Source organism: Oncorhynchus gorbuscha, linkage group LG08, assembly GCF_021184085.1.
Source record: "Oncorhynchus gorbuscha isolate QuinsamMale2020 ecotype Even-year linkage group LG08, OgorEven_v1.0, whole genome shotgun sequence".
Lineage (NCBI taxonomy): Eukaryota > Metazoa > Chordata > Actinopteri > Salmoniformes > Salmonidae > Oncorhynchus > Oncorhynchus gorbuscha.
This window is the reverse complement of record NC_060180.1, coordinates 27,632,370-27,776,548: the sequence shown is the minus strand read 5'-3', so window position 1 is coordinate 27,776,548 and position 144,179 is coordinate 27,632,370. Positions and strand designations below refer to the sequence as shown.

Genomic DNA, 144,179 nt, shown 5'->3' with positions numbered 1-144,179 from the left:
CTTTCAATTACAGGTAACTGCCCAAATAATGGAAACACTTGAGTAAATGAGGGATAGATAGTATATTGAAAGCAGGTGCTAGCACACAGGTGTGGTTCCTGACTTAACTAAGCAATTAACATCCTGTCATGGAGAACCTGGCCGCTCAGGTTTCCGACCTCTCTGGACAGTTCCAGAGTCTACGTCTCGTGCCACCTGTTACTTCCTGGCCTGCCGATCCAGAACCTCTCCGGGCAGCCCACTGAGTGCCGCTCCTTTCTCACGCAGTGTGAGATTGGATAGATACGTCATTTCACTCCTTACTGGCCGGGCTGAAAGCTATCTGGGAGCACAGTTTTTGGTAGGAGGTGCCCTGGTTCCTGAACGGTCCATAACGGATTATTCTATTGAGTTTCGGTCATTCTTAGGTTCCTTTTCAGATCGTCACGCGTGTATAAAAATGCCGGGCAGGCAATTATTTTGGCTACCATGGCTATGCCCGCGGTCACTCGGCTGACAACTCAAACAGAATTATTCTGCTGCTCGATCATGTCAAAATGCGGGGTGTTGCGCAAAACAAAGCAATCAGCTATTGCATCATATCTAACCAATCAGAGTATCAAAGCCGATGAAGAATTGTCAAACCGCTGCTTTACCCACATGTGTTCTGGCTTTGGCCCAACCCATTGGTTTCTGGGACCGAGTGGCTAGAATATTTTTCATTCTAGAAATCGTCCGGATGTATTACTAACCTAACGTAGCAGGCTTAAAAGAAACACCTGAAACTACATCCCAATACATACTGGTCATCAAGAGCACAACAACAAAACATTTGGGGGAGGTTCTCTCCTGCGCTGTTCGATCAATCCAATAACTGTGAAGGAGGAGTTGAGATGGAATGTCGCCTTGTTCATGTCCAAAAGCGGAAGTCACACGTCTTTCCATTTCCCCTAAAAACTGGAACATCCAGTTGTTGGGGACTCGGCAGAGGCTAGGGAGGTACTCAGATCCAGACTCATAGAGAACAATAGTAATTACGTATATTTGTAGGCACTAACTCCACTATGGGGAAATGCATGGATAGTTTTTGTAGTTTTTTGGGATAAATGCAGACAATAAGGTCTGTGGTAAACACAGGCTTAGGAGATCTTATACATTTTGTTCTGTGAGAATCTTAATCAGCTAACGTCACCTTTTGTGAATTTTAAAGCATTTAGTATTTTTTTTAAATCACAGAAAGCACATAAGGGCTTCATAATTCATAAAGGCAGTGGAGATTTTAGCATGTATATCTTGGGGGGGCATTTCTTTTTTTCTTTTTTAGATGCATGCCAGGAAAGCCACTACACTACACAACACAACACTAAACAACACATGAAATCAATCAAATCAAATTGTATTTGTCACATGCGCCGAATACAACAGGTGTAACCAACAATGCAGTGTTAATAAAATACCTACAAAAAAAGAGTAAGAGATAAGAATAACACAAAATAAAAAGCAGCAGTCAAATAACAATAGTGGGGCTATATACAGGGGGTACCGGTACAGAGTCAATGTGGAGGCTATATACAGGGGGTACCGGTACAGAGTCAATGTGGAGGCTATATACAGGGGGTACCGGTACAGAGTCAATGTGGAGGCTATATACAGGGGGTACCGGTACAGAGTCAATGTGGAGGCTTTATACAGGGGGTACCGGTACAGAGTCAATGTGGAGGCTATATACAGGGGGTACCGGTACAGAGTCAATGTGAAGGCTTTATACAGGGGGTACAGAGTCAATGTGGAGGCTATATACAGGGGGTACCGGTACAGAGTCAATGTGGAGGCTATATACAGGGGGTACCAGTACAGAGTCAATGTGGAGGCTATATACAGGGGGTACCGGTACAGAGTCAATGTGCGGGGGCACTGGTGTCGAGGTAACTGAGGTCATATGTACATGATCTCGCCATCACGGTTGACAACTCCATTGTGTCCTCCTCCCAGAGCGCTAAGAACCTTGGCGTGATCCTGGACAACACCCTGTCGTTCTCAATTAACATCAAGGTGGTGGCCCGTTCCTGTAGGTTCATGCTCTACAACATCCGCAGAGTACGACCCTGCCTCACACAGGAAGCGGCGCAGGTCCTAATCCAGGCACTTGTCATCTCCCGTCTGGATTACTGCAACTCGCTGTTGGCTGGGCTCCCTGCCTGTGCCATTAAACCCCTACAACTCATCCAGAACGCCGCAGCCCGTCTAGTGTTCAACCTTCCCAAGTTCTCTCACGTCACCCCGCTCCTCCGCTCTCTCCACTGGCTTCCAGTTGAAGCTTGCATCCGCTACAAGACCATGGTGCTTGCCTACGGAGCTGTGAGGGGAACGGCACCTCAGTACCTCCAGGCTCTGATCAGGCCCTACACCCAAATAAGGGCACTGCGTTCATCCACCTCTGGCCTGCTCGCCTCCCTACCACTGAGGAAGTACAGTTCCCGCTCAGCCCAGTCAAAACTGTTCGCTGCTCTGGCTCCCCAATGGTGGAACAAACTCCCTCACGACGCCAGGACAGCGGAGTCAATCACCACCTTCCGGAGACACCTGAAACCCCACCTCTTTAAGGAATACCTAGGATAGGATAAAGTAATCCTTCTCACCCCCCTTAAAATATTTAGATGCACTATTGTAAAGTGGCTGTTCCACTGGATGTCATAAGGTGAATGCACCAATTTGTAAGTCGCTCTGGATAAGAGCGTCTGCTAAATGACTTAAATGTATGTAATGTAATGCATGTAGTTGCACTATAACGGTGGCAAACGGTGCCTAGAAACTGTTAAGGCCTACATAAAGCGGCCCTTACCACTACACCTGGCCCTTACCACTACACCTGGCCCTTACCACTACACCTGGCCCTTACAAATACACCTGGCCCTTACCCTTACCAGCCTTTAAAAAAAACATAGCTGATATAGCTGACCTGCTTAACTCAATTATTATTATTTGACATTGTTTGCAAACTGATATGTGACATGTATTAATGCCAAAAGAAACATGCAAAACAGGCACAGAAAAATAAAACATACACTGTATATATATATATATATATATATATATTGCCAAACTGCCTTGAATGGCAGGTCACCACTGCATAAAGGTCATGTTAACTGGCATGTTATCTCATAGAACAAAACATATAAGATCTCCTAAACCTGTGTTAACCTCAGAATTTAATTTGGGCATTTATTCCAAAATCATATTATATCCCCCTTCATTTTCCACATAGGAATGGCTGAATGAACCAGAGGTAACTCATTTCTGGTTTTTATGACTACAAACTGGCGGGGTCTATTGCAGAGAAGAAACTAACGTTCGTGGGCGAGGCGTAGCGTTTGCAGAGAATTTGGGTAGCCAGGCAACCCATCCACAGGGCACGAGTGGTCACTGAATGGTTAGATTAGCATGTGCCATGGGCGTCTCAGTCACCTGATCTCAAACCAATTGAACACTCATGCGAGATCGAGTGCGGTGCCTGAAACAGCGTTTCCATGATTAACAATAATGCCACCTACTGGCCTTACCAACACCATTACAACAATTTGACAGTAAATAGTCTCCCATGACTGTAAACCAAGCCCAGCCTTAATGTTAGAGATGAAGAGAAGTACAGACTATTGATTCCAACCCAAATCCTTAGCAAAAAAAACAATACATTTAATTACATCACATATATTTTCATTTTCTTTCTGGTTATTTAATTTAGCCAGATTTGGTTACAGAAGCAACACATAGTTGGTATTTGACGGTCATCGTTATTAAATCCTATTCACAGCGACCCTTATATATGGTTGGATTATGGATTATTTTTAAGGACTGGTAGACCTACATAAAGCTCAGTCTTTTCATGCATGTCAAGCATCATCCATAAATCAAATAGAGACTATTATTACAGCTCATTATTACAAAGAGTATGATTAATTCCACTGTACCTAGTATAGGAATCCAATACTGACAGGTAAGAATAATGTTTATCAGATAAAATATCCAAAACACTGTAATGAAACACTTGTGTTGTACAGAGAGACTAACAAAATCGTTGTTTTATTCTAATTGTATGTTTTTGTCCATCGTCGATGGACAAAAACACTTGATGAAATCACAAAGTTCATTATAATAATGATGGACGAACCTGTGCGGTTTTCTTGAGTACTGAGCGAGATCGAGCAGCAATCGCCATACTGTTCCATTTGTATTTCAACCCGCAGGGCCTCAAACCTGTACAAGAGGACAAAATAACTGTATTCATTGGACCCTGAGACCACAAGGAGCATTGTTCAAGCACGAGTCTGTTTGCTATTCCTTTATAATTGGTGTATATTCTCATCAAAAGCTAAGGTATTGGAACACAATACATAGCATGTGAAAAGAAAACTCTAAAGCACATCAAAACCGAATTACTTCTTGCGATAAGTGTGCTCAGGGGTCATTCTGGTCAAGATACGCACACCTCTCCAAAAGCGCACGCGTCTCCAAAGGCGCACCTACCAACTTTCTAAAGGAGAGACATTATTAGAATATACACAAAAGCTGTACATATGGCCTCCCGGCTGTAATTAAATGTTTTTTTAAGATGTTTTTCTTTCTTAGAGATGTTTCCCTTTTTTCTTTGTATGCAGCCCTTTTTCGTGTCTGAACAAGAGGGAACAAATTCAATAGGTTCGCCGCTAGTTTGTAACAAATGGATGGCAACAATCTGGTCAGCGAGTTTTTAGACTTTGATTGCCCTCTCAAAAAGTCCTTCAAACAACAGCTTAAGACGAAAATAAAGCCCCACCTGGTACTTCTGTTTGCTAAAATAATAATACATAGATTTCGTTTAATAAATAATTACAACAGATTGTAAAGCGAAGTAGTAGAGGAAGTGTTAATCACGAGACTGGGGCAGGTATCACCTGCTCTCGAGCTAGCGGAGTTCATTGTTAAATATTGTTCAATCACTTTCGTACCAACTCTTTCCCGATATCTCCCATTTCCACAGCAACTGGGCTGGCTATGTTTGCCTATACTTTGCATAAAAAGCAAGACACTACACGACACTGATAAAAATCAAGGGACAAGCTTTAAACTCATCTGTCCATGGTATCCGAATATGGAATATGGATATGGATTTTGCATTATTTGTAAAGCGGTAATATTTAGTTTACTTTGGACTTTTCGTGCCTTTTATAGCAGCAAGGCAACATCTCCTATCTGCTTTGCATATTTGTCCTTTTTATTGAAAGCATATGCTTATCAGAGGGCTCCCAAAATACATATTTAGATAGAAGGTTAAGGGGTGCTTTTCTGTTCACTTATAGGAAGAAAGAAAAATGCCTATAGGCCTACTGTTTGTTTTACAGGCGTACCACAAGCTCTCTCGACATTATTCACAAAATGTGGAACAATATATGTTGATAAAGAAGATACAATTGAAGTATGTTTTAATTAAATATTTTATTTAAAAAAATTTTAATGCGCTCTTGACTTCCTGGTGTTACTGGTTATTTTGGAGATGTCATAGCGCACAGAATCACTCCCACGTCAGAGCACACGCAGAGCTTTTATGGACTAGACAAAGAGCTAGACCCTTTGTCTTTTCACCACAGACCAAACGTTTCACTTCTTCATTAATTGTTTGTGAGGTGGGCCCCTGCGTAATGTCGCGCACCACAACACCCATTTCAAGCGCAATCTCCTTCAAAAAGTAAATATTATAAAGCAAATGTGTGCATTAATCATTTGTATACCGTGTCATATGGAATTTTGTGGATGTGGATTTTTGCAATAATGGTAAGCGACAAATTGTTTTAAAAAAAAAATCCTAACTGCTAGAGGAAAGTTGTTATTTGTCACGGTTCAACTAAAGAGCCAAATAGTTTGGCGCAAGGCCCCTACAGAGTCTCCAAGCACTCCAATGTTCAAATAATGAAGTTTGAATTATGTTTGAGATTTGGGGGGAATTATGTTCAATGTAATTTCGTGTATTAGAGAAAGGCTACATATTAACTTTGAAACAAATCATTATTAATAATTCCCCATATAGGCCTATGTAGGTTCCCCATCTGTGTCTAATGTATCCAAACTGAATGAAATTATAAGGGATGGTGGTTACATTTTAATAACAATTCTGATCTGAACTCACATACGAAAACACCAAAAACGATGGCATTCCAGAGTTAATTATCTTATTTTGCTTTGGTTTTGTGTGTATTTGGAGGAAAAATGCCTATCACCAGGTTTTATCCATACAAGAGCTTCTGTGTTGTTGTTATTTGCTACCACTTATGTAAAGGTCAAGAATCATGGCCAAAGGACTTGTGAGTTTCACCATTTGCCAATTTTCACTGGGTGTAGATGGGTTGAAACGTACATCATTCACTGGTTTTAGATGAGCTAAGAACCACCCGAAAACGTTGCTATATAACTGTATGAACTCTTTTTAGACGTATTAGTACGGGATTGCTCATAAATCTCCAAGCAAAACAAATTAGGCCTTCGATTAGTAGGTATACTCTAGTTACTTTAACCAACCAATAGAACTCGCATCGCGACAGAAAAATACTTTAATATTTTGACAACTCACTTCCTCACTTATATTTTGAATTTTGCTTTTTATCATTCCACAATAAATATAATCATAAATAATTTCAGGACAGAGAAAAACATTATTTTTTTTTTACTGTATGGGGAACTCGTGAACATCGATCAATAGAACGGAATTATGTGCAGGTATAGGTTGATAATAAGACACAAGTGGAATAAGTGACCGAAGAGAGCACAGAGAGGGCAAAAAGAGCTGCCCACACACTGATTGGCCACTTGGCAGGTGCTGTTGATCCATGCGCACTCCATACAGACAGACAAGATAAAGGGGACATAAAATGGCAGAGGTGCGCATCAACTCTCCATTGTTCGCAGCACTTATATAGGCTACAGAGCCCGGAGAGACGTGAGACTAGCCGCCTGTCACCAATTAATGCAGCCAGGCAGTGCATCAACAAAGTGGAGCAAAAAGACTTGTGACTCCTTCCCACTCAACCCAAGCTGCATCGGTCATAGGTAAGTGATGTCATTTTTCCTTCATGTATGTTGGTAAAGGGTATTTTAGATATTGTTCATGAAGACATCCATTTATTTTGGTAAAAAAATGTAATGTCATCTCACTGTTTTCATGATTTCGTCTCAATGCCATTTCCTAATTTTTATTTTGCAGAATGTCACCCACGTTGCTGTGCACCTCTGTTGAGCGGAGCGTAACCAAAGACGCAGCGATGGCTGACATAAGTACTTCAGAGGTCAGCGTCAAGCCAGGAGAAGAATTCACTATGATCAACATCAGCAATTACAGAAAAAAAACGACACATCATAGGGACAAATACACAAATCGAATGAAACCAAAAACGGGGTTAAGACTGCCCAGACAGAGAGAAAATCGTAGGACGAAGGCAAACGACAGGGAAAGGCATCGCATGCACAACCTCAACTCCGCATTGGATGTTCTGAGAAGCGTCCTTCCGGCTCTCCCGGACGATGCCCAACTGACCAAGATTGAAACGCTGCGCTTTGCGCACAATTACATTTGGTTACTGACTGAGACTTTGCACATGGCTGACACCTTCGGTCAACTTCCTGACCACCTTCAACAACACTACTTACCCGCATCACAGGGTTGCATTGGGAGTCCAACAAGTGTGATCTCCCCTGAGTGGGACTCGACATCCACCTCATCCTCTTGGCACGGGAACTCAGCAGACACGTGGGTAGATTTCAACCACGGAGAAGACGAGAAGCAATATTGGGATGAGTCAAACGGTTTTTACAAAGGAGGAATGAAACGCTTTTCCTTTTGCATTTTATCTCACAATCAACAATGATCGATGAAAGAGACAATGGCATCGAATCAAACCAAAGCTTGATTTCATATTTCGTTGTAATATTTAAATGTTGATTTCATTTGTTGATCAGCACGTACAATTTTCTTGTACTTGCTCATGTTAGTCACACGCACTTTGAAAAGGTAAAATAGTTTGATCGATACGAGTAGGCTAGTCTAGAAATGAATCGTGGCATAGTGCTTTTTGTAGTGCATGTAAGCGCCTAACTTTAGTAAGATCCTTAAGAATGAGGTCAGAAGTAGCACTGTTTATTTATATTTAAAACACGTTGTATTGGTAGTATTAAAGCATTGATAGCTGTTGATGTATTGTTCACGTTCAGCCTAACTTGATATGACATCAAATCATAGTTAGACGTCATAAAAGCATAGTGAGTGGATCATAACGGTGAACGACTTGGGCATGCAAGCTTGCGTTGACTTCATAATGGTGATGATATATGTCATCATTGCCATGGGGATAGAATACCCATCACAATAATATTTGCTTCCATTGCGGTGTCATGTACATGCATCATAATGCCACAGACAGTTATAAAACATATTTAATAATTTTGGTACAAACCTCTATTGCTCTACAAAACAGTTGTTGGAGATAAATGGTGTGCATCCCATAATAACAACTGCATATCTCATGGCAAGCTGCCCTGTTTCTCCCAACTCCTAAACTAACCCTTAAATCCTTTAAAACAAAGCATGGTGTCTAATTAATATAACAATCACAATGCTCTGAAGTTGAGAATTGTAGCACCATTTCCAGAGACCAAAAAGAGAAAACACCACATGTTTTATTTGCAGTAGGGGATATTAAGTTGTAGTTTCTCTGGTGATTGACTGTCAGTCCTCAGTCCTCAAAAATGCATTGAATGAAATGAATGTCGAACTGGGCATTCGACACACCTGTGGCCCTGCATGGGGCAGCTAAATACTGTGCCCTTTGTGTACCTTCCTCACAGGGCGGCTATATACAGCACCCTTGACTCTGCATGCTTTTGTCACACGCAGTGGTGTAAAGTACTTACGTAAAAATACAAGTATTACTAAAGTAGTTTGAGGTATCTGTACTTTAGCATTTCTATTTTTGACAACTTTTACTCCAATAAAGAAAATATTTTACTTTTTACTTCATACATTTTCCCCTGACACCCAAAAGTACTCATTACATTTTGAACGCTTAGCAGGACAGGAAAATAGTTAAATTCATGCACTTGTCAAGAGAACATCCCTCTTCACCCCTACTACTTCTGATCTGGTGGACTAACTAAATACAAATGCTTCATTTGTAAATTACGTCTGAGTATTGGAATGTGCCCCTGGCTATCTGTAAATATATTAATATTTTTTTAAACAAGAAAATCGTGTTGTCTGGTTTGATTATTATAAGGAATGTGAAATATAGACTTTTAGTTTCGCACACCTCAAGTTAGAGCGTGTTCACCCGCAGTCTCAAGTAGATGCAAGTTGTGTAATGACGGACTCCCACATGCTGTTTTCTATCTTGAAGTGTTGTGCGTCCCTCAAACATAACGTGCATCTTCTTGAAACGGCAGGTGAACATGCTCTAACTAATGAGTGCGGGTTGGACCCCTGGAGTGCGTCTGAGCGCCCTGATTGGTTGAAACCGAGAGAGGTGATTGACAGGTCTGAAAACCATTCGGGACAAGAGGCCTGGCATTTTTTTACAACGATCATTTTAATAGTAGTTGATGGAAGGCTTTGCAATTGAGCTGAATGCGAATAACTAGCTAACAACAACATATTGGAAGGCATGTGAACAGATTACAGTAATACCATTTGAACAAGGTCTCTCATACAAACATAGATTTTTTTTAATGTGCTAATGCCAAAAGTACTATATACCTCAACTAAATACCTATAAGCCACAGAAAATGGCGAAACTGATTATGGCTTGTGTCTTCCACGCATATAGCAGAGTCCATCTGCAGAGGTGCACACATCCAAGTGTGACATCCATGAAGATATAGACCTGAAAGACAAATGAGTTCTTTGTGGCATGACACGTAGAATGAGGCAAATTAAATGTTGTGTAGAGTATCATTTATATTACCCAATAAAAACAAACCAAAACAGATACACATTTTTGATTTGCAGGAAGTGGGAATGGCATTTAATCAAATGACTAATTTCCAATGATTTTCCGCCTGTAAAGTGCTGTTTACCGTAAACCACTAAACTGTGGGGGAATCTCCTACAATGTTCAGATTTTCTTAATTTAAACTCAAAATAAGCATGTCGTGCCTTTGGCCACTTTATATTCCGCTGTATTTTTGTATTGGGAATGTTTCAGTATTCCCTGAGATACCGTTCTGTCAAAATGCACATGATGTAGGCCTATGCATTTCTAGGACAATTTGGAAACTGTAGAACCTCTACATTACCCATAATGCTAACTGACTAAACATTCAAAATTACCATGGCAATTAGGCTATGCATCACAATAGTAACTACACTTCTATGGTGAAAGTGGGTCTTCTATAAATGTAAGGGAGGAAGTAACTGCAACCAAATGATTTTACTGTGCCCACTCACACATACTTATGGTCACACAAGGTGGACCCTCGAGTAGCCTTACAATTATTTACATGACCCTAATTTTATTTGCAAACAAATGATTTGTCTGTGCACATTCACTCATATGGTGACATTTTAGGAAAATTGACAGCGAGTACAATAACCAAAATCATTGATGTTTAGCTGATTAGTAGCATGAATGTGTTCTTTGCAGGGGGGTGGAGGGGGTTATTGAGTTGAAGACTGAGGAATACATACAACCAAACAAAATTGTATTGGATCTAATTAATCAGATCCAATGTTTTATCGCCTGTAGGGCAGGGTGTCACTAGTCATTTGTAATACATCAAACATAATAGCTGGTCTCATGAAAGGTGGTAATGCTTGAAACTAGAAAGACTACTCAGCGAGAGCATAGATTAAAGACGTAGAGCAGCAGGGTCACCACTAGCATCCAGCACTCCACTCTGCTGGTCACCATGCAAAACAGCAGGTGGTGCCCCAAACCATAATAACATGAAGTAGACACGGCACTTGACCATCAGTGACAGGGACGCACTGGTCAATTACTGTACAGCACTTAACGGGCGTTAAAACAAAACTGACGTTTGAAGCTTATATGGGCCTACTTTCCAGGGCAGTGCCATCCCCTGCTGGGTCCAAAAGTCAGGAAGCCCCAGGGGTGGGATGCCTTCCAGCCATCCATCCAGGAGAAGCGCAATCTCATTCTAAACGCCTCTAATGAGCTCCCTGGCCTAGAGGTCCTGGAGGGGCTCTGAGTGTCTCCTCTCCACCCTGCTCAGTGCCAACCCCTGGTGCTCCAAGACAAGAAGACTCTCTTGGTCTCCACAGGCCCTCAACTTCTCCTCGATCAGACTCTTACGCCACCCCTTTGGCCATCCAATTCATCGTCTTGTCTCCGTCCTCAATGGTCTTTTTGCTCTTTGGGTGCCTGAAGAGGCTACAGCAAGACATGTTGCTCCGTTGCTTGTTGAAACAATGCTGAGCTCACTTTTACCAATACTGAAAAAGACAGCCGAGAATAACTTTAATCGTCCTTAAAACCCAACCTCTATGCAGACAGTTTATCAAGTTAAACAAAGAAACACGGTTTGAGAAAACATTTATTAAGTCATAATAATTATATTGACAAGAGTAATTTGGAACACCAATACAGCATTTTCACGACGAAAAGATGGAGCTCAGCAATAATTTTGGAGGATAGTTTTTGTTTATGAACATCCACCCAGAAGCAGGGCCACCAGAAGCCTGGATCTAACCACCGTGATAAAGTCATACCCAAGTAAAGTAGCTACTGCCTGTCCCTTGACTGTCCGTGGTCACAGCATGTTTGTCAAAGATATATGGTAAAAACAGAAACCCAAAATATTAGTCTACTGATTAAAAATACAAATGTTTTGGATTCCTCTTAGAGATTGGGTTCAAACAGACTACACCATGTAAGCAAACAATTCATAGCCTTCTTCGGTTCCTAAACGTATACGCATAATGTGCAAATTATTATCATCTGACGAATAGCAAACCTTGACTGAAGAGTAACATGTCGTGCCCGGTAGTAACATTATTCAGGCATAAAACAATATACCATTTTACAGTCTAGAATGTGACATCTTTAAAAACGCTGGAACGTCTTTGGGATGGTTCTCACGGAGTCTTGGAGACACTAATGTGGTCATGTGCAGTGTTCCAACGAGACGGCTCTACTTGGGGAAGACCGTGACCACGTCATAGCCTTCGGGTGGAGTCACTCGCTCGCGTGCGTGTTTCTCGCAGTAGATCTGGTCCTCCACGAAGAAATGTCCCTTCTGTTTCAGGTTGACGTCACAATTGGAGCAGGTGTAGCACTCGGGGTGACGAAACTTGTCCCGCAACTTGACAACCATCCCTCTGAGTTTGGGAAAGAAGAAATCAAACTAAAAATGGTTAGGTCAAATAAATGAAAAATCTGTAAAAACTTCCTATGAAAACCCTCTTCAGAATGCATTATTTTGCCCAGTTATAATGCATTACGTAGATATTTATGAGCACCTCTCAGAACCTAACATTCATAAAGCATTTTGAGCAGGCAGCATAATACCCCATGTAGCAAAGTCTTAGAATGCCCAATATAAAAAAAACAGTGATTTTCAGACACAGATTTGCGGTGACAGAAAACTCACTCTCTTGCTAGAAACTCGTTGCAGATTTTCTTGCTTTTAATCCTACCCTGTGATTTCACATAGAAGCCTTTTTCAGGACCTTATCTTTTCAACCACAGATAATAGGGGGGGGGGGCACTGTTTTCACATACACAGACACTGGTTTGGTGCTGTAGATAATGAATAGGAGGTTGAAACGTGGCGGAATTGCCCTTTAAAGTCTAAACACTTTATTACCACGTGCTAAGGACCCCTGAAGTACACAGCTGTCGGCGGCATGCTTACATCATGGCTGTAGATCAGCCAATTTAATTGACACGTGAAAACACTTTTCCTGTGATATTCCATTTTTTAAAAAATTATGACAAATAAGGAAATTAGTAAAATACAGTATTTGATCTTAGTGTAGCAACTGAGGCTGCATTTACACAGCCATCCTAGGAACCCAATGCAGAATGTTTATGTACAATCTTCCTTCCTGACTGTCCACACTTGCTCATGCGACTAGGGTTGCAAAGGTACCACTAATTTACTAAAGTTAAATTGATTAACAGGTAAAACATGAATCTATAGTAACATTGGTAATTTATACTTAAATAACGTCCAAAAAAATGTATTCATATATAGTATTCCTCGTTTATATCCGTGTCAATGTAGCCAATTAGTTCCCAGTGGATAGACCATTTGGTTCAAGAGAAAATAGCCTAAATAATGAAAAAAGCAAATTCAAGACAGACATGGTCAAATAAATTAAATGTAAAAAAAACAAATTATATTTCATGCTGAAACCCTCATATTAAACAAATGGTATTCACTAAGTTTGTTTATATTTAGGCTAATGTTTTACAGCTTTGACATTCAATTTTACATGTGATAAGGCCACACGGAGGGCCAGAGATAATTACTATGGAGCACCGTTTGATTTCCTCTCCAGGCCAACCGGGAAGGCGGAGTTTGTACCTTCAGACACATGAAATGGCAACAGTTTGCCTACCCGGCGCGCAGGGCAGCTGAATTGGCTGCACCTACCAACAACAGTCTGAGACTATTGAAAAAAAAAATAATAATAACAGGAACACAAGGCTTTATCGTTGGGTTTTTTAAACAATACAACGTGGATGTTTTGGAGCCTGATAACTCTTAAGAGTTTTTTTTTTTTGGGGGGGGGGCACTTGGGTACTGAGTATGCTGATGCATTTACATACATTTACATTTAAGTCATTTAGCAGACGCTCTTATCCAGAGCGCCTAACTGTAAGGCTGTACAGTGCAATATGAACGTCAATACGCACAATAGGCTGACTGGAGAGGTGATTTCCCACAGTCACAGTCCCACAATAAGAGCTACAACGCTAATATTTCCGTAAACTCTTCACAGTCGTGTTCTCTGGGGGTCACCGAGTAGACCGATACCCCATTTCATTGCTCCACATTCCAACCATGTTTAACATCAAGTATAAATATGACATGATTTCACCAATTAAAACCTTCCGCATCCCTTTCAAAGAGAGACTTATTTTAAAAGGCGAACCGCAAATTCCACTATGGTGGCTAATCCTTATTTTGGCTAGCATCACAACATATAACCCGGTCAAGCCATACTAGTCAGATGAAGCTAGCTGGCTGCTTATAACGTTAGCTTTGGACAACAGGGTTAAGTAGCAGGCTAGCTAGTTATTTCAATAGGAGAACAAGTGGCTACCTAGCTAATACATAATCACATTGACTCCTAAATCATTGCTAAGAATATTGAAAATATTGCATTTTCTACTGTTCATCGTTTTCAGGCTGGTCGCGTTGGCGCTAGCTAGGTCCCAAGCTAAACCTAGCTAGTTACCTCAGAAGTTGCTGAGAACATCTGTATCAAAATTAATTTGCACACTTTTTTTTTATCCTGATCCAATTTCAAAGGCTCACAGACCTTTTCACATTCGGTCGAACAAATAAGGACTTATTACCAACGCGGTATTGTACAGCTTTGACAGCGATCGTAATGGTGGCACTTGGCTTACACGTGCAAATTCAGCGCACACAACATTCTACAATGGAATTGTGTTATTTGACTTGTCAAATTAAAGGCTTATTTCACACGTCAAAGTCTTATTTGACTGCGTGTCAAACAAAGATGCACAGCACAATACCAAAACAGCGTTCCATAAATTACAGACAACTGACAATCTTTAGCACCCACAAAAGGCCACTAGACACCCCCCAAAATACATGAAAGTTACCAAGAATTCGGTGGTTTACTGGTAAACTTCAAAAAAGGTTTCCAGTAATATAACCTCCCTTTGCAATCCTACACGTGAACCATATCAGATTGCAGCATTCACACTGATGTAGCCTCTGAAATAGCACACAGATGCAATGCTAATTTCCAGTCACTGATCCTTTAAATGTTGTCAGAGGCTGTGCGACTGCTGCCCCCCAATGGACAACGTTTGTCAAACAACACGTCGATCATGCTGTTCGCACAACACATCGAAGTTAGCAGACAAAGACATCTGATCATTGGGGAAGGTGAAGCGGCAGTGCAGGGAGCAGCAGCGAGGTAAATACATGTGTGCGTGATGTAGAGAATCCCATACATGCGCAGAAGGTAAGATTGTTTGGCTATTGAAGAGGCATCCAGATTTCAGCCACCTTTTAAATTTTTGGATGGTTGTCATATTATTATTATTATAATAATAATAATACCCTACATTACTCATCTCATATGTATATACTGTACTCGATACCATCTACTGCATCTTGCCTATGCCGTTCTGTACCATCCCTCATTCATATATCTTTATCCCTTTACACTTGTGTGTATAAGGTAGTAGTTTTGGAATTGTTAGGTTAGATTACTCTTTGGTTATTACTGCATTGTCGGAACTAGAAGCACAAGCATTTCGCTACACTCGCGTCAACATCTGCTAATCGTGTGTATGTGACAAATAAATTTGATTTGATGTTAATGGCAGGTCATGTGCAAAACAACACTTCAGAGCAAAAGAAAATCTGATCTGCTCATCCAGATTGAGGTCGCATATCGTAACTGTATCAGGATTGAGAACCACATAAATGTGGAATACATCAGAACTCAAAAGATCAGATTCCATGTGTTTTTGGCTGTTTACACATTCTGGAAACAAAATACTATAGGTATCAAATATGCCATCGGAATTGGTCTGCCTGTGTTAACGTAGCCTATGAGACTGGGCCTGTATTCATAAATCGTCTCAGAGTAGGCGTGGATCTCCTCGTCAAATCACTGTGAGCAAAAACGCAAAGCTCACAATATTATCATGACATCTCAGCTGTTTGAATAATCATACGCTGTACTTACACAATCCCTGATCCACATTTGTCACAGATTGGTAACTTGTTTGCATTTCCCACTGTTGAGACCATTTTTGCGGCGGGGGCCTTCACACTCCTAAACCCAGAGGGTTTATCAGGATCTGCAATCAAGAGGAGACATGCCATCGTGGTTTGTTAAGCCACTTACCAATTGCCATTAAATATTTGGAAAACCTTGTAAAATATAGCAAAGGCTCTTCGTGTCACACAGAGATACAATACATTGTGTTCACCAGTCTGTTACCAACTATAGAATCAAAATGACCGTTTAAAACACTACTTAGCTGAACCAAATCTATTCAAAAACAATTGCCAATTACATCACGTTAAAACTCCAAAACATGACAAAGTTATAACCCAGTTCGACAATGCGAAACATAAGCGCTAGTGTCGAAACAGGCACTCATTTGTCAGCCTCTAAATTCTGCAACATCATTGCAATGGTGGCAATTTACGCAGCGTTATAATCCAACCCAACTGGATACGCAATCCGTGTGATGCAACCCAAAAATGGTTTCATTGCAAACCCATGTTGAAGTAAATGCCACATTGCTTATTTTATTTATCCGTTATTTTACCAGGTAAGTTGACTGAGAACACGTTCTCATTTGCAGCAACGACCTGGGGAATACTTACAGGGGAGAGGAGGGGGATTAAAGAGCCAATTGTAAACTGGGGATTATTAGGTGACAATTTATGGTTTGAGGGCCAGATTGGGAATTTAGCCAGGACACCGGGGTTATCACCCCTTACTCCTACGATAAGTGCAATGGGATCTTTAATGACCTCAGAAAGTCAGGACACCCGTTTAACGTCCCATCCAATCACTGCCCTGGGGCATTGGGATATTTTCTTTTAGACCAGAGGAAAGAGTGCCTCCTACTGGCCCTCCAACACCACTTCCAGCAGCATCTGGTCTCCCATCCAGGAACTGCTTAGCTTCAGGGCTTTAAACACTACATGAATATCAACTGCATACATGTGTGAATAAATACCTGACTCCAGAATCTCCTGCAGCACCTTGAATGAAGCGGACTGTCGAGGAGGCTCATCAGCCTCTTGGTTTTCCTGCAGCATTTTGTAGACCTCAGAGTCTGTCACTGTTGGGCTGCAAAACAAATGAACACTATCAAATCAATACCAGTTGACATACAATGAGTTGCATAGTACAAAGGCGTGGTCAAATCTAGCACAAACAAACGATAAGGCCTCAAAACATTGCTATGTTTCCTTGGGCCAGAGCTGAGTTCGAGTTTGACTTGTAACAAACATACTGTAAACATCTAACAAGTGAAAATGCAGTGCATTCTGCTCTAGTAAGACATCGTAAATTGAAGAATGATACCCAGCGAGTGAAACTCGACGCAATGACATATTGCAACCAGCTGGGATAGATCCTTACATGTTGCTGGGCTCGTTAGCGGCAGTGGCAATTGTTTTCACGTCATCCACGGCCGTGTTAAAGTCCTTGATGTTCTCGGAGGAGTAGAGACCGGCAGGGTTGTTGTACTGATTGGTTACCACCTTGGGGCCAAACCCGGCAAATGGCAGGGCGCTCCTGTTGTGGGCGGAACCTATGGGTTTCACCTCCTGCAAGTTGGGTGTAGCCAGGGATAAAGAAAGTAATGAGTACTAGACAAAAATCAGTTATACTACAAATATAAATACTGGTCAATGCCATCTCACGCATGCCTTGATAGAAACAGTATGACAGTTACTTGACTAATATGTGGATATTAAAGGTAAAGAATAGCATAGTCAAAAGTATATTTCAGTACTTCATGATAACAGGTAAACACAGGGCCGACTAAGACAAAATACAGTGACATGCAAAGCATTAAAAGCTCAAGTGAATTTAAACAAATGCGCAAAACATATTTTCTATGTATTCTGCGACCAAAATGCACTGTGTTTGTGACACATCCCTGAAAGCTGTGGAGGACTGACAAATCACACGTTTCCTACAATAATTCACACTTTGGCCTCAATTTCCCATCCACTAGGCAGGAACAGAGTCTTACGTCAGAGCTTGGCTGATAAAACCATGGTCTCCTAGGAGATCGCCTGTTGGGAAGTAAACAATGACCTCATCGTTTGCAGTATAAAAACCCAAGCCTTTGTTTGTGCAGTGGGGATGTGAAAGATTGCAGATACTGGACCATTTCCTATCTGTGAGTAAGGGATTTTCCACTGCCATGACAGAGCAGGGACATACCTCCAAGTCACCTCTAAGTCACCTTATGAATGCCTAATTTCCTAAGATCTTTGGTCTGAGTGAAGTAGGATATAAAAGACAGACACACCTGCGGCTCAGATGCGAGATTCATCTTGTACGGGTTGGTCTTTCCATCCTCAGAAGAGAGCGGTGACCAGATTTTAGTTTCTGATCTAAAAAAAATAAAATAATTTAAAAAGTCAGACTATACACAAACTTGCAATACATTTTTTTTATTCAGACATACAATACAATAAAACATGGAAGATATCCAAATGTGTACAGAGCAGGCCTCGATCCTGTTGATGGGACAACAACCATTTCTAAAAGAACATATTTTACAGGGGTAATCTGCAGTTCAAAACAAAGCGACACCCCACCACCATTTTGGTAAAAATCTAAAAGGATGGGTTGGAGAAATGTAGCTAGTCTTTAAAACAAGCTTCTATTGTGTGTTCTGGGGTGGTTAGATCTATATTCTTCAAGAATCAATAGCTATATATCATTAACTTTAAAAGTATGTAGAAAACACAGATTTCCCCTTTAAGGAAAGCACCACTCACAAAGTGTCCTGCCCAAGTTGGTACATCAACATTTAAACCCCCCCCAGAGGAAGTTGCTAACCCTATATTGATGTAATTTCCTGTCCTAGAGATGCACGTTTAGGTTCCACCTCCAACGAATGTCTTGGCCTCTCTTTTGACTTTGCAACCATTGGTAAGCAGGCTGCTGGCAGGCTTTGGCCATTGGTAAGAAAGTCAAGTCAGCCCGTGCTCATGGTTCTCACAGGGAAGTGAATTGACAGGCTAGAAATGACTTTGCTCATGATCGTGCACGCCGCAATTGACAAGTAACTAACTATACAGCGCATTCGGAAAGTATTCAGACCCCTTGACTTTTCCCACATTACAACCTTATTCCAAAATTAATCAAATTATGTTATACTCAATCTACACGCTATACCTCATAATGACAAAGCAAAAACAGGTTTTTAGAAATGATTGCAACTATTAAAAATAACTGAAATATCACATTTACATAAGTATTCAGACCCTTTACTCTGTACTTTGTTGAAGCACGTTTGGCAGTGATTACAGCCTCAAGTCTTCGTGGGTATGACACTACAAGCTTGGCACTCCTGTATTTGGGGAGTTTCTCCCATTCTCCTCTGCAGATCCTCTCATGCTCGGTCAGGTTGGATGGGGTGTGTTGCTGCACAGCTATTTTCAGGTCTAGAGTTTGATCGAGTCCGGGTTCTGGCTGGGACACTCAAGGACATTCAGAGACTTGTCTTGAAGCTACTCCTGCATTGTCTTGGCGATAGCAAAAGCACTTAGGGTCATAATCCTGTTGGAAGGTGAACCTTCACTCTGGAGCAGGTTTTCATCAAGGATCTCGCTGTACTTTACTACGTTCATCTCACCTCGATCCTGACTAGACTCCCAGTCCCCGCCGCTGAAAAACATCCCCACAGCATGATGCTTCCACCATCATGCTTCACCGTAGGGATGGTGCCAGGTTTCTTCCAGACGTGATGCTTGGCATTCAGGCCAAAGAGTAAAAAAATGTTTTTTTTTTTAAATGATCCTTTATTTAACCAAGTAGGCCAGTTGAGAACAAGTTCTCATTTACAATTGTGACCTGGCCAAGATAAGGCAAAGCAGTGCTACAAAAACAACAGTTACACATAAACATACAGTCAATAACACAATAGAAAATTACAATTTTTCCAGTTATGTACAGTGATCTTGGTTTCGTCAGACTCGAGAATCTTGTTTCTCATGGTCAGAGTCCTTCAGGTGCCCTTTGGCAAACTGCAAGCGTGATGTCATGTGCTTTTTTTTACTGAGGAGCGGCTTCCGTCAGGCCACTCTACCATAAAGTCCTGATTGGTGATTGCTGCAGAGATGGGAGAACCTTCCAGAAGGACAACCATCTCCACAGAGGAACACTGGAGCTCTGTCAGAGTGACTAGCGGGTTCTTGGTTACCTCTCTGACCAAGGCCCTTATTGGGTAACGTAACAACATTTTGAAAAAGTCAATGGGTGTGAATACTTTCCAAATGCACTGTACACACAAAAGTTTGGGGTCACTTGGAAAACAAGGACATTTATATGAAAACATACATGAAATGAGTTGCAAAATGAATAGGAAATATAGTCAAGACATTGACAAGGTTATAAATAATGATTTTAATTGAAATAATAAGTTTCCTTCAAACTTTGCTTTTGTCAAAGAATCCTCCATTTGCAGCAATTACCGCGTTCCAGACCTTTGGCATTCTAGTTGTCAATTAGTTGAGGTAATTTGAAGAGATTTAACCCCATGCTTCCTGAAACACCTCCCACAAGTTGGATTGGCTTGATGGGCACTTCTTACGTACCATACGGTCATGCTGCTCCCACAATAGCCCAATAGGGTTGAGATCCGGTGACTGTGCAGGCCACTCCATTATAGACAGAACACCAGCTGACTGATTCTTCCCTAAATAGTTATTGCATAGTTTTTAGCTGTGCTTTGGGTCATTGTCCTGTTGTAGGAGGGAATTGGCTGCAATTCAGCGCCATCCACAGGGTATGACATGGCGTTGCAAAAAGGAGTGATAGCCTTCCATCTTCAAGGTCCCCTTTACCCTGTACAAACCTCCCACTTTACCATTGCCAAAGCACCCCCAGACCATAACATTGCCTCCACAATGCTTGACAGATAGCGTCAAGCACTCCTCCAGCATCTTTTCATTTTTTCTGTGTCTCACGAATGTTCTTTGTGATCCGAACACCTCAAACTTAGTCTGTCCAACACCTTTTCCGATATTCCATTGTCCAGTGTCTGTTCTTTGGCCCATCTTAATCTTACATTTTTATTGGCCAGACTGATGGCTTTTTCTTTGCAACTCTGCCTAGAAGGCCAGCATCCCAGAGTCACCTCTTCACTGTTGACATTGAGACTAGTGTTTTGCGGATACTATTTAATGAAGCTGCCAGTTGAGGACTTGGTGTCTTTCTCAAACTAAACACTAATGTACTTGTCCTCTTGCTCAGTTGTGCACCGGGGCCTCCCACTCTTTCTATTCTGGTTAGAGTCTGTCTGCACTGTTCTGTGAAGACAGTAGTACACAGCGTTGTACGAGATCTTCAGTTTCTTGGCAATTTCTCGCATGGAATATCCTTCATTTCTCAGAACAAGAATAGACTGACGAGCACCAGAAGAAAAGTATTTGTTTCTAGCCATTTTGAGCCTGTAAACGAACCCACAAAATGCTGATGCTCCAGATTTCAGCTGTGCTAACAATTGCAAAAGATTTTCTAAAGATCAATTAGCCTTTTAAGATGATAAACTTGGATTAGCTAACACAATGTGCCATTGGAATACAGGAGTGATGGTTGCTGATAATGGGCCTCTGTACACCCATGTAGATATTCCATTAAAAATCTGCAGTTCCAGCTACAATAGTCATTAACAACATTAACAACATCTGCACTGTTTTTATGATCAATTTGATATTATTTTAATTTATTTTTTTGTTCCTTTTCTTTCAAAAACAAGGACGTGTCTAAGTGACCCTAAACTTTTGAACGGTAGTGTATATACACACAGACACTTAAAAAAAATGTTTAAAAAATTTTTTATAAAAAAAAAAATTAAACACTGACTAGTTATAATAAGTGAATATTGACAAATTAACCCATGGATTGTGGTGATTTTCAGGAGGGAAAAAAAAGCTGAGGTGCAAAAATTAAGTTTGCACCCCCTATTTTAATTTGCTCCATGGCTCAGGCGGCCAAGTGGACACAAGGCAGTTTGGCTCATCTCTGTCACAAAGAGGAATAACTTTTCAGCTGTTTCTGATTAATAAACAATGCCACACTGTGGTAACATTCAAATAAAACCCAGCCCTGAAACAAAACGTAGGCTGAAAAGAATGTGTATGTCATATCACAGGAAGAGACAACACATCCACATGGATTTACACGAAGTGGGCCGTTCGGGTGTACCACTTCAAGCCCAAATATGTCCTACTTTGACTAAAACAATGACTTAAATTGTTGCGCAACATCATGGGTAAGCTCTGGCCATAGTCTTTCAGCTCAAAAAAGTGAATTTCTACTGGCTAGGGCGTTTAACCTCAGACATAAACAAATCTAAGGTCCCTGCCTGCCCCCCCCCCTCACCATTTGAACCATACAATTTAGTATCTCTTACATATAACCACATCAGGTGTCAGAGATACTGTACTTCTGTGCACATGTGCTGAATTGTTCCATGATTACGTGCTTTTTGAACCCATCCGGGTCTATGGAAAACTGCAACTCCCTACCTGTCGACAGAGAGGATCATTTCCTCTAAGCAGCCCTTGATCTTGTTCTGTGCCTGCAGGTGAGTCATGCTCTCAGTGGGCTCTCCATCGATGGCCAGGATCTGATCCCCGACACTCAGACTGGCCTGGGCAGCCTTACTGCCAGGAGTGATCTGAAATATTCAGTACGTCAACATACTCAACTTCCTTATCACATTTGGGAGCGAGGAATCTGGGATTCTTCTATGACATTTCAGGAGGATAAGGATGTTGGATGTTATGTGGTGAATATGGGTGCAGTCTCAGTTGACAGACAGAAAAACTAGAAAAGTATGATGGTGAGAAATTTAGAGAAATTTAACAAATAACAAGAATCGGTTTCAAAACACACTTAACAATATAGTTTTGTCGTCAGAGAGTGTGCATAGCAGTCATTCATTCAGTTACATCTACAACACTTCAAAAGGTTCATCATACGTTGCACTGAAATCCTCAATACACCTGGCCAGTTTTTCTTCAATATGTACTTCTAAGAAAACGTTGGAGGGCTAAACATTGTGGGCAAATGTTAGGTTGTCGAAGACAAGAGTGAAGTTCCGTGCCCCACCTAAGAGGATATAGGTGAAACACTGTCTCACGGGATGTGATCTTGCTTACCCACAAAATGTGCTGTACTGTAGGAAATGTCTGAGAAAACAACACTATATAATTGGTTGCTAATGCCCTCTAGATAACTAAACAACAATGCATAGACCTACACAGACTTGGATGGATGTATTGGCCAAACAATGGAAGATTGTCATCTAGAACTAGACTAGGCCAATTCATGGACGAATTTAACAGTAGCACATGGTAGCACACTTTGGCACAACACAACACGGTGAAGCTGGTTTCTCCGAAAAGGCCGTTTAGAGTCAATTAAGTTTTATTGAATGGCCATCTGGCATTATGACCCGAAAAGTCACTTTCTCCTGACCCTCAAATGGCAATAGATTATTGGTGAGGTAATGAAAATAATCTTTACAGCAGCGAGAAAGAGCGCTTCCCCTCGTGCCTCGCGGAAAAGCTGTGTTCCGAGTCAGCAAGTGAAAGTTCCGCCACCGGACAGGGCCAGATGCGGTTACATTGTAAAGAAAATAGATTATAAAGTGACAGACTCTCTGAAACGACACTTACCCGCGAGATAGTCAAGGGTTGTTCAAAATCCTTCCCACCAACTAGACGGAATCCCCAAGGTCCAGGACCTTGCACGACAACCCGTAGAGGCATAGCCTACTTCCAAATTTACCGAATCCGAGTAAAAAAAAAAAGTATAATTCTTAGACAGCCTGTGTTTGCCCTGACAAATCTGACATGTGTGAACAAACTTCGATGAGGCTATTGTGTAGCTAAAAGTAAAGGGGGCGGTTCCCGTGGCAAAGCTGCGCGAATAGCTTGAGATGTTTTCACCCTGATAAGATCGATTTCCTATGTTAGTTCAAGGATGTACCGTTACGTCACCCTATTATATGCAAGCTTACCATTTATGGAAGACCCATTTCCCAGGATGTGGAATGTGCCGCTCCCTAAACTTGAATTCCTGCCATTTGCTCCACTAAGTAGGCTACAGCCGACAAAAACTGAAACGACCCATTGTGTGTGTAGGCCTACATTCTCTACTTTTTCATATGCATTGCAAAACGAATGGTAAATAATAACAATGTGACAACAATTCTATTGTAGGAGTTAGATAGGAGACACGCAAAGTAATTTAGGGCCTTCACAGCCAACCCGGTGTCAGATAATTTCGTATTATTCTGTATGAAAATCCGATACATTGCTTATAATATGTTACTTTTTGTATGGTATTATTAATTTGTGATTACAATTCGTTTGATTTTACATATGTTACAAATCTGAAAAACATACAATATGTTACGAATTTGCTAAATGGATGAAATGTTACAATTTCCAATTTGTTGTTGCTTATGTTAGCTAGGTGGCTAATGCTAAATTAGCTAGCTGGCTAACATTAGCTAGGCAACGGGTTAGGAGTTAGATCATACTTAAATTCAAACAGAACACCGGGTAAGACAGGAGAAGTATTTCAGATATAACAGACTGACCCCAGCCCCCAACACATAAACTATTTCAGCATAAATACTGGAGGTTGAGACAGGAGGGGTCAAGAGACACTGTGGCCCCGTCTGACGTTACCCCCGGACAGGGCCAAACAGGCAGGATATAACCCCACCCACTTTGTCAAAACACAGCACCCACACCACTAGAGGGATATTTTGGTTTTAGACTTTGCACTCCGGTACCGCTTGCCGTGCGGTAGCAGAGAAAACAGTCTATAACTTGGGTGACTGGAGTATCTGACAAGTTTTTGGGCTTTCCTCTGACACAACCTATTATATAGGTCCCGAATGGCAGGAAGCTTGGCCATAGTGATGTACTGGGCCATACACACTACCCTCTGTAGTGCCTTTACAGTCAGATGCCGAGCAGTTGCCATACCAGGCGGTGATGCAACCTGTCAGGATGCTTTCGATGGTGCAGCTGAAGAACCTTTTGAGCATCTGGAGACCCATGCTAAATCTTTTCAGTCTCTTGAGGGGGAAAAGGTGTTGTCGTGCCCTTTTACGACTGTCTTGGTGTGTTTGGACCATGATAGTTCGTTGGTGATGTGGACACCAAGGAACTTGAAACTCTCGATCCGCTTCACTACAGCCCTGTCGATGTTAATGGGGGCCTGTTCGGCCTGCCTTTTCCTGTAGTCCACGATCAGCTCCTTTGTCTTGCTCACATTGAGGGAGAGGTTGTTGTCCTGGCAGCACACTGTCAGGTCTCTGACCTCCCTATATATTGTCTCATTGTTTTCCGTGATCAGGCCTACCACTGTTGTGTTGTAAGCAAACTTAATGATGGTGTTAGAGTCGTGCTTGGCCAAGCAGTCGTGGGTGAACAGGGAGTACAGAAGGGGACTAAGTACACACCTCTGAGGGGTCCCAGTGTTGAGTATCAGCGTGGCAGACATGTTGTTGTCTACCCTTACCACCTGGGGTCGGCCCATCAGGAAGTCCAGGATCCAGTTGCAGAGGGAGGTGTTTAGTCCCAGGGTCCTTAGCTTAGTGATGAGCTTTGTGGTCACTATAGTGTTGAACACTGAACTGTAGTCAATGAACAGCATTCTCACATAGATGTTGCTTTCATCTAGGTGGGAAAGGGCAGTGTGGAGTGCGATTGAGATTGCGTCATCTGTGGATCTGTTGGGGCGGTATGCGAATTGGAGTAGGTAATATATGCCATTTAGCAGACGCTTTTATCCAAAGCGACTTACAGTCATGTGTGCATACATTCTACGATAACAACATTAGACCATTAGACCATAACAACATTAGACCATAACAACATTAGACCATTAGACCATAACAGCATTAGACCATTAGATCATAACAACATTAGATCATAACAACATTAGATCATAACAACATTAGACCATTAGACCATAACAACATTAGACCATAACAACATTAGACCATAACAACATTAGACCATAACAACATTAGACCATTAGATCATAACAACATTAGACCATTAGACCATAACAACATTAGACCATTAGACCATAACAACATTAGACAATTAGATCATAACAACATTGTAACAGCATTAGACCATTAGATCATAACAGACCATTAGACCATAACAACATTAGACCATTAGACCATAACAACATTAGACCATAACAACATTAGACCATAACAACATTAGACCATTAGACCATAACAACATTAGACCATAACAACATTAGACCATAACAACATTTATAACAACATTAGACCATAACACCATTAGACCATTAGACCATAACAACATTAGACCATTAGACCATAACAACATTAGACCATTAGATCATCATCATAACAACATTAGACCATAACAACATTAGACCATTAGACCATAACAACATTAGACCATTGCATTAGTAACATTAGACCATTAGACCATAACAACATTAGACCATTAAACCATAACAACATTAGACCATTAGATCATAACAACATTAGACCATAACAACATTAGACCATTAGACCATAACAACATTAGACCATTAGACCATAACAACATTAGAACATGCATTAGAACATAACAACATTAGAACATAACAACATTAGACCATAACAACATTAGACCATTAGACCATTAGATCATAACAACATTAGACCATAACAACATTAGACCATTAGACCATAACAACATTAGAACATAACAACATTAGAACATAACAACATTAGAACATAACAACATTAGAACATAACAACATTAGACCATAACAACATTAGACCATAACAACATTAGACCATTAGAACATTAGACCATTAGAACATTAACCATTAGACCATAACAACATTAGACCATAACAACATTAGAACATTAGACCATAACATTAGAGACCATAACAACATTAGAACATAACAACATTAGACCATAACAACATTAGACCATAACAACAACATTAGACCATAACAACATTAGACCATAACAACATTAGACCATTAGATCATAACAACATTAGACCATAACACCATTAGACCATAACAACATTAGACCATTAGACCATAACAACATTAGACCATTAGACCATAACAACATTAGACCATTAGACCATTAGATCATAACAACATTAGACCATAACAACATTAGACCATAACAATATTAGACCATTAGACCATAACAACATTAGACCATTAGACCATAACAACATTAGACCATAACAACAATGGGTCTAGGGTATATGGGAGGATGCTGTTGATGTGAGCCATGACCAGCCTTTTAAAGCATTTCATGGCTACCGACGTGAGTGCTACGGGGTGGTAATCATTTAGGTAGGTTACCTTTGCTTCCTTGGGCACAGGGACAATGGTGGTCTGCTTGAAACATGTAGGTGTTACAGACTCAGTCAGGGAGAGGTTGAAAATGTCAGTGAAGAGACTTGACAGTTGATCCGTGCAGCATGCTTTGAATACACGTCCTGGTAATCCATCTGGCCCGTGGCTTTGTGAATGTTGATCTGTTTAAAGGTCTTGCTCACATCGGCTACAGAGAGCATTATCACACAGTCATCCAGAACAGCTGTGCTCTCGTGCATGCTTCAGTGTTGCTTGCCTCGAAATAAACATAAAAGGCATTTAGCTTGTCTGGTAGTCTCGCTTCACTGGGCAGCTCGCGTCTGGGTTTCCCTTTGTTGTCTGTAATAGTTTTCAAGCCCTGCCAAATTGATGAGCATCAGAGCCGGTGTAGTAGGAAGCTTTGCTTGTTTGATGGTTTGTCTGAGTGCATAGCGGGATTTCTTAGAAACGTCCAGATTAGTCTCCCACTCCTTGAAAGCGGCAGCTCTAGCCTTTAGCTCAATGCGGATGTTGCCTGTAATCCATAGCTTCTGGTTTGGATATGTACGTACAGTCACTGTGGAGACGACATCGTCAATACACTTATTGATGAAGCCAATGACTGAGGTGGTATACTCATCAATGCCATTGGATGAATCCCGGAACATATTCCACTATGTGCTAGCAAACAGTCATGTAGCTTAACATACGCGCCATCTGACCACTTCTGTATTAAGCGAGTCACTGGTACTTCCTGCTTTAGTTTTTGCTTGTGAACAGGAATCAGGAGGATAGAATTATGGTCAGATTTGCCAGATGGAGGGCAGGGAGAGCTTTGTATGCATCTCTGTGTGTGGAGTAAAGGTGGTCTAGAGTTTTTCCTCTGGTTGCACATGTGACATTCTGGTAGAAATGAGGTAAAACAGATTTAAATTTGCCTGCGTTAAAGTCCCCGGCAACTAGGTGTGCCACTTCTGGATGAGCAATTTTTTGTTTGCTTATGTCCTTATAGAGTTGATTGAGTGCAGTCTTAGTGTCAGCATCGGTTTGTGGTGGTAAATAGACGGCTACGAATAATATTGATGAGAACTGTCTTGGTAGATAGTGTGGTCTACAGCTTATTATAAGGTACTCTACCTCAGGTGAGAAATACCTTGAGACTTCTTTAATATTAGACATCGCGCACCAGCTGTTATTGACAAATAGACACTCACCCCAACCCCTCGTCTTACCAGATGTATCTTCTCTGTTCTGCCGGTGCATGGAAAATCACGGCAGTTTTATATTATCCGTGTCGTCGTTCAGCCACGACTCGGTGGAACATAAGATATTACAGTTTTTAATGTCCCGTTGGTAGGATAATCTTGATTGTAGGCCGTCAATTTTATTTTCCAATGATTGCACATTGGCCAATAGAATGGGTGGCAGTGGGAGTTTACTCGCTCGCTTATGAATTCTCAGAAGGCAGCTGTCCTCCGCCCCCTTTATCTCCGTCTTTTCTTCACGCAAATGACGGGGATTTGGGCCTGTTCCCGGGAAAGCAGTATATCATTCTCGTCGGACACGTTAAAGGAAAAAGATTCTTCCAGTTCGAAGTGAGTAGTCACTGTTCTGTTGCCCAGAAGTTATTTTCGGTCATAAGAGTCAGTAGCAGCAACATTATGTACAAAATAAGTTTTAAAAATAAGTTACAAATGCAAAAAAACGGACAAAATAGCATTAAAGGGGCAATCTGCAGTTGTTACATTCATTTTTGGATATGTAATTTTATGATATAAAATTTATGATATGTACCATTGATTCTAATTCATTTATAGTTTAGCTGGCGTACCCCATCAGAACCCCAAAATATAAGATTATTTTATGCCAATGTTTGTAAACAAATACTAGATAGCCTCAAAACACAGTTGAAACTATAATTGTGATATCATGGATTGTCAATCCTTGCATCGTTAGCTCTGTCTCTGAATTTGAGAATGGTTACGTTTCTCCAGCCTCATCCTTCAGCTTTTATAAGAGGGCTGTGGAGTACGCTTTATTGTTGTTTCAACTGCTGATTTCCGCTTGAACAATTTGCTAGCTACCTTCTTCATAGCAATACAAAACCTTTTTTTACTGTATTGATCACTTTCACTCAGGGGTTAAATTGGGATGTCGTTGGTGGTGTCGGCCACCCTGTAGCCAAAACTGTTTACTTTTCCATGATCATTTAAACAAACATCTGTTCATTACTGACTGTGCTGTCGCCTCCATAATTCATTACATGATCCGTGTTACCCAGGACATCTTAGGTCACAGCATGTCTTTTTTGGAGTTGACCTGTTCTGTGAGTCTGTGGTGTGCATGTGTTTGTGAAAAAATAATCAGAATAAGCTAAGTCAAAACAATGTGTACAAATGGCTGTAAAACAGTTGAACATTTCAGTTGTTTCAAAGTTAGACCTTCTACAGGACATTAAGACACATGGTACTTCAGGATGCTTTATATAGTTTATTAAATATTGCATAATACCGAAATATCAATAATAATATACCAGCAGCAAATAGTGTTGTCTTCATTTTAATATTGACATGGTAACAGCACCGCAAAAAAAATAAGCAAACAAACAAAACCTGTTGCAGGTTGAGCGTCTCGGGAAAACTAATGAACACATAGTTATGATGATTTATCATTTATTTGAAGCGTTGTGTCACACTTAATCCAGTAGCTATCATGTTCTTTAGTACATGTCTTCTCCCATCACAAATACTAAAATAAACAACAGGGAAAACAATAGTAATATCTTAAATATGACATATGGATACATTTCTGTGATAATCAATAAAAGCTAATGAAAATGAGGCACAATTTGCATCTGACATAAGGGCCTTACGATCCTCATAAAATGGCAGCGCAAAGTTGCATCATATGCATCAAAACGGTCTGTGCTCAATAACTCTTCACTCTGTGCTTTGCCCCCCCCCCCCCCCCCAGAAATCCCTCGGGAACAACAGAGAGCTTCATGTGACTTTTCCCATCGCTTGCATTCCATACTTCTTTATTATACATATTTACAATTCTTATTGTGCCAGGCTGTTTAATGTTTTACATGTTCATTCAAGCTGACAGCATTGATCCTGGTTAGTGTTATACAGTACTCCACAATCATACATTCATACATCCTGCGATGTTTCGCGGAGCACATTGTCCCATCAACATTTTACACGGACTTGTGAGGCTATGATATGATACCACAAGAAGAGTGATTGCTTGTTGCCAAAGTCTATCGTACAGTCAGTGTGAGATGGAACAGACCTCTCTGTACTCAATTGTCCCTGGACCTTATTCTGTAATGTAACAATGTAACTGGTTTCGTTAAAACAACTGTCACACAAGACTATATTCTCATCAATGTTTGGCAATTGGCAGTTAACAAGCTAGGGGAAAAACAATGATGTTGAATGTTCGGGTGTTGTAATTGTCTCATGTCAATGACAAACACTGTAACAGCTTGACAGAATGAAGTTTCTATTCCTTTTCAAGTACAACTGACAGATGAGTAAACAGGCAGAACTGTACTTAAATGTCTCACAAGGTAAACATGATAGGTGGCAGCCACTAAAGCCTCAATGCTCAAATCAGTTCGGATCGGATCGGATGTGTGTGTGTTCAGATGGCAGTCATTTGCTGACATGGCTACGCTAGTTGTCATAGTAATGATGGTGTGTGCTCAGTGGTGTAGGCTGATTGGTGGTGGTGCTCGTGCTTCCTATCACTCAGAAGCTATGTAGCAAGCTAAGTTGATATAAGTTCATGACATGGACGTTTCCCAGTTACTTTGAATGCTTAAAAGTTACAGTGTAAGAACACGTTTAAAGCCTCAAAGGATAAGATGATGCAACTTTCAAAACAAATGATTTTTTTGGGGCTCGCCACAGCAGCCAACTACCTAGCTAGGTAGCTGTTTAAGCTTTCTAGAACATTCACTCATTTGTTTGTAAACAATTAACAAGTTAACTAGTTAGTTACCACATGTTCTTGTCAAACGGTCAACAAAGTAGCTAGCAAGCAACAAGATATGCCACATAACAGTCTAAAAACCACTTGGGGGCAAATAAATCAGATTCGACCATTAAGACACAAGTTACATGGCCAGGAATCAGATATGTATCTGACTTCAAACCACCTTCGAAAGGTGGTTAGAAATATCAAGATTCCATGTGGTTTTTGGCTGTTCAGACTGCAGGACAAAGAAAAGATTTGAATCGGATATGCAAATAAATAGGATTTTAGTCACTTCAAACTGACAATGTGAACATGTCACTAATAGCTTTAAACGATATTTAACATAAGTCATCATTAAGTAGATGAAGTATTACTATAAAGGTAATAATACTAGTTAGATGTTGATAGTCTTATGACAGATATACTTCTTTTTGTCTTAGAAACACATTTCAATTCTATTGGCCTCGTGAACCCAGACTACTGTCACTCATGACATTGAGGATTCCTTCGAAGAACGCATAGCAGTGAGGCATAAGGAGGAATAATTAGATACGCACAAAGTAAGAGAGAAGAAAGTAGAGCTGCCACAACACAATACATTCTTATTTCAATCTGCTACGTTTTCAGGATATATTCTGACGTATGGTGGCTGTTACCGGCATAGTGATCTGATGTAGCTCTCAGATTGAGGACCTCTGTCCTCACAGGAAGACTGTTTCAATGCGTTGATATCCGAATTTAAAGCAATCTTCACTGAGGGAGCAATCCAGCTCAAAGATAATGAGTAATGTTTTTCTGGTTGTACCTGCTGGCCTCAAAATAATAATGGCATTGATGTAGTTTAATGCTCATAAATAGCTTAGCTCTCTCAGATGCTACACTGAGGCTACACATAGTCTACTGTGTATAAAAGGCCCCTGTATCCAACAATATTGGGATATATAATTTGTCAAATGTAAAAAGTAAAATGCTCACAAATGAAAATCAATCGTTACTCAAACAAAGAGTTACATTTACATTTTAATCATTTCGCAGACACTCTTATTCAGAGCGACTTACAGTTAGTGCATTCATCTTAAGATAGCTAGGTGGGTCAACCACACATCACAGTCATAGTAAGTACATTTTTCCTCAATAAAGTAGCTATCAGCAAAGTCAGCGCTAGTAAGGGGGAAAAAAAAGTAAAGTGCGAGTGTTAGTTCACGCAAGGCCTTTTTAAACTTCAAATTAATTAGTATACAACTAGTGTGAGGAGAAAGCTCAAAAATGACCTCGGGGCGGAAGTTAAGTGCTTTAAAAAGAGTGGCACACCACGCCTGTCCTGTGGTTTCACTGGAGCCAGTATAGCTGCCACCAAGCTACCTCACAGGAATCACAATAGATCAGACAGCTAATGTTACTTCTAATTTTACGGGACAGATATGCTGTACAAGATGACAGAAAATCATTTTTGATAAGAGATGTGTGACACATAGGCATAAAAGCTTGCTTGCACGTACACGCCTTCATACACATGCACGATCTGTCTTAATCAGGTATGTACATAGCACAACCAGTCTTCCTGATTGTGTTAATCACTTCAGCTGACAGAAAGCTGAGCTAATATTAGCAAACGTGTTTGAGCATTTCCAGATTTCTATCATGCACACGAACATACTCGAATTATAGGACACACCTTGGTTAGAAAACAAAGGCAATAATAAAACGGCATTGGAAGCTTTTGGACTACACTGAGGTAAGAACGCCCGGCTATTTTATGAAGACTACAAGCCTACATTGACTACATTGTCACAAACATGGCTTTATAGTTTTCAGTGCATTCTGAGCTAATGAAACCAAGCCATTCCACGATTCTATAATTAAAAAAGTTCACTGTCAGGTCAATGGGTTTTCAAAATTTGAATCAAGGAATATGGTTTGTTGGACCCTGTCCAAGTATGTGCCATCACATACAGCCTGATACCTCCATGGTATGTCTAACAATACTAGTTACTGGCTTTTCCTAGGAAAAACATGACTCTTCTAGACGACCTTCAGATGTATGTATCCGCATTCAAAGTCAATGAAAAATGCTTTCGCCAAAAAAGGTCCTGAAAGATAGCTGATGAATAACAGCTCCTATTTCTCTAGCTCATGAACAACACATTTGAGCCCTCGTATACCATCATGGTAGTTATAAGATCCACTCTCTTGATCCATGAACTGCTCTGCTGCTGACCCCCCATATACTGTAGATAGACAGTCATGCGCTTCAAAAAATACTTTGTATAGTAGTTAACAATCACTAAATATACTGTACAAGAATACTGACTGAGTGTACAAAACAGTAAGAACACCTTCCTAATATTGAGTTGGGACATGTTGAAAGCGTTCCACAGGGATGCTGGCCCATATTGACTCCAATGCCTCCCACAGTTGTGTTAAGTTGGCTGGATGTCCTTTGGGTGGTAGACCATTCGTGAAACACACGGGAAACAGATTGAGCATTAAGAATCCCAGCAGCGTTGCAGTTCTTGACACAAACCGGTCCGCCTGGTACCCACTACCATACCCTGTTCAAAGGCACTTAAAGCTTTTGTCTTGCCCATTCACCCTCTGAATGGCACACATACACAATCCATGTCTCAATTGTCTCAAGGATTAAAAATGCTTCTTTAACCTGTCTCCTCCCCTTCATCTATACTGATGTGAAGTGGATTTAACAACATCAATAAGGGATCATAGCTTTCACCTGGATTCACCTGGTCAGTCTATGTCATGGAAAAAATCTGGTGTTCATAATGTTTTGCAAACTCATTTTATAACGTAGTCTGTATGTGCTGACATTTTGGGAGGATTTTTTAAAACTAAAAGATCTATTGTCAGAATAGGATATTATAAATTCAGCCCATGTACTGTGTGGGATATGGTTGGAGTACGTATACACCACACTGACGTTTGGGCAGTGAGTCAACAGCAAAGCTTCCTCCTGTCTTCGCCTCATGTACATCAACATACCTCACACCAAACTGATCACTTACACCAGACAAACATATTCACCTGACTGAATGACTATCCTAATTGAAACAATCAAGCGCAATAGTAATGCCTTCCCAAATACTTGAATGGTAACCACGGGTTAGAGCTGGGTTCTCCTCACACTATAAATGTCTGTTGACAGGTTACAAGTTGACCTCTTTCACGTAGTTTCCTGGAAACGTGCCAAACTGTTTGGTCCTCTTTGAGGTACCTGAGAATGAAAAAACAACAACCACATTGTTAGTCATTGCACTCAAATGTGCCTACTCAGGCAGAACAAATGTAAGTTGGGCACTATTGAACTCTATGAGCTTGAACATCCATGTGAGAATTTCTGAGAAATGACCAACGTGGAAGATTAACCCTCTGCTCTGACTCTGCTGTAACCTTATATGGATGTATGTGACACGCTGTGACACAGTGATTATGACTATATCTTCGGGCAATCTATCCTGAGGCCCCAGGCACATACCAACAAACCAGCCATCGTCACACTTCTCCATTACGCTGACAAGATCTCCCTCCTGCAGCTCCAGCTCATCCTCATTCTGTGGCACGTAACAGTACAAAGCCTGGAAACTGTAGGGTAACACTACATAAAGTCAGAAATACAACCATAAAAAGGGCTTGAGAGACATAATTTCAAAAACGATATAAGAAATGCATTTACCAGACCAGGTCCTGGTCTGGTAAATGGCAATTTCATTAGGCACCAAACGGATTGAAACCAACTGAAACAGAGGGATTACTCTCAAAATGCTCATTTTTGTTTTTCAGTTGCAAAGCTTTCAAAACCTTTTTCCGTTGTGTGCCCTAATGAACATGACTCTTGAACTGGGGCTTTGAATCCTTTAGTCAGAGTATAACAGTATAACAGTAACCAGTGTACCCAGAGCTAAGACTAGACGTAGGGACAGACTTCAGACGGCCATACTCACATTCCACAGCTGAGACGACTCGGCTCCGGGCTGTGGGACTGGGGTTGCTGGGAAATGATGAGAGATTGTTTACTGGGGTGAAGGGGGGGCAGGAGTCTGTGAAGGACAGAGTCATGAAGGTGGGGGGAGAGGGTGCTGCAGTACCTCACTGAGGTCTCAGCTATATTCATGATCTCATTACAAACCGCTTCCTAGTGACAGTGGTCAGGTCAGAGGGAGAATTTCCACAGAATTCCCAGTCAACCCAGAAGAGGAGGAGAGATTATGGAGAGGGGCAGGGCAGGGAGTTTAGAGGACGTACAGGAAGAAGAAAGGTAGGAGGTCCGGTGAGTAGCAAGTCAGAAAGAGAAGGGTCCATTAGAAACCAGGAAAAACCAGGAAAGCCGTGAAAAACCAGGAGAGATCGTGTTGGAGTCCGGCAAAGGGGTACGCATGGAAGAGCAAGACACTAGAGTGAGTGGCAGGTAGAATGTACAGTCACAATGAAATATTAGTGAACGTCTGCTAACATTCAAAAGAAGACATGCACAACCAATGGGGAGGAAATGGTGGCAGCAAGGTCATGCAAGAATGCTGTCATATTAATCTTATTGACTCGTTTTTGCAGAAAATCGAAATGAAAGTCGGAAGCTGAGTGACGCGGTTTAGTATAAATGATTTGTTAAGTGATGACGTGAAGTTACATGAATATCTCGACATTGATGAGTTAAAGGAAACGACCACCGTAGATCATCGAGAAAACGAACCCCCACCGCATATTTCTAATCCAGAAATATCAAACTTATACGCTTTCTAATTGTATCGTCAGCCCACGACATGCAAACCAGCACCTTACCGCAAATGAGTTAGCATTCATGTTGTTGTCGTGGATGTCAAACAACATGACAGGGCTCCTGGAGGTTCTACCCTGGTAGTCACTCTCATTCTTCACCAGCTGTAAGAGGAACAATACAAACATTAGACTCATGCATGGAACGCAAATAGGAGTTCATGTCTACAGGACGCAATTCATTTTCAACCGTGTGTGCCGTAAACAGAATTGCAGTGGAAGTCATTTCACACTCTTGGTGAGACGTACACTATACATACAAAAGTATGTGGACACCTCTTCAAATTAGTGGATTCGGCTATTCCAGCCACACCCGCTGTTGACAGGTGTATAATATCGAGCACACAGCCATGCAATCTCCATAGACAAATATTCACAGTAGAATTACCCTACTGAATAGCTCAGTGACTTTCAACGTGGCACCGTCATAGGATGCCACCTTTCCAACAAGTCAGTTCATCAAATTTCTAGGAGCAACAATGGCTCAGGCGCAAAGTGGTAGGCCACACAAACTCACAGATCGGGGCTGCCGAGTTCTGAAGCGCATAAAAATGTACTGTGCTCTGCTGCAACACTCACTACCGAGTTCCAAACTGCCTCTGGAAGCAATGTAGGGCACAATAACTTCATCAGGAGCTTCATAAAATGGGTTTCCATGGCTGAGCAGCCGCATATAAGCCTAAGGTCACCATGCGCAATGCCAACTATCAGCTGGAGTGGTGTAAAGCTCGCCGTCCATTGGACTCTGGAGCAGTGGAAACTCGTTCTCTGGATTAATGAACCACGCTTCACCATCTGGCAGTGCAACGGACAAATATGGGTTTGGCGGATGCCTGGAGTTTGGGGAATGCCCTTTCCTGTGTCAATATGACAATGCCCCATGCACAAAGCGAGATCCATACAGAAATGGTTTGTCGAGATCGGTGTGGAAGAACTTGACTGGCCTGTACAGAGCCCTGACCTCAACTCCATCGAACAACTTTGGGATGAATTGGAACACCGACTGCGAGCCAGGCCTAAACGCCCATCGTTAGTGCCCGACCTCACTAATGCACTTGTGGCTGAATGGAAGCAAGTCCCCACAGCAATGTTCCAACATCTAGTGGAAAGCCTTCCCAGAAGAGTGGAGGCTGTTATAGCAGCAAAGGGGGGACCAACTCCATATTCATTTCCCCAAAATTTTGGAATGAGATGTTCAACGAGCAGGTGTCCACATACCTTTGGTCATGTAGTGTGTCTCTCGAACAAAAGTAATTTTCTATAATTAAAAAAATAATATAATAATAATAATATATGCCATTTAGCAGACGCTTTTATCCAAAGCGACTTACAGTCATGTGTGCATACATTCTACGTATGGGTGGTCCCGGGGATCAAACCCACTACCCTGGCGTTACAAGCACCATGCTCTACCAACTGAGCTACACAGGACATCTATATGTTCTATAAAAACATTCATACACTTGTTTCGTATTGTTCCCAAATCAATCTTGATCGTTAAAATTTTACAACATCCCACTGGGTACACACTGGTTGAATCAATGTTGTTTCCACATCATGTCAATGAACGTGGAATAGAGGTTGAATCTATGTCTGTGCCCAGTGAGATGATGCTATAGTGGTGGGGGTCAAGATTCTGCAACAACTCTCTGAATCATTCAACACATTTCAAAAATACAAATCATGCACATGGTTTTCATTCCAAACACCTGAGGAGATAATTTACCACTCAAACATGTGCATGTGAGTAGGGCACACACAGAAACACATGCAGACCAAAATATGACACAGGAGTCGTGTAAGCTCTGCTGATTGCATTGGAGGAGGGTCAACTTTAGTTCAACATTACAGTTAGTCATCATTCACTATCTATTGCACAATTATCTATCTAGAGGCATCATCAATGGAAACATCCTCTTATTGTGGCTCATGGAGGTGAGACCTCCAGTTCCAGCCACATTGAGCCTGAGATGCAACACTGCACACCATGCAGTAGGCCAGATACCTCTGCAGGGCTATTTCGCCAGCAGCCCAGGGCTTCGCGTCCAGTGCCCCTGTCTCCCTCTGCCCCCTCCCCCTCCATCAAATCCCTCTCCAGGATGCGCAAGGGACTGGCCCCTGTCAGCCAGCTCTCCAGGCCCACCCCCCCACAGGGGCTCAGACTGCGGGACAGACGAGGAGAGGGAGGGGAGAGCAGGAAGTCCTCCCCCTGGGGAGGGGTGAAGGTGAGGTAAGGGGTGGCTGAGCCAGGGCGGGGTGGGTAGGGTGGGGGCAGGGGGGGAGGCGGAAGGGGAGGCCATTGGGGAGATGCAGTAAGGGCTGCCGCAGATGGGGGGCACGGGGCTGGCGGACATGGAAGGGGGCAGGTACTCGCCCCAGCGATAAGACACAGAGGGGAGTGGGGGTAGAGGAGGGGTTGGGGCAGCAGGGGGGCCGGCACCCCCTATGGTCAGGGAGATCCACTCAGAGGAGATGGCGTGGACCTCGGGGGACACAGAGCGGTGGGGGGAGTGGGGGAGGGACAGGGGGGGACGAGATGAGCCGGTTGCTACGGACACGGTTCAGCTTATAGACCAAAATGACCATCCAGAGAGAGAGAGAGGGGAGGACGAGGGACAGAAATTGAAAGGAAAGATGAAACATTAGACATGAGCAAAAAATGAACACAAATAATAAAGAAAAATAAAAAGAATATTACAGCTCCAAAGTAAACAAAATTTTAAAAAGAGACAAACTTGGAGCGTTTGGGATTGTTGTATTCCTGGACAGACTGAGCTCTACAAGAGAGTGTGCCATTACCTGAGGGGAAGCATTGAGGCTGCGGTGAGGTGATTGGCCAATGGGCGGGTCTGGATAATCCAATCCATTCCTGACTCTGGGTCGTTTGTGCACCTCTATGTAGGTGACGGGGAAGATACCCTGGCGATTGGAACCGGAGACCTTGCCCTCGTACCAGTTCTCATCGACCCTGCGAATTAGGATGATCCTCTCTCCCTGTAGACACATTGGTATCCCGTTAGCTCATATGATCGCACATTTCGATGCATAGCATTGGAATAACATCACATCAAGCACAAACTAAACACCAGCATGCACAATATTTATGTTAAGCATACTGTATTTCCTGTATCATAACACTATGATGTTACTACATTATGTTGTAACACTTTGCGATTTCCATTTTGCATTACGCAAAAAGAGGAACAAATGTTTCAGACGCTCCTAAGCTCAATACCTTAAAAAAAATTCTTCTTTTTACCTTTCTAAATGACATCTCCACCACCGTGTCCCCTGTGAAGTTGAAACGGGCTATGGCCTCTCCATACTCCAGCACCTGCACTGGGGCACTCTTCTTTGGCTGGGCCTTCTCCGTGGGGGGAAGGAGCTGGAGCAAACATACACACAAAGCCCAAAATGCATCGGTCAACTTCAATGCCAGAAACAAGTGTCAAGTTTAGGAGGGTATCAGTTAAAGTCATTGCAAGGTACCAGTGTCACATTCGGGAGGGCACACTGTGGGAAAAAACGCTTTGCGACAGGAAACAAATATCTGTGTTTTTAATGGACATGTTCAGGTAGCACCTCCCTGTTTCACTCTGTTTCAGAACAGTTTCTTCTTACTGAACATGACTCCGGTGAATATCATTACTGGGACTCTTACTTAAACTTCTGAACTGACTGGTGTCATAATAACCCTGCACTGACTAATCTGTTTGGCACATCAGTCTGTACCGTACTATAGTGAGTTCCGTCTGGTAAGAAAAGGTCAGAGTTCTTTTTGAGTCAAAATACAGGAAGTGGTTGTACCTCAACATAACTCCGTGGGAAGATGCCGACTCTGCCATGATGCTCCCCTTCGAACCAATTATTATCCACCTGTCGAATGATGTACACAATGTCTCCCTTTTGAAATGGTAACTCCCTGAAAAAAACAAACTTAGGTTAAGTTATTGGATTCAACAATATGCATTCATTTCAAAATGCAATATGAGCAAAATGTCAAAGGCATCTGAGCAATATGACAAAGTACTTCCGAAATATCACCCACTTTAAATATTTCACTCAAAGACTTAGAATGACGTCTCCCCACGTGTAAATTGCTGTGTGAGACTGGAGATTCATCTAAACCACCATCAGTCACACGTGTTACGTGTTACAGTCACGTGATGATTACAACACACCAGTGTTTATATTTCACTGCAGCTTAAATGTATTTTGTGCATGCTCTTGAAATCACTTATGGTATGTGTGCCAATGAATATGACCCACTTTAGAGTCTCTGCTCTGAAGTCAAACCGAGCCAGGGCTGGAGTTCTCTGTAAACAAACAAAGCAAGGACTGTTAGAAAATAAGCATGGATAAAGGAGACTGGACTCCAATGCGACATGTGACATGTACGGAACGATGGTTATTCATTTCAGGCTGGTCTTGCAAGATTCACACAAGACTATCTTCTGGTTTATGTTCCCAGTCCTATTATACCCTCATCTTCATACCCTGTTACAGTGGTGTAAGTACTTAAGTAAAAATATTTGAAAGTACTACTTAAGTCGTTTTTTGGGTATCTGTACTTCACATTACTATTTATATTTTTGACAACTTGTACTTTACTACATTGCTATTGAAAATCATTTACTTTTTACTCCATACATTTTCCCTGACACCCAAACATACTCATTACAGTTTGAATGTTTAGCAGGACAGAAAATGGTCCAAATAACATATTTATCAAGAGAACATCTCTGGTCATCCATACTGCCTCTGATCGGGTGGGCTCACTAAACACACATTATTTACTTTTGATACTTCATAAAATCATCAAATCAAATACTTTGTGTCTTTTACTCCAGTAGTATTTTAGTGGTTGACTTGAACTTTTACTTGAGTCATTTTCTATGAAGGTATCTTTACTTTTACTCAAGTATGACAACTGGGTACTTTTCCCACCACTGCCCTGTAGAAAGACATTGTTGATTCATAAAAAAACACATATCATTTGTACATGCCAGTTGCAATATACATTTGTTTTCTTCTTCACAGCTTATAACGCACTGGAAATTAACACTAACTTTGTTATTATATGCTTCCAAAACTGAATAAAAACATAAACAAATATAATCCAGAGTACTAATTTGTACTGGTTACGTACAATGGTAATTAGTTAAAATGCATAAATGTTTTTGAGTGGCTTAATTTAATCTCTGAGCTCATCTGGTTGTTACTTGTGCCCTTTCAGTGACCCTGATCCACTGACAATATTCTAGCAATGATCTGAGTGAAACAGCTCTTGTGACTGTGTTTCTGTCCTGTGGTAAATACTGGGCTACTGTGGGCTACAGTCAAACGGATAGAGCACTGCCAATAGAGGAAGCTGACTGATTAAAACGTAGTGCCTAGTGGTTAGAGCGTTGGGCCAGTAACTGAAAGGTTGCTGGATCGAATCCCTGAGCTGACAAGGTAAAAATTGGCCGTTCTGTCCCTGAGCAAGGCAGTTAACCCACTGTTCCCTGGGCAAAGAAATAGATGTCGATTAAGATCTCTGATTCAGAGGGGTTGTGTTAAATGCGGAAGACACATTTCAGTTGAAGGCATTCAGTTGTACAACTGACTAGGTATCCTCCTTTCCCTTTTAAATGTGTGCCAGGGAATACACAGTGAACAGCAGGTTTATCATGATGACAATATATGTCCCGGAAACATAACGGGGGAGGGATCAAAACTATGTTGTGCAAGCAAGTAATGCTAGCCTATGATCTGCTTACCTATGTTGTGCTCCCCTATGTTGGGGCGAGGGGGGGTATATTGGCCCGCTAATACAGGACTAATAAAGGCCCAGTACACTACCTTTATGAAGAATATATATATATATTTTTTTTATATACAGTACATACAGTAGTCGGAAGGTTGCCGATGGGTTACTGGCATTTGCGGGCGGGTGGGTGTGAAAAAACAGCTGACACACCACTAACGCACACACATCACCAAAATAGCTGTCATGTTGCACAATGAGAGGGATGGTACTGTACTGTACCTCTGATCCGGATTTCCTCTTGTCTGTGTCGTTGATGTTGATGTTGAGCAGGTCTCCGAAGCGTTCATTAGTGATGAACTGGTGGTGGGTGGGAACGATTCCTGTGTGTCGCCTCGATGCTGTGTCAGCCTCCTCCTGCTCCCTCTTCAACCGCCGCTGCTCTTCGAGGATTTTCTGTCAGGGAAACACAGCATAATCTGCCAGTACATTTTTTTGTATTTCACTTGTTCTTGTATGCCACATGAATAGTTGTGAGGACTACTGACATTTTCAAGATTTTAAAATTGTTAAAATATTTCACCGTTTTAGTTTACACTGAAACGTTTTGAGTTCTATTTCTTGTTCAAAAAGAGTGTGAAGCCCTATCAGGTTTTGTTGAGATGACTAGAAACTAAACATTTCAGAAATGATTGAAAACTATAAAGAAATGTTACCTCTTTGTCTCCATGGCGTCTCCTAACCACCTCATCCTGGCCGTCACCAAGGTCTCCTTGGGTCAAAGCCTGGGACGAGTCTGAATCTAGTATGAAAAATAAATAAATTATGTCCTGAAAATCTTACAAGTGATTGAACATTTTCACATAACAAAATGTATCAATAATGCTGCTCTCAATATCTGTAATATACACTATCGTTCAAAAGTTTGGGGTCACTTTGAAATGTCCTTGTTTTTGAAAGAAATAACATCAAGTTGATCATAAATACAGTGTAGAAATTGTTAATGTTGTAAATGACTATCGTTGCTGGAAACGGCTGATTTTTAATGGAATATCTACATAGGCATACAGAGGCCTATTATCATCAACCATCACTCCTGTGTTCCAATGGCACGTTGTGTTAGCTAATCCAAGTTTACCATTTTAAAAGGCTAATTGATCATTAGAAAACCCTTTTGCAATTATGTTAGCACAGCTCAAAACGCCCGTTCTGATTAAAGAAGCAATAAAACTGGTCTTCTTTAGACTAGTTGAGTACTTGGTGCATCAGCCTTTGTGGGTTTGATTACAGGCTCAAAATGTTCTGAAACAAAGTACTTTCTTTTGAATCTCGCCAGTCTATTCTTGTTCTGAGAAATGAACAGTGAAGAGGCGACTCCGGGATGCTGGACATCTAGGCAGAGTTCCTCTGTCCAGTTCTTAATCTTTTCTTTTTATTGGCCAGTCTAAGATGCCTAGAAGTCCAGGATCCCAGAGTCACCTCTTCACTGTTGATATTGAGACTGGTGTTTTGCAAGTACTATTTAATGAAGCTGCCAGTTGAGGACTTGTGAGGTGTCTGTTCTCAAACTAGACACTCTAATGTACTTGTCCTCTTGCTCAGTTGTGCACAGGGGCCTCCCACTCCTCTTTCTCTTCTGGTTAGAGACAGTTTGTGCTGTTCTGTGAAGGGAGTAGTACAAAGCGTTGTACGAGATCTTCAGTTTCTTGCCAATTTCTCGCATGGAATAGCCTTAATTAGGCTGACAAGTTTCAGAAGAAAGTACTTTGTTTCTGGCCATTTTGAGCCTGTAATCGAAGCCACAAATGCTGATTCTCCAGATACTCAACTGGTCTAAAGAAGGACAGTTTTTTGCTTCTTTAATCAGAACAACCGTTGTGCTAACACAATTGCAAAAGGGTTTTCTAATAATCAATTAGCCTTTTAAAATGATAAAGTTGGATTAGCTAACACAACGTGCCATTGGAACACAGGAGTGATGGTTACTGATAATGGGCCTCTGTACGCCTATGTAGATAGTCCATTAAAAATCAGCCGTTTCCAGCTACAATAGTCATGTACAACATTAACAATATCTACACTGTTTTTATGATCAATTTTGATGTTATTTTAATGGACAACAAAAATGTGCTTTCCTTTCAAAAACAAGGACATTTCTAAGTGGCCCCAAACTTTTTGAACGGTAGTGTATATATTTTAAAATTGTAAATAACCCTAACACATTGCAATACCACAATTCAAATAGATCTATAAAGTATAGTTTGACAAAGCAAGGGGACTTGTAACATTGTACCAAATATAACTAGTCCTGCTCCAAAGAAAAGGTGTAATTTTCAGTATAATAAAGGAAAGATACACCCCCCCCCCAAAAAAGAAAATGGTGAAAAAAACATACACTAAATGTACAAAAACATTACGAATACCTGCTCTTTCCATGGCACATACTGACCAGGTGAATTGAGGGGAAAGCCTTATTGATGTCACGTGTTAAATCCACTTCAATCCGTGTAGATGAAGTGGAGGAGACCGGTTAAAGAAGGATTTTTAAGCCTTGAGACAATTGAGACATAGATTGTGTACGCGTGCCATTCAGAGGGTGAATGGACAAGATGTAAGTGCCTTTGAACAGGGTATGGTGGTAGGTGCCATGCACACTGGTTTGTGTCAAGAACTGCAATGCTGCCGTTTTTTTCTCGTGTTTATCAGTTTCCCGTGTTTATCAAGAATGGTCCACCACCCAAAGGACATCCAGCCAACTTGACACAACTGTGGGTGTTCTGAATGTTTTGTACACTCAGTCTGTATTCTTGTACAGTATATATAGTAGCTGCGGTGTGTCATTGTGATTGTGAACTACTATACAAAGTATTTTATTGAAGCACATGAATGTCTATCTACAGTATATGGGGTAGGTCAGCAGCAGAGCAGTTCATGGATCAAGAGAGTGGATCTTATAACTTCCATGATGGATCAGGAGGGCTCAAATGTGTTATTGTTGATGAGCTAGAGAAATATGAGCTGTTAGTCTCCGAGGGGGGGGGGGTGCAAATCACTATAAGGAAGGTGTTCTTCATGTTTTGTACACTCAGTGTATATTAACACATGCACAAAACAACAACAAACACAGTAACACACCATGACTAAGCTTTAGGGTGTTGATGATAGAAAAAAAGGCAGAGAGAGAGAGAGAGAGAGAGAGAGAGAGATACAATAATGTGACTATGATATGGTTGTTGTACAATGTGAACACATATCACCCATTACCAATGAGTCATCTAAATTCCACACGGACATGTTTAGTGCCTCATCCCAGTCACCACTAACTGTACTGCGTTACTCATCTTGCTTCCCACCCAGCCTTTACCAATAGACATTGCACAGTGCCTCCAAGCAAGCATCATAGTAAACCCCTTTGGCTCCCAACCTCTGTGACAGAAATCTATGTTTTATCGCACAGAATAAACACAGGAAATGCCAATGCCAGCTATGTGTGAAGCACAGTCTCTATTCGAAACCCCAGTCCTGTCAGAATGATAGAATGGAGGATGACAGATGAATGGAGGATGCACATTTGTTTACCTCAAAGCTGACCAAATCCAAATCCACAAAGCCTTAAAAACAATTCAGGGTAACACATTGCTTGAGGGTGTATACAGTACGCAATGCCATAACAATAGCCCACACCAACATTGCATGGCATTTTACATTAAATTCAATATATTTTAATCAAAATGAAGGTGTCATGCAACGTTACTCAAGTGTTTTGTGATGGGTTGGTGGGAAAACAATTTTGTCGGGCAAGAAAGTGAAAATGGAAAAACCACCAAAACCAAAACACCAAAAACTGAAATGGAGAGGCTGCATTGTCACTTTGTCACGAACCACAGAGACTAAAAAGATGGAAGGTGGTAGCATCACGTTGTGAAAGAAACAGACACAATGTGAGGAAGAAAAGTTTGGAGAATAAACTAAATGAGTGGCCATAGAGATCGGCACGGGTGTGTAGGAAGGGGGAGGAGATAGCCACCTCTGCGATGAGCTGCCAGCGGCTGCAGAAGATTCCCATTGGCGTCCATGCCTCCCCCATTAGTCAGGTTGTTGTCACTGCCGGTCGGCGCACCCTCCCCAGTGCCAAGCCTCTCCAGCACCTCCAAGGAAGAGAGACGCTGTGGGATGAGGGGCCTGGGCTCACTAGAATGGGTCTGTGACCTTTGACCTGCCATCACCTTAGTAGCTGAGACATAATTTTTGGCCCGGTGAGACTGGAGAGACCTCTTCACCATGAATGGTGCAGGGCCCATGAGCAAGAGGTTCGCGGGGAGAGAGGAGGAGTTCTTTATTTTCTCCTGAGTGGAGAGTTTGTCCTGCTGGGCTGAGGCCTGCTGCTGCCTCTCATGCCGCCGGATGGTGGTGAACCGGGTATAAGAGGCTGGGCAGGAGCCTTTGCACTTGCTGCTGGGTTTAAGGTGGTGGTGGTGGTGGTTGTGGAGGTGGTAGTTGTGTGGGGGAGCATATGGAGTGACTGGTGCTGGGGGACTGTTTGAGGTTCTGGAGAAAGTGACCACTGGGTGTTTCTCTTTTGGTACTTTCTCTGTGGAGCCGTGCTGCTCTATCTCTACCTCAGTCCCAGAGAGAGACTCGGCTCGCAGGGTGTCACTGTACTCCGAGGATGCCACCGCCTCCACTATCTTGCTGCCTGATAGAGAGGCCTCGTCTTGGGCTGCCTTGCCCTCCATGTCCTCCAGAGGGCAGCCCTCTGTCTGCCCAGGGTCAGTGACCAGCAGCAACTCAGCTGAGACGGCAGACACCATGAAGAGGTTGGCGGCGCCGTGGTTGTGGGTGGGGCCAGTGGGTAGCGTTGGCATGGAGGAGGAGCGTGTGGGAGTCGAGCTGGAGCGCTGGATGATCAGTTCAAACGCCGACACCCTTGACAACACAGCGTCCCGCCGGGGAATGTTCCCCCCTGCCTCGTGCCCCTCCCCATCAGTTTCATTGATCCCCACCTTTTCAAACAGGGAGGTCAGGCTTCGGACACTCCCGTGGGGGCTGGAGCCCACCGAGTAGGAAGGCCTCTGGATGCTGTGCATGTTCCGGTATAGGGTGGAGAACTCGGCTGTGCTCCTTCTAGTCTCAGGGTTGCCATTTTGAAAACCAGTCTCAGAGTCAAGAGGGAGATCATTGGAGTCTGAGTCTGTGTTTGAGTGTAGTCCGCTCTCCCGGGCCTCTGCTCCTGTGCTCCCTGTGTATATATCCTCACAGCTGTGTGCCTTTGGGTGCTTGGCAGGCACAGTCCTCCTGTCCTGGCTGTCACCACCAGGGGCCATCAGCTTAGGTTTGAACTTAGAGGGGAGGATTTGGGGTATGCAGCCTTTGGCGGCAGATAAGGGCTTCTTATTCTTACACTGGTAACCTAGGGCATTACTGGCAAGAACTGATCGACTATTTACAGAAGAGCAGGGGGAAATGATATAGCCATTCCCACCTTGATAATCCACTGGCAAGCATGCAGAACAACAGAAATAAACAGCGTATTAGGTTACAATGGTCACAAATTCACACCCACTGAAGAAAAATACAGGGTCAACACATTTCTAATGGTTCCATCAGAAGTTGATGGGAGGGAGAAAAACACTTGATTCATTTCACGTCAAGTAACAAATGACTTTGCTATAGTACAAATGACTCTGTTACGCCACAAATGGCTCTGATATACAATTAGTAATGATACCTGTAAAATGAAGTAAAATGCTTTGTTTTTAGTTGGAGCAGTGAAAATGTTGATTTTGATTAAGTGTGTAGTATTTTCACTGGATCTGATATGCTTATTCAATCGCGATCGTTCATAATTAAATTGGTAGTGATCGTAAGCAGCGAACATAAAGTAAACGACACAACAGAAAGGGCAAAGAGCAGGGAAGTACGTCATGCATGAAATGCCTTGTGATGTAATGGTGGTAAGCTTGTTGTTCGAGTGAAACACTGGACTTCCTTTTCTAATATTTGCCTCTTGAAACTCACAACAGAGAGCTTTGAAAACGTGTATTTAAAAAAATGACCCAGTAAACCGTTCATACTGTACGTGTTCATAAGAAATACAAATTACTCTATAAGCTACTTGCCTGTCTACGCACTACTTAACACAAACAATACCTACGAAATAAGCCTCAGCATTGAGGAATCACAGGCCACAGTCTCAAATAAAACGGTAAAGAACGACAAGGTCGCTCACACCCCTGTGAGCAACTACCTACAGCATAATATTCAGCCAGACACACCTGCTGCGATGAGGAGGCTATGGTTGACTCTCACCTAAGTAAGTGATGTGCTAGTAATGCCAAGTACTGTATGTGCTGGTTCTACCACAATAAGGAATGACACATCACAGTAGGGAATGATGACACATAACTGCCACCAGCTGTCGTGAAAGTAACTCCACAAAGATTCCAAATTCTAACTGCCATTATTCTTATGAGTCTGTCATTTTGGCTCAGTCATATATGGCAGACCTGCAATATCCTCAGTGTCCTGTTTGAGCTCCACACACTGAATAAGTTGAATGCTACTGTTATTCAAATGAATATGACATTATAAGGGGACGTTACAATCTTAGCCACCAGGACAGCCTGCAGGAAGCAAAGTTTGGTGACAAACAAAGTGCTCTATTATTGTTTGAAAGAGCACGAAGCAGAACCACGCGATGAGTTGCTTCTTTGTCTCTTTGTCTGCACTTTGTCTTGCTCTGGTGTACTGTAACTGATTGTCCAAGGCGGCGTTCCTCTGGCAAGCCATGACGAGAAAGCGTGCTAGTCAGTAAACTAAGTTTGCTCAAGATAACTCTGGGCGGAATTCTCTTTTACAGCAGTTTCCACAATTTGATGGAAAAGGGACTTCAGGCAAGACTTTTATAGGATAGGGACTTGAACTGCAGTCAAGTCATCTGGTAACTTTGTTTCCCAATACAGTAGGTCTACTAGCCATCTAAAATCATTCTGTTGAGAACAAATATTTCTTATTAATTGAGAAGGGCAGAAGGCTCACATCAAATAAGAATATAAAGAATACATTTGTGCATCTGGCAAAAAACGGATACAAACTCCAAATGGACTGGCGCGATGGTAACTTGGGGCAACATCACCGAGTTGTGCCCCTTCCTTCCTCGTCCCCTTCCCTCCTTTCCTCTCCCTCTCCCCATCGCATTTCTCTCCCCTGGTCATGTGCGCAGGAATTCCACCCTCTGAACTCCCTCTGACAGCTGACTTCCTCATTCCTGACCACCCAGCTACGTCCTTCTTGTTTATCTCACCCCTGTCTGGCCCAGCGGTGAAAACCAGAGTCCTGTTTATCTCCCCCTTTCCTCCCCATCCGTCCCAGGCGCCTGGACCTTTGCTCCCTGGCTTAAGTACACTTCGGAGCCCTGCCCCTAAGCCTCTCCAACGACCGCCTGGCCTGCAGAGGCAAATAACTGAAGACGGGGGGGGGGGGGGGGTAAAACCCAAGGTTAGCCTAATAGCCTTCATTCATTGATTTCGCGAGAAAACCTCCAACAGCCTAACTCTCAATGGATTTCCAAGCGGATATGGACAGTTTGGTGAAAGATCCATGATATCAATAATAGATCAAATAAACATCTGAGTAAAAAAAGAAATGCTGCAAGATGATTGGCCTCTGGTGAGAAAATAATACGTGAGCCACTCAAGGACATTCAGAGTTAAAAGGAAACACATGTATCTCTGACAGACACTTTTATGGTTCATCATCCCCATAAGTCATTCCGTTCTGTCTGAGTGGTAAAAAAAAAAAAAAAAAAAAGCTTTCAGAGTCACACTGTGAAGCCAGTTCAGTTCACCCCGATTTACTGGCAGCATGTGTTGAGTGGTGGAACCCTACCTTTAGAGGAGGTGCTTGCATGGCGCTTGTTGAGGGCCCGCAGACCTTGCAAGGGAATATCCCCGCCCTCCAGGATGCTCTTGTAAACATAGCGGTCGCATTCTGGAGCCGCTGGCTCGCTGCCAGACGAGCCTTCGTCCTTCTCCACCTCGCTGTGTCCGGCCTTACACCCGGAGCTAGATAGGGGTGAGAAAAACAGGGAGTAAAGAGTGATTCAACCTATAAAAAAAGCAGCTTTACTCAGAAAGCCTGATTAGAACAGGACTACATGTTTACACAACCAGCTACTGTAGCTAGAAGGGAGCATGGGCAATTAAGTGCAGTCTAACTGAGTTACAAAATGTTGCATAAAATGCATTTTTATGAAAGGATAAAGAAGCATTGCATTTGTATTTACGCAATTCTGCGAGTCGCAATATGGTTCGACTTATTTTGAACATTCTGTGGTTGATTACTTGTCCATTCAGCCTTTTTGTTTACTTGTATTATGGGAACATGAAGAGTACAAAGACGCATCCATATAAGAATGCTTGGAATTTGGACCTTGACGTAAAACACTCACTATTTGTGCTCACCACCCTTATCTTAGCATTCCACAGGGGCCAATTGGAGAGATTTCGGGGGAAAAAAATATTGCCTGAACGTTACCACATGTTGCTCCTGCCTCTCTTCTGCTATGCACCTGTACTTTTCTCAGGATTGCTCTGAGGAGAGAACTTGATGCCTCCCTGCCTTTCTATTTGTGCTGCCATGTACGAGTGGAGGCCATTAAACTGACAACGGTTTTCCAGTAACGTAGTAAGTCACGTGGAAAAATAAAACAATTCCTGACAACAACTTTTTTTTTCTACATAAGGAATCGCTCCACCGACAGTGTCTTTACAGGGTTGCACAACAGTAGTTTAATTCCCATTGCCGGATATTCTACTTTCCTGTGCTGTAAATGAACAACAACAAAAAAACATTTGGGGACACAATAGACACACATTTGAGGGCTCAAGTAAAGTGAGGCGTGAGGAGAGTAACAGGTTTTCCCCAAATGAGTCAGGCACTCTGACATGGTGCCTGGTTACAGTTTAACAGGAAGAACCAAATGTTGGATTATAAATACCTCCTTTGTTTGTTCAACCCCCCTTAATAAGAACCTATTTCATAGTTATCAGAAGAACCAACCATTTGGGATACTGCCTTCACATTCAATAAAAAAATACTTGACTTTATAGGGTACATGCAAGTACTCAAATAAATACCCCTTAGCAGGCTACATTGGCTCTAACGCTCCTTGGAACCAACGTCCCACCTGGCATACGACTGAAGACCCAATAACATCTAACCAGCAGGCATCGAGCTCAGAGAGCTTGATTGTCTGATGACGGATAAAATTGCAAGGCTAAGAATAGATGGATAGGAGCTTAGCCTGTTTGAAAAAAAAGAGGCAATTTTCGAAATATAAGCCTACAGCTGATAGCATCGCAATCAACCGTGAGCAGTCTAATGACTGAATATTGTTTGTGCACATGTCCGTCGCTGACCTAAAGCTAAGAATGTCTGTTTGAGTCCGGTTGTTCATACCCACGTCAGTATACAGTAAGCAATGTGGATATACAACAATTGGGGTAAATGTGTACTTGAAAGTTCTTGAATATAGGCTAGGCCTCTAATTTCAAAGAAACCGCCCAGGAAACTCCGACGCTCTAAACACGTGTCTCGTATCCGCTTGAGGGAAGCATGTGGGATGTACCGGCTTCATCTCAGCAGTTTAGAGCTATTTTAAACACATTTCACGCACAGGCGATCGATAGGGTTTATGGCGCAAACTGTTTTGAACGCATCACAAACATTATTAAACGTTAGCAAATCAAAGCCGTTTTGGGCCAACGAAGCCAGTGCTCTGACAGTTGTTATTATTTTTGTTCATCAAAGTTACGTGCACTTATGATTAGCTATTGACCAGAAACAAATATTTTTTGCTAATTTTAAATGGGAATTTTCAGAACTTGGGGGCAGATAGTTGATGCAACCAGTTACGATACATACTTGTTAGACCCTTACAAATACATGTTTATTTATTTAAAAAGAAAGGCTTTAGACTGAACCAATGCTTTAAGCAATCCATCTAGACTGTAGACATTAGTTCAAATGTGTAGTATATAATGTAATATAATATAATATGTACAAACAGACGTCTCTGTTAATTAACTTATTGCAATACAGTGCATGGCAATATCAATAAGCTGTGCTACTTCATATCCAATGAGCTGACGACAATGAATGACGTCAAAGATTTAGGATGACAACAAACTGTCCAAAAGAGTTAGGGAATATCATGCTGTGAAATCCTAATATACAGTGCATTCGGAAAGTATTCAGACCCCTAAGACTTTTCTCACTTTTTTTTTACGACAGTGCATTATTCTACAAATGCATAATATTATTGTTTTTCCTCATCAATCTACCCCATAATGACAATACGAAAACAGGTTCTTGCTATGAGACTCGAAATTGAGCTCAGGTGCATTCTGTTTCCATTGATCGTCCTTGAGACGTTTCTACAACTTGGTTTGGAAAGGCACACACCTGTCCCACAGTTGACAGTGCATGTCAGAGCAAAAACCAAGCCATGAGGTCGAAGGAATTGTCCGTAGAGTTCCGAGACATGATTGTGTCGAGGCACAGATCTGGGGAAAGGTACCAAAACATTTCTGCAGTATTGAAGGTCCCCAAGAACACAGTGGCCTACATCACTCTTAAATGGAAGAAGTTTGGAACCACCAAGACTCTTCCTAGAGCTGGCCGCCCGGCCAAACTGAGCAACCAGTGGAGAAGGACCTTGGTCAGGGAGGTGACCGTGAACCTGATGGTCACTCTGACAGAGCTCCAGTGTGCTCAGGACCTCTGGGGTGAAGGTTCACCTTCCAACAAGACAACAATCCTAAGCACACAACCAAGACAACGCAGGAGTGACTTCGGGACAAGTCTCTGAATGTCCTTGAGTGGCCCAGCCAGAGCCTGGACTTGAACCCAATTGAACATCTCTGGAGAGACCTGAAAATAGCTGTGCAGTGACACACCCCATCCAACCTGACAGAGCTTGAGAGGATCTGCAGAGGAGAATGGGAGAAACACCCCAAATACAGGAGTGCCAAGCTTGTAGCGTCATACCCAAGAAGACTCAAGGCTGTAATCGCTGCCAAAGGTGCTTCAACATAGTACTGAGTAAAGCGTCTGAATACTTATGTAAATGTGATATTTCCAAAAACTTGTTTTTACTTTGTCATTATGGGGTATTGTGTGTAGATTGATGAGGGAGAAAAAAAGATTTAACCAATTTTAGAATAAGGCTGTAACATAACAAAATGTGGAAAAAGTCAAGGGGTCTGAATACTTTCCGAATGCACTTTAAGTTTCGAGAGAGATGGAAAATTCCATGTTGAAATGGAGGGACAACTTTCAGCCAATGGACCTCAAGAAAGTCACCATGGCGAGGGCTAGAATTCCTTACATTTTATTGCGGAAACAAAAATAGAGCACATAAATCTCTGCTGACAAAAACAAAGTGATCCAAGTCGTAACGCTGCTGGTTTGCTTAATGACCAAACACCCTCTTTCATATAAAAGCTATTCTTGTTATACGATACAGGCGCATCACACACCCACTCTGGGAAGATAACGTTTTCTGTAACGTTACGCAGCTGTAGGAGTGGAGTAGAGCGCAGTTCCCCGTCTCTCTCCACTCACAAATGACATCCAGGTTTGACTCAGGGGCTGTTTGCTTTCAGCTTTAAATAAATCGCCACATAGTAACCATGCCCCCCCCTCTCAACCACCACCCCCAAAATCTCTCCAAAGCAGACAGAGGACACACTGTACTGGCAGTTTTTACCCTTGTTAATAAGTCTCTCTCTCTCTCTCTCTCTCTCTCTCTCTCTCTCTCTCTCTCTCTCTCTCTCTCTCTCTCTCTCTCTCTCTCAGGAAGCAGACTCAGGGGACATCTTCACAGGGTGTTCAAATGCACACACAAAAACATCCCGGCTGACAGCCCTCCTAAAAACGTGCCCTAAACACAGACAAACACACGTTTGGGAATGGATAAGCAACAAGACAGAAGCATAGAGGTAAGAGAAGCATGGACTTACTACTTCTGTAGGTCGGAGGGTGTTTCCAGAGGGCTGAAAGAGGGGGCACTCTGCAACAGACCAAACAAAGAAGTCATTGATAAATCCACAGGAAGGTCTCTTCCAGCTAGAACAGATGCAGGAGCATTAGCTGTCGTGAGGTTCTCTTCTCTCCCTCTCCTGTGTCTGTCTGTAGTGTCTCCAACGCCTGCCGATCCTTAGCTCTGCTGGACGAAGCTTTTACACGGAGGAGCAAAGCGTGTGTTTTGGCCGGCATGCAAGTTGGAGAACAAGCGGCAGTGAGGAGGGGTGCAGGGGGGTGGGCGTGCATCGGTCAGGGGAGGGGGCCCATGCGTGGAGGGGGCTCTCACTAGGCTCAGCCAATAGGCTGGTGTCTCTCACAGAGGGCCTCTCTTTTGTCTGGTATTGAGTCACTCTCATTACCACTGGACCAGACCGGGGGACAATTAACCAGCTGGTGGTGCAAGCAGGCCAAATTACACACACTTGCGCGCACACGTGCACACACATACGCACAGAAACACACACAAATAATGTCACAGTATAATGCAAATAACAACAATTCCTGAATACAGTCAAAGCAATTACAAACGGAGTCAGACATTTACAATAACACACAGATAAAGTTAAACTAACACAATGACATATAGGATAAGCACAAGCACACACACATAAACAAACAAGAAAGGGGTGAGTGAATAAGTTTGTTTATAGGACTCCGCCGTGCGAGCTAACAACACACGTTATCTTATTTGATGTTATTCTGGGGAGGTTACTAACCCCAAAACACAGGGAGAGCCATTCGCTGGCGGGGTAGCACCCGCTAGTATTTTGAATGGTTTAGAGCTTCGCTAATTTTAGCCCACTGTTTCTGTTGCTTTTCTCCATGCGAAGTCACAGAGTGTCAAAACAGCAGACGTGACATGCGGGCTATGAATAAAAGCATGAGTGTTGTTTGCACATAAGATTGCACAATCCCAAGCGCCAGCCTGGTCCTTCTCGTAACACCACACGTCTTCACACCCGCCCCATCTCAAATAGACGACCGGACCAGTAGAATACGGCACAGGCTTATTTCCCACAACATTCATTCCCTCTGGTTGCCAGGGGAGGAGGATCATTAATAACCTTTCAAAATGAATGCCTATCTTTATAAGACCAGCATTCAGCCTGGAAGGTCTATAGACTAATCTATTTATAAAGACAAATGTTCCACGGGCACTTCACCCCCTCTTCGAGAACATGCCACTGCCACAGAATTGTCTGTCTTCTCACTTTCCTGTCCTTATATCCCTCTCTGTCTGACAGAATTGTCTGTCTTCTCACTTTCCTGTCCTTATATCCCTCTCTGTCTGACAGAATTGGGTTCAAACACTATTGATAATCATTTCATATACTTTAGCTGGACTTGATTGAGCTTGCCTGGCACAATGGAGCCAATAGAATAGTTGCAAAATTGCAAACCACACCCATCTGGCACACCAAAAAGGCTAAAGTAAGCGCTCAAATTGAACCCAGGTCTGCTGACTGAACTCCAAGTCCCTCTCAACATGGGATGAAATTAATGGTTTCTCGTGCTACTTGTGGTTAATTGAGCTGACACTACGCTGCTCTGGTGGAAAATAAACAGCAAATATGGGTGAGAGGCTTATCTGAAATAAAATAAGTCGATCTCATTCTGATTATTTACAAGAGATTTACAAGCCTGGGGATTCTCAGCAATGTATGTTAGATAATAATAAATAATATATGCCATTTAGCAGACGCTTTTATCCAAAGCGACTTACAGTCATGTGTGCATACATTCTACGTATGGGTGGTCCCGGGGATCGAACCCACTACCCTGGCGTTACAAGCGCCATGCTCTACCAACTGAGCTAGATACCAGTGGAGGCTCCTCAGAGGAGCAAGGGGAAGACCATCCTCCTCAGTGAATTTCAGAAAAATGTAAATAGTGAAACATTAAAGTGCAATATGTAACTTTTTGGGCAACCTGACCAAATTCACATAGAAATGTGAGTTACAGATCTATAATTATATATGAAAGTAAGTCTAAGTAGCGGTAGATCTGTTCAATATGTGCTATTTATATGCTTGGTTTTGGGGTCTTTTACTTTCGTTATGTTTTTCGTTATGGGAAATATATTTCACAGCAGTGATTCTCTACACTATACTAGCTTATTTTGTCACATAAACTGAAATTAGGCAAACTATTCAAGTTTTAGCAACCAGGAAATGGTACAGAGATTTCTGCATAGAAGAACTTTAAAAAAGGTATCCTTTTGGATAAATCTATAATAAATACATTCATGTAACCAAATAATTGATTAAAACACACTGTTTTGCAATGAAAGTCTACAGTAGCATCAACAGCTCTCTGTGGGGTAGCACTGTGGTGAAGCCTGAGGACAGCTAGTTTCCGTCCTCCTGTGGGTACATTGACTTCAATACAAAACCTAGGAGGCTCATGGTTCTCAACCCCTTCCATAGATTTACACAGTAATTTTGACAACTTCCAGAGGATGTCCTCCAACCTAGCAGAGCTTTTGCAGCATGATCTGACATTTTGTCCACCTAGCACTGAAAGCATAAGCTACAGCTAGCTAGCACTGCAGTGCATAAAAAGTGGTGAGCAGTTGACTCAAAGAGAGAGAAATACAATAGTTGAACAGTTTTAAACAAATTAATTTCTTCAAAAATTAAGGAGAAACAAGAGAGAGAGAGAGAGAGAGCTATATTTCCCTTTCTCTTTCACATTTTAGCTAGAGAATACAGCTAGCTAGTTTAGCCTACTCAAACACCCAGCTCAAACAGAGAGAGATGTCATGTTAGCTAGCTGGCTCTGGTTATTCAGCACTGGAACTTTTCCATGTCAAGGTAAGCTTTTGTTTTTATTAATTTATTGCCACCGCGACCAACCTGTGTAACTGCTAAACTGCTTGCTGACTGTACACAGTACTGCATGATTGTAGAGAGTTTACTAATGCATTAGTTCTAGCAGCTATGTTGACTATGATGTTAGCTAATATGGTGACAATGATGTGCTCATGCTGTTTGTATGTGGCTGCTATGAAAGTGAACTGAGTTTGTGTGTGATCAATGGTGTATTAATTCCGCCGATTCTGTTGAAAATCTTTTCCTAAATGGAAGCAAACGGAATGAAGCGGGACTAAATATAGCAGAATTTGTCCAATAGAAAAAACTCTTGTATGCAACTGTTGGACTAATGATTACACACTAGATCATCTAGATGCAGGCAAATGTGTGCAAGGCAGTATTGAATGTGTCACCTTGATTACAAAATACTGGATCTTTCATTCATAGGCTAGGTTGTAGCAACTTCAGGATGGGTATAGCGAAAATTAGAGTATCATGCCTAAACCTATCAACGTTACATTGAGATGGGTAAATGGATTGTGAATGACAGTCATCCAATATGTCAGCTCGGGGATTTGAACTTGCAACCTTTCGGTTACTAGTCCAACGCTCTAACCACTAAGCTACCCTGCCACCCCTTAGCTGTGGTATATTGGCCATATACCACACCCCCTCGTGCCTTATTGCTTAGGTATATAACAGAGGTTATACATGAAAACACAATGAGCTGATGGGATTATGGGTTACTTCCGGGCGAACATTAACGTTGTGATGGAGTATCATAATGGAATGGCACCCTATTCCCATTATAGTGCACTACTTTCCACCTGGGCCTATAGGGCCCTGGTCCAAAGTAGTGCACTATATGGGGAATAGGGTGCCATTTGGGACGCAACCTATCAGTCAGGGTATGACTCAGTGTAAAGACTGTGGTCAGAGTCAGACACTTTATCAGTGGTTCCACATGCAGCTGCCCCCTCAGTGACAGCGTACACTAGACACACTAGTCACTGACGGAGTCACTCAGTCGGAACACAGAAGGCCAAAATGTTCTTCCTACCCGTCAATATGTATGGCATTTTGGCTTCCGTTCCGCCTTGTATATCCATGGAGCTGTGATTGAACATAACTGTGAACTTTATTGAACGTAATCATACGAATGTCCAGACCTCTGACTGTGAACTCACACGTAAGTTGTGACCTTTGAGATGTATAATGGTTAATGTGATTAAACAATAATATCAATGCATCTATCTGGTTATTAGTGATGGGGGGGAAAATCGATACAGATACATATCGGGATAATATTTTTGATGGTATATCGTGTCGTTTTGACAACATTTCAATATTCTTTATGCGCTAGTTTGCTGACCCTGAACTAAAATTCCAGTATTTTTCCTTCATAACTTGTTCTCCATCTTCTTTTTAAAAAGGGAGCCAATTTGTTTTCAACCTTTGTTTGGAACATCGAATCCCAATAAAATCACAGTATCGAATCACAATACATATAAACTGAACAAAAAAATAAAAGCAACATGTAAAGTGTTGGCCCCATGTTTCATGAGCTGAAATAAAAAATCCCGACATTTTTTATACACACAAAAAATTGTTTCACGTTGCGTTTATATATTTGTTCAGTATAGAATCACAAGAATCGCAACACCTATCGTATCGGCGCCTAAGTATCGTGATAATGTCGGCTCATCAGGTCCCTGGCAATTCCCAGCCATACTGGTTATGACCAGGTTTTTTGGAGCAACAGGGATTGTGATTATAAGACAATGTCCTACAAGTATAAGAGGTCAGAAATTCCACTTTCACTATCGTTAGATCAATATGCTGTCAAGAAACCATTTGGACTTAACTTTGGGGAAAATTCTAAGAACAAATATTGTGTCAGGAATACTCAGGATTCCTCCTTAGGTTGATCGTCATGTGTTACATGGAGTCTAGACTAGCTAGACCTTCCAAGAAGGAGCCATCATCCCATGATCACTCTAAGAATTCATAGATCGAGTCGCCATAATCCAGACGAGATATGCCAGTTTAAACCCAATGTGCCAAGGTGTCTAGCCCACCCCTTGAGGGTCAAATACTACACATACCAGATGTATCTGAAGCGTTGAGTCAGTAGGTCATCAAATTGAGCTAATCTGGCAACCGTCCACACGCCCTGAGACAACTCGCTTGGAGGCCAAAGTTTCTAGTACTACCCACTCCGAACCCTTAGTAATAAGAAGTTGTGGTTTCCAGGCAGACTCCAAGGTGGAGGTTGGCCCTGACTGACTGACTGACTGACTGATTGACTGACTGACTGACTGACTGACTGACTGACTGACTGACTGACTGACTGACTGACTGACTGACTGACTGACAGAGCAGACGGCAAGGAGATGGAGCATCTGTTTGTGGGCAGCCAGTGAGTCTGAATACTTGTCTGGTGCCAACTGATGCCCGAGGCATGTAAGCGTACCGGTATTTATCAAAGCGACCCACCGTATCTCAAACTTCTGAATCAACCTTGACAACACGCCCTCACTTGGAAAAGTAGCTATAGTAAATATACCAGTCTAGACAGCACTCCTTGATTCAATAGGGGCTGTCGTGTAGTGCTTGCATGGGCACTGTTGGACCTTTTTCAGGCTACAGGGCTGAGCCAAGCCATTTTGTGCTGGCCTGGTATTATATACCACCATAGTTGTCAGACACTGTACTGGAAAGGACCATGTGAAAGGAAAATATCAGAGCCAGCCCAATACAGTTTGGGTCAGCACGTTAGTATGAAAAGGGCATAACAGTTTTGATCTGAGGGGTGTTACCACAGTTGAATCCCCTTGCCCAGTCCTCTGGTGTTTGCTATGTGTCCTCATGTGTAGGGTTCCCATCAATGCAACAGCAACAAGAGCTTCCACATGGGTGCTGAGCTAATGACATGGTACAGAGGGCATGGTGCCAGTGTTGGCATAGCCGTGAGGATAAAATGCAAAGATGTCTTTCTGCCTGATACAGCCATAACAGCTGTGGGATTTATCACTTACCTGTAATTCTTCCTTATCATATACTTTGGCAGTAGGACACCTAACCCAAATTGTATTGGATATATAATTAGGCTCACCAATGGACAATGTGTAAAATTGCAAATCATCTAACATAGTTGACATAGCTAAGTCCAAACTCAAGCAAGCTTCACAGATGAAGAGCAGGTGGCCAATATTTACAGGATGAAAGTAGAACAATGTTTTAGAAAGACAGCCCACTTTCAGGTGTTACTGAAGTCAAAAGATGGGAGTTGTTCCAGAATGTATAGAAGGTGCAAAATAAAACAACACTCATTGATAGAGGTGTCGGCATGAGCGTGGCAAACATCCGAATAGCCAATAACCGCATTGCTTTGCCACAGACCCACTTGTCTTTCACACTTCTGACTGAGAGTAGAAAGAAAAATGTACAAATGCGTTACATATACAAGGATAGAGCTATATCTAGAGTTCATTGAGTAACTATAGAGCTGGGAAACGTGACCGCAGGCAAATTACTCAAGGTACGGTTGCATTGCGAGATATTTAGGAGGGGATAACAGTTTGTTTATATTCAGTAAAGGTTTGCAGATGTGAGGTAAACTTGTTGGAGTAGTCCTTACAGACAGACATATACTGAACAAAAATATAAACGCAACATGTAAAGTGTTGGTCCCATGTTTCACGAGCTGAAATAAGAGATCCCCGAAATCTTCCAAACGCACAAAAAGCTTATTTCACTTCAGTTTTGTGCACAAATTTGCTTACATCCCTGTTAGTGAGCATTTTTCCTTTGCCAAGATAATCTATCCACCTGACAGGTGTGGCATATCAAGAAGCTGATTAAACAGCATGATCATTACAAAGGTGCATCTTGTGCTGGGGACAATAAAAGGCCACTCTAAAATGTGCAGTTTTGTCACACAACACAATGCCACAGATGTCTCAAGTGTTGAGGGAGCGTACAATTAGCATGCTGACTGCAGGAATGTCCAACAGAGCTGTTGCCAGATAATTTAATGCTCATTTCTCTACCATAAGCCGCCTCCAACATAATTTTTTGAGAATTTGGCAGTGCGTCCAACCGCAGGCCATGTGTAACCATGCCAGCCCAGGACCTTCACATCCGGCTTCTTCACCTGCGGGATCATCTGAGACCAGCCACCCGGATAGCTGATGAAATTGAGGAGCATTTCTGTCCGTAATAAAGCCCTTTTGTCGTAATTTTTAAAATTCTAATTGGCTGGGCCTGGCTCCCCGGTGGGTGGACCTATGCCCTCCCAGGCCCACCCATGGCTGCTCCCCTGTCCAGTCAAGTGAAATCCATAGATTAGGCCCTAATGATTCTATTTCAATTGATTGATTTCCTTATATGAACTGTAACTCAGTTGAAATTGTTGCATGTTGCTTTTATATATTTGTTCAGTAGTTTGTTTAGGCATTTAAACATGGATGTTATTACCACATGCTTCGTTTAAATACACTGTCACTTTAAGACAGCGGCCACTTACCGCTTTATCAAAGTCCATCTCTGAAAAGAATCTATACCAAGGCTCATTCTCTAAATCTACATCTTCTGGACTAGTGTGCGGAGTCTACAGGGGCCGTGGCAAAAAGGAAAGGAGGAGAAAGACAAAGAGAAGACAGTTCAGACAGCACAGCATTTACAGACACAGGCAATGAGGCTTTGACACATTCTTGACGTGATCCAGACGACACTCCCACATTCCCGACATGCTGGATTTCTAAACAAAACATGTCCTAATCCAAAAGGAATTCCTGAAGATTGGTCTGTAGGCCAGGTGAGTTATCCAAGGCGGGGGAAGAAGAAGAAAATAAAAACGGACATTTCTGATGAGTGATGGTGAGGATGACGGATTCGCTATCAAATGGATAAAGACATACAACACATATTACCTGTGACGTCAGCAAATAATATAAAGCAGAATCGCACTCAACTAGAGTGTGCAGTCTGTGCACACGTGTAAGAGAAGACACAGAAGTGTGCTTTCATAGGTCCCATCTGCTTCTGATGATTGTATTCCGACTGAGATCGTATTATTCTACTTCTTTTAATGTGAATGTATCTCCTAACATGCTTATGCATAGTGTATTTCAATCATTGAGCCACAATGGCAATAAGGAAGACCATAATTCACAGAGCAACAGATATACGAGGCTAGATGAAAACAGGAGACCGAATAGCCTTCTGCTAATGCTGCCAGGAACCTGACACAGAACCACAGACCGTGTCCTGTAATTAAAGAAATTGTCGCATCACATACAGTGTCTGTCTGACAATGGTGGAAAGCATTAACAAGGCCTCAATCTCTACTGTTCAGTATGTGGTGCCACAGGGATGAGTCCCACCATAACTGAACTCCAGACAAACAATGATTACATTATGATATAATCAAATAACTGTTGTACTGTAGAGAGGCATCTCTATTCTCTTCTGTATGAGCCACACGGAGAGGCTATCAACTAAACCAACTGTGAGCTAAAACCCATATGCAGCATTTGTTTAAAGGCCCACTCACTAATGAATCTCATGAGACATTAATACGTGGTACTGTTTAAGAATCAATGGGTGTATGTCATCGATACAATTGACTGTAAATATCACAGTGGGCCTTTAATGCCCCTAACACAGTGGGCCTTTAATGCCCCTATCACAGTGGGCCTTTAATGCTCCTATCACAGTGGGCCTGTAATGCGCCTATCACAGTGGGCCTTTAATGCTCCTATCACAGTGGGCCTGTAATGCCCCTATCACAGTGGATCTTTAATGCTCCTATCACAGTGGGCCTGTAATGCCCCTATCACAGTGGGCCTTTAATGCTCCTATCACAGTGGGCCTGTAATGCCCCTATCACAGTGGGCCTTTAATGCTCCTATCACAGTGGGCCTGTAATGCCCCTATCACAGTGGGCCTTTAATGCTCCTATCACAGTGGGCCTGTAATGCCCCTATCACAGTGGGCCTTTAATGCTCCTATCACAGTGGGCCTTTAATGCTCCTATCACAGTGGGCCTGTAATGCCCCTATCACAGTGGGCCTTTAATGCTCCTATCACAGTGGGCCTGTAATGCCCCTATCACAGTGGATCATTAATGCCCCTATCACAACGGGCCTTTAACGCCCCTATTACAGTGGGCCACTAATGCCCCTATTACAGTGGGCCACTAATGCCCCTATCACATTGGGCCTTTAATGCCCCTATCACAGTGGGCCTTTAATGCCCCTATCACAGTGGCCTTTAATGCCCCTATCACAGTGGCCTTTAATGCCCCTATCACAGTGGGTCTTTAATGCCCCTATCACAGTGGCCTTTAATGCCCCTATCACAGTGGACCTTTAATGTCCCTATCACAGTGGGCCATTAATGCCCCTATCACAGTGGGCCTTTAATGCCCCTATCACAGTGGCCTTTAATGCCCCTATCACAGTGGACCTTTAATGCCCCTATCACAGTGGGCCTTTAATGCCCCTATCACAGTGCCCTTTAATGCCCCTATCACAGTGGACCTTTAATGTCCCTATCACAGTGGGCCACTAATGCCCCTATCACAGTGGGCCTTTAATGCCCCTATCACAGTGGCCTTTAATGCCCCTATCACAGTGGACCTTTAATGTCCCTATCACAGTGGGCCACTAATGCCCCTATCACAGTGGCCTTTAATGTCCCTATCACAGTGGCCTTTAATGTCCCTATCACAGTGGGCCACTAATGCCCCTATCACAGTGGGCCATTAATGCCGCCCAGATTCAGTCCTTTCAGTTGAACCCGGGTGGCAAACACTGTATTGGGACACTGATCTACAGGTATTCATACTGTCAAAGATAATGAAAAATATCCATAGCATTTTTTGTCCATAAACTGTGTACTGTGTAAGACTCCTTTCCAAGCAGATTCAAGGCAATTTTTGCTGTTGAAACACCGCAAGACAATGGCCAAGGCTTGTAAGTGATACCTCCACACCACCAGCTAGGTCATCTGTCATTGTAATTGTATCCTCCTTTAGGAATGTTGTACACATGGCAATTCAGTCTACCCTTACATTACCTACTAAAGCTGCCCTAGTTAGTGAAGCAGCCACCTAAGCTCTTAGAGGGAAACAGCTTACACAACATGCGTAGAATAGAGACTGCAGAGGCAAACACAGAATCACACGCGTGGCATTGGGAGCATGGCTGTCGTACCTTTCTCTCCAGTTTCATCACCGACGATTTTCCCGGCTCGTACTCGAAGATGCTCTTGGGCTCGGCACGGTACTTCCTGGTGTCTACCTTTTTGTCAGGGGGCTCCCAGTCGTTCCTGTAGGGGGAGGGGAGGAGAGAGCAAATCCCTATTAAGTCAAGCAGTCTCCATGGCAACTAGCTTGGGCTAGTTTTGTGGGTAACAGCTCCATCATCAACAGTGTTTTCCCATACAGTAAAGCTTGTGCCCCTCCCACTCTCCATCTCTCTCTCTCTCTCTCTCTCTCTCTCTCTCTCTCTCTCTCTCTCTCTCTCTCTCTCTCTCTCTCTCTCTCTCTCTCTCTCTCTCTCTCTCTCTCTATCAGAGCCGTTTTAAGAGATTATTTAATAAAGAATAAAATGTACGGTCATGTTTTAATCTGAGAGTTAAGTGTTGCATGATATACTTTTACAGAAACAAATGCTTTCTATCACACTGAGACCCAGCAATAAAATGTTTTCAGTTCTTGGTCCGTATCTCCGAGGCCATGCAAGCCACAGTATTAAGCCCTGTTGTCTCTTTGAGAGGGACAACTTTATCTTCCCGGTTGTAAAAAAAAAAAATGTCTGCCGTCAAAATTGACACATTTTATGGACAATTTAAAAGAAGTGTGTGTAATTATTAATGATCATTTTTTTTTATATTCAAATTGTTTACAGTAAGTGAATATCTCAGGAATAGTTAAGTGAGTTGTCAGGACTGTGTAATCATTTTGATCACATTAAATAAGAGCTTATCAAGAAATGTCCTCTGTGGAGGACACACTATGTTTTTCATCTCCTGTATTCATTGACTGTAAATGTCATGTTTTTCATGTTTACGTCCCAATTTTGCACTTACAATAAAAGATAAATAACAATATTTTTTTCACATTGTTTTCTTGGTTAAATGATTTTTTATACCCCAAACACTTACTATATGTATGTTACGTAACAGTGTAATAAAATAAATACAATGAATCTACACTTTTTTGTGGGGGTCTCAGGGGGCTATTACCCCAATTACTTAAGGATCAAACTGCTTATTGTAGTGGCAAACATTTTACAAACGTCATTGTCAAAGAGCAGACAGTGTTCCACAAATGGATAGACATCACAAATGCAGTCTCAGCAGGGTCACACGCTAGAGATAAATAGACGTAACATGTACAGTGCATTCAGAATGTACTGATTTGGAAAGGCAAACACATGAGCAAAAACCAAGCCATGAGGTCAAAGGAATTGCCCGTAGAGGTCCGAGACAGGATTGTATCGAGGCACAGATCTGGGGAAGAGTACAAAAAGATTTCTGCAGCACTAAAAGTCCTCAAGAACACAGTGGCCTCCATCATTCTTAAATGGAAGAAGTTTGGAACCACTAAGACTCTTCCTAGAGCTGGCCGCCTGGACAAACTGAGCAATTTGGGGGAGAAGGGCCTTGGGCAGGGAGGTGACCAAGAACCTGATGGTCACTCTGACAGAGCAACAGAGTTCCTCTGTGGAGATGGGAGAACCTTACAGAAGGATAACCATCTCTGCAGCACTTCACCAATCAGGCCTTTACGGTGGAGTAGCCAGACGAAAGCCACTCCACAGTAAAAGGCACATGACAGCCTGCTTGGAGTTTGCCAATGGGTACCCAAAGGACTCTCAGACCATACGAAATTCAATTCTCTAGTCTGATGAAACCAAGATGGAACTCTTTGTCCTGAATGCCAAGCATCACATCTGGAGGAAACCTGGCACCGTCCCTATGGTGAAGCATGGTGGTTGCAGCATCAGGCTGTGGAGATGTTTTTCAGCGGCTGGGACTGGGAGAGTAGTCAGGATCGAGGGAAAGATGAATGGAGCAGAGTAGAGAGAGATCCTTGATGAAAACCTGCTGCAGAGTGCCCAGGACCTCAGACTGGGGCGAAGATTCACCTTCTAACAGGACAACGACCCTAAGCACACAACCAAGACAACGCAGGAGTGACTTTGGGACAAGTCTCTGAATGTCCCGCCAGAGCCCAGACTTGAACCCAATCGAACATCTCTGGAGAGACCTGAAAATAGCTGTCCAGTGACTCTCCCCATCCAACTTGACAGAGCATGAGAGGATCTGCAGAGAAGAATGGGAGAAACTCCCGAAATACAGGTATGCCAAGCCTGTAGCGTCATATCCAAGAAGACTCAAGGCTGTAATGGCTGTCAAAGGTGCTTCACACAAAGTACTGAATAAAGGCTCTGAATACTTATGCAAATGTGATATTTCCGTTTTTTATTTGTAATATATTTGCAAAAATATCTAAAAAACACTTTTTGGCTTGTCATTATGGGGTATTGTGTATAGATTGATGAGAAACATTTTTTGGGGGGGAATCCATTTTAAAATAAGTCTGTAACGTAAAAAAATGTGAAAAAGTCATTGCACTGTCTACACCAAGGAAAGGGCTTGAGTTAATATGGCACGTCATCTGCAGCTTCCGTGAGCAAAAGTTTATCCTCCATCACCTGTCTTCCTTCTTTCTCTCCATCACTCATTCCTCCACACACGCCTTAGAGCAGGGTTCCCCAAATTTGACACCATAAGTTTTCTGAGCAAAAAAAAATAAAAAATGAATATAAAAACAACATATATATTTAAAACACCAGCAAATCAGCTCCAAGTGATTTTAATTGAGGAAATCTGTTGCAAAATATTACCATGTATAATAGAGACATATATGTGATTGTATACAAATGAAAATAAGTTTTGAAGTGATTATGTTTTAGTCAACTATTATATCTGTTTGGCTTCTTGTGTTCAATGTGCAGTCTACAAATTATTTGTAATTATGTTCCGGCCTCCTGGCCATCTGCTGAAGAAAAAATCGGCCTGCGGCTGAATCTAGTTGATGATCCCTGCCTTAGAGAATGGATTTTCTTTGCCAGAACTAGCATTTAAGGGGAGGGGCGAGAAGGTTGTCTAATCACATGTAGTGTGACAAGCACAGGAGGTAGTAGAGGTTAGACAGGACCTAACTGGGGACAAGGTAACCACGAGGTTAGCATGAGTCGATGTCAAAGGTGAGGAACAAAGTACTGTTCCTACTGCTCTGTACTCATCTACTGTAGATGCCCTTCTGATTCCTGAAGAACATCTAATATAACCAGAAAAGTAGAATTCCTGAATCCATGACAAGTGTGTAATCAAGTGTGTAGGTTACATTTTACGTGACTAAATATTCAGTACCACACCAAACATGTTAGCTAAAATGAATATAATTGTATACCTCTTATTGTATCTCATTACAGTCCCTCGTCTAAAAGTGCTACCAAAAATGCATCCCCTTGTGGACAGCTCGGGCACAGGCAATTCACTTCTAATGAAGAGTAAGTTCATTGGGTTAATAAGAGGTCTTCGAGGACACACTATACTACTGTCCATATTTAAAGGAACGGCAATAGAAAAGGACTTACCTTTTGGCAGGTTTGAGGGAAGAGGACCGTGTTGGCACAGGCATAGACGACCTATGGTCAACTTCAGCGGCACTTTTTGATCGTGGGACCGCTTTCACTGAAAATAAACACAAAAGAGCATCAGGCTCTGCTATGAAAGCGGCTTGTAATGTTTTGCTTAAACTGAAATGAACTGAAATCTTTCTCAGTGTCTAAAGTGTTCGTGTAGGGGCTCGTCCTCACAATTTTATTGTAAAGTCAATATAAACAAGAAACAAAAACCATGCTATTGAGATCACATTATATATATTATATTATATATAATATAATATCTATAATATATAATATCCAATCCAAATTGCCTCCCAGCCTTTCATCCAAAGTCATATAGAGACATTCAATCTCAATCTCTACCACCTCAATTTAAATGTGTCATTTAAAAAAATATATATGCACTTTGAGATTATTTTCTGTAATAAAAAGCGCTATACAAGTTAAATAAAGGATTATGATTCATGTCTGAATCTAAGAGGAGGACAAAACGCACCTTCTTCCACATAACCATAGGGGGAGTGACCATCATCTGTAACATAGGGAAACATCACTATTAGAAATAGACTATACACATGCACATACTAGCCTGCTCCACTGGCAGTTCCACTTGTATACGTCTTCGCTATGCAATGTTAACCAAGGGCGGGTGACCCCATCTATTGTCTGTTAATAGGCTTGATAAAGTGGTGCTACATATTTAGATCCTCAGTATAACCAGTAGAGGTCACTTTGATAGCAGCAGTGCCCCACTGTAACGACAGAATCCTGCGAACTGCTTCCTATAGCAATGTTACAAGCAGTGAACTTGTAGAATGGCAAGGTCAAGTATGTGTTGACTACATTAATCAACTGTTCAAGACGGGCACCCTAACGCATCGTCGAAGATGATCCAAAACAGAAGTGAGATTAATAATAGCAATGAAATGTTTTTAAATGTAGACCAAAAAGACATGTTATAGCCTGCATCTACAACAATAGCTCTCTCCGAGGGGGGGGGGGGCATAGTTTAAAAAAACATCCAATCACGATGCCCGAAAATCAATATTCATTGGTAATTCAAATACATTATGCTGACATACTATATTTTGTTAACAAGAAATTTGTGGAGTGGTTGAAAAACGGGTTTTAAGGACTCAAACCTAAGTGTATGTAAACTTCCGACTTCAACTGTATGTATTCCATACATTTCTGCTGTAACACAGGGTACAGCCAGAGCCGTATATAATATATCCAAATACAACGCTATAAGGCCGGGTACAGCTCTTAAAAGGGCACAGTAAAGCGTCTCTTCCTCCTCTGTTATTGCACAGTACAGTATGCCCTTTACTCCATCAGGTCAGCTATTACATTTCTTCAAACACTCTGTAAACAGAGTGCTTTTCGGAGGTTGTCAGTCAAAGCACTTTGGAAGACGCATAACATATCTTCATGAATAAGTAATGCTGTTCTTGGGAAATCTTGGAATAGCGTACAATTTTCGCACAACACTTTCTTTGATCAATTATTCGATTTATTGATCGATTGACTCAGTAAATAACCAGACATCAGGTCGCTGGGAAGCAGACATGAGCAGAAACAAAGGGAAAATAAGTAGATCTGTACACAGCACACACACTGAGTACACCAAACATTAGGAACACTTTCCCAATATTCAGTTGGGATGCCGGCCCGTGTTGACTCCAGCGCTTCCCGCGGTTGTGTCGAGTTAGCTGAATGTCCTTTGGGTGGCGGACCATTCTTAATACACACGGGAAACTGTTGAGCGTGAAAAACCCAGCAGCGTTGCGGTTCTTGACACAAACCGGTGCGCCTGGCACCTACTGCCAAACCTCATTCAAAGGCACTTAAATCTTTTGTCTTACCCATTCACCCTCGGGAATGGCACACACACACACACACACACACACACACACACACACACACACACACACACACACACACACACACACACACACACACACACACACACACACACACACACACACACACACACACACACACACACACACACACACACACACACACACACACACACAGTCCATGTCTCCACTTCATAGACACTGATGGATGTGGATTGAACAAGCGACAACGATAAGGCATCGTAGCGTTCACCTGGTCACTCTATGTCAATGGATAGAGCAGTTCCTAATGCCTTGTATACTCAGTGTCTACTGTACAAAACTGCATGCAAGGTGATGTAGGCCTACATGAGACATGCTCGGCAATCATGATTTAAAAACAACTGTTAACTGTTAGATAGAGCAGTTAACAGTTCGATAGTTTCAGTGTAGTCAATACAGTATAAGTATATATATATATAATACAGTATATGCACCAACTAGACCGGTTTACAACTAGTGTAGCGTAAAAATGCTGATACACTGTACATGGAACACAGACAGTGTGATCTACTACCGCCTGTATAGTACATACAGAGCCTTTCTGTCATGCTTGGTTGTTGTAATACATAGCACTTGAGCACCATCTAGTGCAGGGATGGGCAACTGTATTGGGGGTAGGGGCCACAGAAAATCTGAACTCATCACAAGGGGCCGCAGTGTGGCTCGCGGTTCTGCGTACCCACACCCTTACCTAGACATGCAGTCAGAGCCTGCCTTAGGCTTTTGGGGGCCCTAAGCACATTTTGCCTTGACTTATGCCACGTTAATATGATATCTGAGTGAAAGTGACTTACAAACCAATGGCCCCCACCCCGGTCCATAATTGACCGTGATTACTACAAGCTTATAGATAGCTGGCTAGACTAAAGACTAACTTACCAATACATAACACAATCACCGGCATGGGCTTATTGAATGTCTGTCATTGACTAACATAACAAGAGAGCAACTGCTGATGCACAACCACATTTTGAAATTGCACCTTGGGTAATTCTACTATTCTAACTCTCCACAGTAAGTTGGGACCCTGATTGAGTTCCATTTGAAATGGATCCACGGGCCTACAAAAACGGGCTGCCAGTTGCACATCCCTGATCTAGTGTCCCAAATGTTCCTCATCTGTCTCCAGTACTGCATCTTTGGATCAGGAAGAATCGAAATGCCGGGAAATGTCTGTTCATGAATATATTCACATTAAACGATGAGCAGAGCTCACAATATATGGTCCATGAATTAGGTCGTGCAAAAACGGTACTCGTGTTAAACATTAGTTCAAGTGAAATTCATGGCGTAGTCTTGTATTAATCTCACTCGTAGTTTTACTGAGCAAACCAGGGCTCCAATTGCTGACCCGTTTTCAATTCTATCAAGGCAACGGTAAGTAACAAAAGGAGAGTCAACACAGTCATAAGGACATTATAATGAAGGGATTATGCATGATTAGTAAAGTCAGGAAGTGGAGCCACGATTGCTATTGGGTACCTGTTGTTTTCATCTGCCTAGGATCATAGGATTCAGGGAATATGTAGGTGGGGCGATATGGGTTTTCCTCAACAGGTTCTGAGCGAGGCGACGGAGACAAAAAAAAAAACAACACACACAACGTGACACCAACGAACACACTGACAGACTCACAAAGGCAGCGGCTTGACAGAAACAACAGACACGTTGGTCAACGTCAAATCAAACACACACATGAGGACAGGCAGTCCGATTTTTGTTACGATCCCCTTACCTGGAATTCTGTGTATCTGTTTAAACATGTTCTTGTACCAGTCCTTTGACTTATCTGTGTTCTGAAAAGAAAATATTCATGTTTTTTTGAATCGTATTTAAAAACAAACAGGGGTTCTGACAAAAACATATATACATGGATTGGCATTTGGCAGTGAGGCATATCGTTTTTTGCACCACTGTACTCCCTACCTAAGCATTAAATGAAAAATGCCCTGTGAAGGAGGCTCCCGAGTGGCGCAGCGGTCTAAGGCACTGCAGTTCAGTGCTAGAGGCGTCACTACAGACCCTGGATTGATTTCAGGCTGTACCACAACCGCCCGTGATTGGGAGTCCCATAGGGCGCTGCACAATTGGCCCAGCATCGTCCGGGTTAGGGTTTGGCCGGGGTAGGCCGTAATTGTAAATAAGAATTTGTTCTTACCTGACTTGCCAAGTTAAATAACGGTTCAATAAAAAAAGTATTAAAAGGCTACAGATTATTTAAAAAAGGCACAATAAAAAAAGGGACTTAAACTATCAAGCACAACTCATAACATCTGGACGATACACTCATAGGTGTGTCTTAGCCTGATTCCAGATCTGTTTGTGCTGTATAACTAACTCCTATGGTTGTTGTCATTGTTTGGCTGTACAGCTCAAACAGATCTGGGACCAGGCAGGCCACTCTCCTCTCTTTATACAGTAACTTCATATTGTTTTCTTACCCGTACTGGCACGATGGGCTGGTTCAGTGGGCCCAAGATATGGGATTGAGAGTACCTCATCCTCTTGCCATCCATATCTGGGTGTTGGCTCAGTTCTCTCTCTGTTCCAACTACAGGTCCTGGATCAGGCGATTTGTCCCTCTCTGGGGTGGGGTCTGAAAAAGCCAACATTGCTGTGTCAAAGGGAAGAGAAGTGCTACAGTGGGTCCTACCAGTCAAAATCTGTACTGGCAAATAGCTCTACATACCCCATACGATCCACAAGCATACTATGCAAATGATATACAGTCATTTCAATGGTAAAACATGATTATGAACAGATGACACAAAAATAACATAGCAATTGAGATAACGAATTACAAAATTACCCCCCCCCAAACATATAATAAGTGCAGTATTGTATAAGATAGCTTGGTATTGTTATGAAGTACTATTCTTATATGTAAGTATGTACATTGATCCAATATCTCAGAGCAGGAGCAAGAAAACACGTCACAACGGGCCGACATGAGGCTGTTCAGGCAGTAAGGGGTGAAGGTAGTAGATGGATCCTGCTCGTTCGACACTACACAGAAGAAAATGGACTGAAACAGGTAGGGACGATTTTGAACCAACAAATGAGCTAAATCGATCCATGTTATCAGGTAATGAAAGTAAATGTTGTCCAGCCAGCAGAAGGAACTAATATTGAAAAGAGGAAGCAGTGGACGAGACACAAGACACATCCAGCGCATACCTTCCATAATAGAAAGCTGCTTTTGTTGCTCTGTTGTGAGGAGGGGACAGAGATGGGACAAAGGACAATGAAACAATGCTAATCAAAAAGGGTCAAGTCTGAGCTGCTTTGAGCTGGTCAATACATGCTGGCAAACATAGAGTAAAAGCCCAATCAGCCTTCCAGTCAGTCTCACTTGGCTCTCTATTCCAGGCACCTACATTCAGAGTTTAGTCCACCCTTCACAGTGTGGTCAACAGATGGCAATTTCATCCATAACCCACATTCCGAAACTACACAGAATCAGGGGTGCTTACCTCTGTTGTGTTGTAGCAGAACTACGGTTGGGTTGACAGTGCCAGCGGTGGATGGGTAGGCAGAGGTGGCCTTTGTCGACGAAATATAGTTCTGAATGTCAAAAGAGGCAGGAAGCTGGGGTTCTTCTGTGTTCACAGGTGAACTTCCCTGGTAATGAGTGAATAACACTTGTGAGTGATGCTGTTCCTCTCTTATACTTATTTCGTTTTTGATAATAATGATGAACTGGGTAGTATGAGTAGTTGAGCAGGAACATATTCTGGTTTGCTAAGAAAACACAGCTTTTAGGCAATATTATTGACACATAATACACAAGAAAAATAAAAATTTATTCACATTAAAACAAGCATGCAATTATCAGATGTATTATCCCATAAATGCCCAAAATAGAGGAAATGATCAAAAATCTTAGATGAAAACGCACCTGGGCTTGAGTTCTGTTGACTGTAGGTAAATCAGCTGTGATGTCGTGGAAGCCTCCATCAGCAAATCCCGTTTGAGCGCTGTCTCCATTGATCTGGCCGATCCAACCACCTGAAATGATCCCAAAACAATCTCAGTTTGGCCAGTGAATAACAGTGCAAGACGACCAGAATCCTAGCAATACTGAAAGATACACAAACAAACCACTGTACTCTTGGCAATCCTTGTCTCTTGGCAATTAACACGTTTCAGAGATTAACACCAAACTACAAACAGGAAACAATTCATCCTCAATTAAATAAATCTCTGGCTGATGCTGCGGTGACCAAACGCTTCCTATAGCGCTTTTCCCGGACAGAGATGCTAATATCTCCATGGAGAAAGAAACCCAATGATTCTCCCACAATCTGTGAACTTTGTCATCAGAACAAGGCGCCTATTCAGTGGTCTGTAAAGGCTGTTTGTTCCAATGGCCTTTATATTCAGTCTCAACAACAATTAAAGCATCTCCCCAAAAGCCTTGGCCAGTTTAAAGCCCAGTTGTAACTGAATTCGACAAACGAGTCCACAGTTAAGGCACTGTTTCCAAAGTGCAGTGTGGGCAGGTCCGAACGAAAGTTTTTTTTTTTTTTTTTGACGAAACACAGGAAAATATGAGCAATCATTGTCAACGATTCCCTGTTGTGCGGGGCAACCAAATGTCAATACACTTTCAAATGTGACAAGTTATCTCACTTTAATATCAAAACAGCAGAAATATGTGCATATGTGAGTCCAACTGTACTTGATGAAGTACAGTATCTCAAGAACTTCTGTGAACAGAAAAGCTTGGCAATACAGGGAATTTTCTTCCATATGCATCAAGAGAGCAAAACAAATGACTAAAATAGTCATTATTGCTAGTGATTCACGCGATGACATAATCAAGATATTACAATGTGCTATTTTGTTAACGGGAACACTTCCTTCCAGTTTGCCTCATCAGCTATATTACATCTGACTTGTCCCTTTCACAGAGCTATGATGGTGTTTCCCCTCGACTCTGTATTAGAAGGAAAACACTACATAATACCAGAAATATTAGATATACTGTACATATGTACATATGCTGTACTATCTAAGATTTTAGAGAGCAGCTTTAGCATTCTCTTTGACTTACTTGGCGCTGTGTCAACATTTGATTCTTCACTGACGCAGTCCTCGTCGTCTATGTGGACCAGAGTGGCCCTCAGAGTCACGACCCCCTTCCCTTTACACACCCTTGTAGGGTCCAGCTCTATAGATCGATAGACAGGTACACACAATGATGTTAGCACCAGACTTTCATTGGATCTTCACAGTCACTCATTGTTCAGAGGCAAAAGATGTGTGAAACATCCTCACAGACACACATTGTTTGACTCGATTCTCAGAGTGAGCTTCAATAATCACCATGAGACACAGTTCTATTGCCTCAGGTCCTGAGGCAATCTATGTTACTTCACGCCCCAAATTCTAAAAATAGAATGTAAATGTCAAATCCAGGCCAACACTTTAATACTCCCCTCATCCATATAATGAATTACGCACTAACACCATTAGACAAACTGAAATGGTACACCCACACAGACAGTGTGGTGAAGAAGGCGCAACAGTGCCTCTTCAACCTCAGGAGGCTGAAGAAATTTGGCGTGTCACCTAAAACCCTCACAAATTTCTACAGATGCACAATTGAAAGCGCCCGATGTCGAGCTGTATCTCCGCCTGGTACGGCAACTGCACCGCCCACAACCGCAGGGTTCTCCAGAGGGTGGTGCGGTCTGCACAATGCATCACCGGGGGCAAACTATCTGCCCTCCAGGACACCTACAGCACCTGATGTCACAGGAAGGGCAAAAAGATCATCAAGGACAACATCCACCCGAGCCACTGCCTGTTCACCCCGCTACCATCCAGAAGGCTAGGTCAGTACAGGTGCATCAAAGTTGGGACCGAGAGACTGAAAAACAGCTTCTATCTCAAGGCCATCAATCAGACTGTTAAACAGCCATCACTAGCATAGAAAGGCTGCAGCCTACATACAGACCTGAAATCATTGGCCACTTTAATAAATGGAACACTAGTCACTTTAATAATGGCACTTTAATCATGTTTACATATCTTGCATTACTCTTCTCATATGTACACTACCGTTCAACATTTTGGGGTCACTTAGAAATTTCCTTGTTTTTAGAACAAAAAGCCAATTTTATTCCATTAAAATAACATCAAATAGATCAGAAATAAATCGTAGACATTGTTAATGTTGTAAATGACTATTGTAGCTGGAAACGGCTGATATTTAATGGAATTTCTACATAAGCGTACAGAGGCCCATTATCAGCAACCATCACTCCTGTGTTCCAATGGCACGTTGTGTTAGCTAATCCAAGTTTAACCTCTTCAAAAGGCTAAATCATCATTAGAAAACCATTTTGCAATTATGTTAGCACAGCTGAAAACGGTTGTGCTATTTAAATAAGAAATTAAAACTGTCCTTCTTTAGACTAGTTGAGTATCTGGAGCATCAGCATTTGTAGGTTCAATTACAGGCTCATAATGGCCAGAAACAAAGACTTTCCCTTGAAAAATCGTCAGTCTATTCTTGTTCTGAGAAATGAAGGCTATTCCATGCGAGAAGTTGCCAAGAAACTGAAGATCTCATACAACGCTATGTAGTACTCCCTTCACAGAACAGCGCAAACTGTCTCTAACCAGAATAGAAAGAGGAGTGGGAGGCCCCAGTGCACAACTGAGCAAGAGGACAAGTACATTAGAGTGTCTAGTTTGAGAAACAGACACCTCACAAGTCGTCAACTGGCAGCTTCATTAAATAGTACCCGCAAAACATCCGTCTCAACGTCAACAGTGAGGAGGCGACTTGAGGATGCTGGCCTTCTAGTTTTCAGCTGTGCTATATAATTGCAAAATGGTTTTCTAATGATCATTTAGCCTTTTAAAATGATAAACTTGGATTAGCTAACACAGGAACGATGGTTGCTGATAATGGGCCTCTGTACGCCTATGCAGATATTCCAGTAATAATCAGCCGTTTCCAGCTACAATAGTAATTTACAACATTAACAATGTCTACACTGTATTTCTGATCAATTTGATGTTATTTTAATGGACAATTCTTTTAGCTTTTCTTTCAAAAACAAGGACATTTCTAAGTGACCCCAAAGTTTTGAACGGTAGTGTATATACTGTGTTCTATACTATCTATTGCATCTTAGCCTATGCCGCTCTGACATTGCTGATATTGCTCATCCATATATTCATATATTCTTATTCCATTCCTTTACTTAGATTGGTGTGTATTAGGTACTTGTTGTGGAATTGTTAGAAATTACTTGCTAGATGTTGCTGCACTGTTGGAACTAGAAGCCCAAGCATTTCTCTACACTCGCAATAACATCTGCTAACCATGTGTATGTGACCAAAAATATACACTTTGATTTGAGTCTGTCATTACATCCAATTAGTACAACTGTGTTGTAAACACTGGCAGAGACACTATTGTTGTTTATTGTTGTTTAAAATGGATGCAGATTGTTAACAAGTGATCCTCCTCGCCATATCCAGTGTGTCGAAGGTGTCCTGGAGTTCAGCCTGATGAAAGATAGATGAGAGACGTGGAGGAGGGGGAAGAGGAGTTAATGAGTGTGTTCACCTGCAGACGGAATCAGATCGGGAGAGCCTTTCATGCTTGTCAGAGGGGTGATTCTGACGGCAGACACACAGCGAGGACCTGAGGGGACCGGAGGAGCTGCCAAAACAACAGACAGACACAGTGTACAAGTGTAAGCTGGGGCCAAATTCTCCAAAGTGAACATTGGGAATGGTAGTTGCATTGGCAGGGAGGGGTGTTCAACGCATTAAGGGGCAAATCAAGGCGGAGGTCTTTTTGCTAACACTTCAACTGATCCCCTGGGTGTAAGTGAACCTCACCAAGGCGTGGTCAGCAAAATAGAGCTACAGTACGTACACCTGTGTCTTTTCCTCTTACAACATATTTTAGGACATTAGCTGATGAACACTGTGCTACTTAACATTGTATGTTACTACATACGCAACATCCTGATGACATAAACAACACCCATGAGTTGACAGAGAACACAGAGGAGAAGTGTTGACACAGTGAGGAAAGTGGAGCTGGAAGACAGACCGCAGGAAGGAGATGATAGTGACAGATAGGGACACACTGCTGCAACGAGGACCTTTGGAAACATAAAAGACAGTAGGCCGCTGTACTTTTGACGACAGAGAACAGAACTACAAGTGTACAGTAACAGATGTTGTTGACGATGACTTTACTGGAATATGTAGCTACATCACGTACAGAATTGCGATGAAATCTAGTGGGGGAATGCAGTATTTTGTGTGTCCTCTCCACCGAAGCCGTCAATGCCGCAAATGCATGCAATCACAAACTGTGCTCATGCTAACATGTAGCCTGTACTGTATGTCAGCCTTCCATCATAAATAAGCACTTTTGTTGCTGTTCACTACTTTTGCTTGTTTCTCAATGCTTGACTGATTGACTGGAATGTATGGTTGGAGTGGTGTAACATTTGATAGGCCTATTTCTTGTATGAGTAAGCTGCTGCAATGATACAAATTAACTTAATCATTGAGGGCTCCCGAGTGGCGCAGTGGTCTAAGGCACTGCAACTCAGTGCTAGAGTGCGTCACCACAGACCCTGGTTCGATTCCAGGCTGTATCCCAACCGGCTGTGAGTTGGGAGTTCCATAGGACGGTGCCCAGCGTCGTTAGGGTTTTGCCGGGGTAGGCTGTCATTGTAAATAAGAATTTGTTCTTAACCAACTTGCCTGGTTAAAATTTTAAAAATTACACTCAACGAAATGAACAGGCATTGTTATCAAATACCCTAAACATCACTAGAGCCTTCTGCAACAGCAGAGCTGTGCTTATTCTTCCCTTCTATAGTATAATGGCGGTCCGAAAACACACGCTAGAGGTGCATGGCGCCACCTACTGTACGCGGTGAAAACCGGGTAACTTCAACGCAGAAAATAAGGAAAGTGTGAAAAAACATACTCATATTATTCACCCCCCCCCCAAATAAATAAATAAATAATAATAATATATTTGTATTCCTTTTAGTAAGATTCAAATGTCTACTCAGATCCCTACAGGCTCTGGGGCCTGAAAGGGAAAAACATCTTCAGACAATATTCCCTGTAATGTTTCGGCTACGAAGCCCTGGAGATCCAGAAACATACACAACTATATCCATTGTCTTTGACTTCCTGTTTGTTTGGCGGCCTGTGCTGTATCACCGGCGTAATAAACGCAACAAATCTACCTTCTTCACTATAGTATTTCTGGATCTGTCAACGGGTGAACAAGATTTTCTGCAGGCTGCGGGGCATCCATTGCCATTTCTTCTTCATTTCCACTCCCTCCTTCAACCATTTGCACTGCTTCCATATAGGAGACCTGCTGGACAGCCCTGATTCTTGCTATTTCACCCTCCTTCATCCTTACAGTGCACTTCCTGGAAGCAGAACGGAGCTATGCGGTATAATGAGAGATACAGTATGAGGGAAAAGAAGAGGATGAAACTTACCGTGGGACTGGTCAAATCTCACACTGCCCTCTGTTGGACAGCCCTGGAACAAAAGAAAGCCAGAGGGAGAGAGTTATTGAAGAGCAAAGCAGATTTGAGCAAAATGTATTAATTTACAGCATAGTGGTCAGCTCTTTTTGGGCCATCATGAGAGAGCAGGAAGTCTGAGCAGCAGTTTGTTTATTGTCAGGAATAGGCTGGGGTACATTGGGAACAAGCATGAATGCATTTGAAGATGAAGAAGAAAAAAACATTTGCAAACATTGGATGGAGAAAGTGATCATACTTATTTCATTATTTTAATTAATCACTGTAGGTCAATATGTCCTGCTGGTACTGATGCATAAAATATCATTCACATGTACAATTATCACATGAGTCAGACACGTGGTTTTCAGATGCAACATTTTCGACACTTTTTTTTTGACCACTTCCAGCTACGTCTGGTACGTCTGGTCTCCCGTTCAGGGAACGATCAGGACAGACCCTGCAAACCAGAAGTGCAATGCAAGGTGCTATGTTGCTGGAAGGAATGTGCCAAAACTTGCAAATGGAAAAAGGCAGAGAAAGCAAAGGCCAGGGTAACGTAACCAAAGATAGGGAAAATTGCAGGAAAGAGGGAAGCATTTTTATTAAACCGCATTATCATAAACAAAAATCACTGAAAACTATTTTTTTACAAAGAAAACAATATTTCCTCAAAACATTTTGTTATGCTGTCAATGCTTTTGGGTTTCAATATCGTTATTTTTGTTTGCAATACTAAGAATGTTGTTCTCGACTTCAGAAGTTTTGCTTGACATTAATGGCACAAAAGTAACTCACTCACTAGAGGATTGTACCACATATTAACTCTATGACTCTATTAAAAGGTGTTTAAAGCCGGAATCCTTAATTGAAACATTAAGAAAGTGTTCCCCGCCACAGTATCGGTAAAAAGCTGAGGGATGGGGCTGGAGATAGAACCACTCTCAAATTGTCATGTTTTGTCTTATATTGTCTTGTCATTATGCTTTCCCTTCTGTTCGTTTCCCCCTGCTGGTCTTATTAGGTTCGTTCCCTTTTTCTATCCCTCTCTCTCCCCCTCCCTCTCTCTCCTCTCTCTATCGTTCCGTTCCTGCTCCCAGCTGTTCCTCATTCTCCTACTCACTCATTTAGTCTTTTCACACCTGTCCCCTATCTTGTCCTCTGATTAGAGTCCCTATTTCTCCCCTTGTTTTCCGTTTCTGTCCTGTCGGATCCTTGTATGATGTTCGCTGTGCTGTGTCATTGTCTCGCCCTGTCGTGTCTTGTCTCCTTCAGATGCTGCGTGTAGCAGGTGCCTTAGTCTGCTACGGTCGGTGCCTTCCCGAGGCAACCTGCAGTCAATGGTCGAGTCTCCAGTCTGTCCTCGTCACTACGAGTGGAATTAAGTTTTTTAATGTTTTGTTTTCGTCTTGAGTTTTACTGGAATAAAGACTCTGTATTCGCTAAGTCGCTTTTGGGTCCTCATTCACCTGCATAACACAAATCCATCGATTCGCTATGGATGCAAGGACTGACCATCCATGATATCAACATTATAGTTGTAACCATGTTTTTAGGCTATACATATACTTCCAATTCCACATGTGAAAGTGAGATTTTCACATGTGAAACTGCACATCCAATTCTCACAGAACAACGAGCAGTCAAGGAAGGTATGTGTTCATCACATAGGGGTGTCCACCTCATTAGTCGGCAGTGGTATGATTAAGTACACAAACAATACTATAGTGATGCGTACTACCACTGAAGACAGTGCTGCTATTGATACTCAATGCAAGGGAACACATCAAACGAGTCCTTTGTGCGACAGCCTAATGTGTCCTCCAGGACTGGTTGAAAGAAAGGAGAACAGGACATACAGTATGCTGATCCGAGCTGCATCATTGGAGCATGAAGAACAACACCAAGGCCACATAAAAGAGGCAGTGAAACACTTCCAGGGAGTCCTCCATTGTATATCACCCTGAGGACTGATTTAAGAGACACTCAGAACACTCCCATTTATATTGCCCGGCTGTATCTGTATCTCTCTCTCTCTCTCTCTCTCTCTCTCTCTCTCTCTCTCTCTCTCTCTCTCTCTCTCTCTCTCTCTCTCTCTCTCTCTCTCTCTCTCTCTCTCTCTCTCTCTCTCTCTCTCTCTCTCTCTCTCTCTCTGTCTGTGTGTGTGTGTGTGTGTGTGTGCGCACAACACACAGTTGTGGTTCGATGACGACCTCTTGAAATAAAGCCTAAAAAGAGATTTGAGTGAGTTTCCAGACAAAACCCAAGGGTACAACCAGATCGTAAAACATCTACATGTCTTTGAGGTACATTTCTTCCTCATACAGTAGTGCAATAAACAGACTAATTCCCTGACCCCAAGTGTCCACAAGAGGTCAGCTAAAGTGTCATTTGTAAGAACTACATTTGATAATTCGTGACAAGTTTGAACACCCTAAAACTATTTGACATGAAGCATATGTTTGTTTCAGAACAGCATTTTTTTGTAGAGTAATGAGAGTTAACTGCCCTACCTTTATCTGAAGAAATTATAAGTACAGTACAGATGGTCAATTACAGGGCAGTTATCCCAGACATAAATTATGCCTAATCCTGGACTAAAAATCATTTTCAATGGAGATTTTTTAGCAGTGCTCCAGCCTAGACAAACAGGAGACTGAGATAAACTGTAATCAAGTAAACCTCCAGTACTAAAGTCTCTACCTAAATGCACATTCTCTTGATCCAGACAATCTGAGATGATTTTAGAGCTACTTTACCTTAACAAATACAGGTCAATTTGGCTCAGTGGCACACACACTGAAAAACAAACGAACACCTTCAGACACATTGCAGTGTCTGAATCCTGGCTTAGGAAGGCCACCAAAAATTCTGAGATTTCCATACCCAACTACAACATTTTCTGCCAAGATAGAACTGCCAAAGGGGGGGGGGGAGTTGCAATCTACTGCAGAGATAGCCTGCAAAGTTCTGTCATACTTTCCAGGTCTATGCCCAAAGAGTTCGAACTTCTAATTTTAAATATTCATCTCTCCAGAAATAAGTCTCTCACTGTTATCGCCAGTTGTAGACCCCCCTCAGCTCCCAGCTGTGCCCTGGACACCGTGAATCGATTGCCCCCCATCTAACTTCAGAATTTGTTCTATTAGGTGACCTAAACTGGGATATGCTTAACACCCCGGCAGTCCTACAATCTAGGCTAGATGCCCTGAATCTCTCACAAATCATCACGGAACCCACCAGGTACAATCCTAAATCTGTAAACATGGGCACCCTCATTGATATTATCCTGACCAACTTGACCTCCAAATACACCTCTGCTGTTTTCAATCAGGATCTCAGAAACCACTGCCTCATTGCCTGCATCCGCTATGGGTCCGCGGTCAAACGACCACCCCTCATCACTGTCAAACGCTCCCTAAAACACTTCAGCAAGCAGGCCTTTCTAACCGACCTGGCCCGGGTATCCTGGAAGGATATCGACCTCATCCCGTCAGTCGAAGGTGCCTGGTTGTTCTTTAAAAGTAACTTCCTCACCATCTTAAATAAGCATGCCCCTTTCAAAAAATGTAGAACCAAGAACAGTTATAGCCCTTGGTTCACTCTAGACCTGACTGCCTTTGACCAACACAAAAACATCCTGTGGCAGACTGCTATAGCATCGAATGGTCCCCGCGATATGCTACTTTTCAGGAAAGTCAGGAACCAATGCCTGCAGTCAGTCAGGAATGCAAAGACTAGCTTTTTCAAGCATAAATTTGCATCCTGTAGCTCTAACTCCAAAAAGTTCTGGGACACTGTCAAGTCCATGGTGATTAAGAGCACCTCCTTCCAGCTGCCCACTGCACTGAGGCTAGGTAACACGGTCACCACCAATAAATCCATGATAATCTAAAATTTCAACAATTATTTCTCTACGGCTGGCCATGCTATCCTCCTGGCTACCCCAACCCCGGCCAACAGCTCTGCCCCGCAGCTACTTGCCTGAGCCTCCCCAGCTTCTCCTTCACCCAAATCCAGATAGCAGATGTTCTGAAAGAGCTGCAAACCCTGGACCTGTACAAAACAACTGGGCTAGACAATCTGGACCCTCTCTTTCTAAAACCACCATTGTTGCAACCCCTATTACCAGTCTGCTCAACCTCTCTTTCGTGTCGTCTGAGATCCCTAAAGATTGGAAAGCTGCCGCGGTCTTCCCCCTCTTCAAAGGGGGTGACACTCTAGACCCAATTGCTATAGAACTACTGTATATCCATCCTGCCCTGCCTCTCTAAAGTCTTCGAAAGCCTAGTTAATAAACAGATCACTGACCATTTCCAATCCCACCGTACCTTCCCCGCTGTGCAATCTGGTTTCCGAGCCGGTCACGGGTGCACCTCAGCCACGCTCAAGGTACTAAACGATATCATAACCGCCATCGATAAAAGACAGTACTGTGAAGCCGTCTTCATCGACCTGGCCAAGGCTTTCGACTTTGTCGATCACCGTATTCTTATTGGCAGACTCAATAGCCTTGGCCTCGCCTGGTTCACAACTACTTTGCAGACAGAGTTCAGTGTGTCAAATCGGAGGGCCTGTTGTCCAGACCTCTGGCAGTCTCTATGGGGGTACCACGGGGTTCAAATCTCGGCCCGACTCTTTTGTCTATATATATCAATGATATTGCTCTTGCTGCAGGTGATTCCCTGATCCACCTCTATGCAGATGACACCATTCTGTATACTTCTGGCCCTTCTTTGGACACTGTGTTAACTAACCTCCAAACAAGCTTCAATGCCATACAACACTCCTTCGGTGGCCTCCAACTGCTCATAAACGCTAGTAAAACCAAATGCATGCTTTTCAACCATTCGCTGCCTGCACCTGCCTGCCCGACTTGCATCACTACCCTGGATGGCTCTGACCTAGAATATGTGTTTAGACTGTAAACTCTCCTTCCAGACTCATATTAAACATCTCCAATCCAAAATCAAATCAAGAATCGTCTTTCTATTCCGCAACAAAGCCTCCTTCACTCACGCCTCCAAACTTGCCCTAGTAAAAATGACTATCCTACCAATCCTCGACTTCGGCGATGTCATCTACAAAATAGCTTCCAATACTCTACTCAGCAAACTGGATGCAGTCTATCACAGTGCCATCCATTTTGTTACCAAAGCCCCTTATACCACCCACCACTGCGACCTGTATGCTCTAGTCGGCTGGCCCTCGCTGCATGTTTGACGCCAGACCCTCTGGCTCCAGATCATCTATAAGTCTATGCTAGGTAAAGCTCCGCCTTATCTCAGCTCACTGGTCATGATAACAACACCCACTGGCAGCACGCGCTCCAGCAGGTATACCTCACTGGTCATCCCCAAAGCCAACACCTCCTTCGGCCACCTTTCCTTCCAGTTCTCTGCTGCCAGTGACTGGAATGAATTGCAAAAATCGCTGAAGCTGGAGACTTATATTTCCTTCACTAACTTTAAACATCAGCTATCTGAGCAGCTAATCGATCTCTGCAGCTGTACATAGTCCATCTATAAATAACCCACCCGATCTACCTACCTCATTCCCATACTGTTTTTATTTACTTTCTGCTCTTTGGCACATCACTATTTCTGCTTGCACATCATCATCTGCTCATTTATCACGCCAATGTTAACCTGCCAAATTTGAATTACTTCGCTACTATGGCCTATTTATTGCCTACCTCCTCACACCATTTGCACACACTGTATATATACTTTCTTTTTCTATTGCGTTATTGAATATACGCTTGTTTATTCCATGTGTAACTCTGCTTTATCTTGGCCAGGTCGCAGTTGTAAATGAGAACTTGTTCTCAACTAGCTTACCTGGTTAAATAAAGGTGAAAAAAATAAAATAAAATACTGTGCTAAATTGAGAAACTCAAAACCCACATTCATAACCAAATTCATTTTGGCATTCTGTTTGGATGATTACATACTGTATAGTGCTCTGCTCTCAGATATCTAATGAGAGGGCTGCTGTTGGTCATAAACTTATGAGGCCATGAGGTGGCTGCCTGGCAACTGTTTCCCGCCTCTAAGTGGCCTCTGGTCATTGGTCATTCATTAGCTAAACATGGGGAGGGGTTGGGTCGGAAGAGAGACAGAAGCTGAAACCTGACAACAGACAATGAATGACAGCGTCAGTGCATGGACAATTCTTCTGAAAATAAATTATGATGAACCCTGCCAACACTCAGGTCTTTCAGAAAGTCTCAGACTGAAATGTTGACAATAAACTAGCAGAGGTAACCTGTGTGCAGGAATTTCAATTTTTTTCTATAATGAGGTCAATTTCAATTCGGTCTGTAACCACATGGAATTCATCACTTACAGTGGCGATTTTAGCATGTAAATATTGGTGGGGCAAAGTAAAAAATTTTTTTTTAAATGCATGCCAGCAAAAGCCACTACACAATACAACACAACATTAAACAACACATTAATTGCACTATATGATGACAAACTCTTCCCACAAACTGTTAGGGCCTACATAAAGCTGTCCCAACAGCAGTCCCAACACCTTACCACTGCTACACCTGGATATCAACGGAGCTTTGTCTGGCAGCGAAACAGTTAATTAATTTACCGCCTTTAAAAAAAACATAGCTGATAAGGCTGACTTGCGTTTTTTCTACGGACATTTGAGATGCAAAAACTATGGCATAAGGGGACGACAAGCGGATAAGAGGCAAGCCGTAATTTCGATTAAGACGTTAATGAGTGAGCTAGGACTATTTGTTCAGCACTTTTGAAATGTACAGCGACAGAATTCAGAACATGGGCCATTCTTACAGTATTCTCCTTGTACACCAAGTCAGAATCGTAGCATAAATAAAGGGGGCATATAAGCAGACAACGAAAGCTCTTACAATATTCAATGATTACAGTTCTCTAAAACAGGCTATAGACTACAAGTGCACCATCAATTCAGAACAGTAGGTGAAATTAAGAGCGGTAAAGGAACCAAATTATTAGGATGAGGCACATAGGCTACTAACATCTTACTACACAACATACACTTATAATTACAGTATCTAAACTACAGTACACATATCTCCCTGGCATATAATTTATGCAGCAGCATACAATACATTTTTGGACTCAACAAGTTGTGCTGTGCTCACTTGAACAGGAAGATGGTGAGGTGGTCATCAAATTTTGTCAAACTTTGTCATCAAAGTCTGGCATTCTCAGGATTTATGGTGCTTTCAAGTTAACTGGGAACTCTGAAAAAAACGAGGTTGAATCATGATGACGTCAGTGATCTTCAGGTCAGAGCTCTAGAAAGAGCCCAGAGTGCCCGACTTACAATTCCAAGTTGGATGACCATTCCAAATGTATTTTCCCAGTTGGAGCACATTATTTTCCCCGAGTTCCCAGTTGTCTTGAACTCACTGAAGTGAGATTTCCCAGTTCTGCGTTTACAGTTGTTTTGAGTGTGGCAGAAGTCATTAAGGATCTCTCTGTACATTGCTCTGTTCATCTTTCCCTCGATCCTGACTAGTCTTCCAGTCCCTGCCGCTGAAAAACATCTCCACAGCATGATGCTGCCACCAACATTCTTCAATGTAGGGATGGTCCCAGGTTTCCTCCAGACGTGATGCTTGGCATTCAGGACAAAGAGTTCAATCTTGGTTTCATCAGACCAGAGAATCTTGTTTCTCATGGTCTGAGGGTCTTTAAGTGCCTTTTGGCAAACGCCAAGCGGGCTGTCATGTGCATTTTACTGAGGAGTGGCTTCTGTCTGGCCACTCTACCATAAAGGCCTGATTGGTGGAGTGCTGCAGAGATGATTGTCCTTTCTTTAAGGTTCTCCCATCTCCACAGAGGAACTCTAGAGCTCTGTCAGAGTGAAAATCAGGTTCTTGGTCACCTTCCTGACCAAGGTCCTTCTCCTCAAATTGCTCAGTTTGGCAAGGCGACCAGCTCTAGGAAGTCTTGGTGGTTCCAAACTTCTTCCATTTAAGATTTTTTTACATTTATTTGTATTTAACCTTCATTTAACCAGGTAGGTTAGTTGAGAACAAGTTCTCATTTACAACTGCAACCTGGCCAAGATAAAGCAAAGCAGTTCAACACATACAACAACACAGAGTTACACATGGAATCAACAAACATACAGTCAATAATACAGTAGAAAAAAAATATATATACAGTGTGTGCAAATGAGGTAAGATAAGGGAGGTAAAGGCAATAAAATAGGCCATAGTGGCGAGGTAATTACAAAATAGTAATTAAACACTGGAGTGATGTGCAGAAGATGAATGTGCAAGTAGAGATACTGGGGTGCAAAGGAGCAAAATAAATAAATACAGTATGGGGATAAGGTAGTTGGGTAGGCTATTTACAGATGGGCTATGTACAGGTGCAATGATCTGTGAGCTTCTCTGACAGCTGGTGCTTGAAGTTAGTGAGGAAGATAAGAGTCTCCAGCTTCAGCGATTTTTGCAGTTCGTTCCAGTCATTGGCAGCAAACAACTGGAAGGAAAGGCGGCCAAAAGAGGAATTGGCTTTTGGGGTGACCAGTGAAATATACCTGCTGGAGCGCTTGCTGCGGGTGGGTGCTGCTATGGTGACCAGTGAACTGAGTTAAGGCAGGGCTTTACCTAGCAAAGACTTGTAGATGACTTGAAGCCAGTGGGTTTGGCGACGAGTATGAAGCGAGGGACAGCCAACCAGAGCATACAGGTTGCAGTGGTGTGTAGTATATGGGGCTTTGGTGACAAAACGGATGGCACGATGATAGACTGCATCCAATTTGTGGAGTAGAGTGTTGGAGGCTATTTTGTAGGAAAGCTACAAAATAGGATTGGTAGGATAGTCAGTTTTACCAGGTTATGTTTGGCAGCATGAGTGAAAGATGCTTTGTTGCGAAATAGGAAGCCGATTCTAGATTTAATTTTGGATTGGAGATGCTTAATGTGGGTCTGGAAGGAGAGTTTACAGTCTAACCAGACACCTAGGTAGTTGTCCACATATTCTAGGTCAGAACCGTCCAGAGTAGTGATGCTGGATGGCGGGCAGGTGTGGGCAGAGATCGGTTGAAGAGCATGCATTTAGTTTTACTTGCATTTAAGAGCAGTTGGAGGCCACGGAAGGAAAGTTGTATGGCATTGAAGCTCGTCTGGAGATTAGTTAGCACAGTGTCCAAAGAAGGGCCAGAAGTATACAGAATCTGCATAGAGGTGGATCAGAGAATCACCAGCAGCAAGAGCGACATCGTTGATATATACAGAGAAGAGAGTCGGCCCGAGAATTGAACCCTGTCGCACCCCCATAGAAACTGCGGACAACAGGTCCGGACAACAGGCTCTCTGATTTGACACACTGAACTTTATCAGAGAAGAAGTTGGTGAACCAGGCGAGGCAGTCATTTGAGAAACCAATGCTGTTGAGTCTGCCGATTAAGAATGTGGTGATTGTCAGTCGAAAGCCTTGGCCAAGACGATGAATACGGCTGCACAGTAATGTCTCTTATCGATGGCAGTTATGATATCGTTTAGGACCTTGAGCGTGGCTGAGGTGCACCCATGACCAGCTCGGAAGCCAGATTGCATAGCGGAGAAGGTACGGTGGGATTTGAAATGGTCGGTGATCTGTTTGTTAATTTGGCTTCCGAAGACCTTAGAAATGCAGGGTAGGTAGATAGATATAGGTCTGTAGCAGTTTGGGTCTAGAGTCCCCTTTGAAGAGGGGGATGGCCGCGGCAGCTTTTCAATCTTTGGGGATCTCAGACGATACGAACGAGAGGTTGAACAGGCTAGTAAACAGGGGTTGCAACAATTTCGGCAGATAATTTTAGAAAGAGTGGGTCCAGATTGTCTAGCCCGGCTGATTTGTAGGGGTCCAGATTTTGCAGCTCTTTCAGAACATCATCTGGATTTGGGTGAAGGAGAAATGGGGAGGCTTGGGTGAGTTGCTGTGGGGGGTGCAGGGCAGTTGACCGGGGTAGGGGTAGCCAGGTGGAAAGCATGGCCAGCTGTGGAAAAATGCTTATTCAAACTCAATTATCATGGATTTATCGATGGTGACAGTGTTTCCTAGCCTTAGTGCAGTGTGCAGCTGGGAGGAGGTGCTCTTATTCACCATGGACTTTACAGTGTCTCAGAATTCTTTAAGTTTGTGCTACAGGATGCAAATTTCTGCTTGAAAGAGCTAGTCTTAGCTTTCCTAACTGCCTGTGTAGATTGGTTCCTAACTTCCCTGAAAAATTGCATATCGCAGGGGCTATTCGATGCTAATGCAGTGCGCCACAGGATGTTTTTGTGCTGGTCAAAGGCAGTCAGGTCTGGAGTGAACCAGGGGCTATATCTGTTCCTGGTTCTACATTTTTTTGAATGGGGCATGCTTATTTAAGATGGTGAGGAAAGCACTTTTAAAGAATAACCAGGCATACTCTACTGACGGGATGAGGTCGATATCCTTCCAGGATACCCGGGCCAGGTCGGTTAGAAAGGCCTGCTTGCTGAAGTGTTTTAGGGAGCGTTTGACAGTGATGAGGGGTGGTTGTTTGGAGGCAACTGTGTTCTTGGGGATCTTCATTGCTGCAGAATTATTTTTGGTACCCTTCCCCAGATTGACGCAAACATGTCTCGGAGCTCTACAGACAATTCCTTAGATATGTGGGCTCCCGTTGGGCTCCCGAGTGGTGCAGCGGGCTAAAGGCGTCACTACAGACCCCGGTTCGATCCCGGGCTGTATCACAACCAATTGGCCCAGCGTCGTCCTGGATAGGGTTTGGCCGGTGTAGGCCGTCATTGTAAATAAGAATTTGCTCTTAACTGACTTGCCTGGTTAAATAAATATTCAATAAATAAAAAGTGTAACTTTCCAAATCATTACATTTACATTACATTTAAGTCATTTAGCAGATGCTCTTATCCAGAGCGACTTACAAATCATGACCAATCAATTGAATTTACCAGATGTGGACTCCAATAAAATTGTACAAACATCTCAAGGATGATCAATGGACACAGGATGCTCCATTTCGAGTCTCTTATCAAAGGGCCTGAATACTTAAAGTATTTCTGCTTTTTATTTTTAATAAATTGTCCAAAAAAAAAAAAAAAAAACTGTTTTTGCTTCGTCATTATGGAGTATTGTTTGAAAATTGTTGAGGATTTGTTTTACTTTAATCCATTTTAGAATAAGGTTGTAACATAACAAAATGTGGAAAAAGTCAAGGGGTCTGAATACTTTATGAAGGCACATTATAATGTGATTTGACATAATTTTATCTGTGGCCAATGACCTTAAGCTTTCTTGAATGGGCACTTCTAATGTAACTCCATGTCAGCACCCAAGGGGCTTGAATCCTTTTGCTCTACCCTTAGATTTGATGGTGACGTCGTGTCCCTATGAGTGACAGAACACTGAGCCAATCACGGCGCAACTAGAGAACATTACCAACCCCTTACTCTGTATTTTCTGCTGGCTACCCCATCAACACAGAAAGTACTGAGCAAGGCTGAAACACCTGTGTTTTGGAGTTGCGTTACTCAAGAAAGCAATTATTATTATTTTATTTTTTTACATTGTTTGCAAACTGATATGTGACATGTATTAATGTCAAAATAAACATGCAAAACAGCTTAAAAGCTGTGCCCCATCTGCCCTGAATGACGGGTTGCCACTGATCACTCATTAATCTCTATATTTCCATCAACATAAATCTCTTAAAAACCATTGCCAACTCTTACTGCCTCTTGTAAGAGAATGAAAACACAGAGCTCTGTTTATTATTTAAATTCTTTAGGAAGTCACTGTTTATTGGGACACAAACATCAGGTGCTAAACAAAGTATGGACAGATTTGTTATATATATAAGAAGTAAATAATGAATAAAAAAAACTATTAAAGGTAATAATAATACCAGCATATCATAGATATTACTGTGAATAGGTCAATTAGGCTTGAACAATGCCTCACACTGTCACAATGTCATGATGTCAAATCTACAACTTATGTACTACAACACACAGCTAATGTAAATCCCCACCGATAACGGCAAAAGTAATGCAACATATTTACACAAGCAGGACCCCACCCTTACCGGAGGTAAATCATGATGTTGTTCGTATTTCTTCAGCTATTGGGTCTCTGGATGCTATAGCATTCTTAAGTCCCACATTTCCCCATGGGATAATGATACTTGATGCTTTCCCTTTAAAATTCAATGATTTGACAGGCCTACCATCAACCCTTGTCCCCCCCCCCCTTTTTTAAACACACTCGTAGAAAAAAACTATAATATCAAGGTCTGTATTCACAAAGACTTAAGTAGCTATAAGTGCTGTCCATTACCGAATAAGATTATATTTTACTGACTCACTTACAGCGTGTTAACACCTGGTTTAGACAGAGGCGGAACCAATTGATATAGAGACCTTCCCTGGCAAGATCCTCAGAGGATTAAAACGTAAAGTAGACATGTATGGAAAAACTCTCTCTTTGAAAGGATGTGTGAATCTATCTGTGAAGTTCTGTGTTATCAACTGGGTCAACAACTGAAAGCTCTCCCTTTTTCCAGTTCAGCTGCATTCTGATTCTTTGGGGCTTTCTCACTTTGAGGGGAGTGGATGGAGTACATTCATCCGATAAGGAATGGGTAGTATATTCCCCATCTTTACACTGCACACCAGAGGACCCATGTCTAAAGCCAATCGTTTGCTTCCTCTGGACAGAATCTAAAGCCACACCCAGAGCCCAGGCTTTATTTCCTCCAACCTCAATGTCCCAACTATGTGTCCCCGAGTTGAAGCCCTTAGAGCCCAGGACCACAAAGAGGTCATCATACCTCTCTGGGTTATCAGGAAGCTGCCGTGCGTCTTTGGTGTATGTCACACTCATCAGATCCTCAGACAGGACGAGATGTGGATGGGCAGTGTTGGGGTCCAGAATCACAGGAGTGTATTGAACTATTTCCTGCATCTTCTCCCAGACTCTGAACTGCAGGTTGCCTAGGTACTTTGCCACGTGGATCAGTGATCCTGAAACCTTCTCCGGATTTGACAGGGTGCACTTTGCTTTTTTGACTGTGGCCTTGAAGTTCCGCAGGAATGAGATATCGTCGGCTCCCAGCTCTTTCTCTATGGCTCTGATTGTGTCCGAAAGTGATGATATCTCCCTGCTCATCTCTTCAATCTTTTTTGTCATCGTCTGACTCTTTTGCTTCTCTTCCTTCCTCAGTGCAGCAATCCTGGCTTCCTCTTCATCCTGTAGAAACTGGTGAAGCTTCCCAAACTCCTCCTTAATCTGCTTCTCTGTGTGCCGGGCCTGTGTCTTAATGTGCTCTGCTGTTTGATCACAGGTCAGTTTAACTTCATTTAAGACCTCCAGCATATCCTTTAGGGGCTTCAGTGCCGTCTTAACTTCCTCCTTATGATCCAGTGCAGCTTCATCTATGGGGATGCAGTCATGATTTTTATGGTTCTTTGAATCCTGGCACACTACACAAATTGACTGCTTATCATCCAGACAGAACAGTTTTGAGTTTCTCACTGTGCAGACTGCAATGCACATCTGGCCCTGCTGAATATCTCTGACCTTTCTCCTGTAAGTAGGCATCACACAGGTTCTTTAAAGCTAGGTTACATGGGGGGTTATCCATTGACAATCTTTTCCGGCACATTGGACATTCTCGAGATCCCTTCTGTTTCCAGAATTCCTTCAGACAGGCTTTGCAGACGCTGTGGGTAGCTGATTGGTCGGCCATTGCTAATTGGAACTGACACCACCCTCTCGTCAGGAACAGCTGTCTTCAATTACCAACTCCTTCTGTAGCTATATAAGCCAGTGTTCTCAGAAGAGAGATGATTGCTGAGAGAAGAGAGATGAGGGTGAGCGCCTGTGTTGATTGTTGTTAGGAGAGCGATGGACATATGTCCTATGTTGGTTTTTGCTCAGAGACAGGTTTTGTTAAATATTTTTGTAACTGCTGATTTGAGGCATTTGTGTGTCAATAGAACTGTGTTTTGATTCTTGAAATTGTTTAATTACATTTGTATTATTCTGTTTCATTTGTTCCCAGGGGGGAAAGGGAAGGCACCTAGATAGTGCTTAGGCAAGAGGCCTGCGGGCATACATAACTCGTAGTATTCACTGTCTATGCACACTAGTTAAGACCTGGGTGGACCACCCCCTGTATTTTGGTTAGCGCACTGGGTGGTGCTAAGTTAAGTAAGTAGTGGGTAGGCAGATAAGGTAGGAGAGGGGGGCTTTGATATTCTTTGCTTTGGTTCTGTCCAGACCCTTTTCCCCATACGGTACCACTCTCTGCCTTTGTCATCCTTACTCGCACCTACAGTCCCATACCTCTTTCACTCCACGGGTAGTTGAGTTGTAGCAAGGTGTTGTGCCTCTTCCTAGAGGCATATGTAACATTCATCCACCTGCTTGGCCATGGAAACTCATTTCATGAAGCTCTAGACTAACAGTTATTGTGCTGAAGTTGCTTCTTGAGGCAGTTTGGAACTTGGTAGTGAGTGTTGCAACCGAGTACAGAGATTTTTTTATGCGCTACACATGGCAGCACACAGCGGTCCCGTTCTGTGAGCTTGTGTGGCCTTCACGGCTGAGCCGTTGTTGCTCTTAGATGTTTCCACTTCACAATAACAGCAATTACAGTTGACCGGGGCAGCTCTAGCAGGGCTGAAATTTGATGAAGTGACTTGTTGGAAAAGTGGCATCCTATGACGGTGCTACGTTGAAAGTCACTGAGCTCTTCAGTACAGGCCATTCTACTGCCAATATTTGTCTATGAGGATTGAACGATTGTGTGCTCAATTTATTTTTATACAACTGTCAAAGGCTGTGAATGAAATAGCCAAATCCACTCATTTGAAGGGTTGTCCACATTCTTTTGTGTATATAGTTTATGCGTTTCTGAGCATTTGAATCTCACACGAGACAAAAACATCACAGTACTTAGTTTTGAGTCTTGAAGTGATTGAAAAAACGGGGAAAATATCTCACTTGTATTACGTAATTAATACCAATTCTGTATATAGATACCAATCAATATGTACAGTAATCATGTACATAATTTGAAATTGAACTGCTGGCATTTAATTTTCCATTACTCACTAATGATATTATTGCTGTTTACCTATTCATTTGTTTGTTGTTTTTGATATGTCCTTGCAGCCTCTCATTTGGGCAACATTGTTTTTTTGGGGGGATGAAATTGTGACCAACAAAGAAAACAAGGAAGAGTATAGAAATGGACCTTTGTGTCTGAAACCTATTTTGACCAGGGCCCGGTTTCCCTAAAGCATCTTAAGTCTCAATGGTTCGAACGATGACCTTAAGCATTTTAGCCTTAAGATGCTTTTGGGAAAACGGGCCCCAGGATGAGATCGAACAATGTTGTGTCATCGTGTTTAAATGTCGTGTTTTTTTGTTTGTTGGTTGAGTGTGATATGTTGTATTGTGTCAATAAATAGGCAGATTCATGGAAACGTACATTTTTAAATCTTGAGTTATGTACAGTGTTTCGAAAGTACAGTGTTTTGAATTATATACATTTCTTTGCAGATGGTGTTAACAAACTGTAGCATACCTGTTTTGTTTCAATCAAAGCATATATTTTGCCTAGTGGAGCACACTGAATTTCTCCGTCCATGACCACAAGGCCCTCCAGCGGGTGGTGGCCCAGTAAATCTACTCAAAAACGGTGCCTTAGGAAGGCCCGCAGCATCGTCAAGAACCCCACACACCCCAGCCACAAGATGTTGATATTAGGTCTGATACCAACAGGCTCCGAGACAGTTTCTATGTACAAGTCATCAGACTGCTGAACACTTGATCTGGACTGATGACCTGCATTTACTCTCTGTGACTTAGAACACACACACACACACACACTCACACTCACACTCACACACACACACACAAACAACTGCTGCTACCCCAATACATTGGGTAATAATTGGACTATAAATTGTGCCTTCCTATATTATACTGCTAACATGTTTATTCTGTTCTACTGAGCCATTTACTTTGTATGATATTGTATTTCTTACTGTTGCATTGTCAAGCAGGAACCTGCAAGTACAGTACTCATTTTGTTGGACAGTGTATACCATGTGCATCACGTACATCTGACTAATACAACTTAAAAACTTGTTGAGTTTTGGTAGCGTAGGAGAAAAATGCGACCATTCGCACAATCATCCTAAAATTAGGTGTTTTTTGACTTACAGTAACGTTATACTATAATATTTGGTTATGTACAATACTATCATTATGTGATCTTGCAGACATTGATCTAGCTTTGATCAATAGCAGTACATGGGTAGAAATCACTGGGGAAGCCAAGTTCCCCCCCCCCAAAAAAAGGCACATTACAACCTGTGTTGTGATTGATAATGGCGTTGTTTGCACTTTAACCTGTTAATTCATATGCCTTGCGACGTGAAACATTGGCCTAAAGGTCGATACAATAAGAAGACACAGAGGCAGAATAAATTCAACCACACCTTTGTTTTATCACACAAAGTCCACAAAGAGCTGCTGTCACCTTGTGTAAATGATTGGAGACAGGCGCAGGAATACGTAATAGGGAGTTTTTAATACTCCACCCAAAAATACAACATGCCATGAAAGGCACGGGGACGAAGCCCAAAACAAACACGTATACAAAAACACAGGGACGTAACCCAAACAAAAGAGCGAGGTTAAACCTTTAATAAATACATGGGACGAGACCCGTAATAATGAGTAGACAATACACGCAGCACGAAAGCCGAAACAACTAAGACCATGGGAACAATAACGGACAGTGGTGAACAGAGGGCACATATACAATTACTAATCAGGGGAATTCAGGGGAATTGGAATCAGGTGTGTGTAATGAGACAGTTCAGTGACGCCTAGAGTCCGGTGACATAGACCTTCAGAACTGGTGCATGGAATGAACAGCAGGACCGGGGGGAATCTATGACAGAATCCACTTCCTGACACGCTGCACTGGCAGCTGAACAACACCGGCCTCGGGGACAACCACAGGGACCAGTTGCAGCTACCGAAGTCGCGTCATCGTAGGACAGGCCAGTTGCAGCTGTCGAAGTTGCGAAGGCGTCGGACGGGCCATTCCCACTGTCCGTTGGTCTTGTGAGTACCTGTGCTTTGTTGTTTCGGCTTTCGTGCTGCGTGTATTGTGTACTTGTAATTACGGGTCCCGTCACATGCATTGTTGTGCACTACTTATTACGGGTCTTAACCTCGTTCTTTTGTCTGGGTTACATCCCTGTGCCTCACCCTAATACTTTGGTCTATTTTCCCCTCATAATTTAGCCGACTGTTCTGACTTGGTGGTGCTGTCGGGACAGCTTTATGTAGGCCCGAACTGTTTGTGGGCACCGTTTGTCACCGTTATAGTGCAATTCATAGACTGTATAGTAGAGATGCACGATATATCAGAATCGGACGATATTAGCTAAAAATGACAATATCGGTATCGGCCCGATGTCTAGTTTAACGCCGATGTTAAAAACCGATGTCAAAGCTACTGTGCATACCTAATATAATGTAGGTACATGACATAATGTAACATTTCACGCTACACATGCAATACAGCAATCCTAACCTAGCCCACAATGTCTGCTGTGTGGATGAAGCAGTCAACAAGTCGAGCAGTCATTTGAAAGAGTAAGAAGATTTCAGCAGGACAACTCAAAGGCGAAATCCATTAAAGCCAAGATAATGGCATTCATTGCCCTTGACAATCAACCGCTCTCTGTGGTGGGTGATGTTGGCGTTCACCGACTGGTCGAGCACCGATACACACTACCAAGTGCGCTATTTTTCAGATGCTGCCCTACCGGATTTACAAAGTAATCGCGTCACTGCTATTAGCTTCACGACATACATACTATGGAACGCCGTTTGGGTCTTTGTATGTCAAAGAAGATACAGTAGCACTGTCAAAGCTGTACAAAAAAGTCTACAAACAAGCAAACACCGGCAACGAACTATGTGTTTACAATACCACGTTGGTAATAAAGCATCGTTTGTTCAACTGCAACTTCTGGGGTAGCTAGCTTTAGCTTGGTACCTAGATAGCACCAATATAACCAGCCTAAAAACAATGACCAGTAGAACCTGCAGTCATTTTCATTATTCTTAGCAATGATTTAGGAATCCTTGTGAAATAGTATTAGCTAGGTTGCCACTTGTTATTCGCCTATTGAAATTGAACTTCAGTTCATGGAAATAAATAACTAGTCAGCAACTTAACCCTGTTGCCCAAATCTAACGTTATAAACAGCCAGCTAGCTTCATCTGGCTAGTGAGGCTCGGCCGGACCAGGTTATGGGTTGTGAAGCTAGCCACAATAAGGATTAGGCACAATAGTGGAATTTGCGGTTTGCCTTCAAAATAAAAGTATTGGGTAGCCTTCCACAAGCTTCCCACAATAAGTTGGGTGAATTTTGGCCCAATCCACCTGACGCAGCTGGTGTAACTGAGTCAGGTTTGTAGGCCTCCTTCCTCGCACTTGCTTTTTCAGTTCTGCCCACAAATGTTCTAAGTGGATTGAGGTCAGGGTTTTGTGATGGCCTCGCCAATACCTTGACTTTGTTGTCCTTAAGCGATTTTGCCACAACTTTGGAAGTATGCTTGGGATCATTGTCCTTTTGAAAGACCCATTTGCGACCAAGCTTTAACTCCTGACTGATGTCTTGAGATGTTGCTTCAATATATCCATACATTCCTCCTCATGATAACGTCTATTTTGTGAAGTGCACCAGTCTATCCTGCATTAAAGGACCCCTACAACATGACGCTGCCACCCCCGTGCTTCATGGTTGGGATGGTGTTCTTTGGCTTGCAAGCCTCCCCCTTTTTCCTCTAAACATAACGATGGTCATTATGGCAGTTCTATTTTCGTTTCATCAGACCAGAGGACATTTCTCCAAAAAGTACGATCTTTGTCCCCATGTGCAGTTGCAAACCGTAGTCTGGTTTTTTTATGGCAGTTTTTGGAGCAGTGGCTTCTTCCTTGCTGAGCGGCCTTTCAGGTTATCTCGATATAGGACTTGTTTTACTGTGGATATAGATACTTTGTACCTGTTTCCTCCAGCATCTTCACATGGTCCTTTGCTGTTGTTCTGGGATTGAGTAGCACTTTTCGCAGCAAAGTACGTTCATCTCTAGGAGACAGAACATGTCTCCTTCCTGAGCAGTATGACGGCTATGTGGTCCCAAGGTGTTTATACTTGCGTACTATTGTTTGTACAGATAAATGTGGTACCTTCAGGTGTTTGGAAATTGCTCCCAAGGATGAACCAGACTTGTGGAGGTCTACAATTTTTTTCTGAGGTCTTGGCTATTTCTTTTGATTTTCCCATGATGTCAAGCAAAGACGCACTGAGTTTGAAGGTAGGCCTTGACATACATCCACAGGTACAACTCCAATAGACTCAAATGAGGTCAATTAGCCTATCAGAAGCTCCTAAATCCATTACATAATTTTTTAAATTTTCCGAGCTGTTTAAAGGCAGTCAACTTAGTGTATGTAAACTTCTGACCCGATGGAATTGTGATACAGTGAATTATAAGTGAAATAATCCACATGCAAACAATTGTTGGAAAAAATGTGTCATGCGTAGATGTCATGTGTAGATGTCCTAACCAACTTGCCAAAACTATAGTTTGTTAACAAGAAATTTGTGGAGTGGTTGAAAAATGAGTTTTAATGACTACAACCGAAGTGTATGTATAAATATATGTATATAAATTTCCTGTCTTAGGTCAGTTAGGATCACCACATTATTTTAAGAATGTGAAATGTCAGAATAACAAGAGAGAATTATTTCTTTCCGCTTTTATTTCTTTCATCACATTCCCAGTGGGTCAGAATTTGACATACACTCAACTTGTTTTTGGTAGCATTGCCTTTAAATGGTTTAACTTGGGTCAAACGTTTTGGGTAGCCTTCCACAAGCTTCCCACAATATGTTGGGTGAATTTTGGCCCATTCCTCCTGACAGAGCTGGTATAACTGAGTCAGGTTTATAGGCCTCCTTGCTCGTACACGCTTTTTCAGTTCGGCCCACAAATGTTCTATAGGATTGAGGTCTTGGCTGATTTCTTTTCATTTTGTCATGATGTCAAGCAAAAAGCCACTGAGTTTGAAGGTATAAATCTTTAATAGTGTTCCAACCGGAGAATTCCTTTGTCTGTAGAAATGTAATGGAACAGAGCTATCTCTCACATGAGCGCGTGTGACCAGCTCATGCCACTCTGGCAGACCTCTGACTCATTCAGCTCCCATTCCCCCCTCCTTCACAGTAGAAGCATCAAACAAGGTCCTAAAGACTGTTGACATCTAGTGGAAGCCGTAGGAAGGGCAATATCACCCCATAGACACTGTATATTCGATAGGCAATGAGTGGAAAAACTACAAACCTCAGATTTCCCACTTCCTGGTTGGATTTTTTTCAGGTTTTCGCCTGCCATATGAGTTCTGTTATACTCACAAACATTATTCAAACAGTTTTAGAAACTTCAGAGTGGTTTCTATCCAAAATAATTAATAATATACAGATATTAGCAACTGGGCCTGAGTAGCAGGCAGTTTACTCTGGGCACGCTTTTCATCCAAATGTGAAAATACTGCCCCCCATCCCAAATGGGTTAATAAGACATTTGTGGAGTGGTTGAAAAATGAGTGTAATGACTCCTACCGAAGTGTATGTAAACTTCTGACTTCAACTGTAAGTGTACAATTTTTTAAAAAGAAAGCTCACTCTCCCTTAATGTGTGATTCAGGACTAACAGAGAAATGCATATTCATTGTAGATATGCATCAGCTGAGGCTCCACAAAACAGATGGCTACAGCAATGTAGCCTTCCCTTCAGCACAGCTTCAAAATCAAGGATCACCTCAATGCCAGAGCAAGTTGTTTGTTCTGAGGCTTGACAGATGTCATGTGACAAACTCATGTGTAATATTTGAGGAGTCCAACACAACTTGCTTGTGGCGGACATTTTACTGTGAATGTAATATGTATACATACAGGAAGAACACATCCTCTAATTCACTTCCCGTTAGACTCTAAATTCCCTCTATACATCACATTATAGATCACACTTTACTTACAAGATTCTTTGTAAACCAGATCAACAAGCCTGGAGTAGGAAGCTCTCTCAGATAGTCAACAAGCCTACGACTCTAGACAGACCCTCTATTTCTCCTCAGTCTTCTGACTTCTGAGACTAACTGGGTGAGGTGATATGGACTGGGCCCTTCACCCTCAGACCAACAAGGGAGTCTGGGGTTCTGGTTGCTTTCAGCACAAGGCGTGCCCAGATGGACTTGTCACCACATGCCTCCTGGGAATGTGGCACCCACTCAACAACTGCAGCAGATCATATCAAAAACATCCAAACCCAGTCCATGCAGAATAGACTGGACATTACAAGATGTCTGTAATTAGCTACGGGACAACCATGGGGCTTGACTCACAAGCTCTCTTACTGTGTTGATAACGTACATTGGTCAGTCAATTCATTTCACTGTGTTCATTAACAACATGTATGCATAACAATGACATACTTAAATGTAATTATGGTCTTCGTGGAACTGCAAACGCTGCATGGTTGACAGATTTATTTTCCCTCCAGCTTCCAACTGTCTCTCAGGAGCTTGAGAAGAGATGTAAACACTATCCAATAAAAACAAAAGAAAGCCAAAGAAAAAGACAAAATGAGAGGAATGTGATACTGGTATGGTGGAAAACATTTCCCATTTGTGTATATTTTTTCAGTAAAATGGTCTAATTTCAACTCGTGTAACTCAGTGTCACTGCCAGTGAATGAGAACAGCGGTTGTGAGCTGTAGCAATCCCTTTATGCTCCACATGTTCGAGAACTGCTCTCTGCTTGCTTAAAAATAAATAGCTGAACTATGATAAACCTCACACAGCCAGGGATCCCTACTCTAATTCTGAGACTTCAAGTGAGCTGTGTTTTTATATATAAAATAGCTCTCACCACTAGGTCTGGTGTACTCCAGAGAAAAATAGCGGGAGCTGTTACGCAATATAGTTAGACTTTTTCTTTCTCAACAAATGGCAGAGAGGAAAGAAGCTGTCCAGTGCTGAGCGTGGATCTCACCAAACATCTCCAAACATGGCTCGAAAAGGCCCGGGCCAGAGAAACAGCTTAGTCCTCTAATTGTGAGGACCCCTCTCTTCCATGAACAGTTTCCATACTGGCTGTGAGCCTGAGGGTTCTACACATTCCACACAAGAGCCATTGGATGTTCAGGGGCTAGCAGTTTTAAACAACTGCAATCTAAAAGGAAATGCATGCAATTTTGAAACATTCTAGTTTTCTGGGTTTCTAGTGTTTCAGGAAAGACCATAAGTAATTGTCGAGAGGGAAAATATGGCCAACACATACCTACTGGACTGGAGTACTGATAATCCTACGAGTTCTTACAAGATAAAGTGAAAAACAAGTGAGGTGTCACTCTTTTCACGGGAGGAAAAACATCCACCCAGTGTGTTGACCTGGCTAATGAAAGGTTAGTACTTTTGAGAATGGAGGGTCGTTGTTGTTGGTGCTGCGGCTAGCTAGCATGGCCATGAAAAGCCCTGACAGTTATTGGGCATTGACAATGACCAGAGCCTGAGGATAGATTGGGCTTGGCACGTGTGAAGGTCCTGGGGAAGGTGCTGGCTCATCACATGGACACAACGTCTCATATGGACATTTTTAGAGAGCCAGTCTGAGCACAAACGGACAGCTCAGCTTTTAGAGCCAGTGTAATAAGAATGTCACTGAGCTGAAAGTTTACCAAGGACGATACGGTTGCCTCACAAGGACTCTAGGCTGTCCTCCAAGATCTCTTGGTAGAGAATACACCAAGAATCACAGATAGAGAGAGGATAAACAATTATACTTATTGTTAGGCACCTGGTAAAAAGTACAAACAAATACAAATATGAAACCGGGATTATTATTTTTTTAAACATACATTATACATATAGATCAGATGCCATTTGACTGACATAGAGTATAAGATTCGATCATTCTGTAACTGGAAGACCGCCAGAGGACAAGCCACGACCTAAGGTGGATTCTTGCTGACTTAGACAATGGCGAAACCTAACATGTTTATGTGTCCGTTGATGAATTTTCAGGTTATGTCCTGAGAGAGTATTGAAAGTTTCCCCTTATTTCAGGGTGGTGTTTTGACTCAGACATGAAATGCAGGCTTACATACTGTTGAGTGTCCTACCTGTTATGACTCCCTGAGTGGTTGTGTGACCTGACTACTTGATTATTTTGTCATAGGATACAGTAGCTACACATATATATAGAAAAAATATAAAAGCAATGCAACAATCCAGTCATTTCAAGTACTTAGACAAAAGTAACAAAAGCAGGTCTCTAAAAATGTCTCAATATCTGCCGATTTTAAGTGTGCCACCTCATTTCTGTCTATCCTCTTACCGTGACACAAGCACTAAAGGGCACTGATAGCCTATTATCTGGCAGCTCCGAGAATGATAGCTTTATCTTTCACTTGGATAAGCAGGCACTCAGCTTCATCACGACAGTACTATATGTAACTGGTGTGAAATGGCTAGCTAGTTAGCTGTGCGCGCTAGCAGCATTTCAATCAGTGACATCACTCACTCTGAGACCTTGAAGCAGTTGTTTCCCTTGCCCTGCAAGAACCCCGGCTTTTTTTCGAGCGATAGCTAACGATGCTTGTTCAGAGGGTCCCTGGTTCAAGCCCAGGTTAGGACAAGGAGAGGGATGGAAGCAAGACTGTTACATTGATGCTGTTGTCCCGGATCACTCAGTTGAGCTCTGCACAGCTGCTGGGGTTGCTGCAGAGAAGGAGGAGGTCAACCGGTGTGAAATGCCCTCAGAACAACCTCAACTCGTTGGGGCATGGACTCTACAAGATGTCGGAAGTGTTCCACAGGGATTCTGGCCCATGTTGACTCCAATGCCTCCCACAGTTGTGTCAAGTTGGCTGGGAGTCCTTTGGGTGGTAGACCATTCTTGATACACACAGGAAACTGTTGAGCGTGGAAAAACCCAGCAGTATTGCAGTTCTTGACACGCTCAAACCAGTGTACCTGGCACCTACTTCCATACCCCGTTCAACGGGACTTAAATCTTTTGTCTTGCCCATTCACCCTCTAAATGGCGCACATACACAATCCATGTCTCAATTGTCTCAAGGCTTAAATATCCTTCTTAACCTGTGTCCTCCCCTTCATCTACACTGATTGAAGTGGATTTGAAGTGACCATAAGGGATCATGATTTGAACCTGTATTCCTCTGGTCAGTCTGTCATGGAAAGAGCAGGTGTTCCTAATGTTTTGTACATACAATTGGCTCATTCTCTCCCCTGTAACTATTCCCCAGGTCGTTGCTGTAAATGAGAATGTGTTCTCAGTCAACTTACCTGGTAAAATAACGGTAAAATAAAAAAATAGAAATAAACAAATGCTTGGCTTTTACATTTGAATTTGATATTCTACGGTACCTGCATGGTGCAGAGTGGGGCATATAGCAAGACTAGATGCTTTTGTCGAAACAGCTGTCAGCAAGTGTTTTGTTTTCCCTTGGTCTTTCCACCACAGCTTGCAGTGCCAGCGAGAGGGTGACAAGAAATCAATCACCAAACCATAAATTCTCTATTCACTTTGTTGTTTACTCACTTCCATTGGTGGGCTTCTCTTTGTGTGCTCAGACCTCGAAAAGCCAAAGCACAACACTTCATGTAGCACTATCCACTTTGGCCAATTGGAGCAGATGGAGAAAAGGGGGAGGAGGGAGGTTGCTAGGCAACGTGCAGTAACATTAACACAGAATGGAAACAGAAACCTTTCTGGTGTGTCTGGCAGAAACATCCGGCCTGCCCAGAGAACCATCAGTTATTGAGATTAAAGAGAATGTTGTTTTCAAATGCACTCACTATCTGGTACTGTCTAGGATCTGTAAACAAATCATATGCCATCAAGTAATATGACATAAAAGCTTTTGATTTGGGTATTTGATGCATAATAATTGACAACTCCTAGATTAATATGCTGGCTTTAACCCTGCCTTGGTTTCCAGTTGTACTGAAAAAATACATGCAAGTTGGATAAATGCATTTAGAGACTAATAAAACCTGTCTAGCTATAGCCTACCATAAACTTGCTTTGGTTTAGATAGAAAATTCTCCCTTCTGACTAAGATCCTCAAGATGTTAAATAACCTTATAATGGACATATAAAGCACCTCTTGAGACAAATCTGAAATTCAGTTTTGATTCGTGTCTCGTGGTTGTTCTTCTCACTTCAAAGGGGTCCAAGTAACATGATTCTAAAGGATTGATCAAATATTTACCACTCAACACAAATAATTAATCATCAGCCTGAGAAGACGTTAATCATCCGCCTGGGAAGACAGAAACAACAAGCCATAGACAATTCTCTCAAAGAAATAACTGTTCCGTGTACTTACATTTCCATTTTCCTTTTTAGTAGTTTATCAGATGCTCTTATCCAGAGCGACTTACGGCAGTTGGTGCATACAATAGCGTGCTGTTCACATGTTACGGGGTGACATTTGAGTTTGCAATGCACCTGTGCCATTGGACATGTCAGCATAGGAACACTGAGGCAGAATATGGCCATACATGAGGAAATATTTTGGAATGGAAAAAAGTTAGCACCAACGTTTGAGCGACGCCTGATAAAGACTGAGAGGACAGGTCGGACGTGAAGGTTTAAAGAGAGTGCATTGATACGGTATGTGTGTGGGGGGGTGCGTTCATTCAAAATGACAGAGCACATGGGGTTTCTTAGCACTACAGATCCTTCGCCAACTGTTACAGAATGTGTCACCCATTCAGCATGTTGATCAGTATGTCATGTTCATGGTAAATGTTTCTGGTAAAGAGAGAGTTCCTTAGACAATAGACAACAGTCCTCCATTGTATATAGTGGTGATGGATGCTCGGTTGTCTGAAAGGTGTGCTGGCTCACATGGTAGCACGGTTTACAGCTGCAGTCCTGAGCGGACCTATCCCCCTGGATTCGAGGTTTTACTGGTTCACAGGAGTACTCAAATTGGTCTTGCAGGACAGGGCAGAGTCATGGTACACATGGGCTGAATGGGTGTACACGAAAACACTATCGTGTAGACACGTGAATGAGGCAGTGTTGTCATGCTCTCCCTCCTGAGAGAGGTCACAGGTCAATCCTGAGGTCAGTCATTCAGTGGTTACTGAGCGCCTCCACGCCCCTCCCCGTTGTGTGAAAGTACATGTCACATGCACTTAATCAGGAAGCCTGCCTGTTTGTCAGAGAAACTGTCAGGAACATGGAGGTAGCCATTCAGTGTGTCAATAACTATTGTACATTCAGTCCCTATGGGGCATTCAGTTGCTTTCGTCTCTATGAGTGAAGGGTGGGTTTGTGACGATAATCAAAAAAATATCATAATCCAGAATCTTCATAAATTGTAAAAATAAATAAATATATATTATCAAGGAACGGTGTCCAGAGGTTGAGGTTCTCATCTCCCACTTGGTGACCACGAGTAGTCTATTGTTTTTTCTTGGTCTTGCCTGTTTAATACTGCAGCTCATTCACTGAGTGATGCAGCAATCCTATTAAGTCCAACTTCAGAGCACAGTATGGACTTCCAGACAGCCTTATGTTATTCATTGTGTCATTTTTACACATCCACACAGATTACACAGAGAACCAGGTAGGCCTATACTCTACAGGGGAATGCACCGCAAAGAGAAGATAATAACAATGGGAATTTAGGAGCTCTGGACTCAATTTTCCCACACTCACATTTTGAGATGCTAGTTTGTAAGTAGACAACCATCCACACGTTATTATACTGTACTGTACCTACAAAAGTTGAATGGGGTTACCTATCAGTGCTGTATTATGTGCATTACAGCCCATACACACCAATGATGTCATTCATGTGTTTACCTACATACCATGTTGCCATATGTTATTTCTGCTATTACGAGAGAAAAAATAATTCTCAATATTGTGAACTAATCAAGAGTAAAATCATTTGGAAAGAGGTCAAGTGACGGTGTTCAATAATGTGCACGCGGCTTGTAGCGTTCCCTGCAACAACAAAAAAACACTACGTTTTATTCCTTAGTTCCAATATTTAGGATACTCTATTTTTACAAACCTATAATGTCTCGACACAAGGATGAGCGGCGGTTAGTCGTGTGGTTGCAGATATCAGATGGATGTGTCTCCACTGCGGTATTTAGCGCATCAGTGCAGGTAATAGGTAAGTGCTAGAATTACAATCAAACACTCGTGATATTATTGACGCAAGTCACTCGAGCCATCAAATGAAAGACACATTTGTGAACGTTTATGTTGTCAGGGGAGCGAAATTATCCAACATGGGCATGATGCAAATTGCCTTATTTATGTACGATATTTATCTGACGAGCAAAATTAAGCACACGAGAAAGGCAGACAATAAAATGACAAATGTTTACCTTTGTAGAGTGGCAATCCAAACGGTCTTATGCACGATATTTATCCGACGAGCAAAATTAAGCATATGAGAAAGGCAGACAATAAAATGACAAATGTTTACCTTTGTAGAGTGGCAATCCAGTGTTCCTTACCAATATCGCTGCCACACGCGGCAGTGAGGTCTCTGCTACAATGTACAGTCGCCACAGCGATCACACAGGCACACACACCCACCAATCTCCTCGACACGGTTCGCAACTCACCCCTTGCTCAAATACATGCGTCTTTCCCTCCTTGAGGACAGGCGAAATGATGGAGGTGGCGTCATTATGTCCTATGATGGGATATCTTCATCGCTCTTACATTACAGGCTTCTTACACGTGTCTCATCATTAGAATGTTGACGGATAATTTGATTAAGTAAACTGTTGTAAAATGCGAAATTCATGTGAGATGAATTGAATGCATTTGATTAATTGTAGCCTATGAGGTAGTAAGTCTGGTGAAGTTTGGTGAAGTTTGTGTTTTTAACGTGTATTTGTGGTTGAAGGACCACTATGCATAGTGACTCAGGAACAGGTGCAAATGTGATACATTAATACACCATAACGTTTAGCTTGTTGGATCCATCTTGGGCTCACTTGTCAATAAAGCTATATGGAAGTGCCAAACATACACTCAAATGTAAGCGGACAATAGTGTGTTGTGCAGGTTGACAATTAAATATACATCAAAGCATCAGACAATAGATCATTGATAGTGTTACAAAAGAAAGAAAGAAAGAATGAACATGCCAAACATCACTCTCAGTTCATTAAAAAAACGGTGTAAATCATGTACAGAGCGCCACCAAGTGGCTCATATTGTACGTTACATCCTCTATGTACAGTGTGCGGTGTAAAGCGCGTGTCTGCTGATGGCACTCCTTTCAAGGAAATGAATGTTCATGTCCATGTCTTGTGGTGCGTGCCAAACATGAACTCAAAACATTTATTTTAAAACAGATTACATAAATGGTTCATCTTTGCATTTGTAAAAATCAAAGTTCATTGTGTGATCGGTTGTATAATAATACAGTGGTACACAATCCACGAACAAGCGTGACAAACAAACATAATCTTTATTTGATCAATTTGTTGAAAACCGTTCACAATTCTAACGCATGTGAGTTATTACGAAATCATTTACACTACCACTGCGTCTATTGCAGGGTTGGAGTCATTAGAATTCAAGTCAGTCAATTCAGAAAGTGATTTGAATTTAACATTGAAAAACGTTTGAAATGAATAGCTTCTCCATTTGAGTTTATTTAGAAGCAATTGAAAATAGATGCCTTTTTTTATTATGCTTATACAGTCCCACCCCTCAACTGTTCACCAAAAAAAGTGACAGGGTGCCACTTTGTTGTTGTTTGAATCCAAGATGTCCCTTTTATACATGAATTTCAGTTTACTTACCGAATTGACTGACTTGAGGATGGCGTTCTATGTGGTTCTGTTCGACACACCCAAACCTTCATGCATGATGTTCATATACAGTGCCTTCCGAAAGTAATCACACCCCTTGACTTTTTCCACATTTTGTTTTGCTACAGCCTGAGTTTAAAATGGATTCAATTTATATTTTGTGTCACCGGCCTAAACACAATACCACATAACGTCAAAGTGGAATTAGGTTTTTAGATAAATGAAAAGCTGAAATGCCTTGAGTCAATAAGTATTCAACCCCTTTGTTATGGCAAGCCTAAATAAGTTCAGGCGTAATATTGTGCTTAACAAGTTGCATGGACCCACTCTGTGTGCAATAATAGTGGTTAACATGATTTCTAAATGACTACCTCATTCCTGTACCCCACACATACCAATGATCTGTAAGGACCTTCAGTTAAGCATTGAATTTCAAACACAGAATCAACCACAAAGACCAGGGAGGTTTTCTCAAAGAAGGGCACCTATTGGTAGATGGGTTAAAAAAAGCAGACATTGAATATATCTTTGAGCATGGTGAAGTTATTAAGAGAGTTGTAATTGCTGCCAAATTTTCTTCTACAAAGTATTGACTCTGGGGTGTGACTATCTATGTAAATGAGATATGTCTGTATTTCCCTTTCAATACATTTTCAAACATTTCGAAAAACATGTTTTCACTTTGTCATTATGGGGTATTGTATGTAGATGGTTAAAAAAAATGAATTCAGGCTGGAACAACATGTGGAACAAGTCAAGGGGTATGAATACTGTAAGTAACACTGCCTGATTTGTTCCTGACAGATATTTTAGAGGGCAGTCATTTGAAACGCTAGAACAGCAGAACTGTGTGTCATCGTGTTCTCCGGGGTATGAGAGGGGGAGAGTTGTTCCTCTGAGGTGGTCTCTGAGGGGGAGCTCGAGAGGGGTATGACACGTAACGCTCCTCCAGCAAACTCTCAACAGCCCTACAAAATATAACAGATAACCACATAGTTACACTTGGCATGACAAATTAAACAGAGATGACCCCCCCCCCCCCCTTCTCACAAAATCGTCTGTGGCGTCCGAACGGTTCGGCTTACAAACTATTATGGCCCCTCTATGGAAAGATGAGACTCTCACGAACACAATTATGTTTTGTCTTGGGACAAGCGTCTTGGGACTCGTCTGAAGTCTGAACAGCTGATCTGCCAACTTCTGTCTGTAGCGTCCGAACTAACTGTGGAAGGGTGATACACTCACAAACACTTGCATGTCGACTATTTTGCTCTAGGACTCCAACAGGCCACACGACACTCGTCTGAAGGTACCAGTTGACACATGAATGGAAGTATATATGGACACTGTTTAGCTATAGGGCCGACACTTCAGAACAAACTTCTGTTGTTCAATGTAGTGAATGTTATTCAATGCGTTTGTATGGGCTAATAGCCAAATACACGTTTTCATCACATAATTTTTTACATATTGTTGTGTTATCATTCAAAATCAAATGGCTAAATTATCCTTGGTATGACCTTAAAACAATTCCATATGTTGATGTGAGACAAACAGTATTTCCAGTCAATTCAAAAGAGTGTCAACTTACAGTCAACTGTAAGTGCTGTTACTGTGAAGTGGAAACATCTAGGAGCAACAATGGCTCATCCGCAAAGTGGCAGGCCACACAAGCTCACAGAACTGGACGGCCGAATGCTGCAGTGTGTAGTGCGTACAAATGGTCTGTCCTCGGTTGCAACACTCACTACAGAGTTCCAAACTGCCTCTGGAAGCAACGTCAGCGCAAGAGAAGGTTTCCACGTACTTTTGGTCGCGTAGTGTAGCTGATTTGTCTTTCTCACCACTAAAGAATCATGAGAGTGTTTCGTGTAATCATTAGGGTTGGGGTTGGTTTTGTGGTCGGCAATTTGTGATGCTTATCGACTCGGTTTACCCACCTGGTTTTATTTGAGATGCAAGTTGCACGTAACTATCAACATAAATATATTCTGGGCAGTTTCATTACAATTAGGAAGAATAAATGGTAACACTGCTTTTGAATACCCTCTTCAAAATGCCTGTTTAACTCCTTATGAGCAGTGCATCACGTATTATAATGGACAACTTAGGTGCTAATAACTGCTTATAGACATCTATGACTACATTCACACTGCGTTTTGACCAAAGCTCTATAATGCAAATGTTCAAATGAATACAGGTGAACATGAAACGTGACATTTAGAATTCTCTACGAGTAGAATGAGCGGTGTTATGTTAAACTCTTACTCAACATCTATCCCTCTCTCTACCATGTGACACGTTTTTATGTTTGCGCATGAAGAAAATGTCGATCTTGTACATAGCCTATCTTCACACTTCAGGTTTCCTCTCTGAACACACAGTCAGTGGTGGGCCATTATTTCCTCGTTATCGCTTCTGTCATCTAACGTTTACCACTGCGTGTAGCCGACAGTGTAGAATACTCACTGATATGTTTCTCAAGTGTGCGTGCCTTTTCAATATGTCGTACTCTGAACTGAAACTATTGGTTTGTATAGTACTCTTTGTTGAGCTGTTATCTACAGCATTATCTACAGCATTAATAAATCACATTGTGATATTTTAACATTGGTTGTTATACTCTAATATTAGACCCTCTGTGACCCTCCTGTAGCTCAGTTGGTAGAGCATGGCGCTTGTAACGCCAGGGTAGTGGGTTCGATCCCCGGGACCACCCATACGTAGAATGTATGCACACATGACTGTAAGTCGCTTTGGATAAAAGCGTCTGCTAAATGGCATATATTATTATTATTATTATAATCATCATATTGCTGTAATACCATAAATTGCATGTTTAAGTTGCACTTTGTTGTGGATTTCTGTGAGGAGGAAGTCACCTTCGCTGTCTATGAAGATGTCATATTACTGATTCAATGTTGACTTTCTAGAAATCCCATATTGTATTACATGCAATATAACATTCTGTAATCAGCTAGATCCAGTGATCCTGACACAGGAACGTATAAAAAGGCCTCTCTTATCCAGAGAGCGGGCTTACCTGTCTGGGAGTCGTGGTGGGATTCTGGGGGGAGGAGGTAGAGGTGCGGCCTCAGCGGGCCGTGGGGGTAGAGGTAGTGGGGGTAGAGGTAGTGGGGGTAGAGGTAGTGGGGGTAGAGGTAGTGGGGGTAGAGGGAGGAAGTCTGCTGTGTCCTTTCCATGGATCAAATCAATACACAGCATAAGTAATAATCAGGGAATCTACAAAAGCACTGTCGCAGTTGACAGATTGTAATACATTGACAAGAGTGCATAGTAAAGAAGTACATTGTGCCTTCATAAGTATGCTTGTTTTTTTTTCTCGCAATATGTCAGTCACAAATGTACTGTAATGTTTTTTTTTGCGGTGAGTTGATTCCATCGGATTGAATATCTCTCCAGCAACAACATGTATGAATACGAATAAGCTATTTAGCCATGTTTACTGAAGCGTGGATTCACAAAGACAGAAATACACTAAAAGTGTTTTGTGTGAACTGGGCCTTGAAAAGACTTTAAAGAACAGTTTGGTCTCACCTCAAAGTCAGGCTCAGTTCCGCTGCTGTAGCTAATCGTACTATGTGTGCTGAGTCTGTTACTGCCATTACCTGGGGAAAGTAAAAGTCAAAAATGTAAGCTCAGGAAAGGAAGAAACACTACACGTAATTGTGAGACAGTTTCTTCAACAAGAGCTTGTGGTGGGTTGCTACGGGCAGCCAAGCGTGCACATTCATAGCTAGAGATGAAAGCCACTCAGAGAGAGGAGCTGAATTGAGCAACAATAATGGGGAGAGTAATGTGCTACAGGTTTTCATCTTTTAGACATAATGACCATACTACCATTTAGGCTCATAGAGACATTCAAATGACAGAGATGGTACTCACTGGATGTGCTGGAGGTACTGCCAGTCTTCCAGGTGTCTCTCTGGCTTGACCGGGTCACAGGAGGGGGTTGGGCAATGACCCGTGGGGTGGGCTCGTACACAGAACACTCCACAGCCATGTTGGCGCCCCAGGGAAGGTTCCTCTGTAGTGGGGCGGTTATCTCCAGACCTCACAGGGTAGAGGCCAGATCAACAATAAGCATCACTCATCAACAATAAGCTAAATATCATACCTTCATTGATGTTACAAAGTATCTGTTATGCAGGTGAATGAGGACCCAAAAGCGACGGCGAAAACAGAGTCTTTAATCCAGTTTAAGGAAATAGCAATACTCCTAGACAAATCGGAGCGGTAAATAAAGCATAGAAACAATTTCACTCGTAATCACGAGAACTGACTGGAGACTCGATAATAAACTGCAGGTTGCCTCGGGAAGGCACTTGACCGTAGCAGACTCAGACACCTGCTCACCACGCAGCATCTGAGGGAAACACGACACGACAGGGCGATACAAAGACACAGCACGGTGAACAAAATACAAGGATCCGACAGGACAGGAACGGAAAACAAGGGGAGAAATAGGGACTCTAATCAGGGGACAAGATAGGGAACAGGTGTGGGAAGACTAAATGATTGATTAGGGGAATAGGAACAGCTGGGAGCAGGAACGGAACGATAGAGAGAAGAGAGAGAGGAAGGGAGAGAGAAAAAGGGGAACGAACCTAAAAAGACCAGCAGGGGGAAAACGAACAGAAGGAAAAGCAAAATGACAAGACAATATAAGACAAAACATGACAGTACCCCCCCACTCACCGAGCGCCTCCTGGCGCAGTCGAGGAGGAATCCTGGCGGCAACGGAGGAAATCATCAATCAGTGAACGGTCCAGCACGTCCCGAGACGGAACCCAACTCCTCTCCTCAGGACCGTAAACCCTCCCAATCCACTAAGTATTGGTGACCCCGTCCCAGAGAACGCATGTCCATGATCCTACGTACCTTGTAAATAGGTGCGCTCTCGACAAGGACGGGAGGGGGGGAGGGAAGACGAACGGGGTGCGAAGAAAGGGCTTGACACAGGAGACATGGAAGACAGGATGGACGCGACGAAGATGTCGCGGAAGAAGCAGTCGCACAGCGACAGGATTGACGACCTGGGAGACACGGAACGGACCAATGAACCGCGGAGTCAACTTACGAGAAGCTGTCGTAAGAGGAAGGTTGCGAGTGGAAAGCCACACTCTCTGGCCGCAACAATACCTTGGACTCTTAATCCTACGTTTATTGGCGGCTCTCACAGTCTGTGCCCTGTAACGGCAAAGTGCAGACCTCACCCTCCTCCAGGTGCGCTCACAACGTTGGACAAACGCTTGAGCGGAGGGAACGCTGGACTCGGCAAGCTGGGATGAGAACAGAGGAGGCTGGTAACCCAGACTACTCTGAAACGGAGATAACCCGGTAGCAGACGAAGGAAGCGAGTTGTGAGCGTATTCTGCCCAGGGAGCTGTTCTGCCCAAGACGCAGGGTTTCTGAAAGAAAGGCTGCGTAGTATGCGACCAATCGTCTGATTGGCCCTCTCTGCTTGACCGTTAGACTGGGGATGAAACCCGGAAGAGAGACTGACGGACGCACCAATCAAACGACAGAACTCCCTCCAAAACTGTGACGTGAATTGCGGACCTCTGTCTGAAACGGCGTCTAACGGGAGGCCATGAATTCTGAACACATTCTCGATGATGATTTGTGCCGTCTCCTTAGCGGAAGGAAGTTTAGCGAGAGGAATGAAATGTGCCGCCTTAGAGAACCTATCGACAACCGTAAGAATCACAGTCTTCCCCGCAGACAGGTAATGAAGTCTAGGGCGATGTGAGACCATGGTCGAGAAGGAATGGGGAGCGGTCTGAGACGACCGGCAGGAGGAGAGTTACCTGACTTAGTCTGCGCGCAGTCCGAACAAGCAGCCACGAAACGGCGCGTGTCACGCTCCTGAGTCGGCCACCAAAAGCGCTGGCGAATAGAAGCAAGAGTGCCTCGAACACCGGGATGACCAGCTAACTTGGCAGAGTGAGCCCACTGAAGAACAGCCAGACGAGTGGAAACAGGAACGAAAAGAAGGTTACTAGGACAAGCGCGCGGAGACGCAGTGTGCGTGAGTGCTTGCTTAACCTGTCTTTCAATTCCCCAGACTGTCAACCCGACAACACGCCCATAAGGAAGAATCCCTCGGGATCAGTAGAAGCCACAGAAGAACTAAAAGACGGGATAAGGCATCAGGCTTGGTGTTCTTGCTACCCGGACGGTAAGAAATCACAAACTCGAAACGAGCGAAAAATAACGCCCAACGAGCTTGACGAGCATTAAGTCGTTTGGCAGAACGGATGTACTCAAGGTTCTTATGGTCTGTCCAAACGACAAAGGAACGGTCGCCCCTCCAACCACTGTCGCCATTCGCCTAGGGCTAAGCGGATGGCGAGCAGTTCGCGGTTACCCACATCATAGTTGCGTTCAGATGGCGACAGGCGATGAGAAAATAAGCGCAAGGATGAACCTTATCGTCAGACTGGAAGCGCTGGGATAGAATGGCTCCCACGCCTACCTCTGAAGCGTCAACCTCGACAATGAATTGTCTAGTGATGTCAGGAGTAACGAGGATAGGAGCGGACGTAAAACGTTCTTTTAGAAGATCAAAAGCTCCCTGGGCGGAACCGGACCACTTAAAACACGTCTTGACAGAAGTAAGAGCTGTGAGAGGGGCAGCAACTTGACCGAAATTACGAATGAAACGCCGATAGAAATTAGCGAAACCTAGAAAGCGCTGCAACTCGACACGTGACCTTGGAACGGGCCACTCACTGACAGCTTGGACCTTAGCGGAATCCATCTGAATGCCTTCAGCGGAAATAACGGAACCGAGAAAAGTAACGGAGGAGACATGAAAAGAGCACTTCTCAGCCTTCACGTAGAGACAATTCTCTAAAAGGCGCTGGAGAACACGTCGAACGTGCTGAACATGAATCTCGAGTGACGGTGAAAAATCAGGATATCGTCAAGGTAGACAAAAACAAAGATGTTCAGCATGTCTCTCAGAACATCATTAACTAATGCCTGAAAAACAGCTGGCGCATTGGCGAGACCAAACGGCAGAACCCGGTACTCAAAATGCCCTAACGGAGTGTTAAACGCCGTTTTCCACTCGTCCCCCTCTCTGATGCGCACGAGATGGTAAGCGTTACGAAGGTCCAACTTAGTAAAGCACCTGGCTCCCTGCAGAATCTCGAAGGCTGATGACATAAGGGGAAGCGGATAACGATTCTTAACCGTTATGTCATTCAGCCCTCGATAATCCACGCAGGGGCGCAGAGTACCGTCCTTTTTCTTAAAAAAAAAAAAAACCCCGCCCCGGCCGGAGAGGAAGAAGGCACTATGGTACCGGCGTCAAGAGACACAGACAAATAATCCTCGAGAGCCTTACGTTCGGGAGCCGACAGAGAGTATAGTCTACCCCGAGGAGGAGTGGTCCCCGGAAGGAGATCAATACTACAATCATACGACCGGTGAGGAGGAAGGGAGTTGGCTCGGGACCGACTGAAGACCGTGCGCAGATCATGATATTCCTCCGGCACTCCAGTCAAATCGCCAGGTTCCTCCTGAGAAGTGGGGACAGAAGAAATGGGAGGGATGGCAGACATTAAACACTTCACATGACAAGAAACGTTCCAGGATAGGATAGAATTACTAGACCAATTAATAGAAGGATTATGACATACTAGCCAGGGATGACCCAAAACAACAGGTGTAAAAGGTGAACGAAAAATCAAAAAAGAAATAGTCTCACTGTGGTTACCAGATACTGTGAGGGTTAAAGGTAGTGTCTCAAATCTGATACTGGGAAGATGACTACCATCTAAGGCGAACATGGGCGTAGGCTTGTCTAACTGTCTGAAAGGAATGTCATGTTTCCGAGCCCATGCTTCGTCCATGAAACAACCCTCAGCCCCAGAGTCTATCAAGGCACTGCATGTAGCACCCGAACCGGTCCAGCGTAGATGGACCGACATAGTAGTACAGGATCTAGATGGAGAGACCTGAGTAGTAGCGCTCACCAGTAGCCCTCCGCTTACTGATGAGCTCTGGCTTTTACTGGACATGAATTGACAAAATGTCCATCAAATCCGCAATAGAGGCACAGGCGGTTGGTGATCCTCCGTTCCCTCTCCTTAGTCGAGATGCGAATACCTCCCAGCTGCATGGGCTCAGTCTCTGAGCCAGAGGAGGGAGATGGTTGCGATGCGGAGCAGGGAAACACCGTTGACGCGAGCTCTCTTCCACGAGCTTGGTGACGAAGATCTACCCGTCGTTCTATGCGGATGGCGAGAGCAATCAAAGAGTCCACACTGGAAGGAACCTCCCGGGAGAGAATCTCATCCTTGACCACTGCGTGGAGTCCCTCCAGAAAACGAGCGAGCAGCGCCGGCTCGTTCCAGTCACTAGAGGCAGCAAGAGTGCGAAACTCTATAGAGTAATCCGTTATGGATCGATCACCTTGGCATAGGGAAGCCAGGGCCCTAGAAGCCTCCCTACCAAAAACTGAACGGTCAAAAACCCGAATCATCTCCTCTTTAAAGTTCTGGTAATTGTTTGAACAATCAGCCCTTGCCTCCCAGATAGCTGTGCCCCACTCTCGAGCCCGGCCAGTAAGGAGTGAAATGACGTAAGCAACCCGAGCTCTCTCTCTAGAGTATGTGTTGGGTTGGAGAGAGAACACAATATCACACTGGGTGAGAAAGGGGCGGCACTCCTTGGGCTGCCCGGAGTAGCAAGGTGGGTTATTAACCCTAGGTTCTGGAGGCTCGGCAGACCAGGAAGTAACAGGTGGCACGAGACGAAGACTCTGGAACTGTCCAGAGAGGTCGGAAACCTGAGCGGCCAGGTTCTCCATGGCATGACGAGCAGCAGACAATTCCTGCTCGTGTCTGCCGAGCATGGCTCCTTGGATCTCGACAGCAGTGTTACGAGCGTCTGTAGTCGCTGGGTCCATTCTTTGGTCGGATCCTTCTGTTATGCAGGTGAATGAGGACCCAAAAGCGACTTGGCGAAAACAGAGTCTTTAATCCAGTTTAAGGAAATAGCAATACTCCTAGACAAATCGGAGCGGTAAATAAAGCATAGAAACAATTTCACTCGTAATCACGAGAACTGACTGGAGACTCGATAATAAACTGCAGGTTGCCTCGGGAAGGCACTTGACCGTAGCAGACTCAGACACCTGCTCACCACGCAGCATCTGAGGGAAACACGACACGACAGGGCGATACAAAGACACAGCACGGTGAACAAAATACAAGGATCCGACAGGACAGGAACGGAAAACAAGGGGAGAAATAGGGACTCTAATCAGGGGAAAAGATAGGGAACAGGTGTGGGAAGACTAAATGATTGATTAGGGGAATAGGAACAGCTGGGAGCAGGAACGGAACGATAGAGAGAAGAGAGAGAGGAAGGGAGAGAGAAAAAGGGGAACGAACCTAAAAAGACCAGCAGGGGGAAAACGAACAGAAGGAAAAGCAAAATGACAAGACAATATAAGACAAAACATGACAGTATCAGTGGTGATCTGTCATTCAGGGCAGGTGGTTCTGAGCACCAACTGTTTAGGTATTAAAATAGATAATTCAAACAAATATTGTTGTTGCCTGTTTTGCATGTTATTTTGGCATTAGTACTTGTCACATATCAGTTTGCAAACATGGTCTCTTCATTGCTTTCTTGAGTAAGGCAGCACCAAAATGCAAGTGTTTCAGCCTAGCTCAGTGCTTTCTGTAGTGGTGGGGCAGCCAGCGGAAAATATGGAGCTCATGGAGACACTACGTCACTGCAAAATCTACGGGTAGAGCTCGAAATTTCCAGCCCCTTGGGTGCTGCTATAGAGTTACATTAGTGCCCATCCAAGAAGCATAAAGGTCATTGGCTACAGATAAAATTACGTGAAATCATGTTATATCTACCGTATCTTTGATTGGACTGATCGTGTGTGATTGGCCGGACGAGTGGCGCAGAGGTCTAAGGCATGGCATCTCAGTGCTAGAGACATCACGACAGACCCTGGTTCAATTCCAGGCTGTATCACAACTGGCAGTGATTGGGAGTCCCATAAGGCGGCGCACAATTGGCACAGCGTCGTCTGGGTTAATGTTTGCCCGGGGTAGGCCGTCATTGTAAATAAGAATTTGTTCTAAACTGACTTGCCTACTTAAATAGAGGTTAAATACTTTTTTTTAAAATTCAACATCATACTTTCAAAATCTTAGCTAGCAAGCTAGCAGTCATCATCATGAATGAAGTTAGTCATCTACTGGCAAATCCTTTTCAATCCTTGTCATATAAAGAGAAATTATAAAGATAAATTATAGATAAAACGTATCGGTGCTCATCGGCCATTGGACATAAACATTACACAACAAGTTGGAAATCGCAAATTCAATAATGAGTGGTTTGGAAGGAATCGGTGGCTATCTGAAAGCTTTGCAAAGCAATCACTAGCCTGCTATTCAGTGGAGTGGGTTTGTGGTCCAAGTCCGGGTATAAGGGTCTCTTTTCCAAGCTTAAAAGGATAAACATTCAACACTATGGGCAATGAAAGGTTGAATACATTGGTCATACTGTCAATCCAGTATGACTTCTGCCACTTTCTCAGGCTTCAGTGAGTTCAGGCTTCAGTGAGTTTTCCGGGAACTTATGGCCATCCAACTCGGAATTCCAAGTCGGGTACTTGGGCCTCTTTCTAGAGATCCGACCTTAAGATCATTGACGTCATGATTCGACCTTGTTTTTAAACAGTTCTCAGTTGTCTTGAAAATACCAGAAATCCAGAGAATGCCAGACTGTAATGACAAAATTTGCACACAAAGGACCGCCAAGAAGGACCGTCCTGTTCAAGTGAGCACATCACAACAAGATGTCCAAAAATGTAATGTATGGTGCTGCTTAAATGATGTAATATGCCGGGGAGATATGTATACTATAGCTAAGAAAGTAATACTAAGTGTATGTTGTGTAGTAAGCTGTTAGTAGCCCATGTGCCTCACCCTAATAATTTGGTTCATTTCCCCCTCATAATTTAGCCTAATGGTCTGACTTGGTGGTGCACTTGTAGCAGCCTTTAGGCACCTTTTAAAGAAATGTAAACATTGAATATTGTAAGAGCTTTCAATGTCTGCTTATATGCCCCCTTTATTTACCTTACTGTTTACCCTACTGACTTGGTGTACAGGGAGAATACTGTAAGAACAGCCCATGTCCTGAATTCTGTTTTTGTACATTTCAAAAGTGCTGAACAAATAGTTATATTGACTACATCTGTCCTAGCTCGCTTATTAATGTCTTAATCGAAATAATGGATTGCCTCTTATCCGCTAGTCATCACCTTATGCTATAGTTTGTACATCTCAATTGTCAGTAGAAACCACATTTGTTTCAGCAAGTCAGCCATATCAGCTATGTTTTTTTAAAGGCAGTAAATGAGGCTGAATGAACTGTTTCACTGCCAGACAAGGGTTAGCCCTTAGCCCGGTGTAGCAGTGGTAAGGATTCACCACATGGTTCTGAAAAGAAAGCTCTGCTGTTGGGGCCATTTTATGTAGGCCCTAACAGTTTGTAGTCACCGTTTGTCACTGTCATAGTGCAATTAATGCATTGTGTGTGTAGTGGCTTTGCGGGCATCTAACATTACAATTTGTAGTTTGCCCCACCAAGATATACAATGCTCCAAAAAATAAAGGGAACAATAAAATAACACATCCTAGATCTGAATGAATGAAATATTCTTATTAAATACTTTTTTCTTTACATAGTTGAATGTGCTGACAACAAAATCACACACAAATTATCAAAATTATCAATGGAATTTGGAGTCACACTCCAAATCAAACCACACTACAGGCTGATCCAACTTTGATGTAATGTCCTTAAAACAAGTCAAAATGAGGCTCAGTAGTGTGTGTGGCCTCCACGTGTCTGTATGACCTCCCTACAACGCCTGGGCATGCTCCTGATGAGGTGGCGGATGGTCTCCTGAGGGATCTCCTCCCAGACCTGGACTAAAGCATCCGCCAACTCCTGGACAGTCTGTGGTTCAACGTGGGATTGGTGTATGGAGTGAGACATGATGTCCGAGATGTGCTCAATTGGATTCAGGTCTGGGGAACGGGCGGGCCAGTCCATAGCATCAATGCCTTCCTCTTGCAGGAACTGCTGACACTCCAGCCACATGAGGTCTAGCATTGTCTTGCATTAGGAGGAACCCAGGGCCAACCACACCAGTATATGGTCTCACAAGGGGTCTGAGGATCTCATCTTGGTACCTAATGGCAGTCAGGCTACCTCTGGCGAGTACATGGAGGGCTGTGCGGTCCCCCAAAGAAATGCCACCCCACACCATGACTGACCCACCGCAAAACCGGTCATGCTGGAGGATGTTGCAGGCAGCAGAACGTTCTCCATGGCATCTCCAGACTGTCACGTCTGTCACATGTGCTCAGTGTGAACCTGCTTTAATCTGTGAAGAGCACAGGGCGCCAGTGGCGAATTTGCCCATCTTTGTGTTCTCTGGCAAATGCCAAACGTCCTGCACGGTGTTGGGCTGTAAGCACAACCCCCACCTGTGGATGTCGGACCCTCATACCACCCTCATGGAGTCTGTTTCTGACCATTTGAGCAGACACATGCACATTTGTGGCCTGCTGGAGGTCATTTTGCAGGGCTCTGGCAGTGCTCCTCCTTGCACAAAGGCGGAGGTAGCGGTCCTGCTGCTGGGTTGTTGCCCTCCTACGGCCTCCTCCACGTCTCCTGATGTACTGGCCTGTCTCCTGGTAGCACCTCCATGCTCTGGACACTACGCTGACAGACACAGCAAACTTTCTTGCCACATCTCGCATTGATGTGCCATCCTGGATGAGCTGCACTACCTGAGCCACTTGTGTGGGTTGTAGACTCCATCTCATCCTACCACTAGAGTGAAAGCACCGCCAGCATTCAAAAGTGACCAAAACATCAGCCAGGAAGCATAGGAACTGAGAAGTAGCCTGTGGTCCCCACCTGCAGAACCACTCCTTTATTGGGGGTGTCTTGCTAATTGCCTATAATTTCCACCTGTTGTCTATTCCATTTGCACAACAGCATGTGAAATGTATTGTCAATCAGTGTTGCTTCCTAAGTGGACAGTTTGATTTCACAGAAGTGTGATTGACTTGGAGTTACATTGTGTTGTTTAATTGTTCCCTTTATTTTTTTGAGCAGTGTACATGATAAAATCGCCACTGCAAAGTACACTTCATGACCAAAAGTATGTGGACATCTGCTCGTTGAACATCTCATTCCAAAATTGTGGTCATTAATATGGAGTTGGTTCCCCCTTTGCTGCTATAATAGCCTCCACTCTTCTGAGAAGGCTGTCTACGAGATATTGGAACATTGCTGCAGGGACCTGGTTCCGTTCAGCCACAAGAGCATTAGTGAGGTCCGGCACTGATGTTGGGCGATTACTCCTGGCTCGCAGTCGGCATTCCAATTCATCCAATTCAAGGTGTTCGATGGGGTTGAGGTCAGGGCTGTGTACAAGTCAGTCAAGTTCTTCCACACCGATCTTGATAAGCCATTTCTGTATGTACCTCGCTTTGTGCACGGGGACATTGTCATGCTGAAACAGGAACAGGCCTTCCCCAAACTGTTGCCACAAAGTTGGAAGCACAGAATTGTCTAGAATGTCAATGTATGCTGTAGCGTTATCAACCATGAAAAAACAACCCCAGACCATTATTCCTCCTCCACCAAACTTGACAGTTGCCACTTTGCATTTGTGCAGGTAGCGTTCTTCTGGCATCCTCCAAAACCAGATTTGTCCGTTGAACTGCCAGATGGTGAAGCGTGATTCATCACTCCAGAGAACGCATTTCCACTGTTCCATAATTCAATGGCGATGAGATTTATACCACTCCAGCTAACGTTTGGCATTGCACACGGTGATCTTAGAATTGTGTGCAGGTGCTCAGCCATGGAAACCCATTTCATGAAGCTTCTGTCGAACAGTTCTTGTAATGATGTTGCTTCCAGAGACAGTTTGGAACTCAGTAGTGAGTGTTGCAACCGAGGACAGAGGATTTTTATGCGCTACGCACTTCAGCACTCGGCTGTCCCGTTCTGTGAGCTTGTGTGGCCTAGCACTTCTCGGCTGAGTCGTTGTTGCGCCTAGATGTTTCTACGTCACGATAACAGCACTTACAGTTGACCGGGGCATCTCTAGCAGGGCCGAAAAGTGTCATCCTATGACATTGCCCTGTTGAAAGTCACTGAGCTCTTCAGTAAGGCCATTCTACTGCCAATACTTGTCTATGGAGATTGCATGGCTGTGTGCTCGATTTTATACACCTGTCAGCAACGTGTGTGGCTGAAATAGCCAAATCCACAAATTTGAAGGGGTGTCCACGTACTTTTGTAAATATAATGTATTTCCATTTCAGTGTTTTACAGCAACTGCTAAGACGTTATCATGTTTTGTATCAAATATGACCTTTGATGCTGTCTTGTGACCTACAGAATCGTAGGCATAGTCAAATATCAAAATAAACACTTTTCAGTAACCCTGACAAATGAAATGTAATTGCAAATTTAAGTACAAACTATGCTCATCACATGTCGAGACAAAGTAGAGCTAGTAGTCTCCAAATATTCTTACCGATCTCCTTCCCAATCTTCTCCCTCTCTTTGTGGCGTCTGGTAATGCTGCCTCGTAATCTCTTCAAATTCTCCTGTAAAAAAAAATTTAAAAGTAGTTTTTCAGGTTGTCGTTGTAAACCCAGAGGCTTGGTCCACAGAAAAGATCTGTTTCGTGTGTTCTGCCAAGAGATTTGAGTATGAACTATAATCTACTACTGTACCTGTTGATTACGCAGAGACTGAGATCTCCTATCCTCATCAAACTGCCAGGCCTTGAATTCCTTGACAGCATCATCCACACTCAGGACCCCCACCTTCACCTTCTCCTGCAAGGTTATGAGCTGCCTCTGGCCTTGGGTCTTCACCTCAGCATAGGGGTCGTGGGAAGAGGATGTGGAGGCTCCATCTCTCACAGGCCTCACTGGAGGTTTTGGAGGCACATACATTGTTTACTAATTAGTAGCGAAGATGTGATTCAGGACGAATAAAATAATCTAATCTGCTTTTCAATTTGATACATACCAGTGAACGACTCTGTTTCTCTGAGGTCCGTCTGTGGACTTGATTCTTCTTTTGCTGAAAACACTGTGAATCAAAAATCGTTGTTATTCACCTCAACCTAAATTACTTTACACTGGTTTGACAACTCATGCACTAGCTGATACCTTGGGAGAACCCTTTAGCCATCTACCTCTTGAAATGTACGTCTTGGACTCCTCAGGCTCTGAGAATGTTACAGGTCTCGGAATGGGGGCTGGTGGACGGTTGACAATTTCCGGGAGATAGCTTGCACTCTCGTCCAACGTGTCATAGATTTGATCAGAAACACACATGTTGTAAAGTTCTTCGTCCTCAAACCCCTCTGGTTCTTCCACCTGGTCTCCCACCTCTTCATCAGTTGTATCCTCCCCAAGTATGACTTCCTCCGGGTTATGAGACTCTCCTAATGCCTTCTCCATTTCCTCATCTAAGGGAAATAAAATATTCAAAGATCTTCAACATCATCATTATCATTAACACCATCATCATCAAAGATAAATGGTACTTAATGTGATTAGTCATAATTTAGTCATACATAGGTCTTCCCCGGAGTCATGGTTTAACTCGGTCATGGTCTCATAGATGTCTTCTTGACACCCAGGGTTTAGGGAGTCGTTCACGATGTCTTGAGAAGAGTTGGACATGGTCTCGTAGATGTCTTCTTGACACCCAGGGTTTAGGGAGTCGTTCACGATGTCTTGAGAAGAGTTGGACATGGTCTCGTAGATGTCTTCTTGACACCCAGGGTTTAGGGAGTCGTTCACGATGTCTTGAGAAGAGTTGGACTCGTACACCTCCTCATCTTCGTCCGCCGTGCCAGCTGTCTCCTACCGAGTAGACATCGTGAACATAGTCTTCACTGAAGATATGTTTTTCAGAAAGCTACAACCAAAACATTTACCAGTAGCTTTTCATTCCTTCTTGTGCAATTCATAGTATAAAGCATAATGCATTTCCATTTGGTATAGGTGACAGTGAGCTGGCTGTGGCCAGACGACATAATCGAGTTCACACTTCAGAGATGAAAGATAAATACATCACGGAATGAAAATATTAACAATGGACTTACCACAAAGTAATCTATGAACTGTCTCAGTTCAGAGAAGCCACTCCTCTCTGCCAGTGTATTTGGGTAATCTCCATTCTTATTCATCACACTGTAGGCCTGTAAGGCACCTGGACACTGTAGCAGGACTGTTGTCAGCTTCTTCAGCCCGTACTTTGCTGCAAAATGAAGCAGAGTGGGAAGCTCCTCCTTTCGCTGATCTGAGTGACACAAAAAGTTTAATTAATCAATGTCATCTATTCCACTTTTTCTGAACGTTCTTGAGGACTTGAAAACTATCAGTTGAACTTGCAAAAAAGTGAAACGTTGCCTATTCATCTAGTACACATTATTTATTGATCTTTTGGAACTTAGATCACATCCCTGGATGTCAACTATGTCAATGGGTGTGGACAACATTTTTGGACCTCCAGATAAGTTTTTTGTACATGATTAGATGGGTTGTTCCAGACTCTTATAAAAAATGTTTCCATAGGGGCTATTCGACTGTCCCCATGGGAGAACCCTCTTTGGTTTCAGGTAGAACTTTTTGGTTCCAGGTAGAACTTTTTGGGGTTCCATGTAGAACCCTCTGTGGAAGGGTTCTACATTGGAACCCGAAAGGGTTCTATCTAGAACCAGAAAGGGTTCTACCTAGAACCAAAATGGGTTCGTCAAAAGGCTATCCTATGGGGAGAGTCGAAGAACCCTTTTAGGTACGAGATATAACTTTATTTTGCACGAATCGAGTGCCTTTTGGATAGTGTAATTTTGTCCCCCAAAAATGTCACCTTATTTTAACACTATAAAGAGCACATGTTCAACTTCATGATAACCATGTTTTCCCATCTCCAGAGGTAAAAAAATAAATACAAATCACTATAAAAGGTGAATATTAAAGTAATAGGGTTGACCGTAAAAGGGTTGACCGTAACAGGGTTGACCGTAACAGGGTTGACCGTAACAGGGTTGACGATTTCATCTTAATTAAATCAGCCATAACTCCCCTTGTCACTGGGGGGAATTGAAGCTTGTTGTGTGTAATAAGGAGGGGCAATTGAATACAAGCTTAACAAAACATTTGAACTTGTTAAAACAAGTGTTATGCTCGACATGCTTAGCTTTCGTCCACAAAACACCAGGAAACAGACAGACAAAATACACTGTTACTTGACTTTTAGATGTTCAATGTTTCTTTTAGAAACATTTCTTAAAAAATACTTGTTTTACCATATTAAAACCAGAGTTCAGTTCAGTTAAAGGGTCCACCTTAAACCTGAAGGACAAATGTAAATTAGTCACTAATCACATGAAATAAATAATCATCTTCAGAAATGACTTTGTCAAAGCAACAAAATTAACTAGGGCTTTACAGTGATAGTGAAAACATAGGGACATTTTTTTTGTTCAGTGGGTTAACATTTTCCAAAAAGGTCTAACAAACATGACGTGGGACATACCACAATTGGGATTTTTAAGAGAAAACAAACATTGTATTTTTATGAAAATATACTACTAATGGATTTTTTTTACATGGTTTAATTCGAGTGTAGATGAATGTGATCCAACTGTAAAATTGAGTGTTTTATCAAAATGTACACACATAATGTCACTAGGGCATAAACGGCACACTATTTGTGGAATGGTCTAGATGGCATTTTTTTATGTCCAGATAAAATTTGGGGATGATCAGTGGCCATGTCCAAGATCACATTTGTGGATGTCCACATAGAACGTTTTGATAGTCATTGACAGTGGCCATGTCCCAGAATATTCATATGTCCCATATAGGATTTTGGGATGATTACAACAAGTGAATGGAAGAGAGAGAAAGTTTTTTACTAAGTGTCCCATTTATCTAATTTCATAACCATAACCCTAGTCCCCCTAATCTGATTGGCTAACTGTCTGCTAAAATGGGTTTAAATACAGTGCATTCTGAAAGTATTCAGACCTCTTCACTAAAGCAGGAAGTACCAGTGACTCGCTCGGTAAGGAAGTGGTTCGATGAAGGAGACGCTAAGCTACAGGACTGTTTTGCTAGCATATACTGGAATATGTTCCGGGATTCTTCCAATGGCATTGAGGAGTATACAACGTCAGTCACTGGCTTCATCAATAAGTGCGTCGATGACGTCGTCACTACAGTGACCATACGTACCCCAACCAGAAGTCATGGATTAAAGGCAACATACACTCTGAGCTAAAGGGTAGAGCTGCTGCTTTCAAGGAGCGGGATGCTGAAAAGAAATCCCGTTATACCTTCCGATGAACCATCAACAGGCAATGCATCAATACAGAACTAAGATTGAATCGCACTACACCGGCTCTGACGCTCGGCAGATGTGGCAGGGCTTGCAAACTATTACGAACTACAAAGGGAAGCACAGCCACGAGTTTCCCGGTGACATGAGCCTACCAGACAAGCTAAATAACTTCTATGCCCGCTTTGAGGCAAGCAACACTGAAGCACGCATGAGAGCATCAGCTGCTCCGGACGACTGTCTGACCAGGTCAACAAACAGGTCAACATTCACAGATGGATTACCAGGACGTGTAGACCCAGCATGCGCTGACCAACTGGCAAGTGTCTTCACTGATATTTTCAACCTGTTCCTGACCGAGTCTGTAATACCAACAAGTTTCAAGCAGATCACCATAGTCCCTGTGCCAAAGAACATCAAGGTAACCTGCCTAAATGACTACAGACCCGTAGCACTCACATATGTAGCCATTAAGTTCTTTGAAAGGCTGGTCGTGGATGCTTCAGATTACATGTTTAAAAAAATACTCATCACTCTACACACAATACCCCATAGTAACAAAGTCAAAACAGGATTTTATAATTTTTCGCAAAAGACCCTTTGCTACGTGACTTGAAATTGAGCTCAGGTGGATCCTTTTTCTTTTGATTTATCCTTGATATGTTTCTACAACATGATTGGAGTCCAGTTTTGGTCAATTCAATTTATTGGACATGATTTGGAAAGGCACACACCTGTCTATATAAGGTCCCACAGTTGACAGTACATGTCAGAGCAAAAACCAAGCCGTGAGGTTGAAAGAATTGTCTATAGAGTGCCGAGACAGGATTGTGTCGAGGCACAGATCTGGGGAAGGGCACAAAAAATGTTCTGCAGCATTGAAGGTCACTGTCACGTTCTGACCTTTATTTCCTTTGTTTAGTATTTATTTAGTATGGTCAGGGCGTGAGTTGGGTGGGCAGTCTATGTTTGTTTTTCTATGATTTGGGTATTTCTATGTTTCGGCCTAGTATGGTTCTCAATCAGAGGCAGGTGTCATTAGTTGTCTCTGATTGAGAATCATACTTAGGTAGCCTGGGTTGCACTGTTTGTTTGTGGGTGATTGTCTATGTTGATGGCTTGTTTCAGCGCAGCTCGCATTAGCTTCACGGTTGTTATTTTGTATAGTGTTTCAGTGTTCAGTTCTTTCTTTAATTAAACATTCAACATGAACACATATCACGCTGCATTTTGGTCCTCCAATCCTTCTCACCTCTCCTCTTCAGATGAAGAGAAGGATGACCGTGACAGTCCCCAGAACACAGTGGCCTCCATCATTCTTCAATGGAAGATGATTGGAAACACCAAGACTCTTTCTAAAGCTGGCCGCCCAGCCATAGTGAGCAATCGGGGGAGAAGGGTCTTGGTCAGGAAGGTGACCAAGAACCCGATGCTCACTCTGACAGAGCTCCAGAGTTCCACTGTCGAGATGGGAAAACCTTCCAGAAGGACAACCATCTCTGCAGCACTCCACCAATCAGGCCTTTAGGGTTGAGGAAGCTACTCCTCAGTAAAAGGCAAATGACAGCGCACTGGGAGTTTGCTATAAGGCACCTAAAGGACTCTCAGACCTTGAGAAACAAGATTCTCTGGTCTGATGAAACCAAGATTGAACTCTTTGGCCTGAATGCCAAGTGTCACGTCTGGAGGAAACCTGGCACTGCTCATCACCTGGCCAATACCATCCCTACGGTGAAGAATGGTTGTGGCACCATCATCCTGTGGGGATGTTCTTCAGCAGCAGGGAGTGGGAGACTAGTAAGGATCGAGGGAAATATGAATGGAGCAGAGTGCAGAGAGATCCTTGATGAAAACCTGCTCCAGAGTGCTCAGGATCTCAGACTGAGGTGAAGGTGCTCCTTCCAACAGGACAATGACCCTAAGCACACAGCCAAGAGAACACAGGACTGGCTTCAGGACAAGTCTCTGAATGTCCTTGAGTGGCCCGGCCAGAGCCCGGTCTTGAACCCGATCGAACATCTCTCTCTGGAGAGACCTGAAAATAGCTATGCAGCGACGCTCCCTATCCATCCTGACAGAGCTTAAGATGATCAGCAGAGACGAATGGGAGAAACTCCCCAAATACAGGTGTGCTTGTAGCATGTTACCCAAGAAGACTTGAGGCTGTAATCACTTCCAAATGTGCTTAAACAAAGTACTGTGTAAATGGTCTGAATTCTTCTGTAAATATGACATTTATTTACTTTTTTTTGTACTTCTTTTTCTTCCCAATATTGTGATATCAAACTGGTAGTTACAGTCTTGTCCCATCGCTGTAGAACTGCTGATGTGTAGACAAGCAAATGTATCATTCCATTATAATTTCTGTAAAAAAATGTTAACACTTACATGCAGCCATATTGTCTTCCTCTAGCTGTCTGATTCCAAACACATGAAGTCCACTTGCAGGGATCCTGCATTGTAATGAGTCTGTCAGCAAATTGTCAAGTGACTCTGTGGTATTGGATGTTAAATTGAATGCCTAGAAACACAGAAATTAATAACACACAATTAAATAAAATATTATACGTCCAGCATAAAGAATTAAATCAAATATTTTTGGGGCTTTCTTGAAGCTTTGGTCTGTGTGAGATCACACCTTCAATGTCATTGAACAATGTCTTAATAAAAATAATAATAAAAAATACATTCATTTAGAGTTGATGAAAAGTGAATTTGTCAGTATTCAGTATTGCATTTTTAGGTAACAATTTATTTGGACAGTCCATCTGTAGATGCTTAACAGACTATTTGCAGTAACAGTTCAACAGTTCAACTAACTCTCTGCAAAACCCTAACCCTACCCTAGCCCTAACCTTAACCATAGCTCTAACCTTAACCATTACCCTAATCCTTATTCTAAACCTAAACCCTAACCGTAACCTTAGCAAGCAGTTGCTTATCAACAGATAGTCCCACTATCTGTAGAGCACCTACAGATGGACTATCCGGACTATCCAAATAAAGTGTGACCTATTTTTACTCTATACGGAGCGAACTCTCACCTGACACATAAAGTTCAGGGGAGCAGCTGCATGTTGAAGATAACGGCTGATTTCTCCGATGGCTGTGTAGTATGTTACAGGCCTCAAACAGACTGGTGAGTCGTTGCTATACAGAGTGAGTGACACCTCTCCTGCTGGCATATCTGGGAAAGATAAATGTTATCTGAGTTAGCCTCCTGTATTTCTACTGTACGGCATATTGGCTTATCAAATCACTTCAAATGATTCACATTGGTGGGAAAAAAATGTCCACAAAAGGAATGTGAAAATGAAATAGAATAATAAGTCAAAGTGAAATAGAAGACTGGGGTAAGTGGTCTAAAAGTTCCTCTGTAGATTTGTGATCGAAGGCCTCTGAAGGTAGTTTTACTTACCAGGCGCATTAATACTGATAGTGTATTCATTCTCCAAAATCCCTAGAACCCGTTTTGCAGTTGAATCTTCAGAGGCAAACACCACCTCCATTTTCAACTGGTTGTCCAGTTTATTAGAAAAGATTATAAAAATAGTTGCGTGGTCCTGTAAAACAGGTTAAAAAAAATAGCATTCTATGCTTAATAGTTGTTTCCTCAAAAAACTGCCATTGCGAATAAAGTTGTCCTGGGCTGATTTAAATTTGAGGGGGATTTGAAGTTGTGCCTTGATATTAATCAATTACTTAAAATTTTTTTTTTTATGAACACAAAATAAATGAAGTAACCAAGAGGCATTGTTGTCCGACACTATACACTCCACAAGCTTTTATACTTATGACAGTATCATGTACCTGGTATGTAAACATTCATCTTTCCTTATGTGGTGCTTTCCAGATTAAATATTTGAACAATGTTCAGTACCATTTCAGAGTTGTCTATATGTATGTTTAAGCAATTCTTACCCCGCATAAAACTCTGTTTGGTTGAACAGTGAGGCAGGTGGGTTGTGTGGGGCTCATTTCCTGGTTTGGGTGGATGTCTGTTCTCACATCGTCATTGTCGTCCTGGACACACTCTGGTTCTGTCACTGAACCCTCAGCTTTGGGGTTCATAACCACAGGGATTTCGCACTCTGTTTTTGCTTCTGTTTTTGCTGTAGCTTCCGCCTCATGTTCAGCCTCTTCTGTATTACCTTTGAATACAAAGTCAAAATTAAAGCCTATCATCACTTGTTCTCAGTTGAATATGGGTAAATGTGTGAATTTAATTAACAAGACTGTAAGTTCACAACTAGAGGGTATGTGATCCTTTGTGAGTATAATACACTAATGGTAAATGACTCATACATGTAGACAGCTTCACGTTCCTCGGTTTTCAAATCACTAAAGACTTAAAGTGGTCCAAATTCACACACAGTCGCAAAGAAGGCACAACAGCGCCTCTTGCCCCTCTGGAGGTTGAAAAAGTTTGGCATGGGCCCTCAAATCCTGTAATGGTTCTACAGCTGGTCCATTGAAAGAATATTGACTGGCTGCGTCACTGCTTGGTATGGCAATAGCACCGCCCTCGATCGCATGGTGCTACAGAGGGTTGTGCGGACAGCCCAGTACATCACTGGGGCTGAGTACCCTGCCATCCAGGACCTCTATATCAGGCGGTGGGAAAAGAAGTCCCGGAAAATCTTCAAAGACACCAAACACCAACGCCATAGACTGTTTTATTTTCTGCCACACGGCAAGAGGTATCCCCAAGTAATACGACTGATAAGTAGCTAATAAAATAGCTACATGGACCGAGTTTACCTTGTGTCTTTATCAATCTTTTATTTCAGTATGCACACTCACAGAGCCCTACACTCTCACGCACACTGTCACACCAAGACAAATAAACCCTATCATTAGCTCACTTACAAATAATATGCACATACATTTATACTGACTCTACACACCCGCATACCCACTCGCATACAAGCTGCAGCTACTCTGTTTATCTTATATCCTGTTGCCTAGTCACCTTACCCCCTACACATATCTACCGCCATCACTCCAGTATCCCCGCACATGTGAAAATGGTACTGACACTTACTTGACACTTATTTCCAGTATATAGTATGCTAATTTACTTATCATATTCTTATTTATCTTCTTCTAGTAACAGATTGTTATTGATTATTGCATTGTTGGGTTTTTTAGTTTGCAAGAAAGGAATTTCACTGGACTTGTGACATTAGAACTTGAAACTTGAAACACAGTCAAGGCAGAACAACAACATGGGTATTATAAAGGCGAACATACAGTCAGCGATGGACTCTAGAATGGTGAAGATGTAAAGAGCAGGTTCGTCTTCAGCATACAGTTTTCTCCAGCTCGGCCAGTTTTCAAACCATTCAGTGGGTACGTCATCGTCCGACATCCCACACAACAGCGCCACCACTCTGTGTGGAGGATGAAGGAGTCTCTGAAAAGTTCCCAGGACTTCAGGGTCATTTAGAATGTCCAGGATTGCTGTTGTCAGCAGCAACACGATGCATTTACTATTATAGAAAATGTTCAGTTCGCATCCATGTAGCTGGTCAGCACTGTCAACTGCATACAATACGATAGAGCTTTTGGGAAACTTGTGTGACGACTTCAAGATCTTCTGCAGATATGTAGCCCATTCCTGAGCTTCGCAAGAATGGACAATCAACAGCTCACACGTGTAGTGGAATCCAGACATTGCTGGAAGACAGAAAAAGGATGGGATTTAACATCTTATCAGTTAATTATCTAAAAAACAATTGAATTGTTTATGTACAGTGAGGTCTGAAATGATTGACTCCCTTGATAAAGATGAGCAAAAATGACTGTAAGATAAATATTTCAAATGCTGAGCTTTATTGTATGCACATTTATTTTTACATGTAATTATTTTATACTGATACAATTGCTCAGAGAAAGAGATTTAGTTTAAAAAGCAATACATTTTTGGCACCAAGCCTTTTCTTAAAATGTAAGCGTTTGACGCCATTTCCTAGTTCACAGTAGGGCCATTATAGGGCCTTTTTTTTGCTGACAATTTTGCAGAAATACGTTCTTCAACATGTGAACTTTCAAATGCCTTAATTACAAATATGAATACGAATGTTCAATTATGAGCCTAGTTTAGCCAAGGAGAAAGCACCGAGCTATGTAGGGAGAAAGGCAGGATCCGTGATTGGCTGAGACAATGGAGGGCAATAATAGAGGGACTACTTTCTGGAGGACAATGCCATGCCGACTCATGTGTTTACATGTGAATTCTTAAAGAGATGGAAAATGCTTGTGGGCTTGTGAACGTTGTGAACATTGATGAATGGGAGTAAACAAAGACGATTTCTCCAGAAAGTGTGAAAGTCATTCATGGTCCTTTTTCTGCTACTTGTCCCCAAAGTGGGATAACAAGTTTATAACATTTCAAATAAGCATTTCCTCATGCAGTCCTCCCAACTGTGTATCATATACCATTTTGAATCTCAGAGTCTGTACTTAAAAAAAATGTTTTAAAGCCAATCTTGAACATTTAACATAAGCTCACCTTCCTGAATTCAGTCACAAATGTTTTATGAGTTGGAGAACACATTGAGAAGGAGCTTAGACCATTTCTCTGTACAGAATCCTTCCAGATCCTTGATATCCTTCGTCTGAGCCTATCTTTATCAATGGTGTCAATAATTTAGGACAGTGTATAACTGTATTTAACACCTAAATTCATACATCAAATTATATTCATAGATTTATTTTTTCTCTCTTAAGTTATTTGAGAAAAAGAAAAGTCAAGGTATTAATGCTGGGATTATGCTTAATGTTGCACAGAAACTGTACACGATACCAGGTGTCCAAAACAGCCCGAGCTATGCGATTTCAAGGTTGCTGTGGTTAAAGAATGAATAGGCATGCTGTTTGAGATGTCAGCACTGAGTACAGTCAATAAGTAGCTGAGCAAACACTGACCAGAGTCAACATTGGTCCGGGTAATTTGTTGTAACTCATTACTTTACTTAATCAAGCCAAGTTCACCCTTGTAAAACCTAAAATGAGGGCGATACTGCAGTGTGTAGTACAGTATTCTCCAGTATACTACGAAATTCTAAAGTAAGCACTATATGATCAAGAAATATTACAGTGTGTAGTGTAGTATTCTCCAGTATACTACGAAATTCTAAAGTAAGCACTATATGATCAAGGGATACTACATTGTGGAGTATATGATTCTATAGTACAGTATATTCGTTTTCTACAGAATTCTATAGAGTTTTATAGTATGCACTATAGTATTCTATCGTAAAATGTAGTATTTCTTTTAAACGTGGGTTAACCCCAATCCTAAATGTGCTTCAATCATACTGTACAGACATTCTTTTTGCAAAGATATTGCTGAGATGACATGCAAAAACGTGTCACCAATGCAGTTGCCAACTATAACTACAGGAAGGGTAAAACACTAACTTCCTTATTTCTAAACCAAATCTGTCAATGGTCTTACATTATACATCAGTCAAAAAAAAAAAGCCATTGCAGTTTTAGGTAGATGTCATATTGAAGTTTCTTAATGAAAACGTTAAATTCTTTAAAACCATGAGTGTGGAGTGAGAGCTTATAGTATTGCTTTAGTTTGTAGAATTTGAAACATTTTGTATTTTATTGTCAGGCAAAAAAATAAATAAATAAAGAAGTGTAAGACGTCACACAAGTCCACGTCTTACCTGATTCTGAGGGTGAGACAACTCCATCCATAATTGTGAAGTTTGAGAACAGTTGCATCAACTCACCCCACAGCACAAAACATCTGCCCTTTTTTGAAAGGCTCTTCTTACTTCTTCTTCGTACTTACTTTTCACAGAATTTAGACTCTTCTCATGAACAGCTTTCGGCCAATAACTCCCATGCACTGTCATATTAATAGAAACAGTTTGTTTCCTGCTTATTGGGTGACACTCTGTCACTTCCTAAAACAGATGTGACATGTGAGACCTGCCCCTGCGATAAGTGTGAGGGAAATGCAGTTTATTGTATCGTGTTATCATCTGTGTCGACATGATCTAGTGCTTGTGACATGTTTTACATGAGTTCTCTCTTCTCACAAAGTTTGGTTTCTGACTACTAAAACTAAAACAAACCTCAAGTCAAACCAATGACAGAGCAAACATACCAATACAACAAAGCAGTCATTGTATCTTGTATTTTCCACCCACCCACCCACACACCCACCCCCACACCCCCCCCCACACACACACACCTGATATTTGTCACATTATCCTTTTTTCACTTCCTTACACATTGTGTGTGTGTGATTTTCAATGTCAACCTGAAAACATTGTAAAAAAGCATGTCAGAGACTGAGGGGACGTGTGAGTTTACATATTGTCATAGGCATCTTGCATTCACACATCACTGACATACAACTCATCTCATAGCTTCAAATAGCCGATCCAGTACAGTATTTATTTCAAAACCAGTTTGTATTGCTACAAACTTCTATGGGACTGTGTCGGCATCAAGTGCTCATACCAAACCCACATTACAACCATCATAAGCACATCTGAGAGGCATTCCAGAACTGTATATGCTGTACGGCGGGGGTAGGCAACCCTGTTCCTGGAGTTCCGCAGTTAAGGCAGGACACCTGACCAACTGAGCTAATTGATCAGTTCAGTGATTACCTCAATTCAACACACCTGGTCTTCCAGGTCGGTTAAATCAAAAACATGATGTGCCTGCAGCACTCCAGGACCTGGGTTTCCTACACTTGCAGTCCAGTAACACAGGCCCACCAGAGGGCAGCATGTTATCACTGAATACAAAGACAAACACCAGCTCCAATTCTACTTACACTACAAACGGCCTCTGGAAGCAACGTAAGCACAAGAACTGTTTGTCTGGAGTTTCATGAAATGGGTTTCCATGGCCAAGCAGCCGCACACAAGCCTAAGATCACCATGTGCAATGCCAAGCGTTGGCAGGAGTAGTGTAAAGCTGGCCGCCATTGGACTCTGGAGCAGTGGAGACGCGTTCTCTGGAGTGATGAATCACGCTTCACCATCTGGCAGTCCGACGGACTAATCTGGTTTGGCGGATGCTAGAAGAACGCTACCTGCCCAAATCCATAGTGCCCACTGTTAAGTTTGGTGGAGGAGGAATAATGGTCTGGGGCTTTTTTTCATGGTTTTGGCTAGGCCCCTTAGTTCCAGTGAAGGGAAATCTTAACGGTACAGCATACAATGACATTCTAGACGATTCTGTGCACCAAACTTTGTGGCAACAGTGACAATGCCCCCGTGCACAAAGCGAGGTCCATACAGAAATAGTTTGTCGAGATCGGTCTAGGAGAACTTGACTGGCCGGCACAGAGCCCTGACCTCAACCCCATCGAACACCTTTGGGATGAATTGGAACGTCAACCGCAAGCCAGGCCTAATCACCCAACATCAGTGTCTGACCTCCCAAATGCTCTTGTGGCTGAATGGAAGCAAGTCCCCACAGCAAAGTTCTAGTGGAAAGCCTTCCCAGAAGAGTGGAGGCTGGTATAGCAGTATACCAACTCCATATTAGTGCCCATGATTTTGGAATGAGATGTTTGACGAGCAGGTGTCCACATACTTCTGGCCATCTAGTGTACACATACCCATCATCGATTCTAAAATGTTTACTCTATTACCTAATATTGGATGTTTCCACAATTACAATTCTAGAGCTATACGAGACTGATACATATGATTGAATTATCTAAATATGAAATAATGTTGGTGCCCCCAGGCATGGAATCACTCTGCACTTCTCTTTTCTCTTTAATTCGTAAAACTCTAAGCCGTTCTAAGCTGACATATGGAATTGTTTTAAGATGGTCATACTATGGATAATTGTATTTGATAAAATATTGATTTTGGCCTTTACTACTATAGCCCAGAGAAACACATTGAATATATGGCAAAAAAACCTGCAAAAAATATTGTCATAAGAAAGGTTTTTAAGTGTTTGTCCTATATCTAGGAGATATAAGAAATACTTAATACTTAATACTTCCATTTTTCTTTTAGCGGTACCAGTTACCTTCAAATGAGTCCCGTGACACTTGTGGGGTCATTGTGTTTGTGAGAATCTCCCCTTTTCACTATTGGGTCACATTAGTTTGTAGCACAAACGGTTCGGATGCTACAAACAGAAGTTGGCACATCGACAGAATCGGCTTCAGACTTCAGTCTCCTGACACTTGTGGGGGTTGTAGAGCAAAAACGAAGACCATCATCGTGTTCATGATAATAGTTGTGGAGGTCGAACCTTTCGGACGCCACAGACGTGTTCGTGCGCAGACCGATTTTCAAGATTTCTCATGGTCTGACAAACACCAAAATCGCTTTAGCTCTGCCACCTTTCACCTCAGATGTGCGACATCGGCGGATGCGGTGGAATGAGACGGATCCAATGCAACAACAACAACACAACCCAGATATCACTAGTTTAAACTGACGGATTTTGATGGGGATTTTGTATCATGTTACATAGATTGACGCAACGGTGCGTTAATCGACTCGAGGGGCTTAATAGCAGATTGCATTTGTTTTTGTCTTTGATCCCCTTCTGTTTTGTCTTTTTAATAGTTCTAAGAAACGCTCACCTCTGACTCCTGTAACTCTCTCTGAAGTCTGGTGATCCATGACCTGTCTCCAAGTTCAATTTCCTGTGGAAATATCCTTATTTCTTTTAACTCTGAGCATGACTGTATCTTTATCTTTTGTTTGGACTCCCTCAAAACCACTGTCTATTAATAAGTGGCTCAAGTCAAATCCCTGCAGCCTGAGATTAATAAGAGCATATTCTGCTCCTATATTTTAACCTTGTTATCCAATATCCTGTATTTTATTCCTCAGTGAGTGTTCAGCGCATGGCTTTGACCTTACCAGAGAACCTGACCCAGTTCAGAGCAGGGGCTGCACTGCAGTATTTCAGAATGGCAAGTTCATTGTTCTTCTGGACCATTGTTCTGTCAATTCTATGCTCACTTTGTACACACTAGCGTTACAGTATATGAATCAATACTAGACGTTGTAGCTGCTTTCCATTTATCTTGTCCCTTCCATTGTTTTGATCTCAACCCTACTATACATGATATGCAGTAAACTGAACTTGCAGTGTCACGTTTCTATTTTTTTTTAAATGTTTACCAGTCAAGTCAGTTAAGAACAAATTCTTATTTCCGATGACGGTATAGGAACAGTGGGTTAACTTCCTTGTTCAGGGGCAGAACGACAGATTTTTACCTTGTCAGCTCGGGGATTCAATCTTGCAACCTTCAGGTTACTAGTCCAACGCTCTAACCACTAGGCTACCTACCACCTGCCACTATTGAGTAGGAGAAATAATCTAAAGGTTGAATGTTTGAGATTTGGAATACTTGTTTCATGTACTGCAACGCTAGTACTGCAACGCTAGTACTGCAACGCTAGTACTGCAACGCTAGTGAAATGTGTTATTCAGCTCAGTTTTTCCAGCAGACGGAAATTTGGAAATAGCATAATTCATAATTTGACAAAATAGTAGAAAGGTTAAGCATATGTATGATTCATAGAATTATAACCCAGGCCACTGTCATTCTCAACAAATGTAGAGCAATGTCTGCATATTCACTATTACTAGAATTTCCTTGGGATATGTCCTCATCTCAAAGACATGATTGGGATTTGAAGTGATATCTTGAAATATCCTGAAATGAATGAACTTTTTCAGAAATGTGCCATAACGGGTTGGGGATTTCTGTCCGAAAAACACTTCTTAAGAGTAAAGTGAGATATGATTTTTAAAAAGGTGGAGTACGACTATGCCGATTCATTTGACTTACACCGGGACATAAGAGAACAATATTGTAATGCATGGCGTGGAGACATGGATGGAGCCACAGAGGCACAATGGGCCAGACCAGGACTGTATATCTCACATTACAGGAAGACGCTCATGTTACCAGCTCACTCACTGTACTTCCCCATCCTTGGAGACATCTCCCACATATCTGCATTAGTAATAAGGGAGTTTTTCAGGAGTTTTTAGGGCAGAGGGAAACCAGAAACAAGTTGCAACCTAAGTATGTGGAGTGCAATCTTGAAATGCAAAACTGAAATAGGAAGGGGTGGTATAGCCTAGTAGCTAAAATGTTATTTGGATGATAGCCTGCATAAGAAAGGGACTGTGTTTCGTTTCTCATTGAGAGTCAGCAGCAGGGCTCATTGTGATAAGGAAATACGTCTAATGTTACCTGATCTGGTATAATGTGGACCAATTACCACTCCATTGCACTTCATTACAGGACTGTAATAGGGCCGGGGTCAGCGCTCCATTTGGAGTGGCCGGAGCGAAATTGAGTCGTCATTGATAATATGATAAAAAGTGACAGTGAGAGGCCCCTCCAACAAATTATTGAAATGTACAGTTGGTAGGGGAAACACTATAACCTCATTTGGTAAGCAGCTAGCCAGCACTTGTGGAAAGCAGTCCCTCAGACACAATGAGACACTAATGGAAAGAAATCTAAAACGATCTGAGAATGGTTTTAGGCACTGCATATGGAGTCATATATCTAATAAAAAAATATATTCAGGTAATTGTACTTACACACTCACATTAGGCCACACATTAGGCCACACAGATACATCTGAGATACATTTGAGATCTGTTTTGCCGTCAGAGGTTGCTGTACAAAATATGATAACATATTACTACCAATTATTTTAATTGGTAGTTAAATTTGGATGATCACACTGTATGTTTCTGTGCCTACTGACAAACTTTTCAACGAGTCGAGGACAGAAAATTGTTTTCCAAGTTTGAGATCAGTATTGCACTTCTTTAACCCAATCAGGGTGGGAGAGAGGAAATTAGGATTTTCCAATATGGTCTCATTAGAAAATGTAAAAAAATAGTGATATTTAATCATTGTATCAATGTCACAAAAAGTGACATATTATTAATATGTCATTTGCAGTGAGATATTAGGTATATGTCATTATAAGACTCCAACGTCATGACAAGACATACCAGTTATTTGTTTTGGTTTTCCATAAATCATGAGATAAAACACAGTAATACAAATGTAGACAAACCATCAACATACACTACCGTTCAAAACATTTTGTACATTAAAATAACATAAAATGTATCAGTAATACAGTGTAGACATTGTTAATGTTGTAAATGACTATTGTAGCTGGAAAAGAAGCAATAAAACTGTCCTTCTGTAGACTAGTTGAGTATCTGGAGCATCAGCATTTGTGGGTTCGATTACAGGCTCAAAATGGCCAGAAACAAAGACCTTTCTTCTGAAACTTGTCAGTCTATTCTTGATCTGAGAAATGAAGGTTATTCCATGCGAGAAATTGCCAAGAAACTGAAGATCTCAGACATTGCTTGGTACTACTCCCTTCACAGAGCAGCGCAAAATGGCTCTAACCAGAATAGAAAGAGGAGTGGGAGGCCCCGGTGCACAACTGAGCAAGAGGACAAATACATTAGAGTGTCTAGTTTGAGAAACAGACGCGTCACAAGCCCTCAACCAGCAGCTTCATTAAATAGTACCCACAAAACACCAGTCTCAACGTCAACAATGAAGACGTCCGGGATGAGCTTGTAATCAAACCCACAAATGCTGATGCTCCAGATACTCAATTCGTTTAAAGAAGGCCAATTTTATTGCTTCTTTAATTAGTACAACAGTTTTCAGCTGTGCTAACATAATTGCAAAAGGGTTTTTTAATGATCAATTAGCCTTTTAAAATGGTAAACTTGGATTAGCTAACACAACGCGCCATTGGAACACAGGAGTGATGGTTGCTGATAATGGGCCTCTCTACGCCTACGTAGACATTCCATTAAAAATCATCCAGTTTCAATTTCCAGTTACAATAGTAATTTACAACATTAACAAATGTCTACACTGTATTTCTGATCAATGTGATGTTCTTTTAATGGACAAAACATTTGCTTTTCTTTCAAAAACAAGGAAATGTCCAAGTGAAAGTATAAGCAAGGTGTCAGAAGCGTTCCACAGGGACGCGGGTCCATGTTGACTCCAATGCTTCCCACAGTTGTGTCAAGTTGGCTGCATGTCCTTCGGGTGGTGGACTATTCTTGATACACATGCAAACTGCTGAGCGTGAAAAACCCATTAGCGTTGCTCCTACCCTACCCCGGACATATTTTGTCTTGCCCATTCACCCTCTGAATGGCACACAAACACAACCCATGCCTCAGTTGTCTCAAGGCTTAAAAGTTCTTCTTTAACCTGTCTCCTCCCCTCATCTACATGGATTGAAGTGGATTTAACAATCATAGCTTTCCCCTGGATTCACCTGGTCAGACTACGTCATGGAAAGGGCAGGTGATGTTTTGTACACTCGGTGTATGTCACTCCTTTATTCCCCCAGTGTTTTCATGCGTCTATGTCATGGAAAGGGCAGGTGTTCATAATGTTTTGTACACTCAGTGTATGTCATTCCTTTATTCCCCCAGTGTTTTCATGCGTATAGGTAGATTATACCGTATGTTCTGCTGGAGTACCTGAGCAAAGTTTTGTTTCCCTTGATTAAAACTGCTCCATTTGTAGCCCAGAAATAAATCAAATGTACCTCCGTCAGACCTTCTGTTTACGTGAACTGGAACTATTCTGAAATGTTATTATAAACTTAAATGGAGTTTAGGTCGAGAATAACCACACACGGGAAATGATGAGCAAACAGCAGGATAAGATTCCAATTATTATTTAAACAAACATTGCATTGTCTAGCACGGAGGATAGCATTGACATTTCCCTCAGCGGGGACATTTTATTGAGAGGCTTACTCATAAGAGACCACAACAAATCCTATTCATGGACTTTTAGACATTAGGTAGTCATTGGCACAGTCATACGAAGATAAGTGTGCCACTGAAGGGTCCTATTTCAATTTGCCATTGTCAAAATACACGGGGGTGGTTCCTAAACTGTTGTCGTTCGGTTGTTGTCGTCGTTTTACAGTTTTAGCCAAGTCATTTTGCGCTATTATAATTAGCTAGACTTCAAAAGTCTTCCTTTAAAGGCACAGTTCAATTTTTCAGTTCAAGTTTTAGTATCTCTGTGCCTTTCCTACACTGATTTGTCTAGCCAGGAGATTCTGAATGTTTCTTAGTAATAACCTGCAAATTAACTAGAAAACAGTTTGGAGGAAATGAATACACCCCTAGGTAAATTAAAAAATAAACTCAAACCTAAAGAAAAGTAAACTATCAATTCTACTACCTTTCGTACTTAAACAAATGAGTGGTGGCTGCTATTGACAGTAATTTATGACAAATTGTTACTGCTAATATTGTACGTTTTGGTCTTGTAACAGCAGAAAAATAAATAAGTTTACCATTTTTAGATTTTCCACCACTTCCTACAGGCTTGAGCTGCTGCATGCTACTGTCAGTAACATTGATAATGCAATGAAGTTGTGAAGAGATTACCACTGAGAAAAAAAAATATTATTTGTGAACCATTAAAAAGGGCCAGTTAGCCTAATCTGGAGTATCTAAATAGGCAATATACTGAATGCATGCTCCGTTGATCAAAACTGTTGTGGAACAACTTATCGAGCCACCATCTTAAACTACTATTTAAAGATCATTTCGCTTTCATCTACTGTTTCTGCTCTGCTGGAATCACTTGGACATGATAAGACAGCCAATTTGGATGTCAGCCTTGGCCTACACTAATCATGCTGTCCAGCAGATTATTCCTGCTTTATTTATTTATATTGGGCACGGTGCTTCTCTAGTTGGAGATAATTGTTTCATTTTGAATAGAACGTTTGGTAGGGTGGCCTCGTTGTAAAGGTAACAGTGTTTATGTTGTTCGTGCCCATCTCGTATAGAAAGACGGTAGAATTACCTGTCCACGCTAATTCTGGATTAATGCTACATAATATTCTGCATACGTGCTGATGTTTTGTGCGATCCTTGACAATGTGGAACATCAGAGGTATATTTTTTATAAATAGGGTATATAGTGAATAGATGTTTAGCAAGGTACCACCCATGTCAGGTGTATGATTAAATGCATTAGAGTTTGAACTCGTGGCCATGAAGCGGAACTATATACGGCCTTATTTTTTTTGCTCAATCCCGTATCTAATTAAATGATGTCAAGGAGTAACAGATTGACATGTGACAATGTAAAAATACCAAACTGCACCACAGCGGTGAGAAAATGAAACCGTCTATGGCATGCGGTATGCTTTTCACCCATCGATTATCCCCACTGTCATATGGAATAGGTTGTAGTTGTCAGCAACGTTTGTTGGTGTTGAATAATAGTATGTTGTGTGCTGTAGACATCTCATGAAACAGAATCTCAGCTCTCAATTCTGGATAATAGGTGGAAAACGTAAGATTTTACATACATAAGCAGTTTAAAAAAATTTAAAAAAACATGGTCAAACAGCAAACTCAAACTATCCAATTGCACATAATGTGAAGTCCTAAAGTCACTTCAGTGTTTCACATGGGTAGTCATGGGGTTAAATGATCTTGCCACATACAGTAAAATATAGTCTATCATGCTTTGCATTCACACAAAGTCTAGATACATAAACATTTGCCAAAAAAAGAGTTTTGATGGTTTTCACAGTGGCAAAAAATGATTCATAATTCATTCTGTATTTCTCGATTAAGTAGCACACCAGTGCACTACCTGGTTGGTTCACCAGAGGTCAGAGCTCCACTGCAAATACATTTGCAACTGTTCTCATCGATGCAGGAAATGTATTGTGTGCAGCTCTCTGTCTATACCTAAAGGCCAATGCTTGAACAAGTGTATATTGAAATAAGTTGGCATAAAACGTCATTACAAATCCAATTAAGGATGTGAATAATCGAGATGAGCCATGTGACAATTCTGTATGTATACTTTAAACATATATACACCTATATATATATATATTTTTTAATTATGTTGAGTTGATATTCTATGCATCATATTACTTTTGCAATTGTGCAAGTGTATGGTAAATACCAATCTTGAGGTGAGAGAAGAAAGCAGAGCTTGTGGAAGAACAAATCAAAGAGAAATGCGGCTTCCAAACTTGTGTCATGGTACTGTAACTACTTTATAGAGAGTCAGGGTTTCGAATCCATCAGGAGTCAATGTGTCACACAAAACATTATTCCACACCCAATTTACTGGGAAACATTTAGTCTCCATTTGCTGTTGATAATAAATCTCATGGACTTGATCAGTCAACTCATTGACTCCTTCCACTCCTACGTCATTGACAACATTGAAATACAGAGGATTAAGAGGTAAATCAACACACACACAAGCTCTGTGAGGGCAGGTACATCAACTGATACCTACACTCTGTGGACTCTCTGATGCCTGCACACAAGGGCATCTCTTAAGCCTTGTTGTAATTGCAGCTCAATACTCTTTGTAGCACTGGTTGATAGGCTGTACTCAGAGAGCTCCTATCTCCATGGTGAACCATACGGGTCGTTACCAACTAGACCATGGAAGGTCACCTCTCTGTATAATAACATTGGTTAATCGAGGACCAACCCTTGTGTCTAATGCTATATGTATGTGATGCGTTGTTGCTCACGCTGTATCTGACTGCACAATAGTTTAAGATGTCGAAAAACACACGCCAACAGTATGTTTCTGATGTAAGTAAGTTTCTACAAATATCGGATCATGTGTCCATTGTCTTTCATCTTTTCCCATAGTTGTTCTCCGTGCGGGATCATTTCTATCCAGATAGACAATGTATCTGATCATGTGTCCATTGTCTTTCTTCTTTCCACAGAATTGTCATCTGTAATGCAACCTTTAGATCCAAATAGACAAAGATAATGCTAATATGTTAGAAATGAATGTCCCCCAACTAGAT

The 144,179-nt window shown here is 42.3% G+C and overlaps 3 protein-coding genes and 1 pseudogene across 12 annotated transcripts; all 4 read right to left on the bottom strand.

Annotated features, from left to right (window-relative positions):
- Window positions 1-11,529: 11,529 nt before the first annotated feature.
- pdlim1 (PDZ and LIM domain 1 (elfin)) lies at window positions 11,530-23,902 on the bottom strand. The gene is made up of 7 exons (XM_046359013.1): window positions 23,617-23,902; window positions 22,462-22,613; window positions 18,231-18,315; window positions 17,330-17,517; window positions 16,923-17,035; window positions 15,914-16,028; window positions 11,530-12,331 (listed from the first exon to the last, which is right to left on the bottom strand). Exons 1-7 carry the CDS (start codon window positions 23,707-23,709, stop codon window positions 12,145-12,147), a joined length of 933 nt encoding a protein of 310 aa, XP_046214969.1. The 5' UTR covers window positions 23,710-23,902; the 3' UTR covers window positions 11,530-12,144.
- A 10,060-nt stretch (window positions 23,903-33,962) lies between these two features.
- On the bottom strand, window positions 33,963-106,643 carry LOC124041433 (sorbin and SH3 domain-containing protein 1-like). Of its 6 annotated transcripts, none has more exons than XM_046359000.1 (26): window positions 106,506-106,643; window positions 78,852-78,894; window positions 76,931-77,026; window positions 74,399-74,515; window positions 73,241-73,350; window positions 72,816-72,963; window positions 71,784-71,938; window positions 71,078-71,138; window positions 70,825-70,902; window positions 67,935-67,970; window positions 67,409-67,505; window positions 63,953-64,067; window positions 61,261-61,344; window positions 53,856-53,905; window positions 49,720-49,895; window positions 45,860-47,326; window positions 42,549-42,634; window positions 42,115-42,288; window positions 40,353-40,399; window positions 39,891-40,005; window positions 39,343-39,468; window positions 38,883-39,077; window positions 36,090-36,188; window positions 35,255-35,301; window positions 34,789-34,895; window positions 33,963-34,527 (listed from the first exon to the last, which is right to left on the bottom strand). In XM_046359000.1, the coding sequence occupies exons 3-26, from the start codon at window positions 76,962-76,964 to the stop codon at window positions 34,460-34,462; spliced, it is 3,792 nt and encodes a 1,263-aa protein (XP_046214956.1). In that variant the 5' UTR covers window positions 76,965-77,026; window positions 78,852-78,894; window positions 106,506-106,643; the 3' UTR covers window positions 33,963-34,459. The 6 variants fall into 6 exon arrangements, with proteins under 6 accessions (XP_046214956.1, XP_046214958.1, XP_046214957.1 ...); XM_046359002.1 differs by having other exon boundaries at window positions 76,931-77,008; XM_046359001.1 differs by lacking the exon at window positions 106,506-106,643 and adding an exon at window positions 106,405-106,418.
- LOC124042260 lies at window positions 78,750-92,612 on the bottom strand (annotated as a pseudogene).
- Window positions 106,644-108,499: 1,856 nt separating the features above from the next.
- On the bottom strand, window positions 108,500-134,219 carry LOC124041434 (phosphoinositide 3-kinase adapter protein 1-like). Of its 5 annotated transcripts, none has more exons than XM_046359010.1 (17): window positions 133,995-134,219; window positions 131,566-131,991; window positions 130,234-130,463; window positions 129,731-129,875; window positions 129,357-129,499; window positions 128,701-128,833; window positions 124,073-124,269; window positions 123,771-123,830; window positions 123,539-123,698; window positions 123,155-123,430; window positions 122,986-123,048; window positions 122,685-122,884; window positions 122,483-122,555; window positions 111,757-111,924; window positions 111,409-111,479; window positions 110,894-111,045; window positions 108,500-108,818 (listed from the first exon to the last, which is right to left on the bottom strand). In XM_046359010.1, exons 1-17 carry the CDS (start codon window positions 134,050-134,052, stop codon window positions 108,704-108,706), a joined length of 2,670 nt encoding a protein of 889 aa, XP_046214966.1. In that variant the 5' UTR covers window positions 134,053-134,219; the 3' UTR covers window positions 108,500-108,703. The 5 variants fall into 5 exon arrangements, with proteins under 5 accessions (XP_046214966.1, XP_046214965.1, XP_046214962.1 ...); XM_046359009.1 differs by having other exon boundaries at window positions 123,539-123,587; window positions 123,660-123,830; window positions 133,995-134,218; XM_046359006.1 differs by having other exon boundaries at window positions 123,539-123,830; window positions 133,995-134,218.
- Between the last annotated feature and the right edge of the window lie 9,960 nt (window positions 134,220-144,179).

Excerpts from the sequence above, each read along its gene's own strand:
- pdlim1 (XM_046359013.1), bottom strand. The coding sequence starts at position 23,709 with ATGCCTCTACGGGTTGTCGTGCAAGGTCCTGGACCTTGGGGATTCCGT. Across the intron at positions 16,029-16,922 it reads GCAGGAGATTCTGGAGTCAG|ATCCTGATAAACCCTCTGGG; the intron begins GTATTTATTCAC and ends TCTTGATTGCAG. Across the intron at positions 12,332-15,913 it reads AAATGTGGATCAGGGATTGT|AGGGATGGTTGTCAAGTTGC; the intron begins GTAAGTACAGCG and ends TCCCAAACTCAG.
- LOC124041433 (XM_046359000.1), bottom strand. The coding sequence starts at position 76,964 with ATGAAAGGCTCTCCCGATCTGATTCCGTCTGCAG. Across the intron at positions 40,400-42,114 it reads AGAGGAAATCCGGATCAGAG|AGAACTCCAGCCCTGGCTCG; the intron begins GTACAGTACAGT and ends GTTTGTTTACAG. Across the intron at positions 39,078-39,342 it reads TGGAGATGTCATTTAGAAAG|GGAGAGAGGATCATCCTAAT; the intron begins GTAAAAAGAAGA and ends ATGTGTCTACAG.
- LOC124041434 (XM_046359006.1), bottom strand. The coding sequence starts at position 134,052 with ATGCAACTGTTCTCAAACTTCACAATTATGGATGGAGTTGTCTCACCC. Across the intron at positions 131,992-133,994 it reads TGTCTCACCCTCAGAATCAG|CAATGTCTGGATTCCACTAC; the intron begins GTAAGACGTGGA and ends TCTGTCTTCCAG. Across the intron at positions 124,270-128,700 it reads GGAAGACAATATGGCTGCAT|ATCAGCGAAAGGAGGAGCTT; the intron begins GTAAGTGTTAAC and ends TGTGTCACTCAG.